The sequence below is a fragment of the Argiope bruennichi genome, chromosome 5 (assembly GCF_947563725.1).
Source record: "Argiope bruennichi chromosome 5, qqArgBrue1.1, whole genome shotgun sequence".
Classification (NCBI taxonomy): domain Eukaryota; kingdom Metazoa; phylum Arthropoda; class Arachnida; order Araneae; family Araneidae; genus Argiope; species Argiope bruennichi.
In genome coordinates, this window is record NC_079155.1 from 107,910,388 (window position 1) to 108,054,566 (window position 144,179).

General features: G+C 28.3%; 3 protein-coding genes across 5 annotated transcripts; 1 reads left to right on the forward strand and 2 right to left on the reverse strand.

Annotated features, from left to right (window-relative positions):
• Positions 1-8,769: 8,769 nt before the first annotated feature.
• LOC129968644 (perilipin-1-like) lies at positions 8,770-23,357 on the reverse strand. 2 transcript variants are annotated; one of them, XM_056082741.1, is made up of 7 exons: positions 22,961-23,357; positions 22,346-22,428; positions 20,035-20,124; positions 17,939-18,086; positions 12,902-13,068; positions 12,009-12,156; positions 8,772-9,392 (listed from the first exon to the last, which is right to left on the reverse strand). In XM_056082741.1, exons 1-6 carry the CDS (start codon positions 23,196-23,198, stop codon positions 12,016-12,018), a joined length of 867 nt encoding a protein of 288 aa, XP_055938716.1. In that variant the 5' UTR covers positions 23,199-23,357; the 3' UTR covers positions 8,772-9,392; positions 12,009-12,015. The 2 variants fall into 2 exon arrangements, with proteins under 2 accessions (XP_055938717.1, XP_055938716.1); XM_056082742.1 differs by lacking the exon at positions 20,035-20,124 and having other exon boundaries at positions 8,770-9,392.
• A 307-nt stretch (positions 23,358-23,664) lies between these two features.
• On the forward strand, positions 23,665-69,202 carry LOC129968643 (SKI3 subunit of superkiller complex protein-like). 2 transcript variants are annotated; one of them, XM_056082739.1, is made up of 41 exons: positions 23,665-23,756; positions 26,023-26,133; positions 29,668-29,811; positions 29,974-30,065; positions 30,755-30,827; positions 30,920-31,048; positions 33,515-33,610; positions 33,728-33,839; positions 34,602-34,748; positions 37,318-37,419; positions 39,547-39,668; positions 40,198-40,287; positions 40,838-40,941; positions 42,469-42,577; positions 42,678-42,757; positions 45,418-45,517; positions 46,520-46,572; positions 46,657-46,764; positions 47,525-47,641; positions 48,877-48,977; positions 49,886-49,988; positions 51,567-51,746; positions 53,562-53,776; positions 54,421-54,482; positions 54,998-55,054; positions 55,137-55,280; positions 56,542-56,683; positions 56,795-56,888; positions 57,195-57,272; positions 58,422-58,546; positions 58,728-58,857; positions 59,686-59,860; positions 61,107-61,371; positions 62,260-62,358; positions 63,111-63,220; positions 63,987-64,133; positions 64,228-64,313; positions 64,983-65,046; positions 65,576-65,709; positions 66,712-66,836; positions 69,013-69,202. In XM_056082739.1, exons 2-41 carry the CDS (start codon positions 26,044-26,046, stop codon positions 69,018-69,020), a joined length of 4,512 nt encoding a protein of 1,503 aa, XP_055938714.1. In that variant the 5' UTR covers positions 23,665-23,756; positions 26,023-26,043; the 3' UTR covers positions 69,021-69,202. The 2 variants fall into 2 exon arrangements, with proteins under 2 accessions (XP_055938714.1, XP_055938713.1); XM_056082738.1 differs by lacking the exon at positions 23,665-23,756 and adding an exon at positions 23,897-23,974.
• Positions 69,203-71,138: 1,936 nt separating this feature from the next.
• Positions 71,139-103,502, reverse strand: LOC129969023 (calcium and integrin-binding family member 3-like). The gene is made up of 6 exons (XM_056083421.1): positions 103,428-103,502; positions 97,140-97,174; positions 90,420-90,537; positions 86,884-87,031; positions 78,717-78,912; positions 71,139-71,327 (listed from the first exon to the last, which is right to left on the reverse strand). The coding sequence occupies exons 1-6, from the start codon at positions 103,476-103,478 to the stop codon at positions 71,306-71,308; spliced, it is 570 nt and encodes a 189-aa protein (XP_055939396.1). The 5' UTR covers positions 103,479-103,502; the 3' UTR covers positions 71,139-71,305.
• Positions 103,503-144,179: the final 40,677 nt, after the last annotated feature.

Sequence of the window (144,179 nt, forward strand, 5' to 3'; positions counted from 1 at the left end):
GACCGGTTCTAGCCAAAGTGGAATTCATTATGTCAATCTTTTAGTTGCATTCGTTCGCTTTATTTACAAAATACTTAACAGATAAGCACTTCTAACTTGAGAATAATTTTAAATACATACTGATAAAAAAAGGATTTCTGTAATTTATGATATTATTTGATAAATTTCTGCGCATTTTAACTATTTTAAAGTCGGAATTGATGGGGAACTCTTTCTCAACGCGGAGCGTCATTTCTACCTTTTACAATACTGCCAAGTTAGGGTGAAACAGAGTATAGTTTCTAATATTAATTCCTATATGTACTATAACGGTAAAACTGTGTTCTGGAAATTGAACTATCTATCTCTTTATATATTTTAATGATATACATTCAAATTAACATAACTCTGAAGTATTCGAGAAAGTATAGACTGTATAAAGAAAGATTGCTTATATGAATCCATATTTATACTATGATCTTTCAATGGATATGCTTATATTACAGATATATGCATAAAAACAATTCGATACATTTTATTTTATGAAATTTGTTTCTGTACCTTCTGAAATGCAAATGCATTCTGAATTTAATTCTTAAGGAATTATGAATTTTATAAGCACATTGTAATCATTGATGACTTTTAAAACGAAATATTTGAGCCAAATTACTCGGGTGAATATTTAATGCTGTTAAACTTATTATTAACTTTTAATTTACCTTTTTTATAGTTCATAAATTCATTTTGAATCATAAGTTTTCTTCATAAGTTCTTTTAATATATCTATTATACTTTGGCATATTGGTTCAAAAATTATTTTTGGAGCTTTTTTTTTCAATATTATATTTTTACATATAAAGTATTATTTTTATGAAAGATTATCGAAATAATTTTGATGACAATTCATTTTGTTTCTAGCATTTTAGTATAAATTATTTATTCAAATTGCGTTGCATGCATTCAAAATCCTAATTAGCTCTTGATTCTATTCTATTAATTAACTGAATGAAATTAATGTTTTTATGTAGCATCAACAATTAATCTAATGTTCTTTCTTTTCATATTCAGATTTTGCCGAAGATTCGCCTTTTAAAGAATTCTAAAGTAAAGGAGATAAAATTCCCCCTACCTTCTCTGAGGAAAAATGGTGACACCTGTTAATAATTTCAGGGTTGTGAAGCCATTCATGCCAACCCTTTCTCACTTAGCTTTGGTTAAAGTAGCTATTGCATTATATAATGACTTTGGTGTAGAAACGTTGGAAGCGGTCTTTACAGATATCCAGCATGGAAATTCTCAAGCTTGTGAACAAGAGAAGCAAAAAAATCAAGAGATGAACTATAAGAGAGCAAAGAAAAGCTTACTTTTCATACCTCCACATTTGAGAAAGAGTGTGTTGCGAGCAATTCACGGGTTGCAATTTGCAGTTTCCCATTGGCAAATCCACCATACAAGAAGTCTGCAGTTAAAAGATGGCGAATACACCATCCTCTGGAGATGTGATGGTACGGTCGACACAATTAAAACATTTGAAAAATTGGTTCTGGATAAAAATATCGATATCAGAAAGAGGTTTGAAATAGCATGCATGCAATGCTTGGAAAAGCAACTACCAATTTTGTGGAAGGAAATGAACACATCTGGCACAGCACGAAATTTTAAAGCAAATCGTAATTCCGTGATGGACTTTTGGATTAGATGGATGCGAGATGGATCTAAGGTTCCTTGGACACAGGCTGCACGGGAGTATCTTGCCCCTCCCCGAGAGACTCATGGGACCTTAATTCCCAGATTCAGTTCATTATTTCCTTTCTTACAGATGGCAGACAGACGGAAGTTTTTAAAATTCTTACAATATACTCCACTCGATGATTTAAGATTCTGTTTGTATGCAGTAACGAAAGAAGAAGAAGATAAAATACTGAAACTGGATCCTTCAAGCATCCTTCATCTTTATTTGAATTGGCCATTACAAAGTTTGTTCATGGAAACAGCTGAAAGGATGTGGACTTATATAGATGCCAGTTCTTTTTGTCGTTTGGTGTTTTTCATTTTGCGTATCAAGATTATCGAGAAAGACTTTGATTACAATAGACTCTTTGTAGAATTCTGGAGCAGAAGCCCTAATCATTTCAAAGAACAGGCGGAACAATGTCCAGTTTTGAGCAAGAAAATAGATTCATATTTTAACGAAATAAGAAGGAAGAGAAAAGCTGATAAGGATGAACAGACAAATTCTAAGAAAAAAGTGCTTTGCTCTCAACGGAAACAAAATAAATGGAGCAGAAAAAAATTAAATTTGTTGTCTTCGTCGCCAAGGACAAAAAAAATGTAATGTACCTCTGATTACAAAGTAATGAAGAGATATATATGTTTGATGATTTGCTAATGTGTTCTACCTCTAATGACAGAACTGTGAACAGTTACGTGCGATGATTCGCTAATGTGCTTCACCTTTAATTACAGAACTGTGAACAGTGACATGCGATGATTTGATAATGTGCTTACTCTAATTACAGAATAGTGAAGAGATAAATGTGATAATTTGATAATGTATTTTACCACTAATTACAAAACAGTGAAAAAACATGTCTGATAATTTCCTTGAAAAAATTCAATACTGTTTGCAATACCTGCAGAGAAATAATTTATTCCTCCAAAGAATCAAATTCTCCTTTAAGAAATTACAACTTTAAATTACATTTACTTAATGTTTAAAGAAAAATTTTATACAGATTTGTCTTAGAAATATTTCAACTTTTATTCTGTATTGCAATGAATATCCTATTTCATTCTCTATAAAGAGCATCAATAGAAATTCGTTTTGTAAATAATTTTTCATTAAAATTCCAATCTTTCAATACGAATCAGTATTAGTAATAATTGCGGTTGGTTTAATTAATTTTTTTGATATTGACAGATATGTTTGCGGTCATTTAATCAGGATATCATCTGTTTTTATCAGTATCAGAAATTCTGCAAAGGATTTTAAAATTTAAATCACTGAAAGGGCTCTTTCGTCTTGAGGAAAGGACAAAGGAAGATTCAGGGGAGAAAATGAATATATTTTAAACATTCGTCTTTTGATTTGTGAAAAGCGGAGTTCGTGTTGTACTTTTTTTTTTTTTTTTTTTTTCATAAATCATTTTGCTTTTAACCTTTATCTCATTTTTTTACTTCTAATGTTCATAAGATTTAACAAAACTCAATGTTTAAAGAATAATTTTTAACAATTATTATAATAAATCCGTCAAAAGTAGAGATTAGAAAATTTAATTTTTTAGTATTGTATGTATTTGTGTATTGCAGTTAAGGTTCAGCTAAAAAATGAAGTATTTCATTTTTTTAGAAATGAAATAGAGGAAATGGTATATATATATATATATATATATAATCTAAAAATTTATAGTTTGAAAAAGAACGTATCTAAAATTATTTGGTGATATCTTTTTTGCATTTCATGCTAAGATTATTATTTCTCACTTCATTATTTCTGACATTTTCTCTCAATTGTTGAATTAATATTTAAAAAATAATTTTTTATAATTTGTTTTTCAACATGTTGCATTAATTTCTTATGTTCACTATTATTGTAAAGGAGTGCGTTATTTTAATTTCGATTTATTAATGCCATAGTTCAAGCAAAATATTATTAGATGAAAATAATATTTTTTTAAATAACACAAAATACTTTCATTACTTCATTTTTGGTAATTACTTATTTAGTCATTACTTCATTTATAACAATGTTTTTAGTTTCTTTTGAGAACATATGCATACAAATTACTAATACATCATATTTTGTTCTATTTTGTGGATTAACGGATTATTATTTTGTGGATTTAATTATCTTGTGGAGTTTATTATGACGAATTACCTAACAGATTGAAATTATTCATGAATTTCTAATAAATATTACATACATTGTAATTACTCATAATTCGAATGTTCTTAATAGCTATGTATTTCTTTCTACTTTAACATCTTGTTATCAATATGCAAGTATATCTTCCACAAGCATCTTTTATACTTGAGATATTAAATATATAGTTTTGTATCATCACAATTTTTGCAAATGTTTGTAGATTTCTTGTGTATTTTTTTTTTTTTGTTGTTGTTGTTGTTATAAGACTTTGAATAAAAAAGCTAATTTTTTAAAAACATGATATTTCTGTTTCATTCTAATAATTAACTAGTTTAAAAAAATATTAAATAAAATGTTTTTAAAATAAAAATTTAAACTGAAAATACATTTGAAAAGAAAAAGCAAATATTTAATATAAAGAGTAATATTTAATTTGCAAAACTTTATTTATAAAATTTATTCCTTTATCATAATGCCAAAATTTCAATTTAAACAATGATTTTTTTTCAAAGCTAACTCTAAAAGCATGATTTTTCTATTTTATTCTTATCACTATCTAGTTAAAAATATTACATAAAATTTTTTCCAAATATAAATTTAGCCAGAAATTCCATTTGAAAAAAAAAATATTTAATATACAGAATAATATTTAGTTTGCAAAATTTTATTTATAAAATTTATTGCTCTATCATAATGGCAAAATTTCAATTTAAATTTTATTCTGATAATGATTTTTTTTCAAAGCTAACTCCTTAAAAGCATGATTTTTCTATTTTATTCCGATCACTATCTAGTTAAAAATATTACATAAAATTTTTTCCAAATATAAATTTAGATAAATATTCCATTTGCAAAAAAAAAAAAAAAAAAAAAAAAAATTAAATATTTAATATACAGAATAATATTTAGTTTGCAAAACTTTATTTATAAAATTTATTGCTCTATCATAATGCCAAAATTTCAATTTAAACAATGATTTTTTTTCCAAAGCTAACTCCTTAAAAGCATGATTTTTCTATTTTATTCTGATCACTATCTAGTTAAAAATATTACATAAAAAATTTTCCAAATATAAATTCAGCCAGAAATTTCATTTGGAAAAAAAGCAAATATTTGTTATACAGAATAATATATAGTTTGCAAAATTTTATTTATAAAATTTATTGCTTCATTATAATGCCAAAATTTCAATTTAAACAATGACTTTTTTTCAAAGCTAACTCTTTAAAAGCATGATTTTTCTATTTTATTCTGATCACTATCTAGATAAAAATATTACATAAATTTTTTTCCAAATATAAATTTAGCCAGAAATTCCATTTGAAAAAATAAAGCAAATATTTAATATACAGAATAATATTTAGTTTGCAAAATTTTATTTATAAAATTTATTGCTCTATCATAATGGCAAAATTTCAATTTAAATTTTATTCTGATAATGATTTTTTTTCAAAGCTAACTCCTTAAAAGCATGATTTTTCTATTTTATTCTGATCACTATCTAGTTAAAAATATTACATAAAAATTTCTCCAAATATAAATTTAGATAAATATTCCATTTGGGGAAAAAAAAAAGGAAATATTTAATATACAGAATAATATTTAGTTTGCAAAACTTTATTTATAAAATTTATTGCTCTATCATAATGCCAAAATTTCAATTTAAATAGTGATTTTTTTTTTCTTCACTATTTGGGATTTTACAACTTTTAAGAGTTGGTAAAGTCCTTTAAATTCAAAATGGTGTCTCAGATTGTTAGGAATGCAACGTGTATCTATAGTAAAATGACTATGCTGAATTTATAGAGACAAACACCTAACATCAAAAAAAAAAAAAAAATTAAAAAATCATAACTTAAAACATAAAAAAGTTAGAGCGAAAAGTTCAATGAGAAAAATACACGCTATGCTACAATAGAAACACAGGAAAAGGCCTTCATAAAGTTATCTATAAAATTGTAGCAGATATGTGCGATGAAATTTATGAACTTTCTGTAAGATCAAAAAGGATTCGTCCTAAAAATGAAAAATATATTCTCTAATATTATCAAAAAGTTTTTCCGAGTTAAACAACAGCGAGGTGAAATTTAAGCAATAAAGAAAGAAAACAAAAATAATAATAAAAGAAAATCTGAAAGTTGCACTCGGGGTGTGTGTGGGGGGCGGAGAAAACATTTTTCAGTTTTAGAATGAACCCTTTTTCAAGGCACGAAAAGTTCATAATTTCAATCGCCAACATCTTCGCTAATTATACAGATAAACCCATGAAAATTTCTCCTATATTTTTATTATAGTATTAGCGTATATTTTTCAAATAGGATTTTTTTTTGGCCAATATTTATTTTTTAAGACATTTTTTGTAATTTCTTTATTTTGCCGATAGGGGATTTGTAACCCATCTCAATAAATTTAGTGTGACTCTAGATACCCGTTACTTCTTTGATTACACAAGATGCCGTTTTCAATTTAAATAGTTAAAAGAAATTTAACAATCACCCTGTATATTTGCTATTCAAAATATAAAATTACTGCATTGCAAGTTTTTAATAAAAGATTGGAAGAATTTTTACTCTTTTGTTAACATTCCCTGTAGTTGAAATTTATGTCCCGGCTTTCCAGAATTTTTACTTCCTCGTATATGAAGTATAGAGAAAGTTAAAAAATTCGAACTCGGGATTTTGACGTTTAGACCTCTATGTTGAGACTTCTCTGAGTTCTAAAAACATAGTTTTAGAAAATATCTATCTGCAGCAAAGATAACTCATAAACACTTTGAGTTATACGGATAAAACATGATATGCACCAAATTTACAAATTTCTATCAAATTTTGAACTAAAGTCCATTCAGAGGAAGTCTTTTTGTCCAGTTATTCTAATATAACACGATATCTATGCGAAGAGAGCTGGATGGATAAAATTTGGTACATAGATTTAGCATCTATAGAGTAGACACCTGTCAAATTTTGAGTCAAATCCAACAAGGAGTTGAGACTCTCTATTGAGCTGTACTTTCAAAATACATGAACGCGATAACACAAAAACACAGTGGCTTAAATATTGAAATTCGGTATGTAATTTTGGGATTACAGTTGGAGTTTTGTGTCAAATTTTAGTTTAAATCGAACTAAAAAACAGGTGTCCAAAATGTACATTTTTTTTCTGAAGCTTGTGTATTAATCGCATTCGGCAATTGTTCCAAGTTCAGGTGCTCTTTGATCAGGGTTCGAAATTACAATATCCAATCCATTTTATAGCTTCAAAAAAGGGCTGCAAATCGAACTAGCTGGTTCGCCAGAGATAATGGTTAAATTTAACTTCTAACTAAAAAAAATAGTTCATAATTGAAGAATTCCCTGTAAAAATATGCTACTAAATGCCCTAAATCATAAAAAAGAAATTATGCGTTGTGTTCATTTTTCACAACAGCAATTATCGTCAAAACCCTTGCATCATTTAGTTACATTTATTCAATAAATCTTCGAAGTTTTAATATTAGATAGAATTTTTCCGAGATAATATTTCGCCTCTTATTTTGCAATTGCATTCTTTATTTTCTTCCAGTTGATATTTAAAAGCAGATTTCCCGCTGAAAATCTCCAAACTAAATGTCATCAAAATTCCCCTCATGTAGGATACAAATACATATATAGAAAAATAAATAAATAAAATATTGAATATATTTTAGGCGTTTATCATGTGATTAATTTAACACAAAATATGTGGTTATAGTGTTCTTTTTCTAAATCACTTATTTTTCCTTTGACTACCATGATTGTATAATATTCAAAGCACATAGAATGTTATACACACAAATTTCTTTAATTGATGTAAGAATTTAATAATAAATATTACAATGAATCTAAAAATTCGAAGACTAAAACATTAATTTTCAATATTACATATTTTTTATCTATTTCACTTTAAGTTTGTTTAAAAATTATTTCATATTCTAAAAAATAAAATTGATTAAACATGCAAACATTTATATATTTTTAATCCAAATCTTTCCATTATAAATCTATCTCTTGTACTAAATATTTATTTGATTGCTTTAATTAAAAAAATTTATACAATTCAAAAATTAAAAATCTTTTTAACTGACAGATTAAGGCTAATAAAATGAATGAATCTGTTTAGTTAAAAGTAAAATCAAACATTAAATTAGTACATGAAATTCTACACTTTAAGACACACAAAAAAGATATCATGCTATATTTATTATTATTGACTTCAAACTGATTAAATAATATAGTTTTACAAAAGAAACCAGAAAAAAAATGCAAAAAATAGGCAAAATAAATAAAATAATTTAATTATTAAAAATAAAGAGAAATTGAATTTAAAAAATATTTGTAATAAAATTATGCAAATTTATGTCAAAAATATTGTACTAAAAATAATGGCTTTATTTATTTTTGGTAATATAAATCAACTGTCAAAATACTGTTTTGAAACGATAATTTCTGCTAGCAGATAAATTTACATTAAATAAATTACTGATTAACAAACAAAATTATCTTCTGAAATCTATGAATAAAAAGTGAGTCAGTGAAAAAAGTGAATTTAAGTTTTCATGGGGGGGGGGATTCAATTGGCAAATTATTTACATATGTTAATTAATTTCACTACCAAGTTAAACTTAATGACGTAAGTCATATTCATGAACATAAAAAGTTACAAGAATAACACACCTGTTCATATTGCAAAATTTTATTCAATACAAATCTTACAAAAATAGCTTTTTCTTTAAAAAGTAATAACAATAACATTTTATTAACATAGAGTAAAAATACATTAACAATACAGTATTTCACATATTTATTGCTTTTAAATCTAATAGATTCAGAATATAAATTATTCATATATATATATATCATAATATTTAAAAATAAATCATTCAGTTCCAGGAATAAAATATTTCATATAAAATATAGATTATCTGAATCTCTCATTAAATATCAAAATCAAAATGTATTTTACATGGTAAAATACACAGATTTTTTTCATCAAAGAACATAAGTTTTTTGTATAAAAATAAATAATAAATTTAATTAGAGTAAAGTTAAGGTAATTATGATTTTAATTAGGTAATTAAGATTAAGATAAGAAAAATAAAGAAATTCAAAAAATAATAATTGATTGTCAGACATTTTTGATAACAATAACAATATCAGATAGCAATATTTTTGCCTTATTTTAGAGAACATTGCACAAAAAAGTGAGTATTAAATATGTTGACAATAAATAAAAATCAAAAAAATTGATGCTTAAAATACAACTGATAATGAATATGATACAAAACAATCAAATATTTAAAAACAATTTACAAAAAATAATAAAATAAGATTCTTTCTTTTAAAAAATTTAAGTAGAAATTAAAAAAAAATACTTTAATTACAAATTAAAACTGCATGTAAAAAATACACAAAATATAAGAGCCTGTAGATCTGTGGTAAATATCATAAAAAGGAATTTTGATGTAGATAACTGCACAAGGAAATAGATTATTCCTGTATTAAAGAATACCAACAGAATTTGAATTTGCCATCTGAAAAGAAAAGTATCAGTAAGATTTTATAATAAAATTAAAATAAGCTGCCATTTAAACAGTTCACAATTTAAAATAAAATACATTGGTTTAATTTTTTTTTTATATAAATGATCTTAGAATATTTGAGAAAGGACATATTAAATGATTCATGTTAACAATTTTTTAATATAAAATATCTACATAGCATATAATCAAATTCATAAATATCTTTGCTGTTTAACATCTTGATTTCCCATAAACCATAACCATAAAAAATTATATATTTCTAGCAGAAATTGGAATTAGAAGTCGATAATTCAGCATATTAATAAAATTTAGACTATTTAAAATTTTTAATTCCACAGTGAACTGTACTTCTTAGCCATTAATAGGAATATCTTTCAAGTTTCTACGACTTCTGAATTCCATGGGAATAAGGTTGCAAGACCTATTTATTATGAATATAAACTATGAATAGAATTCAATCAATTAAGCAATTAATACTATCAATTAGGAATTCCATTTCCTAAACTAACCAGCTCTTTGTTCTTTTCTTTTTGTAAAAATTATTAGATTACAAAATAGCTTCAAAGGATTTTATGTATGTATAGCAATAGCCCAAGAAAATTTTAACATTTTAAAATGGTAAAATAAATAAAAAAAATTAGTTATTTTGCATTGCATGAGAGTAAATCTTTAAAAAAGAATTTAATGAATACCTTTTACATAAGAAGTAACTACTCATTTAATTTGAAATTCTTCATAGTTGGCAGATTTTATAACCAGGCCATCAGTGAATAGTACTTGACATTTATATATGAAGCAAAAAGAAAATTTATTTTCTAAAAATAACCTTCTACACGTTTTTCTTGATCCAATATCCAGGAAAAATGACAATATTCCATGTCAAATAAATATCCTATGCTTACAGTGCACTGTAAAGTTCCACAAGAAAGCTATCTGAAATTTCCGTTTATGATAGCCGTTTAATTAGCATCACTTTAAAGAGTCTTGTACTTTTTTTTTTGTTTCCTATGTGCATGCTTCTGTCTAATTAAATGAATGTGACTGCATCTAAGATCTTAATTTTAATGTAAATTTAACTGTAAGATAGCTAAAATGATACAAGCTAATAAAGGCACTATATGTACCAGATATGTTTCACTATTTAGTTAATTCTCAAAGGAGTTTACTTGCTCACAAATGCAATTAACTATAATAAGAAAATAAAACATGAAGGTCAAAATGAGCTTAAACCTCTTTACATATCAAATTGTATAATAATAAAGAACTGGAATATTAAAAAGCAGACATATTACAAAATTTAAAAATATTTCTTACTTCTGAATTGAATTTCAACAATAATTACATTAAAATTTACAAAATTTCAATGAAAATTTATTTTTCAATTCATAAACAAAAACACATGTTGGTATCTAAAAATGTCAAAAGTTGTAATTAAATATTTGACTTAATTATGCAAATTACTTGACTTCAATATTTATTAATAGAAAAATGCTTGAATTATAGATATGGCAAACTGAACATTAATATATTACTTGTTTTAGACAGCTTGATCACATTCACTTATTTTACTTTTCCGATAAAAGAGATTAAAATAAAAAAACTGTAAATTTATGCTTATTTTTTGCATTTATTATCACCTCTCCTTCTTTTCATTGGCATGTTTTAACTCAGCTAAATGATGCACTACACACACCACTTTCTTGTATATGAAAAGAAAGTACTGTAATCATTAAATAATTTCAAGTCGAGATGCGAAATCTGAACTTGAGATGCATGTTTTTGACCTCTCTGAGTCTGAAAAACATATTTTTGAAATTATGTTTGTGAGCAAGATAAATCACAAATGTTTTGGTAAATGAACATTGCATCAAATTTGTAGATTTCTTTCAAATTCTGGAAGAAATCCACTCAGAGCATGTCTGTACAGCTCTCCAAGTACAAATGAACATGAAAACTGAGGCATAATCAGCTAGTAAAACATAGTTGCATATAATTTGGTACCCAGATTTAACACATAAAATGTAAATCCATATAAAATCTGGAACCAAATCTATCAAAGTTGAACATTTTTGGATCTGCATTTTCATATCCAAGTAAATGTGATAAATTAAAAATGAAATTTTTTAAATAAATGAAATTTGGTATGTGATCATGTGACTACAATTACAGTTCTATGTCAAATTTTGATTGGCTGGAAAAAATATGTCAAAAATGCTAATTTGATTTTCTAGGACCAGGGTCGGCGATAAATCACCATTAATTACATGCAAGTTTAAATGAAATTGTTGACTGGCATAAAAGATCAATCATTCATAACTATTGTTTGTAAGTGCTATGCAGTTAATACACAAGTGCTAGTTTCTTCACTATATTACACAACATACAACTCTTATGTGTGAAAAAAAAAATCTGGTGTTCACAGCATTGTCCTCAGTTTTACAAAGGAATGGATAACACCTTCATTAGAGAGTATAAAATTGTGAGAAATTGCTTCCCTTCACAGCTTGTTTAGCACTGGGATTCAATCCAATTGTGAAATAAAATCATATCTTTTTAAATCAATGAAGTAAAACTTTTAGTTTAAAAATGAATTGTTTTTTTATTTACCTTTATATTAAACAATACTTTCTTGTTGATGCCCTTTAAGCAGGTAGACAAGATATAAAACCAAATTTTCAAAGTTGGTGAAAATTTGAACAACTGTAGAATATAACATTTCAGGGATAGCACTTGATGTTTCTACAACATACTTATACTGTAAAATAAATAAATAAAAACATTAGCAAAAGCTTTTGTGTAAATAATACTTTTTTCATAACCACTAAGTTGTTAGAAATAAATTATAGATAACAGATATATATATCATAAGACTATATTTTTGATTTATAGAGGATAATAAATTGTCATAGTAAAAACAAGGTTTGCCAATATGTCACAAGTAAAAATAAGATTGACCAAATTCGACCTTGTATGATTGAAAATTAACCAATTAATCATAAGATTTAGTCCACAATAGCATAATCGTTACAAAAACACATCATAACTAAAAAACATGGCTTCCAATATCAAGTTGCAAAGACAGCAAAAATGTATGCGAAAGAATTCTATTCAATTAGTTAAAATAATGCAATGCTAATTAAATAAAAGCAAGTTTCTGAACATTCCAATGTAACAGTCATATCAAACAGCAGCACATTTTTATTTTATTTTTCAAGACAATTTTAAATGCATAAAAAATTACACTTTCTGAACATCAAAAATCAAATTCTTAACAATAATATATGTTGCATATCATTAAGAATGTAAATGAAAAGTTGAAATGCCAATAGTATAATTTTTTTTCTAAATTAATTTATTGCAAATTTGGAAATTGTCAGAAAACTAATACGATGTGACATTCTAAATACAATCTAAGTAAGATAGCTGTAAAAAAATACAAATTTAAACAGTCAAATGAAAATGATAGCTAAAATTTTTTAGTACAATTCAATATTACTTACAGGATTAATGCGATAAATTTTGATAACAAAAAGTTTCGTTCTGAGTCTGATTGTCTGAATTTTCAGTAAAGAATGTTTGTATAGTCTTTCTTTCACTCTGTTTTTCAGAAGTTCTGTCCTCTTAGAAAATGGCTCCTTAGCTCTGTCACCAAACAGTTTCTCTGGTCCTAAAAAAAAACAAATATTGTAAATGATACATATATTCAATGAAGCTTTTCAATGAATTTTACAGAGTTTGGATGCTTACATATGTATGGAAAATTTTCTTAACCAGACATAGCATTCAATTTTTTTTCCTTAAGATTCCACAGCAAACAGGATAATTTTAATTACAAGACAAATTTAATTATAATGAATTTATCTATAGAATAGGAAAGGATATTATTTTAAATTATTAACTTTCTGCTTATATCAGCCAAAGGCAATTTTGAAATAGTTTTCTAAGTAAGACCAGTTGCAACAAAGTAACATTCTTTGTCATTCTATTAATTACTGATTGAATGATAAAATTAAATCTTTCAAACAATTTAACCAAATTATTAATACTGAATATGTATGCACATGAAAGATTATACATTTACAGATAGATACATTCTTCATTAATAATACATGTAATAATTTCTGAACTGAGTGCATTCGTAAAGCTAATAGAATTGTGCAATATTTTTTTTTCTCCACGATGGGAAATTTGTAAACAAATTTTTAAATAAAAGAACTATCCAGATAAAGGAATAAAGAGAGAAAAAAATATCAGGAATTTAACACGGCTGAATTATGTTCTGTAGAAGGCTTTTAGGCAATGCAAGCTTTGGAGCTCGATCTCCAAAACCACATTTATTTTTAATGATTAATCTCTATAAAGGCAGTTTTTAAGAAACAAATATTATGAGAAACTGAAATAAAATATTTAATTGAAAGTCACTTTCATGAGAGTTAATGCTAACATTTCACTTAATTTTTTTTAAAATTTAAAACTTGATATTGATTTTTACAAAAAATTGTTTTAAAAAGCCAAACCTTTTGTAATACAATCTAAATACTCTTAAATAAAGTTTGCCAGAACTCTTGAAGAATTAGGAGTTAGTAAGCTAACAGCAAAAAAAAAAAAAAAAAAGTCTGTAATAATCTGTGAATTAATTTAAAAATATTCTTTAAAAAAAGCCTAAGAACAATGGCATAAAGTTTGATGAATTATTTCAATTAAATAAGTTCAAGTTCATGAGCTTGCATATCAAAAGCATAAAGGTACAATGCAATTGCTGCAAAATTATTTTGATGACCTGAAGCGCCCAAAGCAATCACCTACTTAGACTATTTGATAATTTACTTCTGGAGACCTATGGGGGATCTAGGATTGAATCTAACAATTTATTCTCAATAAAAATTTGCAGCTAATTAGACCTCTAACATAATTAAAAAAAGGCCACAAAAGCAGAGAAAGCCATAAGATCTGGGCAGACATAATCTTGGATGAAACAAAGTTCTTTGCAACTTTGATAGAAGCTTTAGAATAGCTATGAAATTTAAAGAAAAACTCTAGGAGCTCCATGCTCTCTTTTTCAGGGTTATAAAGTTTATAATTTCATTTTAATAGCAAGATAATGCTTATTTATATTAGATTCATGTAGCTGAGAGATTATAGGAAAGTGAGAATATTTTCTATGTAGATTGGACAATTACATATTTAATCCTAATCCTTATACATTTAATTTAATTCCTGTTGGTTGCATCTATTTTATTTATAATTTTACCAACTTAAGTACACCTAATTTTATTAAAAATATATCCATTAATTCTGGAGATAATTGAACAAAAAAGAAAAAAATATATATAACAAAAAAATTAAGCAACTTTATTCCCTTAACAAAGATTTTTTGGTATAATTACCCAATTTTTTTGGTTTTGTTTTTTAGTTGAATATACCTTAGCTGACTTTTTAGAATCAATTGACATCTAAACTTCCAGACAGACATCTTTTTGCACTCTAGATCACAGAAAAACTAGACTCTCTGGCTTATACAGCTGCTATAAAATATTATCTTTATAACATTAAATATTCTATTCTTATGAAGTTGATTAATTCTATTTAGTAATGAGTAAAAAAATGCAGAATAAAATTCTCCTTGCAAAGGGAGCGAAAAAAGGGCTTTTTATGATGAACAATAAACTACATTACTGTAAAAAGTTAAAAATGAAACCAGTTAAAACAAAATGAAAGAGAAAATATGTCATATGATATAATAAACACCCAAAAAATCCACTAATTCTGAATAAAGTAAATGTTTATAATGTAACAAAAAATATTCTTTTTTTCTAAAAAATAACACACATAAAACATAGAGAGACATTTTCAAACAGAAAGAAAACCTTCATTCATACAATAAATAATACTGAAAACATACTGGTTGGAAACAAAGGCTATTTGTTTCTATTGAAACACTCTTTTAAATGACCAGAAAAACCAGTCATTTCCTCCAATTAAAAACCTGTTTTTTATGTAAAATCATTTTGATGGAGCTATTTTATGATCAGAGATTTAAATAATTCATATTTTATCTACGTCACTAGCAAGTTCTAACTGAGAGATATGATTCTAAATTACTTCTTTAGTTTCCTGTCAGTTAATTCATCTTACATTTTAATATGTAAATATTTGAGGAGAAAAGTTTAGTTAAGAATGAAGCATCAAATTAATCTCTATCTCTACTAAAATAAAAATGAATATTGGCCTGTTGGTGTTCTATAGGGTAGAATATTGGATTTAAAGCAACCTAATTTGTTAAAAATCTACATGGAAAGTGAAAATGTGAAATTAGAGGATTTTTTTTTTCTGAAATTCTAATTAAAAATTAAGCAACATTTCAACATTTTTCCTTTGACGACTTCCAGAAATATTATCATACAAAAATAATTTTTACTCAATCTTAAAATTTAAAGACTTTTTCTTTTTACAATTTAATTCCTAAATAGTTGTTGCACAATTTAATTCCCAAATTTAGACAATTTTTAAAAATATTTTTAAGCAATACTAGTAGTAATAGTTTTTTCTATTACTGCAATAAACTACAGTTCCAATTTTCTTTCTTTCTTCTTTTTTTGCTGTTAAGTGTTGAAGGACAAGAAATGAAGGTCCAGCTTATTTTTGAAAATTTGGAGAATTTACAACTAAAGCCTTCTAAGATATTAAATAATAGGTTTAATATGATGAAAGATTATAATAGGTTACTCTTTAATTTTTCTAATTAACACTTCAATTCACTTAGATGCAGTCAGACATTCTAATTATAAATACAATATGTGATATAGTTTTAATGTTGGATTGAATACGATTTTCCAAGTGGAATAAGAAAGTGAGATTACCATATTAAATAGCAAGCAATTAGGTGTTAAATTATGTGAACAATTGCATTGACATTGCAATCATATGTGATATTGCATGACTTGATTCCACTAGAGAATCCTTTACATAATAAAACAACAGATATAAGGTTATTAAAATAAAACAATTTAAATGCAGAACACCAATATTGTATTTAAAAATGTTTCATTAAAGAAACCATGAATATCCAATAATGCAAAAGACATTTAATTGAAATTAAATATTACCAATAAAATAGAAAGGAAGTTGGTCACTGAAAAGTGGATACTATTAAATATATGCCATTCATTCTCTCTTTCTCTTTTGTTTTTTCATTTGACAATTGTTTCTTTAATAACTTTAAAAAAATACGTTTCAATTTATTAGTGAAAAGCTGATTTTCTACAGCATGTCTTTTGGGACAGTACTTTAATATCTAAATATAAACAGTTACATGAAAACTATTATTACAAAGAAGACAATTACATAAAAGGAATTAATGAAATATTTTTTATAAATTTATTGAATTATGAAAAAAAAAAAAAGATTTAAAAATAAAAATTAATATTTTTAGAAATAATTATTTTAAATCTACTTTGTGCACAAATTGAATCATTAACACCAATAGTATCTTTTACATATTTAAAATATATTGATATTTATTAATTATGTCATGTGAATTGTTAAGAGTATTAATTTTTATATATGCTATAATCTATAAATTTCATACAAATTATTTGAAAAATGAAAAAGAGTTTACCATGAAAAGTATATTAGACAAAATAAATATAACATAAATAAAAAAAAACATTAAATAAAACAGACAAATAATAAAAAATAAGCTTTTTATGTGTTAAAAGTTTTTAATAATAGAAGAAAAATACTAATATTTATTTTATTAAATTAGATATCATATTTCACAACAATTTCTTGAATTTTCTTAATACTAGCTTTGTCTCTAACTTAACTCTCAATAAAGACTGTCTGGCTGGTCAGAGCCTTAACCTAAATCATCCATCCATTCATTTCTGATCTACATGAATTCCATTGGATTCAAAAAATTACCCTCAAGCATACACTTTATCCTTAAGAATAAGAAGAAACAGGAAACTAAGACTTTAATGATGCATGTTAATTTTTCTCTAAATTTACCTTTTTAACAGAAATCTTCATATTTTAAATCATTATCATCAAAATTCAAAGTAGTATGATTCTTGAATATATCAAATAAATATCCTTTACTTTATAATGTATTCCTTTTAAATATAAAGCTTCAAGAATATAGCCCTAAATAAAAGTATGATTTAGTTTTGTTATCAACGTAATTGCTGCTTCAACTCCCAAATAAAATATAACCAATATTTAATTAACAGTATAACATGAAAATACAGCTCTGTTATTACTTTTAAGAGAAAAAATTCATGCAATGATAAAATTAGGCATGTTTATATTAATTCATGATTTTTTTATTTATAATTTAAGCTTTTTAATAAATTAAAAAGAAGAATTATTAGAAAAAAGCAAACATAAACTTAAAAAATAAATGAAATATATATACATGCATTCTGCCAACTGAAAAAAAGTTCAGATTATGAGAAATAAAAATTTAACACTTTTAAAAATCTAATCAAAAATTTAGTGTCATTGAAATATCAAATAAAATCAACGGAGAGCCTCACTTTCATCTCCTAGAGGAGGCAAAAAATGGTCAACGTACATTTCTCCCACATCTAGAACAAAATCTAAGGCTATATCACAAACTTCTCCATATGGGGAAGCAAGAAATTCTTCAAGCTTTTCAGTTCCATCATTCACTATGTCCACTAGCTATAATGTAAAAAAGAAATAATAATAAAAAAAAATTATAAATATAAATTCAAAATAAAAATGGAATGGCAGTGAAATATTTATTAATATTAAATACAGTGAATATAGCAATATATGTAAACTATATATTTTTTGCAAAGAGTTGCTATACAATTGTGATCAGCAAATGAATTAACAATCCCTTCATAATAAAACATTAAATTTATTAAACATTAGTTTCCCACATACATAGCAACATTATTATGGATTCCAAATGAATACCTGCCGATTTAAATAGAGAAATGACTACTAAATTACAAGAGGAAATGAACAGACAAAACTTCCAATAAACTACTCTTTAGAGTTTTAAAACTGAATTTTCCAAAATTATTTTCGATAACTATAAGAATATTTATCATAATTTTCAGATCAAAATTCAAATATTTTCATTTAATATTTTATCCAGAAGTTTGGAAAAATAGAAAATAAATATTCAATTTATCTGGGCTTCAAACATTTTTTACCCCAGTTGTAAGCATAACATATATTTTCAAATGGATTACAATACGTTCATTGAGCAATTTATATAAAAAGACCCAAAACATACCAATATGTATTTTAAAAATAAAGAAATCCATCTGCTTTTAGAGAAAGAAAAATAGTAATAATCAAAATCAAGAAATAAGTGCAAAACTGAAGGGAAAAAACATCCTGTCTATAACTTCATATCAAAACTTTAAAAGGGGAAGGGGACATATTTCTTATTAATATAAAATTCTTTTTAATGGACAAATGTATTATTCTTGTAAAGCAAGAATTTTTTCCCCCCAATTTAAAAAAATTTGATCAATTTTTTGAATTAAAAATTATTAATGGCTCTTGATCAAAAATTGATGACATTTTCATGGCTAGAAAATATTTTGAAGATTTAAATGCTGTCTGTTGATAACGACATATTCATTACTGAAAAAATATGGTGATAACAACCCAACTTATTTAAAAAGTTTGTTAGCATATTTCTAGAAAATTTCACTTTAGAAAGCTTCCTTTTGTCCAGGCGAAATTTCTTAGCCATTATTTTGTAATATTTTTTTTTTTTTTTTTTTTTTCATTTTTTACTAAATATTGAAATTTACATTGAAACTTGATATCGCAACTAAGACACAATGGTAGATTTTTAATATAAAAGAAAAAAGATTATTGATGTGACTATAAATAAAAAAAAAAGTGAAAAGGAACTCATAGACAAATTTTATCCCTATTACAAAACTTTACCAGCATCTTTTGAACAAATCTTAAATAATCATAAACTCAAAAAATAAAGCGACGAAAGTGTAGAATATATGAGGAAAACCAAAGAAAGAAAAAAATGAGTTAAAAATTCATTATAGATATTGTTTATGAAGAGTTAGAAATGCAACACCAACCATAAGATTTTAGGAAGTAATAAGTGATTTTTAAATAAGAGAGAAATAAGTCAATTTATGATAGTTGAAAAGTGAGAATTATATTTAAAACCAAATGGTAGGTCTAAAATAAAATATTTTATTTTACTATGGTTTACCGTAATAAATAGTCGGCATTCTAGTACTTGTAATTTCCAATAATTGAAGGATTCAGCTTTAACATTTAATAATAATCTGTTATATCAGAAGAAAATGTTTTCACAATTTCTTTGGAAATTAAAAGTTATGCATCAGCCATTATAAAAATTATTATTAAGAAAAAAATCTAAAATTTAATTTTGTTCATTATAGCAGCCTGGTGATGAAACAAATCTTTAAAAAATGTTCCGGTCATATACAATTTTTGAAATATTTCTTTATTGACTTAAAATAAATTAGAAGTTTAGATTGTCTTTGAAAAGTCAGATTAATTTTGTATATATCAAAATTGCATTTAAAATAACTTTTGTTTCAATATTAAAAATTTACAAAGAAAGTTTTACAACTTAAAATTGTCCACTTACTTTAGATGTACTAATTTTTTTAACAACTTGATATTTCTTGAGTCCACTTTCCACAGTGTCATCATAGACATTCTTTGTTTGCCTAATTATCTAATAAAAAATTACAATTCTTATTGCAGCAATTCTGCTAAATAAAAGGCTTATTCATAAAAAAAAAACTTCAGAAAATATTATCAGTTAAAAAAAGAGAGAGGGGATAGAAATAAAGGAAGAAAATTAATTAGTATATTACAGTAAAGAAAGAAACTGATAGACTATTTAAGTCATTTTTCAAAAGTTTCTGGTAACTTGAAAATACCTGAAATAAAAATGTTCTTTAATTGGCATTTTAATTAAAAAATACTGCCATTTCTTTGGTTAACTTTTTTTTAACTTCAAGCATACGGGTCAGCAATTAAAGGTAAATGAAGGAGAAAAAATTCTCGCGGGAGAAGAAAAATGCATTTGAAATCCGAATTTTTAAAATTATTTCTATTTATTATCTTTTTCATAAAAGAAGGGGAAAGAAAATATATCCAGGACCTCTAAATCAGAAAATTACAGATAGCGTATTAATAAGTTTTAGGATGACAGAAACCTAACTTTAACAGCTGTCTAATGATGAGAATAATCATCCCCTCCTTGAAAGTTTCATGTAATACCAGAAGGAGGATATTTACCCCATGATGGATTCCATCATACATTTCATACTACAATCAATTTTCCCAATTATTGATAAATAAAACTTCCTTCAACTGAAACTAATTAATTAATAGAGCATTAATAAAATATTCTGAATTAAGAACATTTCTGTCACTATTTCTGCTTATAAAATAAATGATAAAAAAATTCCCGTGGAATTTCCCATCAAACAATATTTTTTGTAACTGTAATTGGGACTACAATATAAATTTCGAGTATATGCTTGATAATATGGAATAAACTTACTTTTAAGATTATTTTACATTGATATGTATATGATTAACACTATTGCATACTTCTGAAATCAAATGAGTAGACAATTTGAAGAATCTTAAGTAATCAGTAACAATAACCATGTTTTTAATATATTTTGAATGCATATTTGATGAATAATTGCTTAGATATGTTAAGAGACAAATTTAAATATATTATATTAAAGACTCGGTCAAACTGGGAATGAATAAAAACATCTCTAAACAGAACTTCTGCACTTAATTAGTCTTTAGTTTAAGAAATATGGTCTTAATAAATGAAAATAAAATAATTATATTTTAATATAAACACTTTATACATAACATAATATGCAACACATAATGCATAGTAAAATATAAGAAATATTATGAAGATTTAAAATTAATGTCTGGTTTCTTGCCAAGTAAGACAAAATCATACCAACTTCCAAAAATTCGTCAAAAGTCTGCCTTCTTGGATGGTTACAACTTATGATAACAAATGGCTTAGGGTTGCAATAAGAAATTGTAAGAATTACATTCAACTTTTGCAACTGGACTTTAATCTTAAATCAGGTCAAATTATTTTTTTATAGATAAAATTGATGCAGATTTTTAAAATGTAATAGAAACTCTAAAAGTCGAGATGCCAACCTAAGTAATTTTTTTTAATATCAATCCTTTCATTGAAATAATATAAAATATTTTTAAAAAGAAAGACAAAAAATATATAGAATTCAAAATTTTCAGATTAAATAAATTCTGACTTACTGAATAAATAGTTATGATATGAAGAATAAATAGTTATACTATGAAGTTTAATTTTTATATACATGTGTTATAATACAGATCAAAATTTTCTTTTTAATTTAAACTGATTTAATTTTTTTGGACAGCTCTCTGCAACAAATAGATTTATATTTTAATGAAAACAATCTGAAATTCAAAATTTCCAACACAGATATTTCTCATATATAATGAATGAATATATTTAAAAAAATTATAATAAACACAAATTTTTAATAAATTTTGAGCAGATTTAAAAATTAAGTCAGTCTAATATCAATAAAATGTATCTATCTTTTCCTATTTAACTTTCATAACTTTTGATACCTCACAACAAAGAAAAATATATTTTATTACCTTCATAATAACTGAGATCAATTAGTTTTTCTTTCAAATAAACTTCAGTTAAGTATCTCAATTAATCCAAAACTTACTGACTTTTAAAGAATACCAGAATTATGAAAAATAACAATCACTTTTAGGGAAAAAAATAACTAAATTACGAGAGGAAATATTTGTAACGTACAATAGTTCAATTAAATAGTAGGAAGTCATTAAGCCGAAAGAGAAAAATAATTTCATATACGTATAAAAAAATAACGAGAATATAATACCTTTTCTCTTTGATAGAGAATACTAGGAACAATTCCTTGTAATGTTTCTAATCCTCTGCATGCAATATAATCTGCAGATTTTACTAAAATAAAAGAGAAGGTAGTGGATATTGAATGCAAGTTCTAAAATTAAAACATTAGCTGATTTCCTTTTCCATTATTATAAAACATCTGAATGCTAGTTTTTAAACTCAAATAACAACAATGAACCAAATACACTATGAAATGCCCACTTTTTCTCTACTTTTAAAGTATACTCCTGCAGTATGTGACAAAAATTTGGATAGCTTTCATACAGAAAAAATGACACTTCACTTTCAGATTCATATTTGATAACAAATGATGCTGAAGTATCAGAAAAATATTAATAAAATAAACTTCATCAACTTTTGACATGAAATTCAATGGAAATACAGTTTAAAATTATTTTTAAGGTATAATGAAAAGCATTTATTAAATGTTATTTAAAAATAATTATAAACTACAAACAACCATTCAAAAATTATACAAAATTAAATGTTTCACCAAATTATGTCACCATTTTTCTTTTAAAAGCATCTTACTCAGACTTACATATTAAGAAAGTTACAAATGTATCAAATCTTATTTACTCACATTGTCTTTTAAATCTTCTTAGAACAGGTTCTGATATGAAATAAGCAGCTTTTTCTGTAGTATTTAATGACACTTTTAAAATTTTATTAGATGACTTTACATTATTGTATGTTTCAGCAGCAATATTCCATGCTAAATAAACAACTGGAATGCTAGCGATGCGATGTACAAATTCACTTTTCGATCTGTTTGACTCTAAGTCTCTGGCAAGAACCATTCTCATATGCCGGCGATACATGAAATAAATATTTAATTGTAAATATATATAATATTTTAATTATATTTTACTTTATGATTGTAAACGATATTTGCAAATACTGAAATACATGAAAATATATTTAGCTTATTTGGCAAACGTTAGAGAAGTTCGAGAATTTTTATAAAATGAATGCTAGAAAACTCTGCAGTTTCCTGAAACGAATAATTGTTCCTACAAAAGTTTCAGATTGGTAGAATCTTTTGGACCTTGTCCAGAACAGTACAAGTTTGACAACTTAACTTTCCTCCTAGTTAATGGGTTCTTGATGCGCACAGATTTAATCGGAACAAAAATATGATAACAATAGAATAATTGCTTCATAGAAAACAATAAGCCCTACGTCATAGTTATTTTGAGGAAAATTTAACACTTTGTCTTTTTGAATAGTTTATTTAGGTAAAATGTATTGCTTCATTCTTGAAAGTTGATTTCTGAAAAAAACAGCTGATTGAAAGATGGAGTGAAGTTTAGTAACAAGGAACCGAAACTTGTGCGATGTGAAACAGAAGAAAGAATTACAGATTTAAATTTTATAAAGTAAAGAGAAAATTTTCAAAATATAAAATGATCTTTACATATCATGTCGTTTCTAAATTTAAACATAAAGGAAGATTAGAATTCAAAATATTTCTTTTGTATCCGTTACCTACTCTTACCTATAACGGGACTATTTTTATTTCGGCTGTCTGCTTCTGTTTGTATTATTTTGAACTGCCGGATCGTGTTGGAAACGTGGAACATAATTTCTTGTTATGGTATATTAAACAGTTTTATTTGTATGAGGGGAAACGATACTTATTACTTTCCCTTAAATCGTTTTATTTAATAAAAATTGTAATGTAAATTATTTCTCAAAATATTAAGTTTGACTCTTGTAACTTTTTCTCTTTCTTTTATGAAAGTTTCAAACACATCATTTAGAAATTATTACAGTCTTTAAATATTGATTTTATTGTAATAAAATGGATCTATAATTTCAATAATTTTTTTGTTTGCTGGAAAGAATTTCCTTTAAAGGGAATTCTCTTCAGCAAAGGAAACGAATGGGTACGATTAAACAATCAAAATACCTTATTATGTAGTTTTGCAAATAAATTTTTTTTAAACATATGAATAGTGTAATATTTTTTTTTCATCTGCATTAAAAATACCTTAAATTCTGCATTCTATCAGAAATGGTTCTTTTTTAATCATTTTAGAAGGAAATCATTTAAGGAGATTTATTCCAAGCTTATTTTACTTTAATGTGAGTGGTATATTTAGGCGCATAGCAACAAAAGATGTTAACTTTTGCATGTCAAGAGGTTATAATTAATTTTTAAAATACTGGACAGCTTAAATTAAGAAAATTAGATTATTTTTGTTACTAGGGTTTAATGGAAAAAAAAATTTGGTTTTAAAAGTTTTCAATTTTTTCTGAAACAAAATTTTTTAGACTGAATATTTTGTGCATTTTAATTGTATATCGGAAATGTCATTGATTTCTTTGCAACTGAAATGCATAGAGTTGTCTGAAAGATTGAATTTGTACAAGAGACCTGGTAGTATGACCATTTTACTAATTACATGTGTAATAAATTTATCTGGTACTTGACTTACAGACTGTTTATTAACAGTAATAATGCATGGAAACATTTGAATCAAAGTTTGATATTTGCTTTCTGAGGTTATTTAGGTTCAATTTGACAGGAAGAACATCTTGAATCCATGCTTCTTAAATGTTAAGGAACCCATAAAAACAGAAATATTTTGGATTAGATTCTTCTTTATATGAGTTTTTGAAGCAAGATGCTGAATAATTTTAGGCAAATGGAAGGTGATATTTAAGATTACTTTCTTGTCAGCATGAAAAATAATTTGAAAGCACACTCATGTAGAAATCAATTATGAATTACTAGATGCGACTTTCAAATTTTTTAAAGTTAATTAGTATATTCTGATTTTTTTTATGAGTTCAGTATGTACTTGTCTTTAATAATTAAATAAATGCTTTTTATTTGTTGGATATTCCTTTATTATTTAAAGGTTTTTAATTTCTTTGTTATTAACTAAACTTTAAAATAATTTTGCTGACTCAAATTTTGTATAATGAAGTTTCCACAAAGAAATTATAATGAAAACTTTTTACATAGATTAGTTGAGAAATAAAATTTTTCTAATATCTTTTGTATTTATTAAAATCTTTCAAAACCGAAGAAACAAACAAAAATACCATTTCTCAATAAAATAATTATCTTATAAAATATTTTGAATTTTTGGAATATATATATATATGAAGGATAATAAGCTAATAACCACTTTGTGGATTTAAATGTTAATTCTTTTTAGATATGAAAGTAAACAAGATTCAAATTTTAGCAGTTTCTCATATATTATACCATATCATCTCATTCTTTTCCTCATAGAAAAGAAATATTAACCAATTTCATATGTAGAACTCTATATGAGAGCAGTTTTTTTTTTTTTTTTTTTTTTTTTGTAAAGTACACGTAAAAATAATTGTCTTGTTGGATAAAGCATAATCACTCACACTTCATCTTTATTAATTTGTTCATTTATTTTGTAATTATAATAAAGTTTTGGATATGAAAAAAGAATGATTTATTTTTCTGATATTTTCCAAAAAGTCTGTTTAAGGGATTTTGTTTACAAGGTTTCTTCTATCCGTGTAAGTGATATATTGTATAAAAACAAAGGTTAAATTAGTTTCATTTTGTAAATCTTTTCTCTTTTGAAAAGGCTTAATTTATGGTGTATTTTTGATATCCATGTATATTTATTTTTAAACACCATGCTCTTTCAGACAAAGAAATTTTGATAAAAAATGGATGCAAAAGAAATCAAATCCTCTCTTAAGCAAGCCAGAGAAGCAATTAAAGAAAAAGATTTTAAAGCAGCTTTGAAATATTGCAAAGTAAGGATATTTATAGAGGCATCTCAGCTTGAAAAAAAAAATGTCTTGCGTATTCTTTTGAATGATTGTTTACTTACACCAATAATAATTACTTTCTTTGGAGATATGAATTTAAATTTACAATTTTTTATATGCATGAGATGACATATGTTAATTGCTTAAACTCATTCTTGATTATATGAATACTCCTTGCATTTGTTAAATAACAGAGTATATAACAAAGAAAAACATTTTATATTTTGCACATTCTTTTATCTAATTTATCTAATAAATACATTGATGACCACATTTACAAATAAAAGTTTAAAGGAATTGAATTCTACTAATATCTAAATTACACTTTCAAACTTAATACAATGGTAGCAAGAATCTTATGAATATATATAGTAACATCAAGAGTGGAAACAAAATAGATTAGAGTACAAATATAGATCAGTGGGCTACTGGTAAAAGAGCCAAACATGCTATGTTATACCATATATGTAATAAAAAAATGAGAAACCTGCTTTGAGTCATTGGAAGTATTAAAATGTCTAAGCACAGAGGAAAAAATAAGTTTCCGAAGAATTTTTCTCCCCCCCCCTTTTTTGGCAGGGGATGCAAAAGAAAGGACAGCTACACTGTTCTTGATAGAATTCATTAAATATTCTAATTAAAAGTGTGCATTAGCCATAAAAGATGGATCATAATGATTATAACTTTGTTTTCAAGGAAATTTTCTTTGAAGAAATTTGTTTTACAAGATTTATTTAAAACTTTTATTTTTCTTCTATTTCTATTATGATTTTTTTTATATATATTTTAGAAAATCTGATAAAATCTATATGTTAGAAATTTAATTTAAAATTTTATTTTTTCTTTTATTAATCAACTGAAAATAAAACAATTTTTTAAAATTAATTTTATAATATATGACTTATTGCATATATTATATATCATGGCTTATTTCAGGTTTATCATAAATTGGTTTTTATTATGGTTGCATTTCCAAGGGTATAACAGTGGGTTTCATCCTCATCATAAAACAAAATAATAAGCATCCTCAACAATAAAAAAGAATAGGCTGTTTACTTTGCACCCATCTTAATTTGAACATCGTTTTGCACCCATACTGAAATAATAATTTGAATCAAGAAATTAAAAATTTTCAAATTATATTATACATATCAATGTGACAATTCTTTGAAGAAATTTTAGCTTTCATGAGTTTCATATTCACTTTATCTTATGTGAAGCAATGTAATCATCAAAAAACTGAAACTCAAGATTTTGACAATTCTCCACATTTTAGACCTTTCTCAGATTGTAAAGCACATTTTTGGCATTATGTATCTGTGACAAAGACGAGTCAAAAACATTTTGAGCTAGATGGATAAAATTTGGTATATAGTCTTTACACCAAATTTATAATCTCTATCACCATTCCCTCTGGTTTACTATTTATTTTTTTTTTTTCAATTTTGTGCATTTAACATCCGTATCTTATATAAGATAAAATTATTTAAAAATATCGTATAAATTTAATATTTTATACATGGAAATATTTATTCTTGTTTAATTAAAATTGTACATAATAGTTAAGCAAAACATATGGAACTATGCAGAATTAAATTATTTAAAATATGAACTTTTTTATATAGCAGTTTATGTGAAACATTTGAAAAAAAAATATAAATCTTGTACTTTTACAAAATTAATAATTATTTCTTAAACAGTCTTTTATACAAGAGATTTAAAATTATTAAATTTCACACATCAAGTTGCACAGATTTCAATTTGCAGTATTCAACCCAAATTTAATCTTGTGAATATTAATTTTGAAGTTTTATAACTATTTCTTATTCTAAAACAGATAATGAAGAATTATTTTATTAAATCAGTGTATTTTATAGTATAATAATCGTTCTTTATCTCATTTTTCACTTATTCATATGTCATTCGTATTAATATTATATTTTATCTTACTCCCATTTTATTTCTATTCATTCAAATGTATAAATAATTCTGTTTAGCATTGTTATTGTTTGATAGTGTCACTTAATTAAAAAAATTAAGATATGAATACATTTTACAGTCTTATTCATTATTCTCCAAAATCAATGTTTCAATTATCAAAACTAAAAGAATTTTTTTCAAAAAATGAAATTAAAATTGTAGCTTTAACAAAATTTTCTAAAAAGGAAGGGGGGGGGACTGTTACATTGAAAATTATTATTTTGACATCTATCTGGTTTAATAAATATAATTAAACATTCACAGTATATCCACAAGTAAGAATTACATTTTCTACCATAGTCTGTGAAAAACATTCACAAAAGAATAAATATGTAAAACTTGCCCGAGGAGCTTCTGCAAAGTAATAATAATAATAATAAACAAATAAATTTAAGATTTTAATTATCATTTTATGTTATTTAATAACTTTTTAAAATTGTAGTTTTTGAGATTTTAGAGGATTTGAAATTTATCAGTGTTGTCTGAAATTATAAGCTTTATAATTTCAACCAATAATGATTATAAAATCTTATTAAAAAGCACACTTGTACCTTTATATTATGTGATGGAAATTAGAAGTTTATTAGATTTTGAAGCAAGATTATAGTTAAGGTTAAAGAGGTTTTGCTTGATTTTCTTTTTCAGTCAATTTCTATATTTGCATATTTTTTCCAAGATACTGAAAATATGTCTTCAATAATTGATTGTAAAAAAGCAGATTTTGCTTATCTTATTCAGCAAAACAAGATGATATATATATATCTCTGAAATAGTTAACCTTTTCAGTATTACCTACAATGATTTGGCAATTTTCATTCAACTATTTTATGTAACTAAATCAAATCAGTGAATAAAGTTTTTTGATATGAATGCACTTTAAACTTATTTATCATTAAAAAAATGGTTTGGAATTTATCAATCCTAGTAAATGTTTTACTAGGGTTTATTATTATCATTATTGTGTGTGTGCTAGAGTTGCCTCAAAACAATCATAGGGGATCTATTTAAATGTCTTATCATCTGCTATTTAACTTTTAGATTATTGCAATACTAAACCTCAAATCTTGCATTTATCTGATGGTTTTAAAAAGTGATATTTCTCATAGAAAAGAGAAGGAAGGATCATATGAAAAGGCCCTTTCATACACCTTATGCTGCCACTTTTCAAATCATTTGAATAAAAAGTTGGTTGTCTTGTTTTGTTACAAATGAGATATCTTTTGTTTTTGTTTTAATTAATAAAAAAATAATAATAACATTTAAGAAGGATAGTAAAGTTGAGATAAGAAAATATCTACCAAAATATTAAAGCATCCACAGATTTCTCATTGAATATAATGAGATTTTAATGAAAATTCTGAGATTCATTGCTGAAAGAAAAAGGCCTTCTTTTATATTATCTTTGTTATATATAAAGAAAGGATTAATGTAATCAGTTTAAGAATGAATTATTTAATTGTGTCATATGCATAATTACTGATTATTTCTCCTTTTGTTATATTGATCTTTAAAGACGATTTTATTTTTCTTTCATTGCAGTCTGTTCTTAAATCAGATAAAAACAATTACAATGCTTGGGTGTTCGTCGGAGCAGCAGCTCAAGAAATTGATCAACCTGAACAAGCCGAAGCTGCCTTTAAAAGAGCTATTGAAATTTCACCTGATCAACTATTAGCCTGGCAGGTAAATATTTTAGTCTTGCATTTTGTAAATTCAAGGTTATTTATATTTCAATTGTTGCTAAATATGTTAAATTAGTTCTGAAGCATAAATATATGCTGATATGCTCGATAAGTTTTGTATATAATTATTTAGCATGAATGATTCAAAATGTTTCCTATGCAGGGCCTGTGTAGTTTTTATGAAAAGCACGAGACAAAAGAAAATATTCCTGAGCTTTGTTCTGTGTATTTAAAGTTACTTGAAATGTTTACATCGTAAGTTTTTACTTTGCAGCCTTTTTTTTAAAAATTATTTTGAATATTTTTATCCTATTGTGAAATTTGTTTATGTCTTAATGATCATGTCTATTTTCCGCTTCTTAATTATATTTCAGTATATTATTTGAAATTAGAAAATGACAGATTAATTTGTATAAAAGTTTTCTAAGTACAGGAAATTTCATAATTGTACATTTAATTATTTGTTGCAATAATAAATTGCCTTTACAAAAATGTCTATAAATCATACATTTTATTAAGAAGGATGAAAATGGCTGATAGACATTATTTTTATTTTATTATTATTATTTTATTACATTATTTTTTATCATTACTCTTTTAATATGGAATTTATTTATATTTTAAGGCAAGACTGCTTATACTTATTTATATATATTTTGTAAAAAGTTAACTAATTAAATTAGTATTGTTTATTATCAGAAAGCTGCATATAAATACATATATGATATTAGAAATCCTACAAACTTTACATCAAATCTCACATTTATTTTAGATATATATATGCTTGTTACATAAAAAACAATGTCTTGTTTTCCTAAGAAAATAGTTTTGCATATCTGAAAATGAATCCATACCTTCTTTATTTGAAAACATTTTATTTGTTTATACAAGAAAAACATGTCTGGTTTCATTTTTTTCTTCTTCTGAATTGATTTTTCTTTCAGAGATACAGATAAAAAATTAGAAATATATGATAAACTAATTGCTCTTCTCAGAAAGCAAGATGATAAAACAAAAGTATGTTTCATATTTATATATTTATGTTTTAAGTCATTTTTATCACCAGAGCTAGTTAACTTAATATTTGATTTTTATTTATTTATTATTAGTTGATCAAAGTTTTAAAATCAAAGCTGGAAATGCTGCAAAGTGCCAATCTAGATACCTATCCAATGCAAAAACAAATTTTTAAAGATACATCAGGCAAAACAGAACTATCAGAAGCTGAAAAGCAGATGGTAAGACCTTATTTCATATATATATAAATATATTTATGTCAAGAAAAGTTTTCTATAATGAATAATTATTTGATATTTTTTTTAAGTTAGGGAATCATGTGCATTTGTTTACTCTTAATTTACATAAAAGTATGAATTTCTATCTACATATCTTTAATTATGAACAGTATTTTGTGATAATAATTGAATTTTCTTTTTTATTACACACTTTTAAATTTCTACAAAATAATTAAAGTTCTATAACCAACAAATTTTTCACAATTTTTAAATTAATAAGTTATAAGAGTTATTTTGAAATTAGAACTAATCCTTGTTAACTATTAAATATTTGTTATGCTTCAGCGTCATGACATTATTCACGGCAATTCCATGAAGTAAAATTGAATATTATATTTTGCATTTCCTTTTTATCTTAGCAGAAATCATTGATTGTGTAAAATATCAAAGTATTTATGTTGTTTTTATGAAAGTTTTCTATTGATTTCTCATTAGTATTATTTTCTAAAAATTTGTAAGCTAGCAATTACTTAGCAGTAAAATTTTGAAATAGGAGGATTATGGTTTCAGAAGGAATGAGTATTAAATCTTGTGCAAATCTTGCCATCAAATATCTAATATTCTCATGTTATTGTTGATGTTTGGAGAATGAGATGTAGGTTTTATTGTCACTCTTATCATCATGATTTATTTTTATGAATTCCATCCAAAACAGCTCTAGTGTAATTACAAAAGTAATTGTAAATCTAAACAAATTTGCTAAAATTATCAGTTGTGTCTTATTTATTTCAACTGAAACTTTCCAAAAATTTTGAATGTGTTTAGAAAATAAGCTCTTATGTTTGAACTGGATTATAATTTTTTGCTTTTTTTATTCAAAATAGTCGAAGTGTTTAAAAACTATTGAACAGTTTGTCACATTAAATTAAACTGAGATCAGTGTTACAGAATGTTTTAATATATTTGGTTGATTATTGTGCATGTTGAATTAATTTAATCTTAAATGACTATAAAGAAAACAGAAGAGGCAATCCCATTCTTTTTTTTTTTTTTTTTCCTTTTAATTCAATACTTGTTGACAAAGATTACTTTTCTTTCCAAATATATTATTTGCTGTTTTTAAATAATAATACTGCATATAATATTTTCACAACAATAAAAAATACCATATTACTTTGCCTTATATACTTTATAATTTAAAAATGAAGTTGAATATTATTAATAATACTAAATGCCTTTGGCAGCTGGTTGGTTTGCTGATGTTATTCATCACATGAAATTTCAATATAATGATATGCCTGCAACTTAATTTTAATATTTTCCCCTGCAAAGTAATTTTTAATTTGAAATTTTAATATTCATGTTCTATTTTTAAGACTCTTATACAGTTTTGTCATTGTGCTACATGTTTCGCTAATTTTCTATTCACTGCATCCACGACTTGAAGTTTAGTTTTGAAAAGGAAATGATTAAATTTCAACTAATCTGTACATTGAACTGAAGTATGTTTATAAAATAAATAGAAAGACAAAAGGAAGTATCATTCAACATTAAATTGTTAAATGTACTGCAAAAATATACAATTTTCTGATTTATGCAATATAGTTGAGGATTATTTAATGAAAATTATCTGATTCAATAAAAAAAGTCAGTGCATTTCAATAATAAAATAAAGTACCAAGCTAAAAGAGTAATAATATTAAGGCATTTAACAATGCCTTTTTAAAAAAGAATTCATAATTGCTTTCTTTTGAAGTTAAATATTAGCTGTGATTACCAAAGTACTAAAAAAATTAATAAAAATATGCTTTAAATATAAATCTATTTTATATAGAAAAGTAAGCTGAGTCTTCCTAGCTTGTTTGTCAACAACTGAAAAAAGAAAAAAACTGGTATTAGTAGCAATGTGAAAACAATTAAGATTTTGTTCATAATTATGAAAATATTATTGTAAGCTATGTTAAAAGAAATTTTTTTATGTAAATTAAGTTTATACTAAAAGATTTTACAGCAGCTAAATTGGTATCATTGACAATATAATTTTTTGATGGGTGTAAGAATCATTTGCAGGAATGTTTTTAGAAGTTATAAAAAAATCACTAAACTCTCACTTAATTTTTTTAATTGAAATTTCAAAAATAATCACTCCTAGATATACATTGTCAGCCTATGTATGCGTAAAACTATGTATAATGGTCTATAAATTATGATAGCTCTTGGTCAAACAGTCTGCCCTGCATTGTGCTAATATACTCAGATACACACATATTCTCTTTCATTAATAGTAGAGATTATGCCATGTTTAATTTCCTAATTTAAAAAAATATCAAAATAGAAATATTTAATTTTTAAATAAATTTAGTATAAATACTTGAATACTGAGCTTTAGATATTCTTTTTAAATTACTTAAAGATATGTCTGATTTTTTTTTTTTTCTGTCTTGTTGTAATTTCTTGTGATTATTTCAGTTGAGTGAAGCTCTTAAAACAATAATTTCTCATGAAGAATTCTGTGATGATGATTGTAAAAGAATTTTTACCACTTGTATTGAAATTTTGTATAAAGTAAGTAAAAACTGTCATTTTTAAAAAATATTATATTAAACAAATTTTATTTTTTGATCGTAATTGTTATTTCTCATCTTGGCTTTTTCTTCTAATTATTTCTTTTATTATTTTCAGGCTGGTGATGAAAACTATGCATTGAGTTTAGCTTTAGAAGTATTCAAAAAATTTCCTCAAAACAGCAGTTGTTTAGAATTTCTATCCAGGGTTGCCATGAATTTATACATTGGTATTATAGATTTGAAATCAATTTTATAGATAGAAGAAATATCAAAATATGTAACTCAGAAATTTTATATTAAATATGTAACTCAGTGTCGAATATTCTAATTGGATTAATTCTTTTTTTATTAAAAAATATTATGTACTTTAAAAAAAAAGCCATGGTCATTATAGACTGCAAGTTTAAATGATTATTCTTATCTGGTTATATAAAAAATTAGGAGAATACAAGTATGACCTCAGTTGCTAACTAAAAATACTGGAAAATCTTTTATAAAAGTAAAAATTTTGCAATAAATTTATTTTGAGCTATTAAAATAATTCATAAATGTAATCAAATACATTAGAAAAATGTAGAAAGGGTTGTAAAAATTCCTCCAGAATTATTGATTTATGATTTTTTATATAAAAAAATAAGAATTCTATCTAGTCATATATTTATATATAAACTTGTATAAATTGTAAGAATGTTTTTGGCCAATTATACCAAATTTAATCAATATTACTTTAAGTATTCTGTGTTAATAACTCATTGAGAATAAAAGCCATTTTTCTTAATTTAAAAAAACACTCTACTTCTAGCTGTTGTGTTTCACTTCTTAAATGTTATTTAAAGTTTTAGAAGATTTTTATTTTGCAATTTCTTTATTCAATTATAATATCAAATACAAAATTTTAAATTACTCATTCTTAGCCATTTTGCTCCTGTATTTCTATTTATGGCAGTTCTAATGTTGATATTATCTTTTGTTTATTATCTCTTTCTTAGAAAATGGTACAATTATTAGCCATATTGATGAAATTTCACAAAGAATGCTCAAATGTGGAAATTCTAGTGGCTTGCCTTTAATTTTTGAAGGATTTTGTGCATTTGTATCCAAAGATTATATTGGAGCTATACAAAAGTTGAAGACAGGTAAATATATTACTAAACTGTGAAATGGATTTTTTTAAAGCTCTATATTATCTGTATTTAACTACTAATATTGTACTTTTAATTTTTTTATATTTTTATTTTTCCTATTTCATTAATGGCAAGTGTCCAGGTTTGTATTTGTGTCGTTTATTTTTTTATTATTATTATTATTTTTCTAAAAGGTAAAAGTTTTTCTAGTTAAAATATTTTCTACTTTCAGTCTTTATTTTATATTATCATGGATTTTTTTTTAATCAGTTTTGTTTCTCAACTTTAGTATCAGAGGGTATAATCTTATCTTATAAAGTTTAATAAATTAATTGATTCATTAATAATTAATCTCTGAAAATATCATTATAGTGTATTTTTATTGAGAATATAGGGTGTTGCCGAATTCGATCAACAAACTCGGAGGGGTGACAGTAAGTATCAAAAAGATAAAGAATCATCATACAACATGGGGTCCCAAACGACGTTTAATAGGTGAAAATCGTTGGAAACTGTAAAAATTGATTTAAAAAAATAAGAAATGCTGTTTCAACTATGAATTTTTTTTTTTTAAAGTAAAAACACATTTTTAAAAGTTTCTTTTCATGCTGGTAACATGCGGATTTGATCATTTAGGGGGTCGCAAATTACTGAAAACGAAAAAGTACTTCAGAACCCATATTTACAAAAATATTAAAACCTGAAGAAAAATAAAAGCTTGCAAATGTAAGGAATTTTATAGTCTATAATTTGATATAAGCGTGTAGTGTGAGAACAGGGGAGTTTTGAAGATATTCAAGGAAAACTAAAATGGGAACTAGAAAACATCGCTGCAACCTCAGTACTGATGTTCGCAGAGAGCGTCGTCAAATTCGAAAGACAAATTCAGAGCAATGATAATAGTTGTTAAGTAGATGAAAAATTACCAGAAAGCATAGCGTCACAAGTAACGTTTATTCAGTGAAAATCGCCAAAATAGATGTCGTAAAGACAATGAGTCTGGCGAAGAGAATGGCCCTATGAATGCGAGGATTAGGAACAAGGTAATCGAGAAGAAGCCTTCTCTATGTAAATTTTTCCTGCGTTCGAAAAAAATAAAAGCAGCGAGCAAGTATTCATTAATGAGCATTGCAGAACTGATGGTCGTTAAGCTTCATTCGCAAACAAGTCAGATTTCACGAATTCAACTAAAATGTGTTGGTGCTCCATCATGCATTAACCAAATGTTCTGGCTTACAATTGTCGGTGTTCCCTGCAGTAAATCTGGAGGAACATGCTGGAAGGATTCAAGGTACTTTATGCCGTTGAGGCGTTCGGGCAGAAGATACAGTCCAAATAGAGGATTCTGCCCAGAAGTTAATATCAAACTTGTGTTGTACGTTCGACGAGATAGTGATGTGGGGATTTTCAAATGACCAAATATTCAAATTGTGCGTGTTGAAGATACCTTCTCTCGCAAAGCATGTTTTATCTGAGAATAAAATTAGCAGAAAAGTGTGTACCTTCTTGTGTGGCATCAAGCATCCAGAGGGCGAACTCCACTCGATTTGCGATTTACATTAAAAAATGTTACTTGCGAACCTATGTTTTATGGTAATTTTTCATCTACTTAACGCCTATTATCCTTGCTCTGAATTTGTCTTTCGAATTTGACAACGCTCTCTGCGAACATCGGTACTGAGGTTGCAGAGATGTTTTCTGGTTCCCATTTCAGTTTTTCTTGAATATCTTTAAAATTCCCCTGCTCTTACACTACACGCTTATATCAAATTATAGAATATAAAATTCTTTACATTTTCAAGCTTTTATTTTTCTTCAAATTTTTATATTTTTGCAAATATTGGTTCTAAAGGACTTTTTCGTTTTCAGTAATTTACGACTCAATAAATCATCAAATACGCATGTTATCAGCATAAAAAGAAACTTTTAAAAATGTGCTTTCACTTTTTAAAAAATTTATAGTTGTAACAGCATTTGTTATTATTTTTATTAATTTTTTACAGTTTCCAACAGTTCTCTGACTCTATATATTTTTACGATTTTCACCGATTAAACGTCGTTTGAGACCCTATGTTGTATAGTGAGTCTTTATCCTCTTGATGCCTACTGTCACACCTCTGAATTTGTCGGTCGAATTCGGCAACACCCTTTATAAAACAAAATAGCGTACCAGGAAGTGATTAAAATATCAATTACAATATTCCACTTTTAAAAGAATAAAATTAAATAAAAGTTTCAAAGCAAATTAGATTAAATAAAAGTTTGTGAAAACATCTGAAACAAGAATTTTCTTCCATGATATAATAAATAGGAATCATTTTGTGATATTTCATAATTGATTATCTATTTTCTAGAATTCCAGTTAATCAATACATATCTACTTTAATTGCCATGAGTATTCACTTCAACCTTTTTTTAGATTTGATCTATGAAAAATCTTAAATTGTAATAGCTGAATGTTACAGGCTTAAATTTCTTCCTGTAAAATAAATAATGTAGTAATTTTTTTTTTAAAAAAAAATCTGAGTTTTAAGGCACTTTTCCACATTTTAATTCTCTGTCCATTTATTGAATATTTTAGGGCTTAAGTCCTTGGAATATTATGTTCAAGGCTGGTATTTCCTGTCAAAATCACAGTACTTGTTACATCGATATTCAGATTCTGAAAGGAGTGCCAAAACAGGTAATAATCTCAAAATAGTCATGTGCCATACTGAGATTCCATGTTCATCTTTTGGTTTATCTGGAAGATTTCAGACATTTTCATTTTCTCAATATCATCTTGTGATATGCATTTTCCTTCATTCACAGTGCATTACAAAAAGAGCATTTTCTGAACTTAGCTTTCAATTTTCTAAGATATTTATATGCATGTAAAATAACCCATTAACTTGTGTAATCTATAATATCTTTTATATGATAAAGACATGAATGTTAAGACCCATTTATATGTTAAAGACATCTTTTAAATATTGCAATTCAATTTATTTTATTGATTGCAATTCAATGTTATTTTCCATAAAGTGTGCAATATTATATTCATTAGGGCACTGTTTTTTTCTAAGTTCATTGTTATGAATTTACTAATTTATTTGTATTTTTTTAGCTAATTTGTAGGATAAAGGGCTTATATATATAATAATTAATTTCTTAATTTTAATCTTAATTTAGCACATATTAACATTTATTCTAAACATTAATTCCAAAATGTTCTTCTGTTTCCTGATCTAATTCCACCTTTTGTATTTAATTAATGATACACGAGCTCTGTAAAAATGCTTAAATCAGCAGTTTTCATGATCCGAGTGAAGGGATAAAAATCTGTTAAGCTAAGCGAATTTTTTTAAAATATACTTATAATTCATTTACCTAAATCAACACGTGTGAAGAAATCCCTATCTGAATCTCATAGTATAAAGCCACCAGGAAAAATATTTCCTTCTTTCTTTTGCTCTTGTAAACTATATATATATATATATATGATGATATTTAAACTCTTAATTTAATCCAAATTAATTTCCAATGCTTTATCTTAAGTACAATACCTTTACCCATAGTAATTTCATTCTCTTATTTCCTGATCCAATTTCTCTTTCTGTTTAATTAATTCAACTGAAGCTTTGAAAAAATAATGCGTGAAAATAATCAGTTCCACGTGGTGAGTGAAAATTATTCTTTCGTTGCCCTTTTCAAGGTCAACACGTTTATTCAATCGACACGTGGCCGGAAATCCCATGTTATATAAGACTAGTGATCATTTGTTTCATTCTTTCCTTACTTCTGCTTTTGTTCCATGCCGTTGCGGACATGTTCTGTCCGCGCCTGCCGGTAAATAAAGTGCCTTCCCGGGATGGATTAAAATGAATTTGAAATGTAAAATGTCTCTTCAGTGTCTTCGAACCAGCCTTCTGCTTTAAGAATTATATATATAGTGTTTATAAAAGTGAACATGATTTCAATTAATTTTTTCCAAAATAACTTATTTAATTCTGTAAAAAAGAAGAAACGATAATTTGCATTTATGTTTAAAGAAACAAGTTGTTATATTTTTATTCCTATCAAAGAAATAAATATATTTGGTGATTTTACCAATAAAATTTCTTAAAACAGTATTAAATGATATTTTAAATATCTAGCTGAGGACATTTCAAGCTAATCTACACATAAAATTCAAATAATATGTTATTAGTTTTAAAGATCTTTTTATTTAGTATTATAGTTGTGAAATCTGAATTAATTTTTTTCTGTTTTAATTTCACAAACATAATTACCTCTATCAGTTATCTAGTTAATTACTATTTCTTTTAAATTATCCTTTAAGGAATTTGAGTTGTGATAGCATGTCGAAAAAATCTTAGCTTTGAAATTAAAAGATCTCTAGTTTTCATGTGGTGTCACATGGTATGTAAAAGTGGAGGTAATGAAAATCTCACTGGTATCATCCTTATTATTTGACATTGCTGAATTATGATTCATATCAAAATAGGCTTTGCATATCATCAGAATATGATATTATTCCATCTAAAATTAGAAGAATCACAGGTTATTGATGTTGACATATCTAAAATACTACTTAGTATTTCCCCCTCCATTTTATAGTTTATCTTTGAAAAAAAAAAATCTTTATTTGCATTTTCTAACTTAGCAAATTGTAGGGGAAAAATTTATAAAATTTTGCAATTTTTCATTCAGAAAGATATATATATATAAATCAAAATGTAACTGTCTGTTTTTTTTATATGTAAATAATTGTTTGCTATTGTTTAAATTTGCTTACCGCATATGTAATCATTAATTTACAAATTATTAGGTATTAATGTTGCACTTGAATCAAAACTGTCCTCTGTTATTGTTGGAAAATTTTATTTGCTTCTTGGACAGTCTCTTGCTGGAAGAGAGATATGGGATTCTGCATTGAAAGCTCTTGATAAAGTAAGGCATGTTTCTTATTAATTTTGTGATTGAATTTTTTAGAACTGTAAATTCATAATTACTGTGTCCCTCCCCCTTTCTTTACTTTTTTTATAATTATAAATAATGACTGATTTATGATTGCTTATTTAGCTATATTTTTTTGCCAAGTTTTTGTTATTCTTTTTATATACTGTAATTTATTGTTGAATATTTTATTCTATTTAAAAAAGTAAAAATGTATGAGATGTGGCATTAAATTGATAAGTGATGATATTTGTATCTGATCATCTTAAAAATGATATTATTATATTTACCTATATGTATTGTACATTTTAACAAATAAATTTATTAAATAACTTTGAAAAATTCAAATCTACCTTCATTCATGTGATTAATTTTCAAAACAAACAAAATTATTAATTATTAAACATTCAATGATCTTTATATGGTCAAAATTTAATTTTTGGCTTAAATGTAATGTGCTTTATTTTACTTTGATATGTACATAGAATATGTGACAAAAATAATTTTTCCCCCCTATTTACAGTGTGCATCATACTTAGGACAGTCAAAAGAATTATTAATTACCTTTTGTTTCACTCTTTTGAAAATGGAACAAGTTTCTAAAACTGAACAGGTAGTATTTTGTTTTCATTTTTCTCGATTATTTTTTGTTTTTATGTATTTATTTTCATGATGTACAAATATCTTTTATTTTATTTATAATAATAAAAAAATTGGAAATTAAATTAATATTGGACTTTACTTGTTGAGCAATAAATGCATTGTACCAGAATATTTTTTTTGTCTCTCATATCAATGAGCATTAGGCATTTACTCGTGCTGAATGAATCTTTCCTAGATCCTTCAAATAATATTGCTTTCCCTGTACTATTGTAATATTTTAAGTATGATAGATATTTTTTCATTATCAAAGGGAAAAAAGAATTGTCTTAAAGATAGTTAACTTTTTTGCCCTCTTATTTTCTTCCAAAAGAGGAAAGTGTTATTTTCATCATTAATTTGCTCAAATCTTTATTTTAAGAGAACATCTTTAGTGCTTATAAGAATTTTATGGGTTTTTTTTTTTTTTTTTTTTTTTTTGCTATTTATAAAAAAATTTAAAAAATGTTTAGTTTTTGTAATTTTACTTATTGAAGAAGAATTACAATATTTTGCTCTTACAGATGTGCCAGGATTTAAAAGATAAATTTCCAGATGATCCAGAAGTATTGCAGGTTGAAGGATATACTTTACTTCTGAAAAGTCAATATGATGAAGCTTTACAAAAGTATTGTTGCCATTTTTTTTTTATTATTATTAATGGCATATATAAAAATGAGCATAAAAATTTTAAATAAAATTAGCATTTTAAAATGTTTTATTATATTTAAATAACATAAAATATGGTAATTAATTTTACATAGCTATTTGCTTAGTTTTTCTAATTTGCTTAGATGGTTTTTAATTCATTTTTAAAGTCAAAGTAATATTTATATAAGAAATTTGACTTGTTCTTGCATATGTTGAAATATTATAGTTTTAGTATGCTCAATTTAAAAAAGAATGTATATTTTTTGTTTTGTAATTGTTTAAGATCTAATCTAATTATGAGATGTTTAAGATAAGATTTTAAATTGAACAAGATAAGAATGAATAAAATGTATCCAAATGTGAGATATAACACTTTCAATTGTTTATTGACTTAATTGAAGAGCTGAAGCAAATATCTTATGTTTTAACTCTTTTTTTTTTTAGCCATTTTTTATGAATTGTTATTTATCAAAATATGGGAACTTATTTTTTCAATATTTTGATCTTCATTATTTCTTAAAGTATCATTACTTATTTACTTGTAATATTGCCTTGAAAAAGCATGCAAAGATCATTTTAAGGCTAAAAGAGAAAATGCATTTATGAGATCAGAATTTGCTTACATTAAGGGATTCCCATGAATTTATAATGTAGAACAAAAAATGTGAAAAATGTAAGCATTTTAAAGGAGATATTTTTTTGGTAGCTGGACACAATAGAAATAATTAAGAACCACCACCAATAATTGTGTAACAAAAAAATTTGATTAAATTGAAAATATTGAAAATATTTCTAAATTTTTATAAAATTTATGATATGGTAGTTCTCTAAAAACTCTAAAATGTATGTTATTAATGTTATTCTGAATCAATTAAGGAGTTATTGTGACCTGTTGATAAAATCTTAGTTTTGGAAATTTGGGATATCTGATTTCAAATCTGATTTTTTAATTCCTTGTATATTGACCTTATGAACATTAAACCATCTGCCATTGAAAAATTCTTGCATGATTGAGTATCATTTATATAATCTAATGAGGGTTCAAATTAATTCTCATTAAACTTTAAAATTTGCTATCTTTATGAATAACTGAAACTGATTTTTTGCTTTCAATAAAAATTCAATAAAATTTCCTTTACATTTTTTTTTTCCTTGCAAATACTATGTAGCTTAAAATAATTTTTAGATAAAGTTTCGTGACAATTAAATATATCATTTATTAATTAATCATTAATAGTTTTTATTTTTTTTTTATATGCAGTATTCTGCCAGTAAACAACATATTTATTCACTAAAAATATAAATTTACTCCCCAACTCCCATCCCCAAACTTTTTTTTTTTCTGATAGCTGAAAAAAAATTATTAATTTTTTTATTAAAAAAATTGTTATTAATATTATGTTAATTAAATTACATACTGTTATTATTTATTATTATTATTACATTATGGGTTTTTTTTACTGGATTTTTTAAATAACATCTAAATTTTTGTTATTTTTTTTAGATTAAGGCTGTCACTATCAATGGCTGAGTCTGCATTTACACTGCATTTAATTGGTCTTGTTCTTTGGGAATCCCAACAAAGAGATAAAGCATTTAAAGTTTTTCTTAAAGTATATATTTTTATTATTACTTTTAATTTAACTTTTTATCCAATTTTGATCTTTAAATTTTGATATTCAGCTAATGCCATTACTTTTGTATACCTTTTAGGCTGTTGAGTTAGATCCTTACCTGGCAAAGAATTTTTTGTATCTTGGACATTATTATCAAAACCATTTACATGACAAAAGGTATGTGAAAATACTTTAAACATAATATTGATATTTCATCTCTTCGATTTTATCTGTTAATTTTTTATTCTCTCAATTGCTTCTATAAAACAATTTGTACTTGTTTTTTTAAGCTATGATTACTAATGTAATATGAATTTATCCAACTTAGATATCTTAACATAATATTCATTAAAATATTATAATATTGATATATTGCCATATAAATTTACAACAATTTGAGTTGTTTCTAAATTTTTATTAATTATTTATTTTAAGTCTGATGTTGACCAAATATAATCAGAAAATAAATTTAAAAAGCCAAAATGATTGTCGATTGATCAAGAAAACTTAAAAGAACTAAGGAACTTTATATTCAAATCAGTTGTGATTTGAATAAAAAGTCAAACCACAACTAATAATTTAGTTTCAGATCAAATTACTGATAATTTAGTTTCTAACAGATTTTTTTTGGTGAAATAAGTCAATTTTCTTTTTTCTAATTTAAATTTAATAAAAGAGAAATGTTAATGCTATTCAATTTTTATTTTTCCATCATTTGTCTCTATTTGATAAGAAATAAATATCTTCTAAATATATTTACTGCAATCATTGATAACTCAAATTGAAAGTATAGGATAAGCTAAAAGACTGTTTCTTTCATAATTTAATCCTAATCATTGACAAGCTGAAATGTTGAGATAATTGGATTTTGTCTATATTCACTAATAAGAAAGTTATGTATATAATATTTGGTGAATTTCTGCTAAAATTTAGGAGTCTGTCTATAAGATTTGGTTGAATATAACTCAGATTCCTTTTACAGGAAAGTTGCTACTGAGAGATAAATCATTATGTCCCAATTAAATAGTTCTGAATATAATTCTGATATTTTAAGATGAATGACGTATTTGAATATAATTGAATTTTAAGTACCAATATTCAGTATTATATTTATTAATCCTTCTTTCAGTATTCTTTGTAATAACATATCCTCCAATTACTACGGAATTTCTGTAGTTACTATGGAAATTAGGTAAAAACTACAGAGTTGCATAGATATATATGTAGCGAAAAATTACAGTATTACGCATATAAAATGAAAACTTACAAATGTGTATATATGACAGATAAAAAAAAAAAGAACAAAAATACTCTTTTCCCAAATCCTTGCTCTGAGCAATGCTGGTAGTGAAAGAATTTTTAGCATACAAAAAGAAAAAAAAAATCAATTACAAAAAATTCAAATGTGAAAAAATTGGTCACTCCTCATAACAAAAGTATATAGAAGAATTTGAAGTATATAGAATATTAAACTGAGCAATGAGGACTTTTAAAGAAAGTGTTTGCTATTTAATAGAAAAAAGATTGTAAATGTCTAACAAATGCTGTTTATTTGTTTTATCAAGAAAATCATGTAATGTTTTTTTAATAAAATTATTTCACATGTGTTAGATGTCTTTTAGATAATTCACTTATAAATAAATGCCTGTTAAATAATTTTGATTAATGTTTAAAAATATATTTGTATTAAAATGCTGTGGGAAATATCTATTCTTCAATAATTTGTTGATACCATTTGATATGCAAGAAGTGCTACTAACTGATGTTTGAGGGAACGTAAATGTAACTACTACTCAAATTTAGGGAATGCTTTTTATTTTCTTAAGACACATAGATGTCATTTATTGATAACATGCTTTCTATGTATTTTTCACATTGTCTAAACGTATATTCTCACATTCTTTCTTTTGTGGTGGTGCTGTAAAATTTATTTGAAATATTCTTTGGTGCACAATAATATTTTACTTATTATATGCTTTTATAAAAGCATGTAATTTAGACGTGACTGTTTCAAACTATTTTTTTAAGCTGCCAACAAAGCTTGCAGTTTTCAGAAAAATGTAGACTGCATTTATCTTTTGCAGCTTGTTTTCTTCTTCTATCTCTTGAAACCATAATTAGATTTTAATATGAATTTGGATTGTTTATTTTATCTATTTTTATTATTGTTTAATAAAGTAGCATCTTGTTTTTTTCTGTAGTATACCTTTGTTATAACTGGGCAATCATTATTATGACTATAGGGTTCCTTTTATATGTATTAATTGCTACTAAGATATTTGACTTTTATAATCTAAGACAGTGGAGGTAATTTATAGATCCAATGTTAATTTGCGATAATTATATAATCATGTTTTTATGATGTGTATGTACTCTCTGTCTTTTCTTAAATGTATGTTGCATTGCTAAATAATTCTAATTTTCTAACTTATCAAAGTTGTTTCATAAGAGTTATTCATTTTAATTCATAATTAAGACAGTGAGTTATACCTAATTGTATTGGCTGATAGAATCAAATTTAACAAATGTTACTTAATAATAACTGTAATAATAATTAACTACTTTTAATAGAAACTCTGATTTTTTAGAATTAATAATAAATAAATACTACTTTTATATGTTATATTTATAATTTTGTTATAAATTATATTTTGCAATGTAGAATTTAATAAACCAAAATGTATTAATCTATTACAATAAACTACAGAGTATGAATCTAGTACTCTGTAGTTTGTAAAATAGTTGAATTGGCTTCACTTCTGATAAAAATAAACTTTAATTTAGTTATTTGAACTCCTTTGTTAATATTCATTTTTATCTTTTTCTTTTTCCTTCAGTAAAGCTTGCTTATGTTACCAAAAAGCATTTGATTTAGACAATACTGATACTGAAATAGGGATGAGCTATAGTAAAATCTTACAAGATTTAGGAAAGGAGGTAATTATTTTTTCTACATATTGTTTGAATTCATAAAAAATAGCCTCGCACATAAACCTTTTGATTTCTTTACAAAATGGTTTGCATGGGCATGCCAATTTAAAATTTTGATTACTCAATTAGACATCCCAATCTAATCTTAACCTTAACTAGTTCCCATGATCCAGCAAAATATCTAGCTATATCAGCTAATCAAACAATTGAAAGGAAAAAAAAGAATCTAATGTTTTCTGATGTATGCTTATAACTTTATTAATTAGCATTTTTTAAAAATTGGATTTTAAAAGCCAATATCCATTACCCTTAACTGTATACATAATTAATTTTAATGATTGCATTATGAATATATTTAAAAATATTTTATATCGCAAAATTGATAGCTGCTTAGTTATTAACTTTAATCATATTTTTACTTTTAATTTGTTTAAATTATGGTGAAATATTTTTTATTCAAAATTAAATTTAGTTAGCAAATTTTTAGACATATTTGGATGAATGGAATCCTTAAGATGCATATAAATTATCCCACTAGATAATAAAGCTCCGATTCACTATTTCTATATATATAGGAACTTTGAAAATACTATTACTGCAATTCTTATTTATGTAAATTTAAAGCTCTTTTTTAAAAAAATATTATTTAAATTTGTTTGATTTTGTTCAGATATGATGCAAGTTTTTTTAAAAAGTCAAAAATACTTTTATGAATTTTCAAAACATAGATGAATAGTAACCTATATATATAAAGAAAGACGATAAAACCTATTTTACCTCTCTTATTAAAAGTATTTTACCTTGTATAATTTAGAAATTTTACAATAACATTCATATTATGTTTATGCTATTTATTTTTTAACTAGGCAGATATTAAATCTTATAGTTTCTTTTGTCAGAATTCTCTAAGAATATCTTATTTCTGCATGTTTTCAAACGAACAAAATAATTACTTAGATAAATAAATAAATTTTAAAAAACATATTGATATTTCATTTTTTTTTTCAGGAGGATAATATGAGAGTTTTAAAAGTCATTACTGAAAGGGCTAATCTTGGAAGGTAATAAGCATAAACTTTTGCAGAAATAATTTTTCATATATTTTTAAGTGCTGATGTGCTAATTGTACATGATTCTTCTAATAGTTGTAAATGGGCATGGACTCAACTTGGCCTTTGTCAATTAAAGATGAATCTTATTAGTGATGCCATTTTCTCTTTGCAAAATGCTCTAAGAGCTGATCCAAATAGCAGGTAACTGCTTATCCATTTAAAGTATTCAAGAATTTTATTTAAATAAATATTTATAAGCTTTTTAAAATATATTAATTCAAGAATAAACTCTAATTGTGCTTTTACTCTTTTTTTAAATTCACAAGATTATAAATATTATTCACAAGATTTATTAATATCTTTTGAATTTTGAAATGATTTTTTTTGCGTGGAGTTCTATTATTTGAACTTATCATAAACATTAATCATTAACTAGTGATTGTAATATACTGAAATTCTGTTGTTTATATAACAACTTCTTAGAATTAAAGATTGAAATATAGAATAAAAAGGCCTTTGAAGCAAGTTAAAGAAATTTTCTGAGTGATTTTTTAAATTTTGAAAGTTATATATATTTAATGTGTAAATGAAATACTAATAATCATGACACACAAAAGGATGTTAAACTCTAGAAAGTTTTTGACAGTATTAATATAATGTGTTTTATCTAATTGTAAACAAGAAGAGAAAAAAAATCTTACTAGTGTTACCAATTGAGTTTTGTATTTTGAAATATTTGAAATTTAACTGCATTTGCATTATTTCATTTTATGCCAAAAAAAATTGATAAGTTTTTTTAAAAAATTACATAAAAATTTTATCATATAAAAGTGTTAAATTTTTTTTAATGATTTTCCCTCTCTTTTCTTAATGCTATGTTTTTGTTCATAATTTTCTAGGTTAATTTTATTTCCCATTACCGCTGGTATTAATTATAATCATATTAAAATGTTCACTTTAGTTCTGGTTGGGAATGTTTAGCTGATGCATATTTGAAGAGAGGTAGTTATGAATCTGCATTGAAAGCGTTTGAGAAAGTCGTTGAATTGAATCCAAAAGCAATGTATCCTTTATATCAGTAAGTACAAAAATTGAATGATTCATGGAAGATTGTAAATATTATTATTAAAATTATTGTTAGCAGGGTAATTATGATCTGGTTATAATCTATACATAATTTTCCTTTTTTTTATATTCAAAATTCCTAGGTTCATTATCTCTCTTTATTTATTTTGTAAATAAATATATCATTCTGAGGCCATACAGCCACAATCTTAGAGTTTAAATAAATCTTTTTGTGGCAGTAATATATTCCTTTTTTCTTTAAACAAAATAAATGTATAAGAAATTTTTAAGATTTTAAAATTTCTCTCAAAATCTTATTACTAAAAATTTTTGATATAACATTAAAAGCTATAGATCCTTCTGAAATTCTTTGCATACCATGCACCATTCCTTTTGTGCTTCCCAGTCATTTGTTAATATTAAAGCCTTGACATTTTAAAAAGTTAAATGAAATACTTTATCTGTATCAAAATAATAACTCAGAATTTTTTTAGTTTGCAAAGAAATTAGTAGTTTAGTTTTTTAACTTTTTAGCAATTAGTTGTTTCAGTTTTGCTAACTAAAAGGAAGACATCTTTGCAACATGATGTAATGAAAAATCAATTAATTTTTAAAGAATTGGATTATATATGATTTTTGCTATGCAAATGAATAAGAATATATTACAGATATATTGCTAAACATGATCAAATCAAAAGAAAAAAGATACAAATTGCTGTGTTCTTGTTGTTTTCAAATGTCATCGCTGTATCAGAAAAAATTCTACAGAATATATATATATATATATATATATATATATATATATATATATATATATAGTAGAGTCCCAACTATCCAGCATTTTGTGGTAGAAGAGCGAGCCAGATGACAAAAAATCTGGATATTGCAGAATTCTATGAACTCATTTCTCTGCTCACCAATACCAGAGGACAAAGTTTTTATACCTAAGTGCACTGTTATAATACATATTTTCCCATTTCTTATTGAGTACTAAACTACATTTATCTCATGTCACATATAATGTGAACATGTCCATGGCCCAGTAAATCATAGAAGCCATTATTACAGAGATGGCATTTTTAAACAAAGAGTATATTATTTCTTTAAGAATTAATTATTTCCAGTTTGCTTGTCTAAATGTAGCTAATGATCTTCTGTATAACAATAATGTTTTCAAATGTTTTTTTTTCTAGAAATTATTTTATCAAAAGATTTCCAATTTTTAAAATTTCTACATGTTTATTTTAGGATTGCAACAATACAGAAAATGAGAGGTTTGTTTACAGATGGAATTGAGAAGTTCAAAAATCTACTTGATATAGTTCCTACTTATGTGCCTGCTTTAATAGGTTATATTTTATTTTATTTTAATTTTTAACCTAAGATATAACACAATACATTTATGATACTTGAAATAGTAATCTGGATCTTAATAAAGCAAATATTTCAATTTCTAATTTTAGAAAAGGCTTAATTCTTTACTATATTAAAAAAAAATTGAGTTCAAGTCTTCAATTTGTTGGCAGGTTTTATTAAAAGAGTCAGTGACTATTGAAAAGCAAAATTTGCAAAAAAACAGGAAAATCTTCTATTTTTATTTCTAGTTTTTGAATAATTTAATTTTAAATTATAGTTAATTATTAATGAATACTTTAAAAAAAGTAATAGTAATCAGTACTTCTAAAATAGTAGATGCCCTTAGGTCTCTATTTTGTGAGATAATCTAAAAATAGAGAATTTTGTTATTCCTTTGGGTCTATATTCCTTTATTAGCTGTAAATCTAGCCATTTTATATGGCCTAGTATAAACTATAAATGTATTGAAAGTTTTATTAGAAGAAAAGCAGTTTTGTTCTATTTGAGGAGTGAAGTCTTTATTCTACTTGGGGGTGGTACAATCTTATCAATACTAATCTGTAGTAAAAAAAAGAGGGGAATGTGTTAGTACAATATCTGTTTCTCCTTTAAGAAAAGTATAAAAGAATTAATGCAAACGAAAATTGATATCTTATTTTTGTTATTCTTCATTTTGAAATATTTCTTTGTGCAATACATTTCTTTTGAAAGCCAATTAATATAATCATTGAATATTAAAGTCAAGAATACATATATTATATTCATATTAAAATTCCATGCCTTCTTTGTTTTTTTGTAAAGTTTTTCAAAGTAGTGTATTATTATGCTGTATATATTATGTAATTATGGTTTTTAATAAGTGATTATATAATGAATTATATCAAATTATGTGTGCTTTTAGGTTTGGCTGAAACATATATTTTAGCAGCTAAAAAAGCCCTCAGTGAATGTCTTTATGGACTTGCCAGAGATTGTTGTCAAGAAACTTTGAATACTCTAGCAAAGTTAGTCTTATTTCTGAATAAAATTTTGCAGATATTTTATAAGCAGTTGCTTAGATTTCAACTGTTTGTTATTTTTGATTTAAATCATTATTTTGTCCTTAGTTAATTGTACATTTCTTTTTCTGTTGTAAATATAGCAATACATTTTTTTGTGTGTATTGTTATGAGGGAAATGGGCAATTGTTTTCAACTGTACCTCCTATAATTATTTTTAAAGACTTATTTGTTCTTTTTTTAATGGTTTTTTTTATAATCCTTAAACTGAAATTTCGATGATCATAAATATGGTACATTCTGTAATTGAAATTTTCTTGTATAAAACCTTCACTTCAATTAAAACAGCTTCTTTGGAAGTTGCTCAGTATTATGTATAAATAGGGAATATTAATGTTATAAAAGGTGCAGACTTTCCTAATCTCATAGAGATTTCAAGATATTGTGAAACTAGCAATTTTCTATAGTAAACTTCAAATGTTTTAGAGTTATTGGCATTTTGATTACTCCTAAGCCATATCTGCAAGTCACTTCATTCATGGAAAATTGCTAGAAAAATAGTTAATTGCTATCTTTGGTACTGGTAAAAAGTGTCTCATTTTTTTTTTTTTTTTTAGTGAAAAGAGAGTTAAATGCCACTTCAAATAACTTACTGAAATAATGGATTATTATTCTTATAATTTATCTTATCAAGATGCAATATATATTATATTGAATCTAATTTATATTTAATGTTTCTTTACATGTGGTTGGATGTAAAGTTTAATAATGTAGTTTTCATTATGGTAGTAATTCATGGATTCAAACGAAACTGTATATTTACTTTCATTCTACTCAAAATCTGTCTAATTATAGCATATTAATAACATAACAGTAGTTGTTTCAACAGATTTAAAATGCTTTATTCATTTTCTTCTAATGAATGGTTTATGTATTAAGTGCAGATAAGCATCAATGTTTAAATTCATCATATTTCAATGTTTTTCATAAAGAGTTTGTTATAAAACAATTAAAAATCTTTCCTCACAGTTTAAAATTTTATTTGAATTTGGTAAGAAATTTTTTTAACATTTTGTAAGTAGAAGAGTAAAAAATAAATGCTCATTTTTATTTTACCAATATGTTTCTCTTCAAAAAATTAAATCTGTTGAATTTTTTTAAATCAAATTTGCATATCATAATGAATAATTTATGTTATTTCTCTTATTTTAATGAGATAATTCAAACTAGAAATGCAAAAGGCAAGTTTAAGAGAAGTTTATGATTGATCAATAAAGTTTAAAATAAAATAGTTTCATACAAGTTGCAATCTGAAGTGTAAGTTCATTAGCATGAATTTTAAATTTTATTTATTTTGGAATATCTTCATGTCATCTACTCTTGATGTCTTATATAATTTTGTATTATTAATATTTAATTCTCTGAAATTGTTTACATGAGTCCTGCATAATCATAATTACATATTTGAAAAAGTTATTAACTTTTTAAATTTAGTATTTTATTAATATTAAATTACTAAAGCATTTCTTGAAACAATGTGTGTACATAATAATAAAGTTTTTTAACATTGGATTTTTAAATTAGAGCTGCTGGTTCCAAACATGGTTTGTCATCTCTTTGGAAACTGGCTGGAGATGCTTGCTCTATACCATTTGGTTTGGATGATGAATGGTTTCCTATTACTGTTCCATATGAACTTCATCAAGAAACAGAAAAGGAAACTGTCTCTTGCAACAAATCTCAGTTGTTGACATTTGGTTCAAAGTAAGCTAAATAACTTAGGACGTATGTTTCAAATTTTTCTATGAGATTATCAGATTTTTTTTTTTTTCTGTTGCTATTTGCTGATGATATTTTGAAAACATTATATAATTCAGTTTGTTATAGTGCCTCTTAGACTTGAGTTGCTTATAAATGTGGTTTAAATTAAATCCCTTCAAAGATTTAGATGCATGCCATCAATAATTATGAATGAAATTTTGAGCTAATAATTAAGAATAAGTATAAAAAGATAATTGATTCATCATTGATTCATTCATAAAAGATTATTGTTGCATCATATGAGAATAAGTTTAAAATAAATAGATGGCTGGAACAATTGAATGACTTAGTTTCATAAATAAATAGTTCTGTAATTCTTAGTTTAAACAGCAAATATTTACTTTATAAAAAAACTGGCTAATTGTGTTTATATATGTGATTAATATTTGAACTTGGATTGCAGCTAAAAAAAGGCATACTTCATGAGTAGTTAATATGTAAAATATATCTAAATATTCTAAAATGATATAATAAAGTGTAAAAACAAATACTTTGGAATGTCATAGTAAAAAAAAAAAAAAAAAAAAAAAAAAGACTTACTATAAAAATAAAAATAAAAAAATTATATTCTCTTCTCTTTTATCACATAAGGTACATTAATTAAAGAAGTAATATTTGGTGAAATTATTCATCATACAACTCAACATCTTTTCAATATTCAAAATTTGTTGATTCATTACAAAAACAGAGTTTTTTGAAAATATATAAAGTTAAACAATTTAATAAATTTAAAGTATATTGGTGTACTCTATATATAAAAACAGAATTATTAAAAAAAAAGCAGTACTCTTCTGTGCAGGACTTTAATGAAAGAATTATTTCAAATATTATTGAGATAGTCTGTAGCATACTTCGTGATTAGTAATTATTGATAAAGTGTGTAGTTTTCTTCATATATAAAAGTGTATTAATAATTGCTGATACAATTATTTTTTATATGTTGTGAAATAAATTCTTTATTACAATCTTTTAATTTTTATTTTCTGTGTATTTAATCATTTATTTATTTTTAAAAAATGCTATTTTGTATAGTTTATAATTTTTTAATAAAATTTATGTACAAAAAAATTTTATTGTTTATTTATTTATTTTTTGTTAAAATAATGATTTGAAACTTAATAACTTATGACTTGCATCATAAGTGGTTATGAATATTTCATAATTTTACACATTTTTTTAAGTTTGAACTAATTTAAATGGAGACTTTGTTTCACATAAATTTTATTAGCGGAGTTCAAATAATATTTTGTTCTGCAAAACACTATTATCATTGATGTAATGAATGATATTAATAGTAGTTTTTAAAGTATTTAGTTTAAAAAGGTTTGCAACACCAAAATTGCTCATTTTCAAAAAAATCGTGATATTTCCTTAGCAACTTGTATTACTTTGTGTTTTTGGTTTTTTTTTCTCTTTACTCTTATAATTTATTTTTCTTCTTTCCTTCGAAAAGATTAATTTCACTATTACTTATCTAACTGTCAATTCTGTTTGCAAAAAATGGACAGTGTCTTTTTTTTTTTTTTTTTTTTTTTTTTTTTTACATTTTGATTATTTAATCATCTCTATCCATAAGATCATATGCTGCATCCCCACTTGCAAGTTTTTCTCCTCCTTTCGTTATTTTTTCCCCCTTCTTTTTATATCTTCATAATATTCCTTTTTATCATTGAGTATTTATTTTACTGATTTATTAATTGATTTTGACATATGTTTGTGTATGCTGTGTAGTAATACCATTGCATTTACTTCTTACAGGTTTTTTGGAAGAGCTTTGCAAATCAAAGATAGTGTGAGTACTTTGTGGCATGATTTAGGTGTGAATTGCCACTTACAATCCATGTTGGCTACTGATAGAAATGAAAAAGTTAATTTTGCTAAGAAGGCTTTTATTTGTTTTCAAAAAGCTGTTAGCCTCTGCCCTGGGTATGAACCTCATTGGACAGCACTGGGAGTAATTGCAGTCAGTGAAGGTACTAGTTATTTTCTAATGCATGCTGTAACATTTTTTTCCTCCATATTTTAGAAAGGAATGTGATATTAAAGCTTATTATTTAAAAATAATTTATGAAAGTTATCCGAGATTTAGTAATATTCATTTAATTTGATTTGTTTTTTCACAATTTATAATGCGTTTCAACTTTGTATTTATCCAAGATCTACTCAATATGAAAGAATTCTTTGGAAGTTTTTTTCACTCCTTTTCTTATATTTACTTGCACCCAAACTTATGTTGTGTGAATGTTTTTTGTAATCACCTATTTAAAAAAAAATATATCAGTGTAAAACTGAATTCTTGATTTTTCTTATACCTCAAATATATACTGAAAAAATATTACCAAATTTTCTCAAAAACAAACTGTTAAACTTTAAGTTTGTCAAAAATTTAATTTTGAGGTTTGAATGCATCTCCATATTTCAGATTTTCCTGTGACCCAACGAAAAATTTAATTCTGGAAGAAAACTTTATAAAGCAATTAAACTATATTTCAGCTAATGTAAATAATATAAAATGGCAATATAAAAAATACGAAAAATATGTTTACTTGTGTTATTTAGACATTATTGAATAAAATATAAGCCATAATTAATGTTTTTTATTTATTTTGCGTTTTAGAACTTGAAGACTGGGCTTTTGGTCAACATGCACTGATTAAATCGCTTAGTCTCAATAAGTTTGTGAGTATAATTTTCTTTATACCTATATATAAATAAAATGCTTAGTTTTTTTTTTTTTTTTTTTTTTTTTAATTCATTGTTGCAAAGGTAAATAAAAATTGAAAAGTCTGTAACATAATCTGGACAATTGCATTTGGGGTTCTGTGTCTATTTACAGCTTTCCTCTCATTCAAAGCTTTTTTTATAATAATTAAAATTTATCATGAGTTTCAAATTAATTTATTTAAGTCAATGTCAAACCATACTTTTAATCAGAGAATAAAAGGTAAGAATTAAAAGAAATATATAAATAAAGAAGCAAAAACACTTGAAATTATTAATGAACTGATTTACAAAGCAGGGGGGGAAAATTGAGATAACTGTTATGTAATTTCTATCTTTAAGTAATTGAATAGTATTTATATTTATAATATCAAATACCATTGTTTGTTCCTCATTATCTATATTTTTACATTTCTTTTTTATATCATGCTTTTCCATTTACTTAAAAACATGTTTTGATTTTCAAATTTTAGAATGCTGAGACATGGACTAATTTAGGAGTTTTATATCTGGAAAAAGAAAATATTGAGGTAAATTATTTTTATTCTTTGGTTATATCATTGTAATTATATGGACCCACAGCCTCTAACTATTCTTAATTTCTATTACTAGCTTGCTCATTTAGCCTTTAAAATGGCCCAATCAGCCGAACCTACCTATCCCTTAAGTTGGATTGGACAAGCATTTATTGCTGATAAAGTGAAACATTCTGAAACTGTAGATCTTTACAGGCATGCCACTACTTTAGGCTCTCATGTAAGTGTAATCTTATTTTACCATATTTAAGAACTTGTCTGATATATTTTTCAGTTTGTTGTCTGTAAATTAGTATAATTTATATTGCTTTCTTATATATTTAGAGCCAATAATGTATAGCTTCAATCAAACTAGCAAGAATAGTCTCCCTGTAACTTTATGCACATTTCCTAATTGCAGTATTATATCTCGCCTCCCTCTTGCATAAAAATTGTAAACTAAGGCTTACAATTTTTATATAAGAGAAATGTCGGTGATGAACATCATGAGTGCTCAGATTTTTATTTTCAGAGGTCAGCACATGAATGTTTTGTGTTTCAGGATATAGTGAAAAAATCTGCTAATCGGATGCATTTTTATCAATCATTTGATACCAAAATGTAATATAGAATTACAATTTTTCTTATAAGATCATATTCTATATCTAAGTCATTGCATTTATAATTATGCAAATGTATAGATTGTTAGACTATCAGTCTTCTGACAATTTATTTTTAAATTTTGATACTAATCTGTATTTTAAGTTTGAAAAGAATTTACCAAATTTTATTAATTTAACTCTTTTTGTTTTTCAGTTATTGTGTTCACTTGCAATCAAATAAATAAACAGGCAAACATCTTGTGAATGGGTTTCTTTCAAAATTTGATAGAAATCTATGTTGTAAAGACTTACAAATTTTATTTGCTTACAAAGCATTTTTGAGTTATTATGTTCACAGACAGATAATTCTAAAAATACATTTTTCAGATTTGCAGAGACTTGAAAAGTAAAGATTCATAAAATCATGATGTTGAATTTTTTGACGATTACAGTATATTTTCGCTTTATTTAGTTTATATAGGAAACCAATAATATAATCATATGCTTTTGGTGTCAAATAAATGTAGAAGGCATAAATTTCTGTAATCTTTAGATTTTTTAATGTTAAATGTAGCATAAAGACTTGCCAACAATTTATGTATTATAACTATTCGGATTAGTTTATCTGTCCTATAATTAGCCCAATTATTAATGATTGGTGTACTGATATTCTAATAATATCCTTTACATTTCATTTAGGTATTTACTTATTCAATAGATTGGTATTTAATAATTTGTACATTGTTGTATATTTAAATTTCATCATTTTTTTAATCAAAAATTTTTTTTGAATGTTATTTAATTCTAAAATCAATGAGCAATTGTTTTTTCGAGCATTCTATTGCAGAAATAGTTTCTTGAATTTTTTTAAAATGTTTCATTTTACTTTTTTTCCAACAGAATGAAGCTCTGATTGGATATTCTCGAGTAATATGTGAAACTCTTCTCTATACAACAAATAAGGAATCTTTTTCTTATAAATATAACATAGAGCAGATGAATGCTGTCTTGCTGGCATCTGATTGTGCTGTTAAGTTTGTAGGTAAGTCCTTTACTGGTTATGTCTCTTTCATTGGATCATTTTTCAGTGCTTCTGAATTTACTATTTGATATTAGTATTTACATTACTCAAATATTTTTATAAATATTTCAGCCAACAATTATAATTGTGCAGAAGCATTCAATATCTTGGGTATGCTACTAGAGAGACAAGGAATATATAATGCTTCCCTGAAAGCTTATGAGAGGTGAATAGAATATTGAATACTATTATGCAACATTAATTTCTACTGAAGTTTTTGTAATAAAATTTTTCTAAAACTTATTTAATTGTCTCAAGCTTACATTGACAAAGAATGGCTATACACATATAGTAGCAATTCTTATCAAAAATGCTTGTTATGTTTCACATACATTGCAGAAAAATGTTTATCTTTTCAACTTACGTATTTTTATTAAAAAATGGCTATAGATATCATAGATGAAACAGTATGAATGTAGATTTTTTTTTTTTTTTGAGTGTGCAAATATTTATATTTCTTTTCTTATTGCAGAGCCTTGAAATTATTGGAAGCCAGAGATGAAAAGGATTTTGTAGAACTTGTCCGTGCAAATTACGCAAGAATATTATGGTATTATTCGTAGAATGTGACATTTTTATTAATAATTATCAATTTTAATTTTTTTTTATTAAATGCCAAGTTTTATCATAATAAACTACTTGCAGTTAACCATTTAATTTTAATTCTCATGTCAATAAATTTCATGGACTATCAAATATTGAATTTTGTTCATTTTATATTTTCCTTTTTTAAGTGATTTCTCTATTCTCTACCAAAGAAAATGTGAAATAAAACCTGGTGTAATTTGAAAAACCTAAAAATGCAATAATGACAACTTGAAGAATTTTGACTCCCCTTCTCTTCCCCAAGATAACAATATTATAATTGATTGAATAAATGAAATAATTTTTAATTATATTTTCTTTTAATTATTTTATAACGCCAAATTTTCATTCTAAATTTCGAGCTTGAATAAAAATTAACTTATTTACGTTTTGAGGTACTAATATAAGAAATGTCTTCAAAATTTTTGCTCAAAAGTTAATTTACAATAGAAAAGACTTTTTTTCTAGTCCAGAAATGTATTTTTTTTAATTGCTGTTTTCATAAAAATTATGCATTATTTAGTATTGCTATCAAAATAAAATTAATTTAAAAGCTTATAGATACAAATTAAATTAGGCATTTGTAAGTAATTTATAAAAATAGTTCTTCCTTTGTCTTCTTTCCCATTTTTTTTTTTCATTATTATTTCTTTGAAATCAATTACTGTTGAAGAAAAAGTTTAAAATGTTTGAAGAAATTAGTTTTCTTTTTCCTTTCTTTTTTTTTATTGTAATTTGTATTAATTTTCACAACTAATAACAGAAAATGTGAGGCAGTTAGTTTGTTTGGTTTATAATCTTTTTCCATGGACTGTCTACTTAATTGTGAATTTTAAATTTGCTTTTATTAAAGAAAAAAAAAATTGTGTAATGAATTTGATATATGATGATTTAAAAATATATATATATGAGCTTATAGTAATACAAAAGTGTTAAAGTGTTTCCTGACAATTTTATTTTGTTTTTGTAACTGTTATTGATAAATTCTTTTTTTCTTTAAGATTAATTATTAATGTGTCAGTTAAAAAAAAAAATCCAGATATTTTACGTAGGTTTTATATTGTATCTTGTCTTTATCTCCTTTAAAAGACAAATTATTTCATTTTTTTTGCAGTGTTGTGGGTGATATAAAAGGTGCTATTAAAGAATTTCTTTTGCTGAAGAAAGTAGATGTTTCAATCATCTGTGGTTTTGCCCTAGCCATGTACAAGGATCAGCAGTATGAGCAATCTCTAAAGTGTATGATCTCATTTTCTGTTTCTTTCAGTGAATTCTCTTTTTTTTTAAACTAAAATACATTAATCGTAATTCCAGCTTTTCTGAAATATTTTGACATTATTTACTTCTATGTAAAATTAATGTTTAATTCCTAAATCTTTTAAAATTTGTTTTGTTAAGATTTTTTATTATATATCTTTAGTGTTAGGACAAGCATTTGAAAAATCTAAAAATCCTAGTGATCAGTCCCACATTAAAGTTGCAATGGCTATGGTTGCTGGAAAATTGTCTGGACCTGATGCTCCAAATCCTTTAGTGTTGCTTGTTGAAAGGTAATTGTTCTTTTAAAAAGTTTTATGAATTTTGTATGCTTTCTCATAATGTGTGTTTTAAAACTTACATTTAATTATTATAACCATTTTTAAGACAGACAAAAATATATTTATGGTATAATGATAACAAAAAATTTTGCCTCCTTTTTGTTCAAAATATCAGTGAGAACTCTAATGTGGATTCTCAGTCATAATGTATTCTTATATATTTATGTAAAAAAAGAAAAAAATTTTAAAAAAGTCAATAGGGCTTGCATAACTCTTGATATGAAATTTTAATTCATTATTAATGTTTGCTCTTGAAGCTTGTATTGTTTATATTTTAAAATGCTATTCAGAAAAACTGTAGTGTGCAGAATGTTTCAATTCGGAATTTCGTTTATTACGTAATGAATAATGTTGAAAGTCACACATAGCTTCTTTTAAATTTAAAATATGTAAATATTTTATCTTTTACAAAAAAAACAAAAAAATTAAAAAATTATCACAATTTGTTTTTCTATTTGCTATTACATATAATTGCTAATATTTTAGAAATTACTAGTTTATTATCTAGTATTTTCTAAATTACCTTTATCACCTTTATTTTGAATTTAAAATAATCAACTGATACTGTTATATATATCTTAATTAACCCACACATGTTAAAATTAATTTATTTATCACTTGCTACCTTCCATATTTGCTTTGGTATGTCTTGATGAAATAATGAATAAAAATTAGATTTAATAAAAAATATCAAACTTTCCAAGAAGATTTATAATTATCCATAGTAAACCAAATAATCTTTGTTTCAGCATATAACTAAAAGCTTCTGTTTAATTTTAGTGCTAAGATTTCTCCCAAATCTGTTCCTGGATTATTAGCATTGCACGCAAGAGGAATATTAAAAGAAGAATCTAAATTAATAATGGCTGCTCAAAAAGAACTCCAACCGTACAAGTATAAAAAAGAATATGCTGCTTCAGCAGCTTTCTTGTGGGCAGCTCAAGCCTACTTAACAGTAAGATACTTTTCATTACTTTACTTACTAGATAGATAACTTACTTAATAAATTAAAAGTTTCAGTTACATACAGCAAATTTTAGGGTTAAAATAGATTGGATTGATAATATCTTCTTAGATCATACATGAAAATATAAAATTTATTATTAGTTATAAGTGAAGTAATTAAACGTGGTAAGTTACCTCTGCTTTAATAAATATTACTATAGAAAATGTGTACATTGAGTAAATAAAAACATTTGCTGATAGGTCTTCAATTTTTAAACTGAATAGTTGTGGATTTGAGGCTTAGTCTATCCCCACCTACATATGCAGGCTATTACAAGTTAAATATGTTTTTATCAAATTTTTTACTGCCATAGTGATGTAGCAGTTTTGAGAAGAGGTGCTAATTCGGTATTATCCTCCTCATTTGTCATAGTCCAAAATTACAAGATTCATATCTATAGCTAAATCTAAAGATAAACCTTCCATTGACTTTTAGAACTATGAGCTTTTACTAGTTAGTGCTTTTATTGATTATTATTATATTATTGTTTGTACTTATAGTACAAACTTGAATTGATGTACATCAATTCCATTTCTAATTTTACCTCTTTATCTTGTTTCATGAAATGATGCATTTTGATTATCTGCTAAATTGACCGCAGAGCAAGTACATCTAGAAATATTGTGAATTGTACACTTAAAATTCTGGTATATTGGAAGATTTGGTATATTCCCCATTTATTAATGCTGAAAAAATTCCTTGTTACTTAAAGATGGAAGATTTATTCATATTAAAAATTTGTATTATAGGCTTAATGAAAATGTATTTTTAGGTTATTGAACTCATGAAATAAACTTTTTATGTTTAAATATTGCTGTCTCTGATGTTGAAATTTATCTAACCTATGCTGAGTAGTTGCATTTAATTTTTTCTTGACTTTCTATTTTCTGAAAATATCTCTTTATAATCTTATCATGCGTAAATTATGTCATATAAGCACCTCATTTGCTTTTAAAACAGACAAAAATTAAAATAAAAACTTTTGCTAAAAAATATCATTAAATAAATAAATGAACATTGAACATATCTTTTATTGAAAGATAACATTGAAAAATATCTTTTATTTGATTTTTGTCTGCAAATTCAATTGTATTTGTGTGTATAATCTATGTCAACTCTTTCTATCTTTTCAAAATTTAACTCAACTATAATCATGTTTATAGCACAGCTAATAGCTTCATTATCTGTTCAACAGAAAGGCGTGAAATCTGCTCGTAATGAATTGTTGAAATTTATCCATTGCTTCCCAACACTTCAACAAACTTGGATGCAAACTGCTTGCTGTCTGCTTCAGTGGGACACCAAATATGCAGATGTTGCAGCTACTTGTACAAAAATTGGAATCTTCCATGGTGGGTGCAAAGAGCAGGCATCTCAGATATATGCTCTGTGTCAAATGGCAAAAGGATCTAGGAGAGGTGCCTTATCTGCTGCTCAAAAGGCTGTTCACATTAATCCAGGTTAATATTTCATGTGCTTTTATACTTTTTAAAAAAATTCATTTATAAATTTCTAATAATTTGGTTTGTCATCTATTATTTCACTTCAAATATAAATAAAGAGTACCAAAAAATTTCTTATAAAAGTCAAGTTATAGAAATACCTGGGATTTTATTAAAAACTTTTGATAAGATGACAGAGCAACTGAATCTTGAAATTCCTATGTTAAATGCATATTTGTAAATATGTAAATACTTCTGTGATGTTTCATTTGTAAAAAGTTATTAAACTGGGTTTTCAATTTTAATTTATATACTTTTGTTGAAAATAATACTGATAAATTAGTTGAAATTTCTTTTTTTTATCTGCTTTTATCCTTATTATAATTTGCATAGCTGTGAATCTGTGATGAAAATAAATGAAATCTTCATTGGAGAATTGTTACTATTTTTAAAAATTGCAAATATATTTAGTGAAATAATTTATACTTGATTCTATTTATTATATGTCAAATAAATTGTATAAAGCAGTTGTTAAAATATAATTGTGTAAAACAGTTACTCTTAAATTTCTTTTAATAATCATTCCTGTATATTTCTTTATAATAAATTTGTTATCTTTTTATTCACCCTTATGCTTTCATATTAATGGGAAATTTAGAAAGTCATCAAATAGTTTATAGTTCATTTGTCAATATTATGAGAGATTGGAGCATTTTTTTCTCCTGTTCTTTTATTGATAAACATTGACTTAAGTGCTTTTTTTTTTATGCAAATTTTGTCCAAATGTGTTTTTTGCCTTTTTTAAAAAATAATAATTGTTTTCACAGTGTATTATTAATTTTCAGTAAATATCAATGCTGTAATTTATTTTCCAATGAAAATTCTATAAGTTATTTCGTATTTTAGAAAAATTGTCAAACTGGGCTACCTTAGCAGCTGCATGCCATGTTGCTGATTTAGATCAAAAACATGTTGGGTGGATGTTTAGTTTTGTAAGAAAATTAGGTATGTTGTTATCTGTCTATCTATCTATATATATTTATAAAGATCAGAATATGTGAAATTTATATATAGTTTTGTATTTTGTATCTACTTTTTAATTACATAAATTATACTTTCATTCGTCTCTTTCACTTTTTAATTGATCTAAATCCACATACTTTAAGCATTTAAATACATTAAAAATCTTTTGATTGATACTTCAGAAATCAATTTCATTATACTGCGCTCTAGTCCCTTAGTATTTTTTTTTTATTCTGAAAAAATAATATATTCCTTTTTAAATATTTTTCCTCCATTTAAATTATTGGCATATCTTGTCATTGCTGAAATCAGTGAAAAAGCACTTAGCATGAACAAAAATAAAATAAATGTACTATCTGTGAAGAAAAGTAATGATTAAAATTATGTTGCTTTTTCAAATCTCCACATTTGTTCTGGTTTTTTTTAATTGCCATTCTTATATATAAGAATATAAATTATTACAAATATAAGAAAATCTAAATAACTGCCACCATGAGTGGATTATGATTGTTAATTTTTTTAAAAATAATCTTAGCAGTCAAAATGTTAAAAATAAGGATGTTGTAAAGTTATTATAATGGTAGATTTTTAAGGCATTGAAATTATCTGTTAAATTTTTTATCCAAAATTTCTGTTTAATTAAGAGACAGTTTATCTTAGACAGTAGATCCTTTTCTAATGTAAAAGAAAACTTATTGTCTTTTATAACTCTGTTTTCCCTTTTTCTTTAACAGCTAAAGAGCAAGGTGTTAAATCTGATTTCTTAGGCTGGTTTATTGTGATGGAAATATTTCACCATATTAATTGTGGAAATATGACTGTTGCTGGTGCATTAACAAACCAAGTAAGTTTATTAATTATTTGTCTACAAATTCTTTGGTGAATAAAATCTAAATTTAACTATCAGTGTGTTACTGAGAGAAGGATGATTAGTTTAAGATGAATTTTTCTTTAATAAAAAGTTAAATAGATGTTCTGGGTTGATAAAACAAGATTCATTGATTATTGTTACAAAGATATATTGGTTATAATTTTTTAAAATCTAAGTGTATTCTGATTGATTATATATTTTTGGTGCAATATTCTGACATTTGAAGCTTATTAAAATTCAATAATTCATTCAATTTAGAATTTCAAAATATTCTAACTATTTTTTAAAAAATTAGATTATTTAACAATTTGAACTTTGTATTGAAATAACTGAAATGCATTTTATTGTGGAATTTATCATTATTTCAATTATTGTTTCTAATGCTTTTTTTAACGATAGTAAAATTGTGCAGTTTGAATTGTTATGCCTTGTTCCACTAACATTTATAAAAAATAATTCATGAACATTAGTTTAATGATTAAGTTTATATGGCTTGTTGCATTTTGTAATTCATAATCTATGTTTTTTTTATTTTTATTTTTTTGATAAAAGTCTTTCCAATCAACTGTGGATAGATTAAAGAAATTCAAATATACCAAAAAACTTTTCTACAGTGAAGCATTTAGTTGTTGCATGCTGTTTTCATAGTGGGTGAAAACAAATAATATGATGCATAATTATTATTTATTTAATCTGTTGATACATAAGAAGACCAAATGGTAAATCTCAGTGTTTTCAGGCTCTCTCCATCAGTGCTTTCAGTTCAGAAATCCAGTCCTGCCTACAAGTATTAGATGCAGTTGTGAAAGTATATTCAAACAATGGTAATCTACAACCTCTCTTTTTAGCTGTAAAGGAGAATCCCAAATCATTCTTTGCTTGGAATGTAAGTAAGAAAAATATTCTACTTCTCTCATTTCTTACTACTTGAAATAAAATCTTATTTTATCTATTGTTTCATCTTTGCTTGTTTTGAGTAGGTTCTGAGTCAGCTTCTGATAGCTTCTGGAAGCACTATGGAGGCAGAGAAGACCATCTCTCATTTTGTTGTCACTGCGGAGAAAATGTAATTTTTTCCCCTGGCTATTGAATTATGAAATGATAATCTAACATTTAAAATATTGAGAATTGTTATATTTTGTTAAATCTACTTAATCTCAACTTTTCTGAAATTTTTATAAAATTTCTCTCTCTTTTTATATATATGTATATAAGTTTTAGAAATATGGACTGATTTGAACTACAACTTCTTCCATTTACTATAGAAATTAATTATTCTTACTTTATATTATTATTCTAGTTTTATATTTATTAACATTACCAATTTTTCTCATATTAAAAATTTAAATTAGGTCATTACTTATCATTTAAACACATCAAGTTATGAATAAATCAGTTGGTATGATCATCAACAGACTTATGCAGAATAGAAAATTCAATTTTAGCTATCCTAGAAATAATGTAAAACTGATTGCCACTCAGTCATTCGTGTAGATCTCTTTCTCTGTTTAACTGTAGTTAAACTTTTCTTCGTGTGATTTGATTTAAATCGATAAAAATATATCATATAAGAATAAAAATTCAAAGAGTACATTTTTTTTCATTAACTTTGCACAGTTAATCATGATGATAATATCCATAATAGTTTTCATTAGATTATTTTTCTATAATGGTACAAATAATTTTTACTTACACTAGCTCTTTCTGAGATTATTTAATGATTTTCTTTTTATAGCTTTCCAAATTGGACTGTTTATCCATTACTTCAGCTGGCCATGTTATCTTACAAAGCCATGCATGTAAGTTACTTTCATTATATAGATACTAATTTCAAAGCATAAGTATTTTTCTAAGGCAGATATGTAAAAATTATAGTTGAATACAAAGTAAAAATCCAATATTATAAATAACATAAACTAAGTATTATTTATTTTTTTAAGCTAAGAAATTAGAAAAATCATAATACTATAGATAATGTAAACAACTATTATTTCTCATGTAAATGGCTAATTATTTAATGCATCCTAATTCCATGCTTTTTTTGAAAATTATTATTGAGTTACCTAAGATATATATATAGCTTTTATATTTATTGATATATTATATTTATTTATATGCCCTGTTTAATACATTCAAAAATATGATGACTAAAAAAAACAGAAAATGAATTTTAATAATATTGAGTTTTGTTATTGAATAGATTTTTGATTAAAATGTTAAGTTTGTGGCAAAAATGTGCATTAAGAAAAAATGCAGCAGAATTTCTTGCTATTTTTAACAATATTAATTTTCTTGCTTTTCTTTAAAAAACTTTATTGACTTTCTTAGACAAACCCTGATGAAAAAGAAAAATGGCTGAAGTTGGGTGAAGAAGTATCTGGTAAAGCTGTTCATTTGGCCCCTTCTAGTCAAGCTGCTCGATTCTTACAAGGAATTATTGCTTTGGAAGCTGGAAATTCAAAGTTAGTGTTTTAAATGCTTTTGAAGCTTAGGCATGTAAAATGAATGAGTCAGCAATTTTGAATTTTCAAACTTTGTATAAATAATTGTTATGCTCTTAATGACTTGTTTTGATCCTTTTTCTTACATTTAAATATTAAATGATATTTGCAAAGTTGTATTTTAATTTTGTTATCAAGCAATTTAGAATTCAAGTAATATAGTCATTTAGAATTATAATCTATATTGGGAAAACATTCCTAGAAAAACTTGTTCAATGTGAATAACAGGAATTGCTGTTATTTTTCATTGATATATTTATTAAATTTCTAGTGAAAAATTTGTTTTGAAAATTTTAATAGTTAATTATAAAGTTTGGAAAGCATGCTGCATATGTAGAATCTTTTACTGAAAAAAATGTCACATTTCATAGACACTTTTTGAATATCCAGTGATAAATGTTGTTTGTTGTGCTACTTGATATTTCTGTGCAATATCTAATTACTCTTGACAATACCCAAGTATTCTGTATTATGCCTGCTTTTAATGTTCAATAAATAGTAGGATGTACATTTTTTGCAAAATATTATTGTAGTATAAATATGTATTAAATTTCCATATAGAACAAATTTCTGTTTTTTTGTATTTTAATCATGTCAAAATATTAATTATTCATAGTTTGGTTATGTCACATATATTTTAATGAATCAGTCTAAATTTTCTACTAGATTGTTTCTTTTTTGGATATTATTTTTCTAAAGAAAGTGAGACTTTGAGATAAAGTTATGTTTTAAAGTATTTCTAAACGATATCTTTCTCTATCAACAACTAGCAAGAAAATTTTGCTACTGAAGTTTTATCATTCAAAAGAAAATATGGTATGTTTTCATATGATGTGAAAATCATTTTTATGAGATACATGAAGTATCTAGATATATCCTTAGTTGCCTATATGTGAAAAGTTTAATATATATATCTTTTTATTTCTCTTTTATGACCAATTGGATTTATTGTATTTTTTTAAGTTTGGCAAGAAGAAGTTTTGAAAAAGTTCTCTCCAGTCCATCTGTAAATGAAGCTAAGTGGATGGAGAGTATTGCCAGTGAAGTGTTGGAACTGAAAAATATAAAAAGAAAATCAAAAGATCAAGGTGATTTTTTTTGAATTCCCATATTTAATTATTTAATTCTCTTGTGTTAGTATACAATTAATTGATAAGATAATGAACTTCAATCACTTATACATTGCATCGCAATTTTTATTTGGATAAATAAGCATTTCTCTTAAATGAAATGAAAAATAACTACTTGTCTGTTTAAATAAAAGAGTATCATAGGAATTACAATTACTTTGTGTGAGTATTGTTTTAATGCTAATTTGTAGTTTCTTTTGTTAAATAATTTATTTACAATTATGAATTATAATTCATCATAATAATCTTTATAGATATAAAGAATAGATATTTAAATTTTGATATGAAACATATAAAATCAATGAAAGTAGAAAAACAGCCTTTCATGATTATTAATATAGATAATGGATTAAAACTGCCACAATCAATTTTATAAGATTCTTTTTTTAGAGTAACATTCTTTACTTTCAATGTCTAAACATAATATATACTTCATATTAGACATAATTTTATTACAATTTATTTTTGACTTTTTATGTATAATTTAAATCATAAAAGAACAAGAAAGAACAAGATGATGAAAAAGTTACTTTAAAAATGTTTTTTACAAAACATTTCATAATAAATTTTGTTTCCAGCAATTTGGATTATCTTTGTAATTGTACCTAATTTTATGCATCGAATTTTTCTGACAGTGTGAAAGAATGTAATTTTTTAAAATTGTTTTATGATTTCTGTACTTACTTCAAAGAATAGAGCCAAATAATTTATTTTTCTTTGTGAGAAATGAGAAGACATAATCTTTAGAATTCATATTAAAATCTTTTTATATTTTGTGCTTGAAACATTTTTTATATTAGGTGTACAAGTAGAAACTCTGCATTTTTTTTGAACAAATTTAGCTTTATTGGAAGGACTTTTGTAACAAAGTTTTATAATCAAAATATTCATCATTACTATCTATGGTCTTTTGCCATTTATCGGTTTGATGATGAACACCTTCGTGATAGAAACTTGGTACTTTTGAAGTAAAATAGTTAAATATGACGACATGACTGGCTTTTCATATATGACAACATTGATCTGAATATGTGGTAATCAAAAGGAGCCAAGTCTGGATAATACACTGCATGCTGGACAGCTTCCCAGCCTAAAGAGAAGATGGGTTCTTGGGCTTGCTTTGCTATCTGTGGATGAACATTATCACACAATAGAATCTATTTACACCTGTTTTTTGTCCTTAAATGGTCTTGTAAAACATCACTTAATTTCAGCAAAAGGGGCTTGATAATGTTCAGCTGTCACAGTCTGGGTGGGTTACAAAAACTCGTAGTAAATTGATCCTTTTCTGTCCGACCAGACACATAATAACACTTTCTTGACATTAATATTCAAGTAATGTTGATGACTGACTTGGATCATCCCACACCTGTTTGCATTTAGAATTTTTATACAAATCATTTTGTGCAAAATAATGATAATAATAATAATAATTTTTAAAAAAATATTTTTATTTCTACTGAAAAAGCAAATTTATGCTAATGTAAAATCTTTGGTTTTTATTTCTTCCATCAGTTTATGAGGAATCTGTTTTCTTTTCTTCTGTATCTTTCCCATTGCGTACAAGCATAGTGGTATTGCTTAATGAGTAATTAGTAATTTCTAATTGTTCTTTAAGCTCTTGTTAAATTTGACATGGATTTTTATCCAGTAAAATTTGAAATTCTTCATCTTCATTTTTTTTTATTGCACCTAGATGCAGATCGTCCTTAAGAATCAAATTTCTATCATGGAATTTTGCAAATGACTTTTTTATTGCTGAATGACTCACAGAATGTTTACCTAAACTTGAATAAATCACTTCCATAGCTACAGCAGTAGTATTTTTTTCCTCCTTCTTTCTTTTTTATTTGTAAATAGAATAGAATGCAATGGTGTAAATTTTGCTCATCAATATCCATCTCTTATAAAATTAATACACACTTATGACAAAAAACAGCAATAATTAAACTCTCTATATCCAATAAGGTGGAAAAATTGGATGTGTTAATGTTTTTTTTAAGCAATCATCTTCAGAGCTGAATTGTTACTTGCATCCCTTTTATATATATATATTGTATGTGTATTTAAAAATGTTTTTAATTACCTTGTAACTAATAATTTTTTATGATTGTTGTATTTGAATTTTTTCTAGGTTCTTGAATTGACTTTTCCTATGATGATGATAACAAAGGAACTATTTTCAAATCCATTAAAATTCTGAAGCTAAATGAAAAATGATTGTATTCCATATTGATTGCTTTTCTTTTTCCCTATCTACAATAGCTATGTTTTGGACTGGATTTTCTAAAATCTTATTTTTTAGAGACAATTTATTGTACATACTGCGATTAATTTACTTTTAAAAAATAAATTATTTGCAAATGCATTGTTTTGTTATTTGTACATACTTTTTGATTATACTTTTTTGTGTCCACATCTATAATTACATTTGATTAATGCCAACATGTCTTGCATAAATTGTATAATTACTTCATCACTGACCTCCTCACCTTAACTTTGCTAAGGGTGCCAATATAATGGCATAACAGTAGAAATTTTAAAACAATACTGTACTGAATAATGTATATAGATTAAATAAGTCAGCAATATCAACAAACAAGAGTAGAATTTTTTTAGTAAAAATGTATTTATATATTTAAAAGTTTATACATATTATTTTGATTGGACATTTTATATCTTTTATCATTTTATATCTTTGTTTAAAGATATGTTTTTATTGGCATTATCATGACCAAAATATTCAATATCATTCTCAAAATTTCTTGTCAAAATGTTTAGCTTTCTGTTTGTAATCTCTTAAAATACATTTTTTAAAAGTTTAATGTATCTACATTAGCTATTATTATACTATTTTTTTCCATGAATAGAATGTTTTATAAACATTAAAACTTATTCTAGAAATTTTTATTTTAATAAATTTTTGTATCATTTATTGAGGCATATTTCAATGAATTGAAATAAAATCAAGTTTCAAATAATTCATTCATCTTTCACATTATTTCTTAAATGCATCTTGCTTTATGATTATTGGGTAACCTGGTTGTTGGATTGGACATGGGAGCCCTGTTATGTGTTACAATCTCAAGATTTGATTTTTTGCTCTGGGGAAATTTAAGGGAATAGCATAGTTACTTCAAGAAGAGATATAATTGGTCGCCTTCATGCTTCCTTAACTCTTGTCAATATTATGAAGATTAGATCATGATCAGTTTGGTCACACATCTTTGTCGTTTAGTTATATTAATCTTTCATTTTAAAACAACACTCATGCCTTTTTAGAATGGACCTCATAATTTTGAACTATGATCAAATAATGAGGACGACACTTGAGTTAGTACCATGTCTTCAAACACCATTTGGTCCTCAATAGATCTAATATGCCTTAGATTCACATGCACAGCAGTCCTGTAGTAAAATCAGATTTTGAACTTAACTCTCCGGTCCTTAAGCTGATATTTTATTAATAAGCCATTGCGACCAGACACATCCTTTCAATGTGCAGTATTGAATTTTGCAATTACTTATTTAAATATGTACCTTCATTGCTGTTAATGCTAATATTTATTTTTCTTGTATCGGATGTTCATATTATATTTTTTATCTTGTATTTTTCCCCAAAATATAAGATTATTCATGGTTATGGCCCTTTGGATAGCCTTTATGTATGCAGAGTGAAGACCCTTGTATTGCATAATTTGTCCAGCATTATTCGAACACTGTATTTTTCGAGTCAATAATTGTTTTGCTGAAAAAATATTCTTATTCAGCTCATCAGAACCTCACCCAACCCATCTTACTACTCATAGTAAAATATTTTTAATGAGATAACATTTTAGACAAGATAATGTTCCATTCATCTGACTAAAACTGATGTAGATTAAGAAGTTTAGAATATCACTATTGGGAGAATTAGAATATCAATAAATTTAAACATCATACATTTTCAGAAGCACATTTTTTAAGTTTTAAAATATTTTTTAGTGTCAGTGTCTAACTCCATATACACAAATTTATTTGAGATTCTTAATGATTTTGCAAGTACATCAGGTTATTTTCGTTCAGATACAAAATTCTCTACTCATTTAAACAAAATCAAATAAAAATTCAGCTATGATTTATAAAATTCTAGTACTTGTAAAATTTTGTTGTTTTATAGTTTTTTTCTGAATAATTAAAGTACTACAGAGCAAAATAATTAACAAATTTTGTGCATGACTTTTTTTTATTCAGAATAATCTCTGCAAATGCTGCCTTTATTTATAAATTTATTAAGGCTTATAAAGAACTAACTAAATAAATTTTATGCATAAAATATATATTAATTTAAAAATAAAATATTAATTAAAAATTTGTGTTTAGATATTACAAGATATAAAAATGTGCTTGTCCGTATCCATGTAATGAGAGTATGCTTGAGTCCATTTTCAAATTCGAATGTGGAATGTTCTGAAAAAGAAAAATAATTACTCGTATTTTATTTAAAAAATGATGCATTTTTATACTTTAAACATATATTTAAGGTTAAATGTATTAGTAAGTTTTTTTTTTTTTTTTTTTTTGCATACTTTTGAAAATAAAATGAGATTTTTTAAGTTTAAAAGCATTAAATGACAAAATGATGCACTCATATGGAAAGTTCGTTTATGAATTTTCATGTATGGATCCTTAAAATGTTTACAGTTGCAGTTATACTAAACGAGAGTAAGAAGTATTTTTTGAATTTCAGGTTCATCATTTCTTCTGCAGTTTTGTAAAACTGAATTTTATAATTGTTCTACTGATTACTTACTATGCAATAAACAATACTGGAACAATATAGCCTTTGAATTATTTGTTGTATAATATTTTACAAATGTAATTGTCTTGTTGCTACATTTGTAGTTGGTATTGATATAATTGCATCTAAATTTTTTGTAAAATAGTCACATCTGACCGTTATTGTAAGAATAATTAAACTTTGCTGTAGAATTATTTGTAATTCAGTAGTAAAAATCTGGCATAACCATCAAAGAATTCTTAAAATTATAAATACACAATGAAGCAGCAAAAAAATGTTGATAGGTCTGTCAATTATTGTGGTTGAAATTACTTTTGCTTTTTAGATTTATAGATTGTAATATTTTCTTCTTTGGTTTATTCATTGTACCAGACAGCATTAAAATTTCAGTCCCACGCTGAACGAATTCATGAATAAATATAATAACCCAATATATATATATTTGTTCTTTTCTGGCTTTACGATTGCACATACTACAATGACTAAATTTCTTAATAGTGAGGATTTAAATAATGTGATATTCCATTAATTGGTGAAAAGAACAATGGAACTTTTTATTATTTTTTTTCAATCATTCGTAAAGGCTGAAAGGCTTCTTTCTTCCTTAGATACCTTATTTTAAGATTTCAACTGAGTCATTTTTATATTTTTTTATTATATAAATCTAGTACATGTACTTTTTACTTTCTCGTACACAAAGTATTGTAATCGTCAAAAAAAATTCGAAATCTCGATTTTCTCAATTCACATTTCAGACCTCACTGAGCCCAAACAACACATTTTTTGAACTTCTTTCTGTTTGGGAACACAATAACTCAAAAATGCTTTGAGCTAGACATATGAAATTTGGTCTATAATTTTAACGCCAAATAAATTTTGGAAAAAAAAATCAATTTAAAAGGAGCTTAGTGGTACAAATATAAGTTAATACGATGATTATAAAACGAAGAGGACTAAGCGAATTAAATTTGGTACACAGATTTACCATCTAAAGAGTAGATCGGCCGTTTGTCGGTCTGTATCGTCATATGAACGGAAATGCAACTAGATGAAATTTAATATGAGATGTTATGACTGCAATTGTAGTATTCGATTTCTTGATACTTGCGTATTAACTGCGTGCCAACAATTAATCGCCAAAAAATCGCACACAAGATTCACGTCAAGAATCGTATTTCGAACTATTATTTTTCAGTGTCGTGCTACTAATACAAGGGTGCCGATTTTCTTTACTATGTAGGAACAGGTTGTGAGTAACGCAACTCTCATCGCAAGTTATTGTGGTTCGCACGTAACTAAATATTATAAATAATTATTAATGTTTTGTATTTGTTTAATTGTTATAATTGTTCATGTTTGTTTTTGAAGTAATTGCATCAAAAATATTTTATATATTATTTTGTGTTAAATGAAACTATTTTTCTGCTGTTGCATCTGGCAACGAGATTCATATTGTAAAAATAAATAGAACGAGTGAGATGCTCGCCGTTGCTTGGATTTGACGTAGTTTGTGTTTTTATTTTAATTTCTTTAAAATACTTTAAATCGTTGGTCGTAATATCCTAAAATAAGAAATGTTTATTTTATGTATCGAGCGTTTACCATCTGCACATTAAAACGCAGAGTCATACGCCGATAAAGTGGTGACCCGGAAACAGAACTGCAATGGCGACCAGCGAAAAAGACGAAACGAAACTAAATGCAGCGGATACAGCATCTAATGGTGAAGTAGCCAAGGTTAGTGTAAAAATTCCTCCATTTTGGACAGAAAAGCCAGAAATTTGGTTTTACCAAGTGGAGGCGCAATTTTCCATTAGTGGTATTAAATCGGAGGAAACAAAATTTCATTATTTAATTGCGCAGATGGAACCAAGATTTGTTGAAAATTTATGGGATATAGTCACTGATGCTAATGAAAATAAATATACCGCTGCGAAGGAGAGATTGCTGAATACCTTTAAAGAAAGCGAAAATAGACGTATTCAGCGTCTCGTGTCAGAAATGGAGTTAGGCGATTTACGGCCAACTCAACTACTTCAAAAAATGCGTAGTTTGGCGACAGATGGGATTTCGGATAATGTGTTGAAAACTCTATTTCTTCAAAAAATGCCGGATTCCATCCGAAATATCCTAATCGTCAGCAATGAAGATATCCGAAAACTTGCCGAAATGGCTGACCGTATTGTAGAAATGCATCCGAATCGGGAAATATATGCTACATCTAGAGATGATATACAGCAGGATAGTGAAATAAATAGTTTACGTTCGCAGATTGTTTCTTTAGAGCGTAAAATCAACCGCTTACAACTTGAACGCAGTCGTTCAAGGAGCAGAGCTGCTAATCAAAACAATCGGGGGCGCAGCGCTTCTCGTAAACGATTTAATCCTGCTGGTAAGTACTGTTTTTATCATTATAAATTTGGAGCAAAATGTCATCCCGATAAATGCAAGAAACCTTGCGAGTGGAAAAATGCAAATTCGGAAAACTAGCATCAGCAGCAGACTTAACGGCGAGTTCTGCTGCGGAAGTAAATCAAGATTGCCGTAAATACCGTTTATTTGTCTTTGACAAAACAACGGGTTTGCGTTTTCTTGTGGACAGTGGAGCTGATGTTAGCATTATTCCCAATACCGCAAAACAAATTTCAACTAGTGATTATAAATTATATGCTGCAAATGGAACTGAAATTGAAACATATGGAACGAAAGTAATAACCCTTGATTTGGGATTACGTCGTGAATTCCAATGGCCTTTTGTCATAGCAAATATCAAACAGCCAATTTTAGGAGCAGATTTCCTAAATCATTTCCATTTGTTAGTTGACGTTAAGAATAAAACATTAATTGATGTAATAACTAACCTCTCTACTCAAGGTAAAGTTGCACCTGCCTTAAACGTCAGTGTAAATACAATGTACAGTGCCTGTAAATATTCAGATTTATTGTATTTGTACCCATCTATTACAAAACCTAATTTTTTTATTTCTGATGTAAAGCATACTGTAAAGCATCACATCGAAACTAGGGGACCACCAGTATATTCTAAAGCAAGGCGATTAGATCCGAAGAAATTAGAAACTGCCAAACAGGAATTTAAGTTTATGCTGGACAATAATATTATTCGTCCATCTAAATCAGAGTGGGCCAGTCCACTGCATATGGTCTCGAAGAAAGATGGATCTTTCCGACCATGCGGGGACTACAGAAGGTTGAATGACCAAACACTCCCAGATAGATATCCAATTCCTAGACTCGAAGATTTTCAGCACATTTTGCCAAACAAAGTCATATTTTCTAAAATTGACCTTTTTAAGGCCTATTTTCATATTCCTGTTGCAGAGGAGGACAAGAAAAAAACGGCTATTATTACTCCGTTTGGACTTTACGAATTTAACAGAATGAGTTTTGGTTTGCGGAATGCTCCGGCAACATTCCAAAGATTTATTCACGAAGTATTTCGAAATTTAGACTTTGTGTTTCCTTATTTAGATGATGTATTGATTGCCTCTTCTAGTCCAGAAGAACATCGTTCACATCTCAAAATAGTTTTTCAACGCTTAAATGATTACGGGCTTCGCATAAATGTCAGCAAATCAGTTTTCGGAGTTGATTCACTAGAATTTTTGGGCTATAAAATTTCTGCTAAAGGATCAAGGCCCCTGCCTGAAAAAGTAAAGGCCATATTAGAGTATCCATTGCCAAATACCCTCCAAAAATTGCGTACATTTTTGGGTATGCTAAACTTCTATGGTCCATACATAAAAAATGCTGCGGAAACTCAAGCCCCTCTTCATGAATTTTTAAAAGGTGCCAAAAAGAAAGATCAGAGAAAAGTGCCTTGGAGTGAGGCAACTGTAAAATTATTTGAAAAATGCAAAATGGATATAGCAGAAGTTGCAATGTTGACATATCCAAATTCCGATTATCCTCTGTCTCTTCACACAGACGCATCGGACTTGGCTATAGGAGCAGTTTTGCAACAACACGAACCTGATGGGTTGAAACCTATCGCATTTTTTTCAAAAAAGTTAAATGAGGCACAAACCAATTATTCGACGTACGATCGTGAACTTTTGGCTATTTATTTGGCCGTAAAACATTTTAAGCATTATTTGGAAGGAAGAGATTTCCAAATCTTCACTGATCATAAACCTTTGGTTTTTGCTTTTAAGCAAAAGAACGACAAAGCGTCGCCAAGACAGTTGAGACATTTACAGTATATTTCTCAATTTACCACAAATATATGTCATGTAAAGGGTCAGGAAAATATTGTCGCAGATACATTATCGAGAATTGCTAATGTTAACCTGCCATCTATAGACTATGATCAAATTGCTGATGCCCAAATTGATGATGACGAACTGAAACAACTGCGACTTTACAGTAAATCCTTGAAATTTAAGCAGTGTCAACTTCCATCCGGAAAATGTTTATGGTGCGACACATCTACATCAAAGGTTAGACCTTTTATTCCAAAGCCTTTCCGTATGCGGATGTTTCAACAAATCCATTGTTTATCTCACCCTGGAATTCGTACAACAGTTAAAGAAATGTCATCACGATTCATTTGGTCTTCACTGAAACAGGAAGTTCGTAACTGGACACGAGCATGTCTCCATTGCCAAAAAAATAAAATTTCGCGGCATACAAAATCCGAATTTGGAACTTTTAAACCGCCAGATGATCGTTTTAGTGTAATTCATATTGATTTGATTGGGCCGTATTCTCCATCGGATGGATACATCTATTGTTTGACATGCATCGATAGACACACATCTTGGATGGAAGTGGTTCCTTTACGACAGATCACTGCTGAAGTTGTTGCACAAGCTTTTTACGAATGCTGGATAACACGATTTGGAGTACCTTCTCTCGTGGTTACGGATCGAGGAACTCAGTTTACTTCAGAATTATTCAAAAAATTAGCAATCATTTGTGGTGTAAAATTACGGCATACGACGTCTTATCATCCCCAAAGTAATGGAAAGATAGAACGCCTACATCGCACGCTAAAAGCAGCCATTAGATGCCACAACTGTATTCGATGGACTGAGTCGTTGCCTACGGTTCTCATGGGTTTACGAGCTTCTCTTCGAGACGATTGTAGTTTTACAATAGCCGAAATGGTATTTGGTAAATCTATCAAATTACCTGGTGAATTTTTTGAAGATTCGAAAACTGTGTCCATTACAGATTCTTTTGTTGATAATCTGCGAAAACAGATGCAGTTAGTAAAACCAAGAATACCCAAGCAAAAATGTAAACAACGCATTTTTGTTCCACAAGATTTAAATACAGCTACTCACGTATTTCTTAGGATTGATCGCGTAAAAAAACCCTTAGAACCGCCATATGAAGGACCATTTTTAGTATTACAACGAACGCAAAAATTTTTCACGTTATTAATCAAAGGTGAACATGTAAATATTTCTATTGATCGAATTAAACCAGCCTATAAGTTAACACATTTTGACACTTCTGATGCTCCATTGCCATCAACTGTTAACAGTCCTGCATCTTGTGAACCCAAAAGAAGTGGCTCAACTGAAAGGATGCAACATAAGAATACATTAAGTGATTCAATAAAGGACGAGAAACTGCCTGCTTTAACCACACAAACGCGTTGTGGAAGGAAAATAAAACGACCTGTGCGTTTTACAGACGATGCATAAAATGTTGTTCTAGTGCATTCTATTCATATTAAATTTAAATGTCATTTTCAATTTTTTTTTCTAATTAGCGTAACTTCGTTACTGGCAAGGGAGTGATGTAGGAACAGGTTGTGAGTAACGCAACTCTCATCGCAAGTTATTGTGGTTCGCACGTAACTAAATATTATAAATAATTATTAATGTTTTGTATTTGTTTAATTGTTATAATTGTTCATGTTTGTTTTTGAAGTAATTGCATCAAAAATATTTTATATATTATTTTGTGTTAAATGAAACTATTTTTCTGCTGTTGCATCTGGCAACGAGATTCATATTGTAAAAATAAATAGAACGAGTGAGATGCTCGCCGTTGCTTGGATTTGACGTAGTTTGTGTTTTTATTTTAATTTCTTTAAAATACTTTAAATCGTTGGTCGTAATATCCTAAAATAAGAAATGTTTATTTTATGTATCGAGCGTTTACCATCTGCACATTAAAACGCAGAGTCATACGCCGATAACTGTACTACGAATTACAGGACTCATGTGCTTGATTCTGATAGTAAAAATCTGAGCACTTGTGATATTCACGACCTTGCCCAAGGTCCATAATTTTATAAAACAGGAGGGTAATAACACTTATATTAGAAAGTTTCGAAAAGACCACCCCCACCCCCTTGTTCTGGTTTTGAAACATGCAGTATGTTGATATAAGTTTCTTGTGACACGTAGTGTTGTAATGCCTTCTAATATATTGTTTTGGAAAAATCGGTAATTCATATCATTGACTTGAAACTTAAAATTTTTACTTTTGAACTTACTTTACTTCGTTAGTATTTAAAAAAAACATCGGGAGGGGTCTTCCCAAAACTTTCTTGCATGTTCTCTAATAAACATGATATGATAGAAAACGACTTGCATGTAATTGGAATGCAATAGTTTAAAAAATATTAACCTTTGTCTTGAATTTAGCATTTTTACTGAATCAATCTATCGTGACAACCTTGGCGAGCTTTTTGGAGATTAATCCCTGGCTTGTGTTTAATAGTATTCGAGAAAAAAAAAGTACTGTTTGATTCGAACCACCTTTTAAAGTTTCTAAGGTCTTTGATCTTTATATTAAATAGCTTCTTGAAATTCTTAACAAAACTTGAAATAACTTTTATTTAAAAAAATTTCTTAGAATCCCTGTGCTCTGCTTATCAAATTGAAAATACGCCCCACAATTGAATGAAGATTGTACTTTGACGAGGGAGCTTTTAGAAGCGGGACTCAATTGCGAATAATGAAACGGTTAAAGGCTATCTCTGTTTACGTGAATTATATGTTCCAGAAATGATTTCAGCACACTGCTGATATTTGTGGCCCCCTTAAGAGACTCATTGCTCTGAAAGTTACAGTACTCACGAGAGGAAGTCCGGTGCCTTGGAGATGACGCTCTGGAACTCCATGAAGGACAGCTTCCCATCATCGTCGTTGTCACCTTCCTCCAGAACTTTCTCTACCACCAATCCGACCTCTTCGGCGTTCAGCTCGCTCCTCGTCAGGGCGATGGTCGCCTGCTTAATATCGTCGGGACCGATGAACTTGTCGCCGTCGTAATCTGTGCACATGAAAAGAACCTATTCTTAAAATTCAACGTAAAAAGCATTATCTATTTTGACACTATTCGCCTTTGGGCACCAGCTGATCAGCCTTGGTAATTGGTTATCTGTTTGGTAAATATCATAATCTAAATCTGTTAATAGACATTTAGCAGACGATTCCTTTTCAGACATTTTATAACTGTTACTATTCTTATCTCAATTAAAATATTATTAAAAAGTAAAAGCAAACGACTTTTTCTTTGATAAACATATTTCATAAATATTATTTCGTTTATTTTTTGTATAATAGCTGATGCACAGTTGATGATCAATTGTAAACCTTTTGGAATCTGGCAATGTTTGCAATATACGCTGTTAAGTTGAAAGAATAAACAAGCCGATGGAATTCTAATTGCTTGGAGTATTGTTTTAGTTTTAAGAATTTAAGATGCTCTGAAAGCTATAATTTGAAGCTTAAGAAAACGGAAAGTTTTCTAGAAAGCATGCAAAATTATCTTTAATTCCAATTAAATCATTTAGATATAATTTCATAGTCATGGTACCATGCAATTACCAGGCATTAAAGATATGTTATTTTAATTGCATTAATATGCTCCGCTCATTAAGTACATGAAACTTTCAAATGGAAACCAATCCCGTGATATTATGGCACTATTAGAAGTGTAATCATCTATCTCATAAATTTCATGATATTGTAATTTCATTTTTTATATGTCTCATAAACTACATAGATCTCGAACAAAATCCATTTTCCTTAACTTTCAACAATAAGAAAAAATTACACGATCAGTTTATGAAGCAATAAAAAGGGATTGAACTTCAGGGCAACAATTGTTAGAAATTAAGCAAAAAAAATCCAAAAATTTTGCAACTTTCTTAAATTTGTAAGACTATTAAATTTGTATTTATTACTTGTATTACTGTTAGTAAATTGGTAATAATAATAAAAAAATTAAAATTCTGAAACGGTGTAACATTTATTTTTGTGCAATAATATATTCGGATGTTATCACGGAAAAACACAAAAATTCAAATTTCTTAATTAATTAAAAAAATTTAAAAGAATTGCTCCGAGGTTCACATTTTTACCCTTTTAGGTATGCATGTGCCAAATGGTAGCGGCAGGTCAAACGATCTGACATATATAGCGCCAACGCACATATATTCATCTTTATTATTAGTACATATAACTTTTTTATGGTTTTTGTTTCTGAAATTGATATAATATTACTTGTTAATATTATATCAATGTTGTTAAAAACAATAGACCACAAAAAAACATTACTCATACTTATTCCCACATTCAGCATGATTTATCTGGAAAATACAGGATTAGCAAGAAATAATTTACCCACTTCAGAGAGCTCTAAAATGCGTTCTATTGGTCCAAATAAGATAAAATTTGAACTACAGATTATTCAGATGACGCGCTTTGCATTTATTAATTTAAAAAAGATTAGTACAAAAATTTACCAATAGATGGCGCTCTAACACAAATGGCATTTATTTACATATATTAAAAATGTGATACATAATTTGCGTCACAGCGCATGTCTATTACCATTTTTCTTTGCATAAAAATAAGGCGAATTCTGTATGAATATTAGTTTCATCTCTGTTCGTCATGCCTACGTTGCAAGAAAAGGCACTATTGGTGAAATTGTTCTACCAGAACCAACAAAACTCCGTTGCAGCTCTAAAGGAATTTCGTCGTATGAAGCAGATACGAAGAGGTCCAATGTATCCTGGTGCCCTACACAAGGTGATGCAGAATTTTGAAAAAACTGGGTAACTTGGCATTCTTGCAGGTACAGGACGAAAAAAAAATCCCGTCTTCCAGCGTCGAAAATGTTGTGACCGCACTCGTTGAAGTCAGCAGTCAGTCGTCGCATAATAGTGTGAGTTTGCCAGTTGTTTCTCGTGTTCTGGATATGCTGTATTCAACTGTACGAAAAATCGTACTGCAGATTTTGCATTTTTATCCATACAAAATCAAGTCTGTGCACCTGTTGCAGGACGGGGACTTGGAGGTCCATAAAACTTTTGCACTTCAGTTCCTTGTTCGAATGGCGGTTGACACAACTTGACCACGGAACATTCTGTGGAGTGATGAGGCCCACTTTTGCCTCAATGGCAAGTTAATACTCATAACTGTCGAATTTGGGCAGGAACAACCCTTGCATCCTGAAAAAATGACAGTATGGTGTGGTTTTACAGCTACCTTTATCATTGGGTCGTATTTCTTTGAAGAAATAACTTCAAATAGAATCCAAACCTGTTCCGTCACAGGACAACGGTACCATGATATGCTCAGAGATTTTGTAATTCCAACTCTTCTACAAGGCTTCATTTTCATGCAGGATAGTGCAGCACCTCATATTGATCGTCGTATAAAGCGATTGTTAATACAGCATTTCACAGAAGTACGAGTTATCATCCGTCTTTTCCCAATAGCATGGCCTCCTCGCTCGCCGGACATCACCCTTTGCGGCTTTTGGTTGTGGGTTATTTGAAGGACAATATCTACCGTCAAAGGCCATCATATCTACCAGATCTGAAGGACAAAATTAGTCGCCATATTCTTAATACTCCGGTCATCTATAGGAAATATGGTTCTCCGATTAGAGCATATTATTGAAAATGAAGGAGGATATATTGAGCAATTTTAATTTTACTTTATTTAACAATTATAAGCCATAATAAATGGTTTTATGTGTATTACAACGCCACCTAACGGTGAATTTTTTGTACTATTTTTTTATTTTGTTTATTTAATAAATGCAAAGCGCATCATCTTAATAATCTGTAGTTCAAATTTTCTCTCATTTGAATCAATAGAACGCATTTTAGAGCCCTCTGAAGTGGGTAAATTATTTCTTGCTAATCCTGTATTTCTCAGAATACCAGTCAATGCTTTGATTGTAATACCACTAGAGATAAATGTGCAAAAACTTATGATTAATAGAATTGTTTGATTCCGAATACTATCATCTGTAACAGCCCCATTCTTATGAATGGTTTACGATTTATATTTCATTAACTATTCGATTTATAATCCATTAACTATTAGAGAGGAGTTATACTAATGCAAAATTTCTCAAACTTTGATAGATGCACTATTAATGTTAATCAAATTATTTTAAGTGATACAATACCTACAAGAAAGATTGAAATGAACATTCAAAACTAATAAAAAGCGATGCATCTTAAAATTTTCATTTCATATTTAAATATATCAAATTTGATATGTGATTTTGCGACTGCAGTTGTAGTTCTGTGTTAAATTTTGGTCTCAATTATTTGGGGAAAACGCGTCTAAAACACAAATTCGGTTTTCGGGTTTTATTTATTCCATGCCAGGGATTAATCAGCAAAAAATAAATAAAAATAGATTCGGTAAAAATACAAATTCACTCTAAAGATTAATATTTCGTAACTAATGTATGCCAGTCCGTATGTATGTCATAAAACAATCCCAAATTTTGTTGTTGTTAAAAAAAAAATTTAAAATATTTCGAATATATTACCATTAGAAATCAAATAGATCTATCAATGCAATTTTATGGACTCTATATTTATATTAAGAAGTATGTATAAATTATAACACAAAAATAACGGCTTAAAGGGAACTTAGGAATTTTTTTATTATTTTGGAAGGATTTTTTTCGTATGCTATTTTATTTGCACAACAAATAGTTTTAACACACAGCCGCCATTCAGTAAAATTTACAGAACCATTTTCAAAACATTCGAATGATGCGGTACATGTTGAGTTACAAAATGCGCTAAGCGTAAAATTTGCAAAGAATTTCAACAAAGCTACATCAATGTACTCTTAGATTTGGTTAAACATTGTTTCTCAACTTTAAAAACAGCCGAATGATATTTCACAACGTTTGAAAAATAAAGTTTTATTCATAAAATAATTGATGTTTAAAATTAATTTTTCAAGTGTATTAGGTATATTTATATGCATAAGAATTGTGTTCAAAGCTGTTTAACCTAACTGTTTAGTTAACTGTTTTTGATGAGTATATTCGTCATGGAAAAAGTACACGTTTTGCGTTATGACGAGTTTATTCGTCAGGAGTAATAAGTAGTGGCAGTTTGAATTACAATTTTAGTAAAAACTCAAACTTATTCGTAAATTTCAAGATGTTTAAAATATTTTGAGGTCATGCCGAAATTAAAGAAACAAATAAAAGATTATTATGCATTGTACCATGCTTTGCTCAGTGCCATTCTCTAACTACAAATTAAAATAATAAAATAATTTTTTATGTTTCTTTTCGTTTATAGGCAAAAATGTATGTTAGTTTAAGCAAATAAATAAATTTGAGAATTGAAATAAGAAAATAAAAATCATTTCATTACAACATAATTTCATATTATGCATATGCTGTGTTTGAAGAGTATACTCATCATTGCTAAATTTTTGCGAGTTCGCAAATTGTACAGACTAAGTCTATGGCAAAGGATACCGACGTGCTCTGATTGGTTTAAGCCTTGGCATCTTTTTGGCAATGTTTCGCCAAAAAGATGCCATACCGAAATATATTTTTATAAAAATAAATAAAATTTGTGAATTTACCCCCCCCCCTATTTTTTACAGTTTACATGTAATATTAATCTGGGACACATATACAGCAGAAAATATCAAATCCTGAAACATAAATTCAGGAAATATAAAACATACAATTTATTAAAAATATTTTTTGTTTGTGTTTCTTCTTAATATTATTTTGATATAACTAAAAAAATTAGCTACGAAATTACATATTCCGTTTAAGATTACATATTTATACGTTTTTGGGCATTAAGTAATCATATCCAGATATGTAGTTGATGGGAAAGTAACAAACGTTCAGCAACAAGTTTCAATGACTGCATAAATTATCTAATGAAGGCACGAAACTCATAGAAAAATAAAAATTATTTAATTGCTGCATCATATGTTGAGTAATTACTTTCATTTAGTTTTTAAAGTTCTGTGCATAAACAACATTAGTTACTTGTATTACTAGTATTATTAGTAATATTTATTATTATTATGTAGTATTAGTAGTATTGCTAGTAATATTTAGAGAAAACAATTATATTAATAAAAATTAGATCGTGTTGATATTCACTCATATCTTCCATAAAACTAATGAAAGGTGCAAGGTTTGAGCCAAATAAGCTATAACTACACTATTATGAGTGCAAAACATTGCCAAAAAGATGCCAAGGCTTAAACCAATCAGAGCACGTCGGTATCCTTTGCCATAGACTTAGTCTGTACAATTTGCGAACTCCCTAAATTTTTGGGACACAATTTAGATACGCATTTACCAGAGATATCGAAACAGTTAACTTGTTAGTTAAACATAATAATACACTGCGAGGTTTTTTTTTTTTTTTTTTTTTTTTTTTCATATTTTCTACTTGATTTGCCAATGGCTATGGATAACACATAGTTTTATTATAAAGCATACTAAAATTAAACAAGAACATTTGAAATGATTTAATAGCATTTAAAGTTATTCAAAAATCGAAATGGAAAGTTTCAAGAAACAAAACCCATTTTTCCAAATCTGAGATTCATGCAAATACACAAAAATCTGAATACATATTCAACCCATTTACCATAAGCGTTATTACTGAGCGAAATACCAAGCAACTGCACAAGAGTTCCTCCCTCAAAGAAGATTTCATTTTTTTTTTTTTTTTTTTTCATTCCTTGGCGATATTGCTCCAGAAATATTATTCTGATTTCAAATTCCATTCTGCCCATCTCATATATATAGAGAGAGAAAGGCAGAAGGCGTACAGTTTTATTTGTGTAGCGAAGTAACAAGATACCTAGAAGGAATCCATATAGATATATCCATAGATACGGAAGAAATCCGCTTTTATGAAATTCATGACTGCTTTGTAGGCCTCGAAGGCAGAATAAAAAAAAAACAAGAGGATCCCTTCCTGCCGGTGTGTACCGAAGGATATTGGACCCAGGACGAAAAAGAAGATACTAAAAGTTAGAAGGTTTCCTGCAAATATTGATAAAATTCCCCCTCTTTCCAATTTCATTCCAAAGAGGAAGGATCCTGTAATCCGATATTTTATTTGATTTCTGATCCTTCAATACACTTTCCTCTTCAAAATCACATCCGGTATTAAGCTTAACAATTTGGGAAAACTTTTCTCCCGGTATACAAAGTATCCTGGAGGACTAAAAGCCGCCTGGGGACTCCATGGAAATAAGTATAATTCAGGAAAGATTGCTTAGTCGATGGTTAGTTGCGAATTTAGTTTGCTATTTTAAAAAATAAATGATGTTTTGAATCTTTTTTTTTAACCAGGCGTTTCCAACTATGAATGGAGATATAAATAAAATGTTCCATCGAATATTTTATGCTGTTTGCTTAAAAGAATATCGAATAGTTTCAGAAGTAGTTAAAAATAAGATACTTCCTTCACCCGTGAGGATGTTTTTGAATATTCCGATGATTGAATAGTATTGGTTTTGAACTACGATAGTAAATAAAACGTTCCATCGAATATTCAATACGTTTTGTTAAAAGAATTTCAGATAACTTCGGGAGTAGTAAGAAATTAAATTATTCTTTTTTTTTTCTTTGGTTATTACTCGTAAAAATATTTTCGAATATCTCAAAATATCTTTCAAAATTTTAATTTTTATTTACTTTAAACTTTTATGTATTTGTTTTTATATGATTCTTGTTTTTATTGATTATGAAATGGATCGATGAATTATGCGAATGGGTTGATGAATTAACCTTAAAATAAGCTAACCACTTATATAAAATACTTGCTATTTATAAGATGGCCGGAACAAATACCTGAATCGTGTCTTTGGAGCATGATAGCAAATAACCCCTATGTACTAGATGGATGAAAGTAAGTATATTGTAACAGTTCCAGTACTAATAAGACATTTACAGCCAGCTGTGTCGTCGCTGTTAATTACTAACCTCCTCGAGATAGCCAGATGGTGGATCTTTTCACTTGGGTGGTCTCGTATCTGTTCATTAGCGACTACAGTGAAAGACCAAATGTGGAATTCCTCGTTCAAGAGGTATTGATAGTACCTCCAAAGAGAAAGGGGTGTCCAAACATCTGGATGCTAAATGTTTCTCATTGTGAAAGGACTATGATAACTCTGTGTTCCAGAATAGTCAGTTATGAAAGGTGCATCACTAAAAGGACCTTCCCATGACCCACTGGCGCCGCTGAGGGAGCATATTGCTTAACCCCGATTGGCCGAAAGAGAGATCAAATGACCAATGTAAATTAAGAGGCAGAGATTGTCGCCGAAATAAAGTGCGGAGATTTTTTTAGGGAGGGGAGAAGAAACGAATTGCAGGCAGACTGTTGGACTACGCTCACGAGTTCGGAGTCCGAGAACTACCCCTGGAGTGGTCGTGTTGACTAACAACCTGTTAGTTCCCTGTGGTGTTGTTTCTCCGTATTGATGGAGAACTGAGTTTCAAGATAAACCTTCGATTTCGACTGTTGTGTCTCCTACTACAGGTGTAAATAACTATTTATTTAACCAAGATTAGAGCAAGTTGTTTTTTTGTATTTATAGGGCTATAAAATAAAAAATTGTCTGGAAATTCTGCTTCGTTATTTGATCAGTCTAGATCAAGACATTACAATATGCTTCGTGTACCACAATTGTAAATCTGTATCACTTTTGAGAGGAAATTTCACCCATTTATGCTAATTTCACTGTGATTTTGAATTTTTGTTCTATCGTATTCCCGCATGTCTCATAGCTAGACTTGTTATATAGAAACTTAATATAAAATTAAACGGTTAACAACAGATCTTTTCTTTGAATTTTCAAATGGACGAAAACAATTTTTCCATTCTACGTCAAAACTGTCCTTTATTAAAAGAGAAATACTTGGATTTTAACAAAAGGTATTCTTAAGGTTAGATATCACGCGCTCTAGATGTCTTACCGTAGATCCTGAAAGCGTAAACGACTTTGACGTCCCTGGGCGCTTGTTCACTGAAACATGAGAGCATGTCGAGAAAATCGTCGAATGTCATGTTGCCACTGCCGTCATGGGAGAACACTTTGCAGATACGCCGACGGAAAGGATTTTCCTACAGAAAGGGCAGAAAAAAGAATAATCAGTTCCGATATATGCCAATTGCCCTTATTACTTGTTACTGAATGGCAACAGTGAAACGTAAATAAATCACTATATGAGAGTTTCAAATTGCTTCATTGGATGTTTTACAATTGTGCTGGATTCAACGTTTCGCTAATTAATGGAGTTGCAAAATATTATTAGAAATGCGTTTGACTGAGGGGGCATTCTACGAAATTGGAGAAAACAAGATGAAAAACAGCTTTCGCCAGAAGGATAATCGCTTATTATTTAACTATAAATAATGGATATGACTTGACTATTCCATATTAATAGTTTAAAAAGTCAATCATTGGATAGACAAGCTGGTTGTGAAAAGTAGCTAGTATTATAAAATATGTCAATAAGAAATCTCTGAAAAATTGCAAAACGAATAAATATGCTGAATGTCTTTTTAGCCACCTAAATTTTCTGCAAGAGAAATTTGGAGAGACTTTAATCTAAAATTGATTATCTATTTTTGGTATTTAAATAGATGATAAATATTGCATATATATTAAGAATTCTAATCTTTCTCTCTTTCTCTTGCTACACAAAGTGATGCAATTAATTCTTCTATAAAATAAAAATGTCATCATTTTATGGGGGAAAAACCGAAAAGAAACATAAAAAAAATGTTCAATCATTTTTCAAGAAAATCCTTCATATTCGACTGTGCATTTTTTTAACTAAACATGCCGTAGACAATCTCTTCTTTGTTCATTCCTCTTTCACTTCCAACTTAACCCTTTAAAGGGCCATTTTTTTCTAGTCATATTATGTTAAAATACTTTTAGGCTTGAAATTAGAATAAGAAAAGGGATTCATTTAGTTTATTAGATAAATTTAATTTGATTCATTAATTAATTTGGTTAACTAATAATTAAGTAACAAATCAAGACACATCATTTTGTCTGAGATAAAGAACTGAAGCATCTAAGTTTCTGACTTACTAAAAAAATTTGTCAGAACTTATGCCAACGTACATAATTTCATACAAAGATTGATAAATTTGGTGGGAAGCATACTTCCCACGGCCCTAGAAAGGGTTAAATTAATCATTACCAATTCGTCCCGTCGCCTTCCAAATCTTGTGTCTTTTAATGACTGTTTAAAACGAAGATTATAAAATATTATTCTGACGAAAACATTGGTTGGAAACAGGTCATGTTGGAATAGATGAAAATGAACTGGCGGACAACGCTGCAAAAACAGCGACATTGTTTATGAAACTGTAAATACCTTTCTCCGATCCGAAAAACTTTTATGTGAGATATCTTTATTCGCTATGGCAACAATCATGAAATGAACAGATAAATAATAAATTACATTGCATAAAAACCTACAATTACATCCTCGCCTTGTCATCCATTGCATGAGCTCGATGTCAAATTGACTAGACTCCGTATTGTCCATATTCGCTTAACGCACAAATATCTTTTATTCTGCGATCGAGCTCCGTTCTGCTCGAAATGCCAAGTGATCTTAATAATTCGTCATATTTTTACTGAATTACGTGATTTTAATCTTCATCGTTTACGCTTTTTTTTTATTACAGGATATAAGAATGTTGTTGGGGGGGGGATCCTCACAAAAACACATTTAAAAGCAATTGGTTTTTACCATCTATATATATATAATGCTAACGTACATGGCACAGAAATCGTGATTATTACTAATTTTCGAATGGCAACAGTTAAATATAAACAAAATATCATTCGAACTTCAGGCTGCTTCTTTCATTGAACATTTTTACAGTTACACTGAATCAAACGCTTCATTAATCTAATTAATGGAGCTGCAAAATATCATTAGAAATGTAATGAAGATAATTCACCATGTCATCAAAAAGGGCATTCAATCAGAGGAAAGAAGATATAATAGAAATTAAGAAACAAGTTTCAAACGAAAAGCTCAATCAAGTGCAAAAATAGGCTTAACCGCTGCCAGATAAGTAATCGTAGTAAGACTTAAGATTAATGTACCGTTTCTCGCCAAGCACTTCAAAATCGTGCCAATCGTCCAAAAACTCTCTAAAAGTCTGCCATCCTGGTTGTATACCAAAAATGTTAACAAACGACTTTTAAAGTTGCTATAAAAAATTATTATTATTGTATTTGGAGAAAAAATCGCTGCAAAATGTTTCAACTTTGGTCCACCCCTTTAACCGTTATAACTTGCTGACGAAATTGATACTCATATCTTCCAAAATAATTAACTTGTAAAAAATAATTTTTTATTATCCTAAGACTAAAAAAGAATTACCTTTTTAATGATATAAATTTCATTTTCGTGCAATTTTTCCTTTAACTTCAATAACATTTTAAAATCAATTTGATACACTATCTGAAATAATGTTTTTAAATGTTTGGTATAATTCAAATTCCCCATGAAAAATTCATGCTTATGCTTTTGCCAATTATTAATTGTAGTAAATTACTTTAATTGAAGTAAACTACTTTAACTCAATTGTAGTAAATTACTTTAATTGAATTCATGTGTTTTAGTCGTATCAAATTACTAGGTGAAATGCATCGCACATTAATAACCAATAGCCTAAAAACCCAATAATCTAGGCGAACAAATAGGTCGCCAAAGACGGCTAGTTTTATCTAAAACTTCATATTATTTATTGTCTGGTGTATCATCATATTATTTTACAGTTTTATCATAGTCTTTTATGCATCTTTTATATCACTGAAAAATTGTTGTAATTTTTTTTTATTTCTTATTGACCGTATGTATGGCGCAGTATAGCCTTTCTGACTGTGGCATTAAAACTAACAATCCAATTAATTCCTAGTCATTACCATGAAATGATTTGCTGGTGGCAAGGCCTCAGAGCCAGAAAGTTCCAAGTTCATTTGTGGTATTGTGATCACTATCTGACCTCGGTTAAAAATAACTGAGTCTGCCCAGAAAATAATTTTCCTATTAATCCAAAGTGAAATGTTAAAAAAAAATGAATTCTAAACTTTACATGTTTGAGTCACTTTTCCTTTATTTTACCAGAAAGCAAATAAGACCAGTTGAAAATATGCTTATTGTATTAATTAATGTATATCTATTGCTATACATTCATTGAGTCAGGTATAGAAAAACCACGACACTTAAATAGCAATTAAAAATAATTCGAGGATTCGGAGGACACATATTAAGAAAATTTAATTAATTCTTTTTCTTCAGCTCTGATTAAAAAAGAATTCGGGGGTGCGTGCAGTAAAAGATTCCAAATCTTTGTTTAGAATTTAAGTTAAACTACCGAAAAGTAGCATTAAAAAAAGATCGAAATACCGAACTCCTCTTTCATAGAAAATTCATCCCTGACGTATTCAAATACCTGAGAAGAATACAACTCTTACCCTGAGCTCCGGCATCTTCTCCACTTTCTCCAAAGGCACAGTGACCGTGTGAGCCTCGTCACCTGTCATCTCCTTGGGGATCTTGTGGGGATCCAGTTCCCGGTACCTCTTGTGCACCCTGGAACGACATCATCCATCTTAGTAAAGCAGATGGGCGGGATCTCGGGGCTCGTATATTGGATATACCCAAACAAGTGGGACTCAATATTTATACCTGCTCTTATTTGTATGGACTAGAGCTCCAAGAATTGTAGTCCTTTTCTAGGATATTTCAGGGAAATGCTACGTTTCGGAGAAAAGCTCGGATTCTTTCTACAACACCCCCCCCCCTTGTTTATTGATTGAAAAAATGCCTGTTGGGAATACATTTGAGTCTAAAGTTCACAATACCATGAGGATTTATTTTATTTGTTTAGCTATGCAATATATATTGTTGTTTATCGTCTTTAGATGTATCGTAAGAAATTTAAATCGATTTTTTTTTCTTTTTCCAGAGTAGAGATGAGATATTTGGAAGCAGATAGGAAATTCGAATTATGACTACTTTTTTTATTAACTAAAAAACGTTTTAAACAGATTTCTATGGACAGTTTCCTTGGTTAAAATAATCTAATATACCTGAACGTTCGTCGTGCTTAAACAAAAGTACTTGTTGTTTAAGAGTATGAAATGCTTTTTCATTGCATGATGATTCTTATAGATCTGCGAAATTAATTTTATTATTGGTTCAAGAGTCAATGTTGACCAAAATTGCGATCTATTAATTCTTGGGCTTGGTGATATCGAATTTGTGCGGTTATCTTTTAGGTTTGATAAATTTCAATTAACTTGATTATGAATACAGCAGACTACCTCAGATATTGAAATGAAAAGCTTCCGGTATCTTGGTGGATTCTCGCTTCCCTGGTAAATATCCAAATAGTATGGGATTTAATACTTCCACTCCGATGACGGAGTGTACCTTTGCGAGAAGAGTCGAGACATGAGGTAAGTATTAATGTGGGTTATAATGGGTTCATCCCAGTGTCTTTTAATTTTTCTTAGACACTCTATCGTTCGGATATTTCAGATTTTCCTAAGGCTGAGTAAGGGCAGGGGTAACTCGTTAGAATTATAAGCAGAGCAGCTAAAAACACAACTTATGTTATGCTGTGCCAGGTTGAATTTCGGTCGTTATGACCATTAGAGCACATGTTAAGTAACAGAATGTGAAAGAATGTTATGGTTTGAAGATTAAAATAACTATCCAGGAAAGAGGCAACTGTCTGACGGCTAAAAAATACATTAGAATCTGAGGCAGCAAATTTACAAATTTATAATGATTCAAGCATTGACGGAAACCTTTCAGCAACTCTGCAAAATAGCAAATTGCAAAGGAGTTTTGATAAGAGAAATAAAAGGTAGCTTTTTCAATAAATAAGAAATATTTTTTTAATAAAGGTGACATAATTTGTGAGCAATAATCCTGGAATTCCATACTGCACAAACTTGGGGGGGGGAGTAGAAAATGGCACTGCTCATCATTATTGTGTGAAACAAAAAGGACTCAAAAGCTATTCAGTCAGATATGACAATGTGCGTGCGCGCATGTCCATGTGTGCTTGCAAGATTAATTCAGAAATCTCAAAAGGTTTTTCAGATGACGGATTCATGGCATTAGGCTTTAAATTATTGTTTGTTTGTTTCTTATGGCACTTGCCACTGACAAGCCCTCTGTTACGAAGACAGCGATTTAAGCCTGAGGGGGACGTCTCTTATTTTTTATAGCAACGCCAACTAGGGCCAAGAGTACGACTTTGCCACTCACGCATCATTCATTCGCTTGCACAACCCCTTTTTACAGGAGGGCACATTCACACATCTCACAGATAGATAACAGAAGAACAACCATGCCCAAACCGGGACTCGAATCCGGGACGCCCAGATCACGGGGAAGACGCGCTACCCCTATGCCAGGACGCCGGAGCTTTAAATTATAAAACCTAATGCCTAATATAATAATTATATTAGGCTCTAAAGTATGAAACCATACTGATGACTTACTTATACTGACTGATGTATTACATACATACATACATATATATATATATATATATATATATATATATATATATATATATATATAGTCATTTATCAGGAATTTCACCGGCTATCCAAATCTTCATAGCTAATGATGTCGCAACTTCTGATAAAGATGTGTTAGAAAAGAATTCAAATTTCAGAATAAATCATCAAATTTTCTATTATTTTTTCTAAAATATGTGTAAAATAAAGAAAATAATTAAGTCTATAAATTTTTTTTTTAAAATCTGTGCCTGTCATAACAGATAATATTTTAACACTGTAACATTCGAAGTCTGGGAGTAACGGACGTAATTATACAGATATATTATCAAGGTACTGAAATACTTGAATCCAAATTATCGAGAACTAATTCTATTTGATAAATAAAAATTTAATACGAATTTATATTATATCGGTTATATTGTATAACAAGCCCCCTTTTGCGACCATTTGATTCGCCGGGGTTAATGGTTGCTGAAAATTTCAATTGTTTAATCAACAAAAATATTTCTAAATTTTAAATTTTGCTGGATGTACAACTTACATTATTCCAAAAGTTTTACACAATTCTGTTCATTGTTCTTTGTTTTTCCCTAATTTTCTGTCTACATCTTTATATATCTAGTTATATCACAGGAAAAAGGAGCAATATTTTAAATAGGAAGCACTCTGAAATTTTACAACCATTGCCTGATTCTGAATTTAAACCTTAATTTTAAGTGCAACAAAATATTGTAAAAATTATTAAAAATATACCTTAAACTGAATCTACTCAGCATGGAAAATAAGTCGGGCCTTCATATCTTGATCACAAGAATTAACAAAAAAAAGGACGATTAAATAATAGTAACAACAATGCAAAAACTTTGAGTTTTCGCTTTAGGAATGAAATATCTTTTGTAAAACACACTTAAAATATTGTAAATAAATGAATTACAAATATAAAATAATTATATGACAAAAATTTGGTATCATTGAAAAGATAATTTTTGAATTTTGAGATGCTTTAAAAATCATTTTTGTACTGTAATAATTTTGGAAGTTATCAAGGAAAAACACCAAAGTTTTATTTAATTTTTAATTAAAATTGAAACAAAAATTTCAAAAAAAAACATTTCCGTGTGTCACTTTTTCACCCTCTAAAGTATATAAGTACAAAGAGTGGCAGCTCTAGGTCAAAGAGTCTGGCTTGTAGAGTGCCAAAAAACACTTAACTCATATACGCTAGCACAAGCACACATTTATCTTCAAGTAAAGACAAAATGAAAAACCGAATCTGTAAATGCTGCTTTTCAGCGTGGAAACTTGTCCCGAGATGAAGCGCATATTCTCAGAGGTTGACGATCAATTTAAATTAAAAAGGAAACAACGTATTTTATCGAAATTGTAATAATATTTCAGGCCTCACAACTTATATTTAATTAATAGATATAAAAATACTATTCAAAATGAATTTTAATAAATCGTAATTTAATGTTTTGATGTAACAACTTTTCTTTTTTCTTCAGAACGTTTTTCTTTCTTTCCATTTTTTTTTTTTTTTACTTATTTCAATAAAATTCAAACAAACAAAAATAACTTTATCAGAAAAATTATCTTTAAAAATAATTTATAGCATCAAAAATGATCGGCCTAAAGGAATGAGAAAAACTTTTCTATTTTTTTAAGGATAATCATATAATCAAAATAAAATAAGCTGCAATCAATATGATCTCTGAACAATGAAGAAAAAGTAGATATAATTAAAGAAAATCTCTTTATTCTTCTTTTTTCTTTAAGTTAATATATAACGATTAAAATAATTTAATCATAAAACGATCCTTACATCTCATTTATAGCATTAAAAACAGTTAATAAAAAACATAATCAATAATATAGGTAAAAATGTTAAGATGGTTTATCCCATTTGCCAGTTATTATTTATTATCAATATCTGTAGTTATTATTTATGATAACCAATTAATATCATTGACCAAACATAAATTAATAATTTTGTATAAATGAAGTAAAAATAGAATACTAAAAAATTATAATAATAAATAATAAGGTTCTATAATTGTAAATTTGTTCCTTCCAAAATTCTTATTATAAATAATAACCATAAATGTTGATAATAATAGCTGGTCAATGTGATAAATTGATTAATCACTTTACTCTGTTCTAAATTATAGTGACCGATATAGTATATTCATATTTTAAGGTTTACTGTATTTCATTTCTGTTCTAAAAACTTAGGTTTCCCATTAAACATAGAATAAAATATACCAATAATATTTAAAATGTTTTCTTATGTTTTCACAATTTTTTAATTGGGAATTTTATTAAATAATCATTTTAATTTAAATTAATTGTTAACGAAAATTTCAAAATTCTACTTTACTTCATAAATATGCATAAAATTTAAAAGCAAAAGCTGCAAATTAAAAATACAAAAGAAAAAATAAATAATGTTCTTTATATTGTTAAATTATAAACTAGACATTTTAAACTTGCCTGTCAACCTAAATTTATCAGAAATTTCTTTTGCAGTACAAAACTTCCCCCAAAACCGTTTTATCACTTCAACGCCCTAAATAGGCTTAAGAAACCTTTCACATTTTTCTCGCTAAAAAACGCGTTAGAACGGCTGAGAAAAAAGCGCAGACGATCTAAAAACTCAGAATTCCGGCTAATGCATTCATGGCTGCGTGTTCCTATTCATTCGGTCCAGAAGCTTCCAACGTGTTTCATAAGTCTTCCTCCTTTGTGCTGGCCGAAATAGGGTTTTCCCTAAATATAAATAAATAGCTCCCACAACGCTTCTTATAACGGAAAAATATTTTATTCAGAATTTTCTCCCTCACGCGGATGCATGAATAAAAAATCTTCCATCTCGACGTTCTTACTCGCAACTGTAACGATGGGCTAACGTCATAACTCATGCAGAAAGTTGAGGTTCGGGAAAATCCGCTTTATCAGATTGTAAATTTTTGAGAATTTCATCATTGGTTCGGAATGTTTACTTGGCGAAAGATATTATTGTTGTTTTATTCAGCGAAAATGGAAGCATTGCATCAAAAACGTTTTTAAAGAACATTATTAGGTAAAAGATATATCCTGCATATGTCTTTGTATCCTGGAATATCTGGGTAAATAGATTCCTTAATTGTGTTCCGTGAGATTTCATGAAAATATAATTGATTTTGTAGTTTCTATGGTTTAATTAAAAACTATAGAACCAAGTTGATTGATGTTAATTTACATTAAAATCCAAAACAATTCTTTAAAAAATGAAATTTCTATGGTTTAATTAAAAATTATATAATCATTATTTTTTTTAAGAATTGTTTTGGATTTCAGTGTTAATTACATCAATCAACAACACAGCTGGTGAAAATAGATTTATATTTGATATACTTTTGAAAAACGGTACTTGTTGGTTGTAACGGCAACCAAAAAGCGCCAAGAAACCACGGCGAACAGCAAAAACGTTTTGCCAATTTGGTGATTTCAATCGTCAAATTATATAGCATGCGATTTGATATTTCCGTGCACTATGACTTTTGAGCATATTTTCATAATTTAGCGAATTTTTTTTTGGTGTTTTTTGATTGCCCAGTTGACCTGAAAAACATTTGCTAAAGTTTAATCGCATCTTTTGAAACAATAGTATTAGGAGTTGAAATTCTATTTAAACAAATTAAAAAATTTCTTTAAGACTTAAGATAAGTGTCCAGTTTTTCTCCAAGTACGACAAAATTGTGCCAATCTCCAAAAATTCGCCATTTTGGATGACCACAAGAAATGGTCTTTCAGGGTTGCAATAGAAAATTGATAGGATAACGTTTGGTAAGAAATCGCCCCAAAATAATTCAACTTAAGTGGTGAGACATTAATCTTAAATCTAATCAAAAATTCGTCTTTTTCTCAAGCACTTCTCTGGCAGTCATCTCTTTGCTAATGCCACTGTTCTTTATTTATTGATCATGCATTTTTGTATTCTTTTCTGGAAAACTTTTTTGGATTAATTTGAAGTGATAGTTAATATTTTAATTTCAGATTCTGTCAGCATGACGACAATTACGTCGATAAAAACTATACTTTTTTCATACGTGTGCTCATGCAGGTTTTTTTTTATTTTGTGAGAAATATATTGATATAAATATAATTGAAATATTTTTTGAAAATTGATTAATAATTGAAAAAAAATTGCAAGTTAAAATAATAGCTATCAGTTAAAAAATGATTTTTTTAATTTTAAGATAATGCAAAAATAATTTTTGCTCTGCAATATTTTCGAAATTCTCAACAAAAAAGATCAACATTTCATTTCATTTTTAATTAATTAAAATTTCAAAAAATTACTCCCAAGGTTCACATTCTCTCCTTTCAAAGTATATTTGTGCCAAGTCGGCAACTATAGGTCATTCGATCTAGATATAAAGCGCCAGCACACAGGCACATGCACACGCATTCATTATTATTATAAGTAGAAATGTAATCTATTTGATTGTTTGTTTTTAGTTTTGCTGTATTCGGTTATTGTCGCCTTTTGTCTTCAACATTTCATGTTATTATGACATATGAATTCAAAGTAAAACTAAAATTAAAATTCGAAATTTCCATTTTCATTTAGCATTTTAAATGGAAATAAAAAAAAAAGTATTTTTATCTTACCTCAGAATTTCTTTCCTTGTAAAAAATGTACAGTCCTGTTAAATAAAATAATATGGAAGAATACATGAAAAGAGAAAGTGTATTCAAATACCATTGGATTAAACAGAAAACTCGTAGCATCTTTCTTACAAATAAAAATAAGTGCATCTTATATTTAAGAATTTAAAAAAAATGTTAAAATCAGTAAGTCTGCGATAATATTGAAATTAAAATTAGTTGTATGTACTGCCCGATGATTTCTTAATTAGAGAATCTAAAAAAAAAAAAATTTTTTTTTCATCTTACCGCAGTAAACTGAACATTGACACATTAAATCTTTCCACAATAAACTAATGAATGTCTGACTCAAGCTTAAATTAAAATTTTCGTACTGTAATAGCTGTAGAAATGTATTTTTTTTTCTTTTTGCAAGCGCGAACTCTTTTATCTAGATTAGAAATTACTCAAGAGACTTGTAAAACATTTAAGATAGCCGCCATACTCTCGAACTGACATATTTTAGCTAATGAGTTTTGTGAGAATCACTTTCGTGGATTATTTTCTTTGGAATAATTGTCAAAAGAACAGCGGAAATAGATAATGATACAGGAAATGATACAAATAAAAGACATTACACAAAATTTTAAAAAAATGAATCATAAAATTAACACATAAAAATATTTACATTTCACAGAAAAACATAATCATCAAATGAAGGAATATTCCATTTAATTATGTATTTCGAAGTTGAAAGACATCTAACCTTAGAAAACATTAAAATACATAGAATACAGAAAAGATTATAAAAATTGACTGAAAAAAGCGTCAATGTAATTAAATGTAATGAAAACTTTCAAAAATTCTGACAAAATTCTAACCGATGAGGGAAAAAGAATATAATTGAATATTTCAGTCTGTTAATCCTATTATTTATTAAGTTTAAGAAGATTGCATGCAGTCTTCTAAGGAATTTAAAGCTATGAATGTTGCAAACCTCTGACAGTTCAGCAGAAGAAATATCCGTAGAAACTGATTTCATTGGATCTCTTCTTCTGTTATCATTTTAAACGTTGTTTTATACAGAGAAAAGAGACAATATGATTGCATTGTACAATGCATACAGAGTGTCACCTTTCTAACCGTAAACCTATAGCCAATATCTAAACCGTTATAAATAGGTATATAGTTTTATAGGTTCATAGTTTTTTTATTCATAGGCATATAATTTCAGTTTGAAAAGTGCTTTAAATGACGTAAAGAATTATATCTCATATTTTTTTCTGTAAATATATGTACTTCTGAAAAAATTACGAAATTTGTCTCACTGTATATAGGGTGTCCCAGAACAATGGAACAGGCTTGTATTACACTAAGTATTGTACAATGATATATACTTCCAATCACAAAATTTCATTAAATAAGGTATGCAATTCGAAGATTAACTAACTTTAAAAACATTTAAATACATAGAACACAGTTAAGTTTATATTATGAAAACAGTTAGGTTTTCTTTGACTTTTAAAGAAATTGATAATAAAATTATTTTTTTAAAAATTACATTTTTATGCGTCTCTTGTAATTTAAAATTGTCAAAGGGTAAAATTTTTCTGTTACATTTATCTATGTACGAACAAAGCTTCACATTTCTATCTATAAAACCTGTAGAGACATGCTCATTTTTTATGTTTAGACTGAATAATTTAAATCAAAACATTTATTCCAGAAATACAAATTTATTCAAAACAAAAAAATTGTTATATGGAAATTATTTGTCTAATAATGCATCGTCCAAACATCTTGATTTCCAAAAAAAAAAAAAATGCTAATCACATATTATATTGTTTATTTTCTTTGGTCAAAAGTTGCATTTTCAAGGTAAAAAAAGATGGAAAGAGAAACATAAGAAATTGAACAAATAAGATGTTTCAAAGGAGTACTAGAATGTTAAGCAAGAAAATAAAATTCTTGAAATGAAGATATATTTGTGTGATTTCTAATGATGATTTCTAAAAATCACATATTTTTGAAACGATTTATGTTGTAAGTAATCATAATGCTGGACTGGATTTTCATGTCATTCTCTAAATTCACTTCCTTCTAGGAAATATAAAGGGTGTATCAAAATTAATTCGAGATTTGATTTTTCCACCATTCGTGCAGTAAAGTGTTGGCAACCGTATTAAAAAATACCATTTGACAGCTGATAGTTCAGGGTTAGTAAAAGTGGAGCGTTACACTATAGAACAACGTGTTTTCATCGTTGAACAATATTTCAAAAATAATGAAAGTCTGGCGGCCACAGTTCGAAAATTTGAGAATTGGCTCCCAAGATCACGTGATTTAACACCATTGGATTTCTTTTTATGGGATTATTTGAAGTCAAAGGTCTATGCCAACAAGATCACAGGCATGCGTGCATTGAAGGAGGAATTTCAACGAAATTCAGTCACATTTATAAGATACAAATAAATAATTTCAAATTAGAACTCTTAAAAGACGCGTTCAATTTAGAAAAAGAAATCTATTGAACCACTATCCAAGAAAATTCAAATAAAATCGAAAAGAAAATTCTTCTATCGAATATGGCGCATTTTATGTTAAGGTTCAAATCATAGTGAAGAAAACTGGATACATATTTTGGAGTTCCAGCCTTTGGCACAGTAGGAACAAAATTTAATACACATTTACAGTTTTGGCATCAAGATTATACACCGAATTTCTTTGATGGAGTTTTTTTTTTTATTATTATTAATTTCTCATAGACGTAAAATAGAGAATGTATAGTAATTGTCAAAAATTTTGAACTCGAGATTTTGACGAATTTTAACGATTCAGACCACCCTGAGTTCGAAAAACACATTTTTGGAAAATTTCTGTCTGTGATAAAAATAACTCAAAAATGCTTCCATCTAGACGACTGAAATTTGGAATAAGGTCTTCACACCAAATTTGGCAGGGAGATAGATGGATGAAATTCGGTACAGAGATTCATATGTTAACTATAAAAGGAAGGGAGATAGATGGATGAAATTCGGTACACAGATTCATATGCTAACTATAAAAGGAAAGGAGATAGATGGATGAAATTCGGTACACAGATTCATATGCTAACTATAAAAGGAAGGGAGATAGATGGATGAAATTCGGTACACAGATTCATATGCTAACTATAAAAGGAAGGGAGATAGATGGATGAAATTCGGTACACAGATTCATATGCTAACTATAAAAGGAAGGGAGATAGATGGATGAAATTCGGTACACAGATTCATATGCTAACTATAAAAGGAAGGGAGATAGATGGATGAAATTCGGTACACAGATTCATATGCTAACTATAAAAGGAAGGGAGATAGATGGATGAAATTCGGTACACAGATTCATATGCTAACTATAAAAGGAAGGGAGATAGATGGATGAAATTCGGTACACAGATTCATATGCTAACTATAAAAGGAAGGGAGATAGATGGATGAAATTCGGTACACAGATTCATATGCTAACTATAAAAGGAAGGGAGATAGATGGATGAAATTCGGTACACAGATTCATATGCTAACTATAAAAGGAAGGGAGATAGATGGATGAAATTCGGTACACAGATTCATATGCTAACTATAAAAGGAAAGGAGATAGATGGATGAAATTCGGTACACAGATTCATATGCTAACTATAAAAGGAAGGGAGATAGATGGATGAAATTCGGTACACAGATTCATATGCTAACTATAAAAGGAAGGGAGATAGATGGATGAAATTCGGTACACAGATTCATATGCTAACTATAAAAGGAAGGGAGATAGATGGATGAAATTCGGTACACAGATTCATATGCTAACTATAAAAGGAAGGGAGATAGATGGATGAAATTCGGTACACAGATTCATATGCTAACTATAAAAGGAAGGGAGATAGATGGATGAAATTCGGTACACAGATTCATATGCTAACTATAAAAGGAAGGGAGATAGATGGATGAAATTCGGTACACAGATTCATATGCTAACTATAAAAGGAAGGGAGATAGATGGATGAAATTCGGTACACAGATTCATATGCTAACTATAAAAGGAAGGGAGATAGATGGATGAAATTCGGTACACAGATTCATATGCTAACTATAAAAGGAAGGGAGATAGATGGATGAAATTCGGTACACAGATTCATATGCTAACTATAAAAGGAAGGGAGATAGATGGATGAAATTCGGTACACAGATTCATATGCTAACTATAAAAGGAAGGGAGATAGATGGATGAAATTCGGTACACAGATTCATATGCTAACTATAAAAGGAAGGGAGATAGATGGATGAAATTCGGTACACAGATTCATATGCTAACTATAAAAGGAAGGGAGATAGATGGATGAAATTCGGTACACAGATTCATATGCTAACTATAAAAGGAAGGGAGATAGATGGATGAAATTCGGTACACAGATTCATATGCTAACTATAAAAGGAAAGGAGATAGATGGATGAAATTCGGTACACAGATTCATATGCTAACTATAAAAGGAAGGGAGATAGATGGATGAAATTCGGTACACAGATTCATATGCTAACTATAAAAGGAAGGGAGATAGATGGATGAAATTCGGTACACAGATTCATATGCTAACTATAAAAGGAAGGGAGATAGATGGATGAAATTCGGTACACAGATTCATATGCTAACTATAAAAGGAAGGGAGATAGATGGATGAAATTCGGTACACAGATTCATATGTTAACTATAAAAGGAAAGGAGATAGATGGATGAAATTCGGTACACAGATTCATATGCTAACTATAAAAGGAAGGGAGATAGATGGATGAAATTCGGTACACAGATTCATATGCTAACTATAAAAGGAAGGGAGATAGATGGATGAAATTCGGTACACAGATTCATATGCTAACTATAAAAGGAAGGGAGATCGATGGATGAAATTCGGTGCACAGATTCAACATCTATAATGTACATATCTATCAAATTTTGGGTCGAAGCGAACAAGGGATTGATCGCCTGTCGGTCTATACCTTTAAAAATATGTGGTACTCAAAGCTACAATGACTTAAAAATATCAAATTTGATATGCGATTTTGTGACTATAAGCGTAGTCTTGTGTTAAATTTTCGTTACAGTCGGTTGGGGAAATTGCATCTGAAACACAAATTCGTTTTAGGGATTAATCGCCAAATACTTCACCAAGGAACCAAGGGATCATATGATAGATTCAGTATGCTAAATTCAAGCTAAAATGGATATTTCTTAAGTATTTTACGCCAATGTCAATATTTAATTAAATGTGTTATTCGATACTGTCGCCTAGAATAACACATTTATTAGAATGTGAGGAAGTTTTAAGGAGACTGCTCTTAGCTAGACTTTTAGGGAGATTTACATATACTCAATTAGATAATTAACTATTTAGGGCATTTAGTATATAAGTGCGATACATATTTACAAATCTTGTGGGAAGAAACCACATGACAAACCTCCAGCTTTTACGATTTTGAGTCTTGTTATCAAGTACAGTGACAAACGGATAAAGACATTTCCACAGATTTCATCCAAAATTTGATAGAAATCTGTCATTTTTGAGTCAAGATTATAGATCACCTTTCTATCTCGCTGCGTTTTTGAATGGTGGAATTCAGACATACAGGCAATTCCAACTAGTACGAATTGTTTCCCTTTCGAATTTCGAACTACTAACACAATATGACGCGGGTTTTGTGCTTTGATACGGATTTCAGTATTAATTTTGAATATGTGACCTTTCCCCTACTGACACAGAGCTACAATTTCAGTGACAGAATGTTGATACAATTGCTGTTTGGAAGTTTTGAGTTACCATTTTTTGTACACTTGCAAATATGTGAACAAACAAATGGTAGTCCTTTGAAGGATTGGACTGAAATTTCTCTTACAGTTCTATAATTCTAATTATTAATATGTCTATATAATTCCATCCAACAATTTATCAGATGTAGACCTGGATGGGTGAACAAATAGACTTACTCAAATGGATTTCCTTCAAAACTGGATAAGGATCTGCCAATTTGATGTAAAAACCCATACTTAATTTCATGTTTGAATCAAGTTGAGTTTTTGAATCATCGTTTTATAGATTGATAGACATAATTTCAAAAATTGCTTTTCCGGACTCAGAAAGGCCAGAAAAGCGGAAATTCATCCAAAACTCTAGTTCATTTTATGGTGCAATGCCTTCGTTTTGACCCTTTTGCGTATGATAAAATAAATTATGACTGATTAAACATTATTTATTACTGATTAAAAGCATTATACTCCTTTTCTCACCTGGTAGTCTTCAAGTTGCTCTTCGGTGAATGTCACCACTTTGTTCCCCATAGACTCGGCGTTGAGTTGAAAGCTCTCTGCGGACGCGGATAGTTCTCTATCTGCTCTCGGATGAAGATCGTTTCGTTCCTTTTTTTGATCACGTGAGGATCACCATAATGATACCCACTACACGACGACCACACCCTTCCTAACTCATTTCCTGTCCTGTCACTCCATTTCCACCCTTTTAGAACGCTGTTGACAGACGACACTTTCGGTTTTTACGAGCATCTGTCTTTTTCATGGAAAATGCGCGCTTCGTTTATTCCGCAGACGATAAACAAAACGTCCCGCAGCTTAGGGAAAATGTTTCTGCTCGAAATAAAATGTCTGCGCTTGAGGTATGCTTATTCTTTAAATAAAAAGGACTTTTTAATGCATTTCGAAACTGCAGGAATAACTCTGATCATTGATACAGTTCCTTTCCCTGATTAATAATAAAAGAAAATCCGTCCTTTGTAAAATTAAAATTTTGTTCTGACTGCGTTTGTGATAGATATTTCTGTCAAAATCACCTAGAATTTTATTGCTTGCCAACCATTTTTGCCTAAAATTTCTATGTTGCATAGCTTTAAAAAAAATAGAAAAAAAGATAAGACGTCGTCAATTGAAGGGGGGGGGGGAGAAAGAAGTGTTTTTCGAAGCTCTTAAACTTGTGTGCCTTTTTTTCTCCCATTTCTAATTGAAATAAAGGGTTAATGACAGAACAAACACCTTGCGCATATATAAAATTTATTTGGAAAACCGATACGATTAATCGATGACATAATATGTCGGGTTTATTTACCATAGTACCATACTAGTTAGTATTGGTTTTTACTTTATCGTATATATAGTATAAAGAAAGAATAGTAATAGTCAAAAAATACGACGTGGATATTTTGGCGAACTTCATGTTTTAGACCTCCTTGAGTCCAAGAAAAACATTTCTGAAAAATGTTCGTCTGTTTGTCTGGGACAAATATAACTCAAAAACGCTTTGAGCTACACTGTTGAAATTTGGAGTACGGTCTTTACACCGAATTTGCAATCGAATCTATCAAATTTTGAGTACAATCGGTTCGGAAGGAATCCTTCTGTCCAGTTGTTCGAATTTAAGATAACACGATAGCAAGTTAGATAAGATTCGGAGAGCTATAAAGGAGCTAAATAGATAAGATTCGGACACAGATTTAACATGCATGGTGTAGACACTTGTCCAATTTTGCGCCAAATCCAGCAAAGGGCTGGCTCTCAGTTGATCTGTATTTTCAGAAACATGTAAATGCAGTAATTCAAAAACGCAATGCCTTAAATATATCAAATTAAGTATGGGATTTTATGACTACAAATGTATTTCTGTATCCAATTTTTGTTTTAATAGATTGGTAAAAACGCGTCAAATTGATTTTTCGATACTTTTAGCACATGCCAGGGATTAATTTCCAAAACACTCGCCAAGGATCACACGATAGATTCAGTAAGACTGCTAAACTTTCGCCAAAATTTAATATTTCGTAACTTTTGTATGGCAATTCCATGCAGGACATGGCAAATTTATTAGAGAGTATGCTAGAAGTTTTGGGGAAAAGACGCCTGCTGGTTTAATTAACATAGAGTATAACATACTAATTTTAAAAAATCCGATACCTGTATTAAAATAGATGAATTAATTTAGTATGTATGGCCAGTTTATCGTCTTTATCAACGTATTTGCCAATTTCCTTTCCACGCTGCTGATTAGTATGCATGGGAGAAAATGTGTATGGGGGGATTGATTCAATGACGTGACTACCCGTGACTATTTCGTGACTACCTGTGACGCAGGCACACCATCGACATAGGTTTGCATGAAGTGTAGAGAGATTACAGTTACTTCGTAGATCATATATTGATAAATAATTGCAATTTCTTCATAGAATTTCTCCAAATGAGGAGTAGTTTTTTAATACCTTTGAGGATATTTATGGCTCTGATGAACCAAAGCACTTGGATAATTTGTCTGGTTATGATGTTTCAGAAGGATTTTATTTATTTTTTTCTTCTTTCGAACTGCTCCCCAAACCGGAGAAGAATATCAATGAATGGGCGTAGTCATCGATTTATGTGGCAGATGTTTATAGCTTTATGTGAGCTTTAGCTTTACTGAATTATTTCTTGATATTTTCGATATGGTTTTTGTATTGTCAGTCTCTTATCAAGGATAGCCTTGAGGTACTTTGTTTTCTCACACCCTTCGATAAATCTTCTGAATGCATTCGAGGGGGGGAGGGGGGGGGAGGGGGGGGGGAGGAGTAAATGAATTAGCATGTTTTTATCAACGAATAAAAATGATATATTTTTTTACTCACTTGGTAGTCTTCAAACTGCTGTAATGCCAATCGGCAATATTGAAATTTATGCGCATTTATTTTGATTTTTCATTTAGTTAGTCAATGTTTCTATTCGAAAAGGAAGTTATTATCTTAGCCATGGCTGTTTCCTGTTGGAGCTTGTGTACGTAATTGCGTGGTAAAAAATTTTGGAAACAGGTCTGAAGTAAATATGTAACAGATAATATTATTTGTTGAATAAACCTGAAAAATAAGATATTTTTCATTAAAATATCTTGGTAATTTCTATTATCCTTTAATGCAAAACATTTCTAAATTCAAGAGTTTATATAAATTTTTTCTAAATTTTTTTGAAAATTAGGTAATTTTAAATCATATTATCTAGTTCGTAATCGATTATTTAAATCAAGAATTTTATCCTCATGTATAGTTCAAAACTTTCCAAATTATATTTAAAATTCAACATGCAAGATTTCATTAAAAATAATGCATTATACTTATTTACATTTACGGAATTTTCAGATCAGTGATTTTAGCAGAATTGGGAATTTTAAGAAATGCTGTCAAATATTTTGAAATTCAGAATTCACATTTATTAAAATTTTATATCTTCCTAAGATAAGATAAATGTCTAAGATATATGTCCCTAATAAGATAAAAGGAATATTATAAACGAGGAAAACCAAATATGGAAGAAATCTGAAAGTGAACGCACTTTCTCGCACACGAAGTATTGAAAAAGTATTGTAATCGTCAAAAAAAATTCCAACACCAGATTCTGACCACTCTCCGCGTTTTTGACCATCCTGAATTAGAAAAACACATATTTGGAAAATATACGTCTGTCTGTCATACTGTAATAAAGATAACTCATAAAACGCTTTCAGATAGACAGATTAAATTTATTGTAGGGTATTTAAGCAAAATTTTAGTATTTCTATCAAATTTTGAGCGAAATCCATTCTGAGAAAATCTGTCTGTTCGGTTATCCAAATACACTTTAATGCAATCATTGCAAAACTTAGAGAGTTAGAAAGATAAAATTCGGCACAAATATTTAAATGATTAATTTAGGCTTTTATCAAATTTTAAACAAAATCCAACAAAGCTGTTGACCGTCTGTCGGTATGTACTATCGCATAAGGTAGCGCGATAACTCAAAAACATATTGATTTAAATATATCAAATTAAATTTATTATGAAATTTTGTGAATACGTGTGGAGTTCTGTATCAAATTTTGTGTCAATCGGTTGAGAAAAACGTGTCTAAAACACAAATTCCATTTTTTAAATTTTTTTTAACTGCATTCTAGGGTTTAATCACCAAATAATCGCCAAGGATGAGACTATAGATTCAGTAAAAATGTTAAATTCACTCAGATCTCAATGATGTATTACTCTCTTTCTAAGAAGAAATAAATTGAAGTAAAATATAAAAATGAGAATGGTGACAATAATTGTCAGCTGTTCACTTTTTAAACTGAAAATTCAAACATTTCCTCTGAACAATCCATAAAAGCATATGTTTTATTTGAAACTGATGACGCCTGTTATTCTGTTTTATACATAATTTTTATTTTAAATTTTTTGCAAATCTAGGAAAGGTGTATTCTGTAGCCCCTTATGAAAATGTACCACCATTTTTTTGTCATTCATACACTCCGATAAGCTTCAGCTAACATCTAAACTATTAAGTAACTTGCTATTTAATCTTTGAGTCAACAAACCCCTAAATGATTTATCTTTTTATGAATCATGATTTATTATTATTTAAAATTTCTGAGTTTTTATGAAATATTTCCTTCCATAACTTTTAAAATATAAACACTGGGGAAAATAAAATATTATTTTTTTGAATTTGGATAGTAATGTATAAGATAAAGTGATCGAAATGACTACCATAATGGCAATAGTAGGGGGAGATTGGTGTTGTGCCCCAAGAACTATGACTGAAATAATTGTATTCACTATCAAGACCCAACACTATATTGGTAATCATCCCCAACCCTCGCAGCATTGCTACATTTCCCTGGAAAACAAGAAACTGCTTACATTATACGGCAGGTCCCCATCCTCGTACTCGTGATGCCCCCTCCCCCATGAGATGAATGCATACATAAACATATCTTGACTTTGTATAATTTCATAAAAAAATGAAAAGTTTGATTATGTGGCAATAAAATTATCTTCTCTCACAAGTAAATTAATCCAAAATTTGAAGCAGATTCACATTTTTATTATGTACTTAATTCCATCTATTTAGATTACTGTGTCTTTGAAACATCTTTTCTTATATGCACTGATATATATACCAACACACTTAATTCCAAAATTAGTTCTTTCTTATTTAATTTAAATTTAATCTTATTCTCAAGATATTAATATTTTTTCCAATATATTAATAGATATTAATATTAAGTCCAATATTTTGTGTTCGACAAAGTAAAGAAGTAACTTTCGTCATTTTTTTAGAGGAAAAAAAAATCATTTCTATGGCTAATACAGCGAGAATTCTATGCATTCATAAAGTCGCCTAATTTATATAGCACCAATATCTTCCCAAAAAAGAAACCTTAGCCAATATTCTCGAGTAGGTTGTTTACCACGATTCTCGAAATGAACTCGATTCCACTCCAACTGCAGTATCAGTTCCTGCAGCAAGAAAATGAGATTTCATAAAGCAGGCGGATCATTCCCAAATGATTGCTTAATCTTTCAAAAAACTCTCTCTTCTATTAGGAGGGATATAATCCAATCGCAATCCTCGCCGGAGAAAATAATCGAAAAGATGGCAGGCGAAGCAATTTTCGAAGCGGCGGAATCGATTATCGATGACGATGAAAGCAATCCTTATCCTTGTCGGAAAAAGAAATCGTTCTGCTCATCACTTACCCCGTCCACGGGAACTCATGGGGCTTCTAATGAATTGGGAGAATACTTTTTTTTTTCTTTGGAAAATTAGAATTGATTCTAGGAATCTCGAAATTGGAGTAGGCTTAGGGATCGCATGGTGTCCTCTTATATCCGGTTTCGGTCAATTAAGGAATTGATTGCAGAATGTTGTTTTCTCTGATCTCCCTCCCCTCATCCATTTGGATTCGATGATAAGTAAACATTTATTAACACTGAGTATATTTGTTTACATTAAAGTGGCAACGAAACGACGAAAAGTTTGGAGGATATAAACTATTTCCATTTAAAATTTCACTTGGCATAATTTTAAAATGTATCCGCTTTTGTCCTTGGATTAAAAGAAGTAAGGTTTAAGCATTATTTTCATTTTATTAAGTATATCTGTTGCTAAATGCTAAATATTTTCTGAAAATTTGTCTATTAAGAGAGATATCTGCTAAAAAGTTTTGTATTTTAAAAATTTTAAATATTAAATTATATATTAATTTAGACAATAAAATTAAATATTCGTATAATTAAATCAGATTTTAATGTTTTATCTTCATATGCAAATTTCGAATAACGGAGAACTCTTCTTCTAGAAAAACAATTTATTAACTTTTGCACATATTTATTTTTCCTCGATCTTAATAATCTAAACAACAGATATTATAAAATAACTAAAAAACTTAGCATGGTTCTATAAAAATAAATTTCATAAATATATGAATTCTTTAAAAAGTCGCAAAATACATATCATAAAAAATTAAAATTATTTTTTAAAAAAAATATAAAATTAATCTGTCAAATTGAAATTTTTTAGTAATAATAAAAAATCGTTTGCAAAATTTATTAACTTCAACTTTTACCTTTAAGCCTAATAATGTGGCGTGGGAAATAGACGCTATTTACATAATTCTAAAAAAAATAAAATAGATGTTATTCGAAATCCATATTTTTCCTTACTTCTTTGCACAAAAGGAAACGAAATTAGTTTTTCGAACAAATATTTTGATATTAGATATGAGATTTGCTTACTTAAATGAAAATTCTTTTCATATTTTGTATAAGCATGAGTTTCAGCAAACCATTTTTATTATTATTACCAAGAAAATTCCATTTCTGTGTTTACAAAAATAGTTATAAAAACATGAAAATTGTATTAAAATATTTTTTCCTCCTTGACATCAAAAAAATATGAGGATAGAAAATAAATATACTCTCTTTACACAGTTCTAAAGAGTAAATATTGTTCTGTTCGTGTTTTTTCTCCCTTTCCTCCTTACGAAAAAAAAAAAAAAAAAAAAAAAAAAAAAAAAAACTAAATTAGCTTCAGAAAAGATACTTTGAAATTATCTGTTGAAATACTTTTATTCTTTTTGAAGCAGTTTAAGAACTTTTTAGGGATGCTTATATACCAGAGTGTTAGAGCAGGTAAACTTGGCAAGATTAGGAGCAGCAAGTTTTGGAATAGAAGGATTTTACTAGGCTTAAAAGATTTATAGAAGATAACATGATTTTTTTAGGTATTTCTTCCCCTCAAAAAACTTCAAGAAAATAAAAGAGATTGAAGAAAATATTTTCTTCGAAGAGCCATTAATTTTACTGAGGTGGAATTTCGTATATATAGCCTCAAGTCTAAGAGAACAGCTGTTTTATTCTTTTATTTTTTTTTAGTGCTGATCAAGATTAAATGAAATCGTGTTGTATTTTTTTTAGATAATGCCATTCTTTCCTTACCTATTTTATTGTATTAGAAGCAATACGAATTCTTTCAGAATAATTTTTTTTTCTAATTTTTTTTAGAAAGAGTGGTAGACAAAGGGAGTCATTTTTCAGAAGTAAGTTTTCTTCTAAATTTTGAGATAGATACATTGTAACAGAAAGAGATGGTTAAAAAAAAGATTAGAAAGGAACATCTTGATTTTATTTTCTCTTTTCTGCCAAGAACTTTTGAGTGTCAGGACTAGAATTTATTTTGCGGGAGTTCATTGAAAAAAGAAAGATTTACAATAAATTCCAAATATTTATCATTGTGGAGTTGAGTTATAAATTTATTTGGAAGAATTCGACGGGAAAATACAGAAATGGTTTTCTCGAAACTTTCTCTCATGCTGTCTAATAAATCTAAATCAATTATCTTCAAATTAATAAATTAATTATTTTCAAACTCAAAAAATTGCATTTTTAATATCAATTTCTTTTCTGATAAATGTCTTCTTTATTTTTAATACTTGTAATGTAATATACAATATATAACGATTTTCAAACGATAACGATAAAACGATTTCGATAACGATTTCAAACTCATGCATCAAAACATTCAATCACATTTCTTTTGCTGATGCAAACATTAATAATAAATATGATTTTTTAAGACATCAATTTCGAAATTGGGTTTTCGCTTCCACTTTTATTTCGTTGAAAAACGATTTTTAATTTGTATGCGTTATAATTAGCTTTGATTTATCCAATTAAATTCATTTTCTTCGATCTTATTAAATAACAAAGTGAAGGTTTAAAAAAATATGGATTTCGCATTAACATTTAATAGTCTCTAAATTCAGTATCTAGGATAGTTTCGTTTTAAAAAATTGTAAAGCAACATATTTTTTGGAATTTTTAACAGGATAATATAAAACTTGTAAATTACAACTAATTAAGAAGATTAGAATATTGTTTCAACGTTTAACCGATGCTTATTTTAATAGAATCAAAATATTTATCAAATGAAATCATAAAATTAATATATTCCGAAAAAGAATATATCATAATTTCCGTACCGTTTAAAATTGAGGGGGGCCCTTAGACATTTATCTATTTTGAATATTTGAAATTCTTATGGAACTCAACTTTATTAAACAGGTTCATATACATAACGAATAGAACAGATGCAAGATTATTAAAATAACACGACTTTAATGTCTATGAAAATTTCATATCATATTCTTCAAGTTATTCGTTAGATATTTAATGGAAATTTAATCCAACCAATGTTCCAGCTTACCAGCTGGTCTTCAAAGGCGAGTAATATGAAAGAATCTTGATTCCCAGTTAGAAAAAGAGAGAGAGAGAGAGAGATTTGTAGGACCAAAGGTGATAACAGCACATGACTCACAGGCAACTATTTATTGATTTTTTCATAATCAACCTCCCGGCCTTTCGTGTATGAATAGGAGGGGTGGAGGGAGACTTTTTTTATTCTGGCCCTTAAAAATAGCCCTCTGGAACTATTTCTATGGACGCTCTTTGATAGCAATAGTTTTACATCATTTTTTATGCAAATATTTGTGTGCGATATGTATTCATTGTAATTTTAATCGATGTGCAGAAACTGTTTCTCTGAAAAAATCCAATATTCCTGATGGAGGTTCAAATTAGTTTTTTAATCAAATTTATCTTCGATCTGTTCTGATAATAATCAGTGAGAATATATTCTCGAGAACGAGAACCAAGCCAATAGAAATGCTATGTTGCATGATATATAAAAAGATTTGAATAAAAACTGAAAAGGTGAAATAAAACTTAATAAAAATTATTAAGTTCTACTATTATGTTTACATAATAAAATTATTATGTAAAAAAAATTTGAATAAAAACTAAAAAGGTGTGGAGATCTTTTTCTACTCATAAGTTTAGATCTTGCTTCTCAATCAGTTTTCTGGACAATAATTATTATTATTGTCCAGAAATTATTGCATATTTCATTTGGTATCTAAGACAACAAAGGAATAAAACTTTTCATAGATATATGTCTGTTAACAATTTTTATTTACCTTTTTAATTTTTATGAATCAATTTCTTTTCATTTTAGCTTTAAGAAATGTTTATAAAAAAAAGGACCTCATTTAAAAAAAGGGTATCTTTTCATTTAAAGAGAATTAAAAAGAGAAAAAAATATTTAGTATGCAAGAAAAAAAAATTGCAGCGGATGTTTACTCTGTTTTATAACGATATTGGAGGCTTTTTAATAATGTTTGTAATGTAAGGACTATTTTTTTAATGTTGATCTAATCACCTTTTTTTCTGGATAGTAAGTTTGCATCGTGGTTTTCAGAATAAAAGGAATTTTTGTAACATTTTCAAAAATATTGATTACCATTTCTTTTCTACTTTCCATAATCTATCAATCACAGCGGGTTTGTGCTTAGAGAGAGCTCTTTTCAATTGATCAAAAGTACACTTGATGTTAGACTTGACAGGAACAGTCCTCATTTTTTTTCAAGGAAGAAATAGTACTTTTCAAAATATCACTTGTTGCTTTGTCTTGATGGAGTTTCACTCTTTGAAAATCACTGGGATAAAGAAATGGAATTTCTATTCTTAAATATCGAGAATAAAACTTTCTTCTAACATTACGTTGAGTTGGTGTGAACATTTTGTTTTGCTCATTCTTTGTATTTTTAATTTCTCATTGTAGGAGAGGCTTGCGAGAATCTTAAACCCTTTACTGAAGCATCCTTGCCAGTTGCGGAACCAGGTTTGTACACTTTTCCTCTTCGTTTTCTATAGCAAATAAACCAAAATTTGTTTCAATGATTTTGGTAAACTCACGCTTCATCAAGGGTCAGTCACAATGTATCAACATTTATCTCCCGTTAAATAGGCTTCTACGTATAATTTTGTTTTGAAACAATACTTCGGCGAAAACTGGTAAATATTATGTTTGCTTTCAATGAAAACAAATTTTTCAAAAATATGCTTTATTATGGAACCAAATTTTGGTTTCATATTACGTTCTCGTATACGAAGCATAGAGAAAGTATTTTAATTGTGAAAAAAAAAAAATCGAATTCGAAATGTTGACGAATTTTCACTTTGTACTCTTCCCTGGGTTCGAAAAACACATTTTTGTTCAGTCTGGAAAATGTTCAGTCTGTCCATCTATGACGAAGATAATTCAAAAGTGCTTTGAGCTAGACGGATGAAATTGGGTTTACTATCAACGATTTCACTTTAAATAACAAAAACGCTTCTATATTCTGCGACCATATCGACCGAGTTAGGAAGTTTTAAATATCACTATTTTAGGATAATCAAAATTGTATATATATATATATATATATATATATATATATATATATATATATATATATATATACGGGCAGGTTGAATTTTATTCTTATTTTGTGAAGAATAAATTGTTGGAATATATATATATGTATATGTTAAATATATATATATATATATATATATATATATATATATATATATATATATATATATATATATATGTTAAAGAATTAGTATTATTGAAAAGATAATTTTCTTGAATTTCAAGATGATTTAAAAATTAATTTTGTACTGTAATATTTTCCAAAGTTATCGAAGTTGATTAATGTGCTTTTCTTTTCCATGAATTATTTTAGGAAATTAGAGAAAATATAATCTAAAATTTTTGAAAAAGGTGCGTTGCAAAACGTAACATGAAAAAAAAAATTATTTATTGCTTTATGTTAATACAAAACATTAACATATATTTATAGACTTGCCCTACACATTCTATAACTTGCAAAATAGCTTATGTAACTAACGTCAAAATATGCTTGGTAAGTATACATTATTATATGCTTTTGGACCCTCACCTTGTTATTCATCACCCAATTCATTAATTCTGAATGGATACGGAAGTTCAATAATATAGTTAATACACTTGAATGATCAGTGAATTGATTTACACTAATTATTACACTTTTTTCTCTCTAAAAATAAATAAATATTTTTTAATGAAAAATGAAATGTATGAAAACGTTTTTAAAATATTTTGTTTTCACAAAATTGTATCAAACAAATATTTGCTAAATGTCTTAAGATAAAAAAATAATAAAAAAAAACTTTTAGGGTTAAAATTGCCAATAAAAATTTAAAATTGGTTAGAATCTTTGACTAGAATAAAAATAAAATTGTTGTTATTTTAATCAAAAAAAAATCCATCAAAATTAAAGACACAAACAATATCATTCACAATTTCACTTCGAAATGTTTTAATAGAATAAAGTATACAATGCTTTTAAACTTGTTTCTTACCATAGAAAAATCATAAAATTTAAGGTAATATATTATATTTTTGGTTTTTTGAATAGAAGCAAATATCCCGTCTGAAAGGCTCAGAAACTGCTCATTATTGTTCCTTACAAGGCGCACATAACATGGTATAGAGCTGCCATCTACCGCAATATTTAAGAAATTCTGAATTTTCTGTGCTCGTTTTCTTGGTTTTAATATTTTTCTGCAGTCGAGCCTATTCATGTTTGCAACTCTATTTTAATTCCAACTGCTTTAGATTGATTCCGGAAATAGAAAATAAGTTGTAAAACACAGTGTTAACTAATGATAAATGAACAAAATCCTAATTTTGAATTTCTTATTCCGCGGATCTTAATACAATGTCAAAATCATTTTATTAACAATTGTAATTTATTATTATTAACAAACTTGAAGAGAGAAAAAAAAATCGTAAAATTTTTGGCAACGCAATATTGTTCTAAACGACAGCATTGAGAACTGCAACACATAAATTAAAAACCTCCAAATTCCATAATAAGAAGTGCTTTTTATTTATTTATTTACAAAGCATTTTACAGAATCCTTTGTTTAAATTACGTTAGCAATGAGTCTTATGATTCTTCCCACATTTAACAAATTAATTTAACTTTAATGAACTATAGACAAACATCTTTCGCCTACTTCCATTTATGTCCTTTATTTTTATTATTTTTTTTATTTTTTCATTCTTTTACTCACATTTCTCTTCTCATACATGATTATTCAGTGGCGTAACGACTAAGGACAAGGGGGTGCCTGATAGTCAGAAGCCAATTTTAAGGTGCGTAACAGGAACTAAAAGTTAATGTTTCTTATGAGGGTTTTTAAAGTGATATATAGTGTAGGAGCGAAACAATAATGCCACGTTTTAGGTGCCCTTTACAATTATTGAATCACTTGTGATGAATAAGGCCAAAAAATTATATTATGTCACAGGCGCCAGGTACTTTTGCTGTGTTAGTGTCCTTGATATCTTCCGTTTAAATTTATTTTTAAAATTTCGAACTGGGGTCAATAGTATATATAGAATTTTATTTATTCACACTTTGTGATTCTAAGATATTGTGTTCGTATGTTCACCAGCGGACAACCCGTTTCCTTCCAAAATTTGATCCTACTGCCCTCTCAGTATGTCTGGTTACTTCCTACATCAGACAGAGATATTCTTATGAACTTTTCTGCCTATATATCTTTTTCAGATAATGTAGATCTGTTTAGTTAGAATTGAAAAAAATATATATTTCATTTAATACTTCTCTAAATTTCTTAACATATAAATACATCATTTTGCAGATGCGTAGACGAAAAGAAACATTTGAAATTTTAAAACTTCAATATATTTTATACGGGAGGAAATATAGAAGCGATAGTAAAATGACATCTGTTTACAATACAATCTAAAAGCAAAGTGTCAGAAGTTTTTTCCTTCTGTGATTTTAGAGTAAATTTCTGACAGGTCTTTTTTTTTTTTTTTTTTTTGCCATGAGTTGACTTAATCAAGGAAATCTTAGGTATCTTTGAAACGTATTGTTAAGTGTTAAGGATTTTTATCCTTTCGTTCCTGGTGCGGCAGCCATGAAACAGCAATTTTGTTACACGAGTGTTAGAACTAATTTAATAAAAAGTGGGAACTAGATTAGGAAATAAGAAAAAAAAATTTAGGAAGAAGGTAACATGGGCTAAATTAAAATAAAAATTAAGATATTAATTAGAATTTAATTGAATGCATAAGGGTAGCACATTTTGCTGAAAAGTGCATTAAGGCCATCATTTCGAAACGTTTGGAGCCTGGCATGCAGCAGATCTATTCATAATTTTCATCTCCAAATTCAAATTTTTTAAAAAAATTAATGAGTTGTTTTATAGCACGCCCAAGGCGAACCTTTACTAAAGAAATTTGTTATTGATCTCGTATAAATTATTTTATCATTCGGATTTAATAAATTAACTCAGCATTAACTATATATATGTGTCTGGCTCAGATTTCATTGAAAGCATCTTTCGTTGCTCCACTATTACTTTGGAGCGATTTTAAACTTGAAAACAAAAGTAAGCGTATGACCTCCAATTATGCACCCAAGAACTTGGAAAAAGCAGAAAAGGAAATTGCAGAAAGTTGCAGGTTCCATGGCATCCTTTTTTAATTTTGAAAAAATATTTTTTGAATGATAAAATATTGAATAATATTCTATAATCAAATTTACCACATCGGGTAGAATGAAATATTGTTTTTAAGCAATACTGCAACAGAAATAACACTCAGTATTTAAAAAAGTCTCTCCGTGAAGTGCAGAAAGTAAAAATTTTGGGCTTTCATTGTTGTAAAGATGTAAAAGTTCCAGGCAATCAGTTGGTTCACCAAGAACATTGGTTATATTTGAATTGAAATAAATAGTTTAAATTTTACTTCATGTCCTTAATTCCACCAAATAGTCTGGCAACAAATATTGTGCTCTATTCATGTTGTAATTATCGTATGAACTTATATATCGTGTGTGTGTGTGTGTGTGTGTGTGTGTGTGTGTGTGTGTGTGTGTGTGTGTGTGTGTGTGTGTGTGTGTGTGTGTGTGTGTGTGTGTGTGTGTGTGTGTGCGTGCGAGCGTGTGTGTGTTGAATTTATTACTGAGGGACATACAGGCATAATACCAAAAGTGAATTTTTCAATCTCGGGAAAGTTTAAAACGCTTAGATTCGTCAAAATCTCGAGTTCGAATTTTTTTTGACGATTACAATACTCAATACTTCCTCTATATTTCAAGTAATAAAGTAATAAAAAAATGAATGATAGTGATAAGTATTGATAACAAAAGGTTGAAATTACAATACCAAGAAATTTATAATAAAGTTTAAAAATATACTTTAAAAATATTTTTTTCTTTATTAAGTGGTCAAAAAATCTAGTCACCATACATTAAATACCTTGATATAAGTGATTCATGAAAGGAACCATTATGCTTGAAAGAGTTAATGATACTATGATGTCCCAAGACTCGATTCTATTAGAATTTTTCAAATATACGATAATTAGAACGGAGGTAAAGCTATTAAAATAATATAGCTTTAATGTCAGTCATTATTTTGTTGCTCAAAAATATTACGTTGTGAAAACTATTCGCATCAAGCGAGTCATAAAAGCTAGAACAAATTGTGCACGAGCGATTTAAGCTCAATCAATATTTTCAGCTAATCAGCTGGTTGTTAAAAGCGGCAAATTGGGAATAATTCAGGAATCATAATATCTGTATCACACACACACATACACACACAAAAAAAAATGCATCTCTTATTAGAAAAAGAAATGCAATAATTGAAGTAAAAATAAGGGAGATCGTTTCTATACTTATAAAAGATAAGTTGTTAGAATCGAATTTTAAATCAAACATTATTTGAAATTCACTTTCTTCTTACAGGTTGCTAGCTCTCATTCGCGTGATTTCTTCGAAGATTTTTGTACTCCTAAGGTTAATAGCAAAAGAATGCTGATTAATTAGGCACCAATTTGTAATTTTTATTTAAAATTTTATTTTTTTATTTGCATCGGATCCTTTGGAAAAATTTGTGCAGGTCTCCACACCGAGAAAGCCTCGGTTTCCAGTAAATATTGTCACATTTAATAGTTCTATACAATTGTATTATACAACTCGCACGTATAAGGACAAAAAATGGCTCCACAAAGGAAAATTTATTTGAATTCCGCTGATGCTGGTTGTTACAATATAACAATTTGTTCCAGATCAGTTTTAATTTCATGAGTTTTCTTCTTTTTTTTTTATTGTTATCAGAAACTATAAAAGAAAAAAGGATCATTCGTACAACAAATATTTTTGGATTAGCAGAAGAAGTGACGATTGTTACTTAATAGCGAAAGGTGGCTATTGAATGTGGAATTAATTTCCTGATATTTCAGAGACTTTGCAATAAAATGAAAACACTGCTAGTAATGATAAGTTGTAATTCTTACTAATATCATTTTGTAATTAAATTGTCTTAATGATAATGAATTACTTAAATATGTAAACAATACAGATAAATTTTATTAATTTTTAAAAATATTTTTTGGGGGATGCTGCATATAAATTGCGCTCCAGATTCCATTCCATTCCATTTCTATTTATTTCAGATTCAGTTTCAATTTATCTAATGTTGTCTATAAAAATAATAATAATAAAAAAAAACTTTCGGATTTTTACGAATTAGCAGGGGACAAAACTTCAGCAGTACTTAGAAAGTACTTAAAAAAAATGTTACGAACTTTCGAATGAAGTATATTTATTGCCATATCGTTACTCAATCAAAAATTAAAAGTCCCAGTGACCTGTTGTGAAAGTAAAAATTCTTCAAGTGCTTGGCTTTTAGCTTTTCTAATGGGTAAAGTTTAGATCTTCTTACTTCACTTTGTAAACGGCTCGTTTGAGTAGAGCAATAAGCTACAGCGGGCATAGAATAGCCAAATCTTTATAATCTCTCCAATGTCTTTAATAGATTCAAATTACCATGTTAAAACATTTATAGCTTTGAAGCTGCGTTTATAAAGTTCAAATGTCAAGATAATTAATAATCAGAAAAGTTACCAAATTGTTGGAACCGTCATTTAAGCAAAAGCAGATACTTTAGTAAAAAGGTTTCTTGCTATTAGTACTCATTCCAATTTAGTTTCCTTTTTCCTCCTGGAAAATATTTTAAACGTTACTATATTTCAAATGCACCTAAAAGAACTCAGCGAATAGATTTATATAGATATTAGGGAAGATATTTAATGCATCATGAGACACCAAAGAAAGTCGTAAAGTATTTCTTCAGACAATCACCTGTCTCATCTCGACTTCGTGTATCTTCATCGAAAAATACGATATGGTTCTTTTTGTCTTCGCCAATCTACAATTAAGACTGCAACCATCAGACTAGTCTGTTATTGGCCCTATCCAAAAAATTCACGAATGGTATCCTGGATTGACGAATGAGGAACAGCCCTTGATAGACAATGGCCACCTGTGAGATTGCTACTATACTAAAATAAGCTCTGACAAATGTTATAGTGTTGAAGACGATTATGGTAAGCTCCTCGCAACTAGAATCTGCTCTTTTAATCAGGATATTTCTGGAAATAAAGACTTTTTACTATTGATCATACGAAACCAACGGATCTACCTGATGGATGGAAAAAAAATGAGCGACACTGTGAAGAAAAATCAAGAAGATTCCTTTTTTATCAGAAGAAAAGTCTTCTACATTACTTGCAAATTTCTTCATTAGAAATAGGTTAGGTACGGTAGGAGAGAGGATAAGTTCATGTCAGTTAACAAGTAATATGCCTATTACCAGTAACTAACGATTGGAAAGGCGTCAATACATGAATTTCATTTTATTAAATTCTCTGACGAAAATAGCCGGAGTTGTCTTCCCAAAACTTTCTCAGCTACTCTCTGAAGAAAGTGTTATCTCAAAAGAAGCCTTGCATGACATTGGCGTATAAAAGTTAAGAAATATTTATCTTTGGCGTCAATTTGGCATCTTTACTGAACCTATCGTGTCATACTTGGCGATTTTTTGGCGATTAATCCCTGGCACACCGTTAATAGTATCCAAAAATCGAATTTGTGTTTAAGACACATTTTTCTAGTCGGAACACGGATATGATTACAAAATCACAATTGAAGTCAGAAAATCCCACACCAAATTTGATTATTTAAGTCAATGCTTTTTTTTTTAATTATCTCGTTTACATGTTTCTGAAAGTATAAATCGACAGATAATCAACCATTTGTTAGATTTGGCTCAGAATTTGACAGGTGTCCACATTATAGATGTTAAATCAGTGTATAGTATCTAGTTCTATCTGTGCACCTATCTATTTCTCTTCGTTCTGTAGTTTCTGTGTTAGCTTCAATTCAAACAACAGAACAGACGAACTTCCCCTGAACAGATTTTATTTAAAATTTGACAGCAATCTACAAATTTGGTATAAAGACCGCATACCAAATTTCAATCCTCTAGCTCAAAGTGTTTTTGAGTTATCTTTGACAGACAGATGGGCATTTTCAAAAAACTAGTTTTTCGAACTCAAGGAAGTGTGAAACGTGAAGATTCGTCAAATTCTCCAGTTCAAATTTTTTTTGACGATTTTTTTTTTTTTTTTTTTTACTTGGCTTATACGAGAAAATAAAAATGTTTTACTAACCAAGGCTGCAAGATGACAAACTACGGAGAGAAAAGTACCACAAACCGAAAGGAAAACAGAGCTAATTAAGACGAATAAACGACATGAGACAAGTGCTCCTTAACAAGTGTCTTTGGAAGAAATGGACGATGATTCATACTATAAAAACTTTCTGAACCTTTCTCAAATATAGGTTTGGTTTCAATGCTGACATTTTGAATGAACCCAACATCATAGCAATAAATCTCCCAAATTTTTTTAATTGTAAAAACTGCAAATTCAGGCAATAATTACTATGACTGTTCATCAGCATTACTTATGGAATGAAATGCATTATGAGTAAAATTTATAGATTTATCGTTATTTCTTAAAAATTACAAAATAATAAAACATAAATATCTACTTGTTTATATTGCTATTATATTGTATGCAATAACATGCCCCATTGTAAGGCAAATTGTTAGGATCTGTATATATGTATACAACTGTCAATACTGTTTAGTTACCCTTGTCTAATCGGGGTTTTTTTTAATGTTATGGATCATCAACATTGAGTGAAAATTCTAAAAAATGTTTCGTAAAAGCGCTTGTAAAAGTATCATTAAAATAAAATTGTTAAACAAAAGGGTAACAACTAGCTAAACGACGTATTGTCTTCTTGTATGTTAAATAAAATACCTTATCATTACACAGATAATGAATGAATCGAGACTAATAACCTATAACAGGCTACTCTGACACGCCCGAAGAAAAATCTGAATGATTGGACCGCAACACTGGCGGGAACTGCGGTTGAATCCTAAAACCCTCACCGGTCACGGCGCAACCCTTCCCTTGGAAAGTAGGTCCCGTCATCGACGGGAGGCAGCCGACTCCGACTATATTCTGTACCCACCAAGGTGGCGAGAACCGGTCACTATACCGGAAGTTTCTCATCTTCAATTACGAGGTGCCCCCCCAGAGGGAGTCGAGATTGTAATAAAGGGGGGGGGGGGGAAATATTAAAAGTAAACAATATATAAATGAGAACTTTATAAATGTACTGCATTGATTTTCTTTTAAATTCTTCAATCGCAAAAGAGCCAAAACCGAAAAATGAATTGATTCCTACTCTACAAACGAAATATTCGTTGCATTATGTCTGCTGTTCTTAAATTTCAACTATAACTATTTTTCAAATAATCAGACTCTTGCATGTTGTATTTGTCAAAAATCGATGAAATTATTATTAATATTTTTGATTAACTCTTTAAGAAAAAGAAGAAACAGTGGATCATCAATATCAACACAACACAGACACACACTCATGGATGTTTTATATTAGGAAATAGCAAGCCTGTTCAATCCTACATTCAATTTTTCTCGAGAAAATAAAAGTCTGCTGTCTCCGAGCAAAGTGAATGACTCGTGTACAGCAGCTACACAAACAAAACGCGCACGAAATGTCCTGTCGGTTAGTGGGCAGCAGACCTTTTGTTTTCGACCATTAGCACGATTCCAGGAAACGCAATGTCACCCAGAATCTTTTATCTCCACCTCTGAAGGGGGCTATCAGATTATCAAACAGATTTATGTGTACATTATCATCGCTTTATTTGAGATTATGCATGTGGATGTCACGATCACGTGTCCTTGTTTTACATTTGTATGTATGAGTTTTGGATTTAGTTTGTATTTCGCTTTTTGTATCCTGTCAAGTTCCTGCCTTTTATTAATTTTTCTATGTGCTTTTTTTTCCTATTTAATTCCTTTGCGTTGGACAGCATAGAAATCGTGTCTTAATTATCCTACTCAGCTTGGTGGCGATGCTGTTAAAAAGTTGCATCTAAATAGGAATTCACTTCTCTATAAAATTCTTCGAGCTTATTTGCAATCGCTGCATATAAATAACTCAGTTTTTGCATTTAAATTCTTTGCTTGGAAAAAGCATAGAAAGCATGTTTTAACTATCCTACTCTTGTTGGTGGCGATGCTGTTAAAAAATTGCATTTTAATAGGAATTTGATTCTCTGCTAAAGTCTTTGATCTCATTTATAATCATTGCATATACAAAAGACGGTGTTTTTTTTTTTATTTCATTTAATTTTTAGGCTTAGAAAGAGCATAGAAATCATGTCTTAACTATCCTACTCATCTTGGTGGCGATGCTGTTAAAAAATTGCATTTTAATAGGAATTTGATTCTCTGCTAAAGTCTTTGATCTCATTTATAACCGTTGCATATACAAAAGGCGGGTTTTTTTTTAATTTCATTTATTTTTTTGGCTTAGAAAGAGCATAGAAATCATGTCTTAACTATCCTACTCTTGTTGGTGGCGATGCTGTTAAAAAGTTGCATCTAAATAGGAATTCACTTCTCTATAAAATTCTTCGAGCTTATTTGCAATCGCTGCATATAAATAACTTAGTTTTTGCATTTAAATTCTTTGCTTGGAAAAAGCATAGAAAGCATGTTTTAACTATCCTACTCTTGTTGGTGGCGATGCTGTTAAAAAATTGCATTTTAATAGGAATTTGATTCTCTGCTAAAGTCTTTGATCTCATTTATAATCGTTGCATATACAAAAGACGGGTGTTTTTTTATTTCATTTAATTTTTTGGCTTAGAAAGAGCATAGAAATCATGTCTTAACTATCCTACTCATCTTGGTGGCGATGCTGTTAACAAATTGCATTTTATTAGGAATTTGATTATCTGCTAAAGTCTTTGATCTCATTTATAATCGTTGCATATACAAAAGACGGGTTTTTTTTTTTATTTCATTTAATTTTTTGGCTTAGAAAGAGCATAGAAATCATGTCTTAACTATCCTACTCATCTTGGTGGCGATGCTGTTAAAAAATTGCATTTTAATAGGAATTTGATTCTCTGCTAAAGTTTTCGATCTCATTTATAATCGTTGCATATAAAGAAGACGTTTTATTATTATTATTATTATTATTATTTCATTTAACCTTTTGGCTTAGAAAGAACATAGAAATCATGTCTTAACTATCCTACTCAAGTTGGTGGCGATGCTGTTAAAAAGTTACATCTAAACAGGAATTTACATCTCTGGAAAAAGCTTAAAGCTTATTTGAAATCGTTGCATATAAAAAAATTCATTTTTTTTTTTCATTTAACTTTTTTGCTTACAGAAAGCACAGAAATCAGTTATACCATTTAATTTAGTAGTGATGTTGTTAGAAATTTGCATATATACAGCAATTCCCGTCCCGGCGTCCTTGCATAGGGGTAGCGCATCTTCCCCGTGATCTGGGCGTCCCGGGTTCGAATCCGGGTTCGGGCATGGATGTTGTTCTATCTGTGAGGTGTGTGAATGTGCCCCCCTGTAAAAAGGGGTTGTGCAAGCAAATGTGAGAGTTTCATCGTCAGATGAGTCCCTCGGGTGCCAAGGGTCTTTACCCTCCGAAGCTACTGCACTCACTTTCTGTGGTAACGTGGACACGACACTATCAGCAATTCACATCCTTGCAAAACTTTTTACATTTACTTGCAAGTATTACATATAGATAACGATTAAAATGGTCCGCAGATAGGTATTTGAAAATGTGTTTGTGAGAAGATTCATATAGATATTAAAATGTGCTTGTGTGCGAATACTTGCAGCCCCCACCCCTGCCCCCATCTCGTTTAGAGAAATGACAAATGAAGTTAACTATTAAAGCAGGGCTAGATTTTCTCTAAGGACCTTTAGACAATGAAAGTTTCGGTGGTTTTCGGTTTCAATTTCTAACTTCCTACAATAGATATTTTTTATTGTTCTTAATTACTTCTGTAAGCAGTTTAATATAGCAAATTCTAATCGGACATTTAAACAGGAGGCCCTATATTTCCTATTCCACGCCAAAAAAAAAAAGGTTAGTTTAAAGTTATTTTATTTACTTTTGAATGCAACTTAAATATTATTTAATTATAAAACCGCGTATATATATATATATATATATATATATATATATATATATATATATATATATAACTTGCAAAAGATAATTGATTAAGAATATTAGAATAATGTTTTAGTCTTTTATCGATGGAGTCATTTTGAGCGAATAATTTTTATAAATTAAGTGAAAGCATAAAAGAAAATATTTCAAAGAATAGATCGAATTTCGGAGTCTTTAATGCTGAAGGGACCCTAGGCAGTTGCCTGCTTTGCCTATTTGATAATCAAATATGGGTTGGTTTGTGAAGGATCAACTGTATTATAACACCTGTTTCATAGTCCTGAATATAAATCTGAATTTTTTTTATATGTAATTGTTGTATTTTAATGTCTTTAAGTATCATTAAATGATATTTTGTATGGTGAAATTCAGTATTTTAAATAAAAACTACTTAATTTTTTTCATTCTTAATTTAGCCTTATGACCTTTCGAACGCGTTTTACACCATCTGTCATTGGCGCAGTCTTCATCGTTTTATACCTATTGTTAATTTGAATCTCCATTGATTACATCGTTTGGACCAGATCTCTCTCAAAATTTTATTCAACCTCAAACCCTCCTATTGAATTCTGGAATTATAAGCAATTAATATCAAAGTGTCTTTTGCATTACTTATATACTTCCAATGTCGATATTCGCTTATTTTAAATAAGGACTTTTGCCTATTTTCAATAAAGACGTTTTATTTTTGCACTAGCCGACTATGGCGACCAGTAGTTCACCGAAACATTAGTTGTCTTCAGTAACAATAGAATTTTTATGCATAACTTAAGGTTCATAATTCTGTCAACAAAATATTCTTAAATATCAAATTGTGATGTCATTCTTTATATTGTCCTGTTTATTGTGCACATGAATTTTACTAATGGACTCAAATGTCATGAGCATCATAAAGGCAATAAAAATATAACTTTCATTGTTAATAGATATAAGTATAAATGGTATAATTATTGTTTATGAAGAACACATTGTGCACATGAATTTTACTAATGGACTCAAATGTCATGAGCATCATAAAGGCAATAAAAATATAACTTTCATTGTTAATAGATATAAGTATAAATGGTATAATTATTGTTTATGAAGAACACATTTAGTGACATGTTTGATTATCTGAACCAATGAAAATTGAATGAATTCTATTGAAACCATGAAAATACTGTTAAAAATTATGGAAATACACATACATGCACACAAACATATATATATGGTGTATATATAAAAATTTTAAATAGTGTATAAATTATCTTTGTAACATAATATTGCAAATATGATTGTGAAAAAACTATAAAATGTCGCTTAATTTTTCAATTAATTAATTTTTTTAAATCTCTTCCAGGTACACATTCCCACTCTTGAAAGAATACTTGTAACAAATTTAATAGCTCTGAGTCAAACAGTTTGACCTATAAAGCGCCAACAGACAATACATGCTTCTTTTATTATAAAATCGGGTGCATTTTCCCCCCTCTTTTACATATTTAAATTTCAATAACTTTTTTTTCGTGTCTTTCCGCTGTATCTAAAATGGCTGCTCGTGTTGTAAATTGCATCTCTAAGATGTTGTCCGTGGTGTAGAAAAATAAGTAAGACCTTGAGGGTTGTATTTACTTCCCCTTACCCTTTCTCGTTCATTGATATCTGCCTTTAAAAAATTACAATATACACAAAAATATTGTTTTTGGAGCATCCTTTTAGACTAACAGCCGATCATCTCTAATTCCTTTTTATTCCTTATTACATCACTGGATACAGCAATGGTGTAGCGAAATATTTGAAGGAGATAGATATATCCTACCAGTCTTGTGAGAATAGCCAATAAAAATTATTAATTCAAGCCTAATGGAGAATTAACAGTATAGTGTAATTTTATCAGTTCTTTGTATATATTCATTACCGACAAAATTATATCCCAATTAAACTGACGATAAAATTAATTTTGTGTCCCATTTTTAATTCTTTACATCTAAGAAGCTATCAGTTTAAAAAGTCAGAATCTTTAAAAAAAAAAAATGTTCTTATTTAAAGGACGAATACACCTGTATAACCCAAAAAGTTCAACATAGTTTTGCGTACATTTCCACTAAATATACCACGAAAATATATGTAAAAAAAAAGAAAAAAAGAATACACTTTAAAAGAATTTTTTTAACTTTTTCTTTTATTTTTGATTTTCCTTTTCACGGGACTTCCGTTTGGCGAAAGAGGACGAGAAAATAAGAAGAAATGTGGATGAAGATTAAAGAAAGAAAGAAAAAAAAATGCCACCTGACATCAGACACGCCAAGACGGGAGGGGGGGCGAGAGAATTCTCATCGAAGAAAGTAGAACAAATATCCTAAGGGGTCGCGAAAAATGCTTCGTTTTCTTGATATTTTGAACCCCGTGGCGGATGTGGCGAAAAATCTTTGAATGAACTTTATTTGCAGCTGTTTCACTTGTTCCTCAGGGTTACACGGGAAGGTTAGAAAAAAAACGCCAAACTGCGCGCCAAAACCTGTTTCGTTAACAAAGGATGCTCACAAAGGAAAGATTATTCTCATGCGAACAGATTTTAAAGGGCGAATGTAGTTCAAGTAGGTCTCTTTAATCGTTATTGACCCAAGCAGGTAATTCCTCTTTTTAAATTGCTTGCGTTATTGGGCCCAGAATATTTCCCGCCAAAACAAGAACAATGAGAACGTCCGACATTTGCTGTTCTTATTGCTTACCAAGAATGTTCTTGAGCGTCGCTTTGGGGCAAAATAATTCTGTTTGAGGAATTGACAGAATTATGTGGCCTTTAATAAATTATATTTACGAAAAAACATGAGAAACTGAAAGAAAATAAATAAAAGAATACTCATTTCTGAATGACAATTATTTTAAATAGGAATTGAATTGTTTCAATTCTTATTTAAAATCCTATATTTTATTATTTTCTCTCTTTTCTTTCTTTCATATCTGACAGATAATTGTTTTCTTCTAAATTTTTTTTAGTTTCAGAGCTTTGATGCTTTAGAATTCTGAATTTTAGTTGCGATGAAATGAAAAGAATGCTGTGAATTACGTTTTATAAATTTGCAAAGGATTTAATAGGAAAAAAAAGAATGATAAATATATTTTGTAATTTCCTTTTTTTCTTGCAACTGGCTTAATCACATTAATTTCATATTCAGAAACAATATGCAGTACACCCCCGAGTATACGGCTTAACGTGGTCAAAATGGCCGGAATTTTATGAATTCTTTTCTTTGTCTACCAATAACAGATGTCAAAGTTTTTATACCAAAACTCACTGCTATAATATTTATTTTCTAACTTCTTATGACTACCAAGCCCCACACTTGTCTCAATGTGAACTCAGCCGCGGCCTGGTGAATCATAGAAGCATTTGCTGGTAACGTGTCGAATTGAAATAGAAGGCTCTATACTGGCAGTTTCTATAATGCACTGCACGTTTCAAGAACTTATTAGAAACAGAATAAGTTATAAACTGTTCACATTTTAAGATAAATTCTGTAATGCCCAACTTAAATGCAGGGAACATAAACAAAACATTAACGTAAATCGTAGGCCTAATTCTTAAGTAAATTGGCTCAAATTGATTTTATTTTTCACTGACAAATGATGACACAGATATGAAAAGGTAACCCTAAGATAAGAGTCAATATTTGCAGTTTTTAGTTTTAATAAAGTTCTTAATAGATGACTTAATAGATGCCTCGCCTTCATCATCTAACTACGGTAAAAGGAAACCGGCGTCCTGGCATAGAGGTAGCGTATCTTCCCCGTGTTCTGGGCGTCCCGGGTTCGAATCCCGGTTCGGGCATGGCTGTTCTTCACCCTGTGTTCTATATGTGAGGTGTGTGAATATGCCCCCTTGTAAAAAGGGGTTGTGCAAGCGAATGTGTGAGTTTCATCTTCATTTGAGCTAGAAGTCAGACTTCTACCCTCGGGTGCTGAGGGGTTTTTATCCTCAGAAGCTACTGCATCACCTTTCCGTGGTAACGCGGACACGTCATTATCATCAAAAGAAAAGTAAGTCGGAAATTCAGGAGTAAACTGTAATCGTCAATTTAAAAAAAAAAAAAAATCAAGGGGAGAGAGCTTGTTGAATCAATGTAACTATTGCTTTTAATATTTTTCTCAAGCTTATTTATCGATATTGATCATACCTGGAAGACCGAGCTTCGACAGACTTTTTTAATATAAAATTGTAAATAAAATCCTATTTTATGGCAGGGCCGCGGTGGCCTGGTGGTAAGGTCTCGGCTTCGGAACCGGAAGGTTTCAGGTTCGTGACCCGATTCCACCGAAGAACCGTCGTGTAAGGGGGTCTGTTGCACGTTAAATCCGTCATGACCAAACGTCCTCCCGCTGGTGTGGTGTGGTGTGGAGAGGGGGGTGCCAGCTCAGGTGTCGTCCTCGTCATCTGACCGCGGTTCAAAATGACGAGGTCCGTCCCAAAATAGCCCTAGTGTTGCTTCAAACAGGACGTTAATATAACCAAACCAAACCTATTCTATGGCTGATTTAAATTTATAAGCGAAATTTAATTATGAACAGCACACACGGGATCGAGCAGATCGCTTGTGAAGATCACGTATATCCACATGTCAATATTTAGTTATAAAATGTGTGTATGTAATTTTTTTTTTTTTTTAGAAAAGGCATTTATATAGATAGACCTAATTATATTAGACCTTATTATATTAGAATTATATTAAGTCTTATATTAGACCTTATCTAAATATAAGATTTGATCCAAATTGTTAGAGCCGTTTCCGAGACACACGAAATTGATTTATATATATGCAAGAAGTGTACGTTTAAAGTTGTAAGATTAGAAAACGGTAACTTTGTAAAAAGAACAGGGAAGGAGGGGGGGGGTGCTTGAAGAATATATTTAACAATTGCTTTTAATGCTTATTATTCAAGTCTATTTATCCACACTAACCATATTCAGAAACAATGAAATAATAATTTTTTTAAAAAAAATTCAGAGAAAAGTGTGAGGAATATATTTAGCTATTGCTTTTAATGTTTATTGTTTAAGTTTATTAATCCACAATAAATATATTCGTTTTATAGTAAGGTTGGAAAAAAAATTCTTCAGAAGTTAACTTTTCAAAAATATATTCTAGCTAATTTTTATTTTAATACGAACTATTGTTATGAATTAAAGAAGACTTCATTAAAACAATTTTCAAAACCACAATTTTATGTGTGTACTTAAAAATAGAATTTTTAAAATTGTCTTCTAGGTTCCCCACCCCCCATTTTCTATTTGAAATTCCTTATAAATAACATGATGAAATCTTGAAATCCATTTTTCTGGAATTCATTATTTAAATTTCATACTAATGGGAGAGCCACTACTACGGACTCAAAATATAATTAAATCAATCAAATAGTTTATAATTAAACTCTGATATCATTAAATAAACCTTAAATAAGTTATAATTAAACTCAGATATCATTAAATAAACCTGAAATAAGTTATAATTAAACTCTGATATCATTAAATAAACCTGAAATAAGTTATAATTAAACTCTGATATCATTAAATAAACCTGAAATAAGTTATAATTAAACTCTGATATCTATATCTATACTTATAATAAAGCTCAATGTGTGTGTGTGTGTGTGTGTGTGTGTGTGTGTGTGTGTGTGTGTGTGTGTGTGTGTGTGTGTGTGTGTGTGTGTGTGTGTGTGTTGGCGCTCTACAGGCCAGACCGTTTGACCTACAGCTACCAAATTTGGTACATGTATACCTTGGAGATCGGGAATGTGCACCTGGGGTTCCTTCTTTCGAATTTTTAATTAGAATTTTAATTATTAATTAAAAACTAACTTTCCCGCCAAAAAAATCTTCCATTTTCCCCACCGCCAACTTTTCCGCCAAAAAAATCTTCCATTTTCTCCACCGCCAAATGACTAAGGCTTCCGTTTTATTTTCTCCCAACAGTAATGAGGCTAGGGTTAATATTTTTCGGCGGATTATTTCAAACGATTCTGTTTATTTTCTTAATGTTTGATGCATTTAAAATTAAACATTTTTAATTAATCCATGTTTCAGATTCATTCTGAAGTACTTTTGAATTAAAATAACACAGAATAAAGGAAATTAAAAATGTAAAATCTGCATAGCGTTACCCCAACTGGCGTAGAAAAATTCACTCATTTGTGTTAACGTAACTGGCGAAGAAAATTCACGCATGCGCACTGTGTTCTGATTGTTGCCATGACAACCGTTATGAACGGACGATTTAAATTATTTTTAGGTTAGTTGCATGCTTTTGTAAGTAAATTGTATTTATGTTAGTTATATATTTTTTGTATATGCTTATAGTTTTAAGTACATCGTTTTTTAAGTAGTTTTTTAAACCTGTTTTCAATGATTTAAATTATTTTTAGGTTAGTTGCAAGCTTTTTTTAATTAAATTGTATTTATGTTAGTTATATATATTTTTTGTATATGCTTATAATTTTAAGTACATCGTTTTTTAAGTAGTTTTTTTAAACCTGTTTTAGACCGATTATTTTAAACGATTCATTTTATTTTCTTAGTGTTTGATGCATTTAAAATTAAACATTGTTAATGAATCGATCTGTTCATGATGAATCTGAGAAAATTTTGTTGACAAATTCTTGAGATATTACATAAATTAAGAAAGATATTCTTTAGTGCCCATAAAGTTTAAACGCTCAGTGACTCTATTATCAGTAATCATATTATAAAAAATGCTTTGTTTCAGTAAAAAATATTATATTAATTGCAGATTAATCATTTACACTTTAATTTAAAGCATACATTCTACGAGGGGTTACAGAAAATGAGAGAGATACATATCACGTTATGACTAAAGGCCTTTATAATATTATGAGTGAATTATATGACTATCAAAATTTGAAGTTTTAAAATATTTTGCTGAAGAATCTATTAAAGTTGGAATTGCATAAAATATTTAATTATTAAAATTTTAAGGAACATTAAGATTGGCGAACCGGCTGGTCGCCAAAGGCGGCTAGTCATTAAATAAACCTGAAATAAGTTATAATTAAACTCTGATATCATTAAATAAACCTGAAATAAGTTATAATTAAACTCTGATATCATTAAATAAACCTGAAATAAGTTATAATTAAACTCTGATATCATTAAATAAACCTTAAATAAGTTATAATTAAACTCTGATATCATTAAATAAACCTTAAATAAGTTATAATTAAACTCTGATATCATTGAGAATACATTAACACACAAAATTTAAAAACTAACACATGAGGAAGTGATTGAAAAAATAGACATCAAAATTACAACTTTATAAACATGAAACAAGTAATGTGAAATAAAAATGGAAAAAAGGTAAGTCAAAATTCTGGATGATTTTGACCAATCCTAAATGTCCGGTCTTTTCAAATATATATCGAAAGTGTGAATTAAAATTTTTTTTAAAAAATTTAAAACTAGTTAATATTTTTACTTTCGCGTATACGTAGTATAAAGAAAGTATAGTAATCATTGAAATTTTGACGAATCTCTTTAGTCCTCTCTGAGTTCAAAAAACACATTTTTTGGAAAATGTCTGTCTGTCTATCTGTCTCTAACTCAAAAACGATTTGAGCTAGACGGTTGAAACTTCGTACACTGTTTTTAGATCAAATACAATACAATAGCATATATTTTTTTTCTTCTGTATCTTAACTAACGATCAAACAACTTATTATTTTCTAGATGGTAAATAGCTTTTACGTTATAAAATTTTCCGGAACTTTAGCATTCATGGGAAGGAAAATTTTGGTTTGATGCATAGATGATTTTATGCCTTTTTTCTGGTATTCAAAATAAAATTATGTAACCTAATTCAAATATATCCAAGTTGTTTACATCTGCTTATAGATACACTTATAGAAAAGCATCTGGGATCTCATTGTTGCTAAAACTTCGTGTAAATTGTCTGGACTATGATGCCTTAAATCTTAGCGCAATCTTTGAAGACGGTTGTCTTTCCTCTACTTCTGAGAATAGTTGAGCGTCTGGTGCAACAGCCGTATTCTTAAATGTCGTCTGATGTCACTTCTGCATTCATATAGGATTGCCACGGGACATTGCTTTCAACCTTTAAATGCCTTCCTTTAGATCTGTGTTAAAAAGAAGTGACTAGCTACGAAAGTAATTGGATTTTCTGAAAGATGATTGGTAAGGAATGGAAATTTATCGTAAAGTCACTTTAGAATGAAATACTCCTTGAATGGATTTTTGTCATATATTTGCTTTTTCTTTGTTTAGGGTCCTCCTTTTTTCAACCTCTCGTTTCTGTGATGAAGTAAAACAGGACTGATGAGTTCCTCAAATACACGATTCACGGAAGCTATTGATGTTCGAATAAACGTTATCCTGCTACCCAATCAGCAAGAAAATGGCTGATAAAAAAAATCGCAATATCGCTTTGAAACATAAAGACTATCATTGTTGCAACATGGACTTCATGTGAATGTTGTATTTCCGTCCCCATAAGTGTATAGACTATAGCGATCTTGGTTCTTTATTAAATATTATATATTTCGTTTATTCCTTCTTTGTTTTCTTGAAAGATTCTGCTGATTTCCTGTTTAAACATATAAATGATATAACCAGCGGGAGTGGTTTGTCTAAAACTTCATCACATACTCTTGTAGCGGATTGAATTGAGTAATGATATAACCTGGAAACTTGTAGTTCGCAGCCCAGTAACATAACCACGATACAAAAGCAATTGCTCGTTTAGCGTAGCTGTTAACTGGCTTATAAGCTTTCATCACAGACTCTCCCTCCAGTGAGTCGAACGATATGGCTGTTGAGTGGTGATGTATTAGCTGTTGAATCGAATGCGCCTGTGCTCATTTGAGTAGCGCCAAGCGTTATGGTGAGCGTGCGTGGTTGCTGAGGCTTTTGCTGCTTCAAGTGAGTCTGACGACTTTGGGTTGCTGCGGCTTTTTTTTTTGTTGCTGCGTCAAGTGAGTCTGATGATTTTGTGTTGCTTCGTCAAGTGAATCTGACGACTTTGTTTGCGGGTAGATGGCCCCACAACAGCTGTACGAAGGTTGAAGGTCCGAGGTCACCAATGTGACGGATTGTGATGAGCGAGGATAGAACCTGGGACCTTGTGGTTCGCAGCCCAGGTTCTATCCTCGCTTGTCGCAAATCCGCTACATTGGTGATCCGGACGTGATTCTTCAACCTTTGTACAGCTGTTGTGGCGCCATCTACTCATAGCAAACCAAAGTTGTCAGACTTACTAGGCGCAACAGCAACCACTCACACACATACTCGCCATAACGCTTGGAGCTACTCAAATGGGTAAGGCACATTAGACTCAACAGCTAATACATCACCACTCAACAGCGATATCGTTCGACTCACTGGAGGGAGAGTCAGTGGTGAAAGATTATAAGCCAGTTTACAGCTACGCTACACGTGCAATTGCTTTTGTATTGTGGTCATGTTACTTGGCTGCGAACCACAAGGTCCCAGGTTCTATCCTCGCTCAATTCAATCCGCCACATTGGCGGATTCCAAATATGCCAAATTTCAACCGTCTAGCTCAACACGTTTGGAATTATCTTGGTGGCAGACAGATAGACATTCCCCAAAAATGTATTTATTCTACTGATAGGGGTCTTAAACGTAAGGATTAAATCTAAATCTCGAGTTCAAATTTTGTCATGATTACTATAATTTCTCTATACTACGTACACAAGAAAGAAAAAAGTAATGAAAATATTTATTTTTATAAAAATTTCACTGAATTGTTAAAATAAGCAGTTTATTCACTATACAGATTCGTTTTCCAGCTCTAATAACTATATGAATATATTATTTGCAATTGCTATAATTAGTATTATTAAAAAACACAACAGTTCGTTTATGCGGCCATTGTTTAAAGATATATAATTTTTCAAGAAAAGGGTTCAAAAAATTATTGAATATACACCATTCATCTTTCGTAGAACATCTGTAAATGAGAATTTGAAATTGTTACCGTTGTTGTTGCTGTTAATTATTGTTGAATTATATCTTTCCTCATTTCATTATCTGAATAAAGATTGAGAAAGAGAAATAAATAGTCTATTGTTTTCAGAGTTCACATTAGTTGAGTGGATGCAGACCAAAGTAAAAATAACTTTGAAAATTACCCGAAAAATAACAAGATTCCTCTATTATTCAAAAAGAGATTCGATATCAGTCATAAAAATTACCTGAAATATTTCGAAACGAAGTATTAAAATAAAATCTTGATCACAATAGTTACCTTTTTTTTTTCTCTCTCAGTAAATTCAACCAATCAAGAAATTCAATCATTTATTTTATGCTCATTAATTAACTTTTTATGTGTTATCTGACCAGAATATCTTTGTAAAAAATGTTTTCTTTTTTTGATATTATTTCATTGCAAATTACTTTTCATAACTTTAAATTACTTTATACTTTCTGGATATACATTTCTCGTATATACATCTCGTACATAGTATAGAGAAAGTAGGTACCGTAATCGTCAAAAAATTCGAACTCGAGATTTTGACGTATTTCCACGTTTTAAACACCCCTGAGTTCGATAGACACATTTTTTGAAATTGCCAGTCTGTCTGTGACAAAAATAACTCTAAAACGCTTTGAGCTAGATGAATGAAATTTGGTGTACGGTCTTTACACCAAATTTGGTGCAAAATTCGCTCAGAGGAAGTCTGTCTGTCAGGCTGCTCCAATATAATTTAGCACGATAACTACAAAATGAAGAGAGCTAGGTAAATAAAATTCGATAGACAGAATTAACATCTATAGTCCAGATACGTATCAAATTTCGAGCTGAATCGAACAAGGGATTGATCGTCTGTCGGTCTGAACTTTTAGAAACATGTAAAAGCGATAACTTAAATATACCAAATTTGGTATGTCATTTTGTGACTACAAGCATAGTTTTATGTCAAATTTTTGTTTCAATCGGTTTAGTTTAGTTATATTAACGTTCTGTTTTAAGCAACACTAGGGCTATTTTGAGACCTCGTAATTTTGAACCGCGGTCAGATGACGAGGACGACACCTGAGCTGGCACCCCCCACTCCAAACCACGACACACCAGCGGAAGGACGTTTGGCCCTGACGGATTCACGTGCAATAGACGACGGTTTTTCGGTGGAATCGGGTCTCGAACCTAAAACCCTATGGATCACGAAACGAGACCTTACCACCAGGCCACCGCGGCCCGTTCAAGCGGTTGGAGAAAATGCATCTGAAACACAAATTCAACTTTCGGATACTATTAACCATGCCAGGGATTAATCGCCAAAAAAACTCGCCAAGATGAACATGATAGATAGATTCAATAAAGATGTTAAATTCACGTCAAAATTTAATATTTCGTAACTAGTATATGGTTATGTAAAGCAAGGTGTTCTCTTGTATAACACCTTTATTAGAGTATAAACGAGAAAGTTTTGCGACGACCACTCCTCTTGTTTTTAAACAAACCTTTAAAGGATTTATCAAACTACTAGCTTCCAAAATTAGAACAATTCGCAATTCCTATAATAGTTTTAATAGTTAGCTGATAACAAGATAATGACTTCAGATAAGAACATTAGAGTATTCCATTAACAATCTTGGAAGAGACAAATTCTAAATATAAAGAAAACCAGCCATTAAAAGTTAAGATTGTTCTTGGACTTAATAAACAACTTGTTATCAGAAAGCTATATTTTGCACGGAAGTTGGGAAGTTAATTAAGAATTTTTAATTAGCTTTTATTTAGAGTAATAAACAATCTAAACTCCATTAGATCGAAAGGAATAGTAGAACTTTTCGGTATCTTGAGTATCAATCATTCCTTTCAAGACTAAATGCAGTTCCAGTTAAATGATAAGGTTCGTGTTTCTAACTGATACAAGCTCAGCAAAAATAACGATCCGATGTTAGTTCATGATAAAGATGGCAAAGATTTGACAATCAATTCTGAATTCTGACTTCGTTATCTGACCGGGATTTAAAATTATCAGATCTATGCCAAATTAGTACTCAAATTGTTTCCAAACAGAAACTTTATATAAGTATTTTTAAGCCCTTTAAATTTAAAAAAAAAGAAGAAGATTCCTCCTGAAATTAAAAATTGTATTCATAAAATTGAAAAATGTATGTATTTGTAATATATTGAGGAATTACTATCACCAAGTTGCCTAACTCAGAAAAACGGTATGAAAATACCGGAGATAAGGTTTTACCGTTTTACAACAAGCCCTTTGTCAAGGCACGCAAAGTTCATAATTTTAATCGCAAATATCTCCTACAATTTTGCAGATAATTTTCATGAAATTTTTCCTGTGTTTCTGTTATGGTATAGCGTACATTTTTGTAATGGATTTTTTAGGGCAATCTCCTTTATTTTTTAAAATTATTTTTTGTAACGTTCTTATTTCACCGCCAGGTGCAATTTAACCTGTCTCAATAAACCTAGGATAGTCACTTTATTATTGATACATGTTGAGATTATATGAGATGCCGTTTTAAATTTTAGTGGCTTAAAATTACTTTGTTCTATCTGCCTGTACACACACACACACACACACACACATATATATATATATATATATATATATATATATATATATATATATATATATATATATATATATACTAACCACACTAACGGGAGGGCGTTTGGACCCAACGGATTTAACGTGACCAAACTCGCTTACACGACGGTTCTTCGGTGAAACCGGGTGTCGAACCAGAATACCCTTCAATTGTATTGGATTCAGTTGTATCAGAATACCCTTCAGTTTTATTTTAAGTGAATACCCTTCACTTGTACTGGGAATCTTACCACCAGGCCAACGCGAGGTCGCAAAAGATAAGAGTATAGTCGGAAATTTTAAGGATTTTCCTTAATTTTTTTTTTTGTTTTTTGTTTTCCCAAATTCCTTAGATATGCTCAAATGAGGCATTTAAAGGACGAAATGAAGTTACATTCAGACACAACAGAAAACTCCGTGAAATAGTAAATTGATTTTATTAGAGAATACATTTATGATAAATGTGTCCACAAATTACTTTAAGTACCGTCTAGAACACAATATGCGGGTGTGTCTGGGGTGCAGACTGTCCCAGTTGGTTTAACCTCTAACATAAAATGCAAAATACATTCCGTCAACTTGCAAAATCAAAACTTTTATTTATTTTATTTTATTTAGAATATTTTCTTCTTCTTACTAGGAAAAGAGAAATGAAAAAAAAAAAAAAAAAGGACGAAAAGTAAAATACAGAATTGGGAGATGGGGGAACATTTTTTATTAACAAAGTGTAAAAAGAATTCTAGCGGAATAGTGCATTCGGAATTTTCTACTTCTGAAAAAGAAAAAAAGAGAAGAGAGAGACAGAGGAAAAAGAAGGGAGGGAAAAAATCCTACAACACTTCAAAAATCGTCTGCAAATTTCCATGCTTCCATTTGGAGCATTTCTTCCTGGATTAGTAAATGGCATTTAAAGGGGAAAAAAGAGCAGACGGGACCAAACAAAAAAGCCGCGTTGTCATGACAACAAGGAGTAGGGATGTGCTTTCTGCTTTTTTATCACTTTCTTTCTTCTTCTTTTTTTTTTTTTCCGAATTTCTCTGTCATTCCAAGTCGCCGACATCCTGTGTTTTATTGCGACACAGAATCTGAGAAACATTGGATAGATTACGATGCAGATTCAGCTCTATCGATTCCAAGTTGATAGAATGGATTTCCTAGAGAATAAGTCTCAGAACATGACCTTGACCTTTGCAGTCTAGCATTAATAGTTAACTCGGAATTGACGCGGGATATCAGCCTTTCAGCTGGGACGTTAGTTGCTTGTCACTCGTTAGTTGGTTCTTCATAGTAAATAGATTCTATCATTACTATACAAAAACTAAAGATATTACGATCTTTCTATCAGTTATGGCTTGTGGTTGATTGTTTTGGATACTCAATAAATATAAATCCACCAATATATAATGAATTAATACTTGAACCATTCAATTAATAAAATATTGACAATAATAAAAGACAACATGTGTGTTTGTTGACACTCTACAGGTATATCTTTTTGTCCTTGAGCTACCAAAATAAGTAAAGATATGCATTGAAAAATTCAGATGTGCATTTCGATGTGATTTTTTTTAGCATTTAAATTAATTTTAAAAACTAAGCAAGATTTTGCCCTTTTCCTACAATAACTTAACAAAATATTATTGCACAAAGCTAATTTTCACGTTCATTTTGAAATTTTTTAAAAAAAAATGCCGTTTTAATGATTTCAGTTTATTTAAATTCAAATTTTAATATTTTTTGCACAATTTTTAATAATAGATTCCATTTCTGCAATGAAATTTCAGCGGTTTCCATAGTTTCATCAAAATATTTAGTAGCGAGATTTTGTAACATTGTTGAAAGCTAAGGATGAAAGATATTATTTGATATCAACACCGTTAACCTGAATGATCAAAAAATTAAATTACATTATCCCAATTAAAAAAAACAACAACATGAATTTAGAAGTAGATTACCTAGATATTAGAGGTTTTTTTAAGGCGCTGTGACGTCATGGGACTCAGCTTCATTAGGAACGTTCAGTAACACAGAGTTTACACAATCAACAGAGCAAGTGTGACTTTTGAATAGCAAGACTTTAATGCGTGTCACAATCTGATGCTTTTTTGAAAGAATCGTGACTATCAATATATATATGGGATTTAAATTAAACTAAACATAGCTAATCTCTTCTGCAAACGCGCTGATTTATGAAAATAAATTTTATTGCCTTGGATTTGGAAACATTTTTTTTTTCTTACTTTTCATTTTTCGTTTCATTATCATTGTGGTGTTGTTGATGTCTGATTTTAAACTAGTGGTTAATGAAGCTTCATGAAGTCAAAATAAATCATCAATAGTCACCTGATCTCCACTAACTTCCTATTTTCCAAAGAAGGAAGGAACAGGAATTTTTTCGGCTGATAAATTAATATACTTACGACATTTTTTTTTTTTTTTTTTTTTTTTTTAATTTTTGGATCGGTATAAAATTCATACTTCTGCAATAATATCTTCGGAAGTTACAGCAAAGAAACATCAAAATTCTATATAATTTTTGATAAATTAAAATTTTTAAGAAATCACTCAAAGGTGCACATTTTAATCCTTCAGGACATATATCAAATTTGGTAGCTGTAGAAAAAACGCCAACACACACAAAAACACAGACATTCATCTTGCATAAGTTATTATACATTTGGAGTTCATTCATCTAAGCAAGCTTTTCCTTCTTGATGTGGTATGAAAGATTGGAGAGTCTTTTTCTTTATCAGGTACTGTCCACTTCTTCTGGACATGTTTATGAGACTCGTGCCAAGTAACTTTCGAATAAAATTAATAACGGCATTCTAATTCAATTTCTAATAAATTCATTCATCCAAAATATTATATTCATTCTTTTTATTTGGTATAAAAATTTTATTTGAAGAAAAAAAGGATTACCCATTCCGATCAAATTCACATTGAAATGCATGTTGACAATTTGAATTTGTGTTTAAAATTGTAGTAGAAATCGAATAATATAAATTAATTTAGACGATATGTAATGTATATAATCAGTTTTACAGATAATCGATGAAAAAATAGGTTACTTCTCTAGGTTCTCTAAGTTTTTACTAGCGGATTTCTTTCTTTCTTTCTTTTTTTTTTTTTCCGATACCCCTCAAAACGATTCGGATAACTAGAATTTTGATGATTGCAATTCTACAGTACTTCTGTTTGATTCCCTCATTAACTGACTATATATTAACAGATAGTTGGAATCTAGATGATTGCAATTCTGCATCACTTCTGTTTAATTTGCTCCTTAACTGAGTATATATATTCATTTTCCTTCGCATTACGAAATTGCTCCTTATAAATAACAAACACTAAGATTAAACGAAACAATCCTCTTCTGGAAAGTGTGCTTTCTAGCCAGAAAATTACTATTGCTAGAAAGTAACTTTTACAGTACATTAACTCGTCTTTTGGAATTCACGAATTTGAAAAACCTTCCGCGCTTTTGCGCATGCGTCAGGATGCGTTTATTTAGTCAAAATAGAGGGAAAATGAAAGGAAATGTTTATTTTAACAACAGGATGGACTCAGATTACCGCAGATTTAGAGGTGTACTAACCATTCATTTTTTCCCCATGCTATCCCTTACCGAAGTACAATCGTCGAAAAGTAAGTCTCGCGTACTTGAAACGAACAGTACAAAGATTTTCTCAATTTAATATATTTACTTTCTACAACGTTGATTTCTATTATACTGTTATAGGATAGAGTATAAATAATAATTCATTTCTTTTTAAAAACATTTGACTAGGTTTGCAACCATTGCATCTAAATATTTTTAAAAAAAAAAATCGGCACATAGAGATTTAACACTTGCAACATCCACACTTTTATCTGATTTTTTTTCTTCTTTTTTTTTAAATAATATTGAACAATTAAATAATTGATAAATAAAGTGATTTGTTTATCATATATTTGATTTTAATGATTAAAGTTCCGGGTAAAGGAATCCATGTATATAATTATGAATTTTAATTAATTAAATTTCAAAGCTAAAATCAAAATTAACTACCAGTACTACTACTATAAATTTATATTATATTACTGTAACTTTACACTAATATTTTATTATTCTATTACAATAAGGTTGACACTTTGAGTCAAAGGCCTCTGGCTTATTGCCAATAAATTAGAGTTTGAGATCCTTGGCTTAATGCCAATAAAGTAGCTTGACAATATTATCCTTTACCAAAATTCAACGCTATGTTTCGACACTGGGATATAAGTATGTCTGTTTTGCCCATTTTCGCCATACATTTCTTTAAAACAAGAAATACTGACAATATTATTTTCCCATTACCATGGATCCCTCCCTTCCAAGTTGTCAAATGAATAATCAATATTTCTTTGCTTTACTTGTCCCAATATATTACACTGACTACACTTATTATTATTATTTCGGATTTGGTGTGGATTTAGTTAAAGAGTATCAGTTCGATGTATATGACACTTCCGCACTTTATCTGCGGGATTTCTATCTTTCTTTATTCCTTTGTGGTTTATAGAATCAACACCTCGTCAATGGATCCTTCACCCCTGTGGGTTATGTGGTTAAAGTTCTCAGGATTTTTAAATTTCTTCTGAATGACGGACAACAGAGTGGATGGATTAATGTTGGGAAATTTGCGAATCACTTTTCATTACAAAAGCCATGTTTCTTTTTTTCCTTGAAATACAGCAAGGTCCATCATTTTGTGGAAACAACAAATTAGCATATAGATTGAGATACCACCTTGATAGATGGACGACAGGGAAGTTGCTGGCCACTCCGATTAATTAAGTGGAATCATTTCGATTTATTTCATATTATCTATGAAATAATCTTGGGGAAATGAAAGATAAACGAACATAATGTAATGCACTGTATCAGCCGCAATAAATTTTAGATAGATTCCTATAGGAAAACTACCTATTGCAATGGTTCTCATGACAAGACATTCTACAGTTCTTCATTGATCATGATATCATTCCTAGAATCCAAAACCACCCTTCGTTCAAAAGTTTGTATTATATATATGCGTATAATGCTTTGCCCATGTTATCCTGTGAATAAGTTAACCAGAGTAATTTTGTTTGGATATTAACTGGCGTATAATATGTTGTTGGAAATGCTAAAATCCCAGAGGAGTTTGTGAATGGTCCATTTAGCTCAAAGGGGGTGGAAATGGTGGGGCTGAAAATATTCATCTCGCTATAACTTTCTTAATATTGAAGATAGAAAAATAAATCCAATTAACCAAATTCGTGTCTCATTAAGACGAACAACTTTTGCACTTAAAGTTTTTCGATAAATGCAGCAGGTTAGAAGTTAGGGGATGAAAAGTGATTTTCACACTCCAACTCTGATTGTTTTTAAGATCAACAATTTTTATAGCCAGATAGTAACTCAGATGTAAAGGAATGTACCTTATCTTTTCAGCTTCCAGAGATTTATTTTTTCAAAGTTTTATCAGATTATATGACCTATTTCGAAGCCTTGGAGTGATTTCAGGATGGACATTGTAATTTTAAACATGTAATGATAATTTATTAATTGGCCTCCCCACCCATAAATTTCCACATAACATCAATCAGAGAAACCTTCCCCTTGATAAGGATTTTTTTTTTAATAAACTAGGTTTGCGTTTACAAAGTGAGTCGCAGAGAAATTGGCATTTTATAGTCGTGCAAATGGTAAATCATGTGAGAAAATATGAATTGTTTCATCTAGAACAGCGGTTCTTAATGAATATGGTACTCGGACACCCGGAAATCCCCAGCACCTATCTAGGAGGTCCGAGAAAGTCTCTCATTTATTGTTAAGATTTCCCTTTTTTATAAACTTTGAAAGGCCTCGTGGAAAAATGGAAAGATATGCCATCTTAAAGTAAATCACTAAACACCCCCCCTCCCCCAATTGGAAAACTCTATTAGAACATGTATTTTGATCAAAAATATTAATTCAGTTTTTTATTGTTTGCAACTATATGCCTTTACTACATTGTAATATATTCGAAAAATAGTAAAAACAGATGTGCAAAGATTACGAAACACATAGCACGCCAATACAACTGAGTATACACTGAAATATAGACTGAATCCACATCGATTTCCTAGTTGAATTGCGCCAACAGCGCCATCCTTCACACTGAAAATACAGTTAAATACATTATTTATTTATTTTAAATTAGTATTTTGGAATTTTTTTAATCAGATGTTTACTGTTTTCTTAAAGGAAAATAAGAAGTATTAAAAATAAGTAGCGGTGGCAGTTTAGGATTACTGAAGAGTTTTTAAATCACAACCGATGATCTAGAAGGTAAAATACTATAATTTGATGGAGTTTAGTTGATGAGAAGACGAATGAAATTCAGGACTAGAAAAAAAAAATTGTGAAAATGTTCTTCTAAAATACCGATAATAGTGTTATTATGCAGCACATGATTATTTTATTCTAGCACTTTAGGATTGAAAAAATTGCGGATTGTGGGAAAAAGATTATAATTCATAATAAAATACTTTAGAACAATTTTTGTTTACTGCAAGAGATCTAAATATTAAATTCTGATGAATGAATAGCAGATTTCTATTCTTAAAATTTGATAATTCACTTTAATACGAAATAGTAATACTTCTTTTTTTTATTTGTTATTGAATCTTTTTGGTAACATTTTGAAATCAACAATGGTAGATAATCTTGGTTACATTTAATGATATTGTATAAAATATTCTATGCGTCACTTCTGAAA

Coding starts and splice junctions, on each gene's coding strand:
- LOC129969023 (XM_056083421.1), bottom strand. CDS start 103,478: ATGGGGAACAAAGTGGTGACATTCACCGAAGAGCAACTTGAAGACTAC. Junction 90,538..97,139: donor ACAAGGAAAGAAATTCTGAG/GTAAGATAAAAA, acceptor ATGTCGTTCCAG/GGTGCACAAGAGGTACCGGG. Junction 87,032..90,419: donor AGAAGATGCCGGAGCTCAGG/GTAAGAGTTGTA, acceptor CCCTTTCTGTAG/GAAAATCCTTTCCGTCGGCG.
- LOC129968643 (XM_056082739.1), top strand. CDS start 26,044: ATGGATGCAAAAGAAATCAAATCCTCTCTTAAGCAAGCCAGAGAAGCA. Junction 30,066..30,754: donor TTACTTGAAATGTTTACATC/GTAAGTTTTTAC, acceptor TTTTTCTTTCAG/AGATACAGATAAAAAATTAG. Junction 46,765..47,524: donor AGAGCTGATCCAAATAGCAG/GTAACTGCTTAT, acceptor TGTTCACTTTAG/TTCTGGTTGGGAATGTTTAG.
- LOC129968644 (XM_056082741.1), bottom strand. CDS start 23,198: ATGTATCGCCGGCATATGAGAATGGTTCTTGCCAGAGACTTAGAGTCA. Junction 20,125..22,345: donor TTCTCTATCAAAGAGAAAAG/GTATTATATTCT, acceptor ATTTTTTATTAG/ATAATTAGGCAAACAAAGAA. Junction 13,069..17,938: donor GCCTCCTCTAGGAGATGAAA/GTGAGGCTCTCC, acceptor GTTTTTTTTTAG/GACCAGAGAAACTGTTTGGT.